At 43.7% G+C, this 144,179-nt stretch overlaps 1 protein-coding gene across 1 annotated transcript; it reads right to left on the bottom strand.

Moving 5' to 3' along the window:
• Nucleotides 1-22,418: 22,418 nt before the first annotated feature.
• On the bottom strand, nt 22,419-83,239 carry ARHGAP20 (Rho GTPase activating protein 20). Its single transcript, XM_042793371.1, is given in 16 exon segments — nt 22,419-22,530; nt 22,532-23,544; nt 25,085-25,196; nt 25,684-25,873; nt 26,815-26,924; nt 28,355-28,516; nt 31,466-31,644; nt 36,106-36,288; nt 38,219-38,285; nt 42,263-42,340; nt 45,062-45,146; nt 46,115-46,156; nt 48,040-48,189; nt 53,542-53,712; nt 72,710-72,795; nt 83,083-83,239. Coding segments are annotated over 16 exon segments (2,811 nt in total). The 5' UTR covers nt 83,182-83,239; the 3' UTR covers nt 22,419-22,446.
• Between the last annotated feature and the right edge of the window lie 60,940 nt (nt 83,240-144,179).

The raw sequence follows: 144,179 nt of genomic DNA on the forward strand, positions 1-144,179 counted from the left end.
GAAACAGTAGGAATAGGTTTAAAGGAAGGAGCTGTCGATCTGAAGTCTACCAGCAAAGTCAGCCGGCGTTCAGGTAATTCATAGAGAAAAAGTCCAGTGACAACTGAGTGTAGATCAGACTGTGTACTGGGCTTGCATGGCAAGGTTTTGGTAGCGGGGGGATACAGGGGTGGCTTCTGTGTGAGAAGCTGCCAGAAGCTTCCCCCATGTCCGACAGAGCCAAGGCCAGCCGGCTCCAGGACAGACCCACCGCTGGCCAAGGCCCAGCCCATCAGTGACTGTGCAAGCGCCTCTGGGATAATGTATTTAAGAAAGGGGAAAAAAAACCCCTGAACAACAGCAGCCAGAGAGAGGAGTGAGAATATGTGAGAGAAACAACTCTGCAGACACCAAGGTCAGTGAAGAAGGAGGGGGAGGAGAGCAGAGATTCCCCTGCAGCCCGTGGTGAAGTCAATGGTGAGGCAGGCTGTGCCCCTGCACCCAGGGAGGTCCACGATGGATCAGATCTCCACCTGCAGCCCCTGGAGGACCCCATGCCAGAGCAGGTGGATGCCCGATGGAGGCTGTGACCCTGTGGGAAGCCCATACTGGGGTAGGATCCTGGCAAGACCTGTGGAGAGAGGAGCCCACGCTGGAGCAGGTTTGCTGGCAGGACCTGTGACCCTGTGAAATGGACCCACACTGGAGCAGTCTGCTCCTGAAGGGCTGCAGCCCGTGGGAGGGACCCACGCTGGAGCAGTTTGTGAAGAACTGCAGCCCATGGGAAGGACTCATGTTGGAGAAGTTCATGAAGGGCTGTGTCACATGGGAGGAACCATGCACTGGAGCTGGGGAAGAGTGTGAGGAGTCCTCCCCCTGAGGAGGAAGGAGCAGCAGAAACAAGGTGTGATGAACTGACCACAACCCCCGTTCCTCATCCCCCTGTGCCACTGACAGGGAGGAGGTAGAGGAATTGGGAGTGAAGTTAAGCCTGGGAAGAAGGGAGGGGTAGGGGGAAGGATGGTATTTTTAAGATTTGGAGTTTTTTCTCATTATCTTACATTGATTTGATTGGTAATAAATTAAATTAATTTCCCCAAGTTGAGTCTGTTTTGCCATGACAGTAATTGCAGAGTGATCTCCTTGTCCTTATCTCGGCCCACAAGCCCTTCAACATATTTTCTCTCCCCTGTCCACCTGAGGAGGGGAGTGATAGAGCAGCTTTGGTGGGCACCTGGCATTCAGACAGGGTCAACCCACCACAGATTTCTGCTTCTCAACAATGTTTGTTCATGAAGAGTCAAAGTGCCAATAAATCTAAATTTTACCCTAAACTGTAGTCAATAGTTTTGTCCCCAGCTGTTTGGTTAACTTGGAGGATCTTGGGCTATGAGAGTGATTTTGTTGCTGTTTTTCATAAAGAGAATTCCCAGGAGCAAGAATTCAGCTGAAGCATTAGTTCAAGGGTTATTCTTAGTGTAGAGCTTCTGGTGTGACATATGTGAACCCAATGTGTCCTACCCTGAAATGAGCTGAGTGGCCACCACGGGGACATGTTGCTTTAGGAGGCAAAACTGTTGTCCTAGCAAAAGAAAAAAAAAAAAATCTGAAAAAGCCCTACAGAGATCAAGGCTGAGAAAGACAATAATTGTCAGGGAACCACTCAGCTGGAAAAATAACCATAATCATGGAGTCCATGATGTTTAATGTCTGAAGTAATTATGAATTTCTCTTCCAAGTTTTAACCTTTGAAGGTGGCTATAACCCTTGAGAATCAGAAGCAGAGAGCTGGAAATGGAGTCCTGTGAATGCATGTCTCTGGCAGGTAACAGGGTACTTCTGGGTCTTTCTCAGCTCTCCCAGTTAGCCAGTTTTGGTGACTAATGGTCATTTAGTTTTCACCCAAATAATTTCCACAAAAGCATTTTGGTTGATCATGACTATCAGCCATGTCTTTTGGTGTTTCTATCATGAGGACACATTGTAGAGATGTATCAGCCTGTTTTGTATGTGGTTTTGGCAGGATTTGTCTCCATTTGGTGTTTGTTGGACAAGAAGTATCTTGCTTCTGGTGTTGAGATTGGAATGGGTGGGAGGTGCCTGGAGGCCCAGAGAGGTTGTGCGTAAAAATGGTAGTTCTAAGAAAAGTTATTTGAAGGAATGATCTTTTAGCCAGATTGTAATTATCCACCGTTTTTCAAGATATACCCAGAAGGAGGAGAAAACTTATGATCTTGGGTGGGAAGATGGGTCTTTTTGTTTTCCTGTCAGTCTGCATGAAGTATGTAAATACTCAGATGCTATCATTTGTCTTGGGAAATTAAGGAAATTAGAGTGGGAGGATTAGAGACATTTCTAATCACCCCTGGATCTGCATCCAAGGATTTTTCCTATGTTTCATCTTCATCATGGGCAAGGAACTTCTCTGCTGGGCCTCAGAGGGTACAAACCCCATGGCTGTGGCTGCGTCACTGCAATTAGGTCCATTTACCACTGCTGTAGGTTGACTCAGTCTCTCCATTTGCGGATCTTGAGCTGTTTTAGCTGCCTGCATGTAGAGAGTGTGATATGGTGCACCTCTGCTCCCAGGGCGGTGTAACCCCTCGCTGCCCTGCCTGTGCTGCCCGTTGCTGGAGGCTGCAGCTCAGGGACGGTGCGAGGGCACCTACATAACATAACATATGGCACATATGTCTCCCCAACACCTTCTGTCTGATAAAGTCCATAAGGGCAATGTAAGATCTGAGGAGCCTTTATGGTTCATTTATTTCCCTGTAATCTCTGGTGGCAGTCTTTTATTTTCCTTTACCTTTTTTTTTTTTTTGGGGGGGGGGGTGGGGTGGGAGGGCGGGCATTAACGGAGAGTAATAGTCATCTTAGCTCCAGATCAGTACTTCACAACAGATCTTTCTGCTCCCTGGGGTTTTGCTGTGCCTGGGTGTGGTTTAGGGTGTATTTACATCTTATTTTTGATGGATCTCTATGCTCAAAATATTTACTAATCCCAGCTTTATCGGGGACTACGCAACCAGGTGCCGTAATACATCCTCTCTACTTAATCTTTGTTGTTCAAATGGAATTTGAAGCTCCACCTGAATTGACCCATAATCTCTTGCTTTGTACAGTGTACATTTTCAATTGACTTGTGAGATGCGTGTGTGTGCGTGTATGCTGCTTTCTTGTTTTCCAGGTTAGGACAGTCCCCTTCACACCAGAGACTCTTTCTCTCCTGGGAAAGATCGCCTGAGGGTGTATAAATACAGTAGAGCTAGAAATAGAAATGTGGCATTTATTTATTGGGACAAATATCAAACATCAAGCAGGCAGTGAAAAAGGTAATAAAGTAATTGTGTTATTTACATGTATTTAGTGGGTAATGCTGATGAGTAGTGAGGACATTATCGGAAAGCTTTTGTTACAGGGAAGGATAAAAATAGAATTAATATCTCCTGCAGGCACTTACTCTTAAAAATCACAGCTTGTTCCCTGTCTCAGAAGCTCAGTGGGACAATATAGCTCTAGTACGGGGCCAGAAAGGAAGAACATGAGAAAACCTGGCCCTTGCTCCGTGCCAGGTTTATCCTTGTGGAATTCCCCCCCACCCATCCACCCACCCACACCTTGCTCTTACTTCTACAAGACTGAGAGAAGGTCACCCTTAGGCAGCTCGGGGGGTTCGGAGGACACCTGCACACGCAGTAGCCGCCTCGGCAGTTCAAAGCAGGGGTTTTGTGTTTGGGGATGGCTGCCGGTGCCGATGGGTGGGCTGCACTGCTTCTGCCAAAGGCGCCTCTGGCTTTAGGCAACTGCTGGGATGTGCAATGCACAAACCCCCTCCTACTTCACTCCGCTTCACCCAGCTCATGTCTGGAGGGTTTGTGACTGCCCTTCAGTGTACTTCAGACAGTAAAACAGAGGCAAACAAGGCTAGACCTGTTCCTTCTAAATCCCACCTGAAAAGAGATTTAACCCAAATGCCACCTAATGGCACCTAAATTCCTCCTAGAACCATTTAGCCTCCTGTCTAATCAAATGCAGCATGACATCTACTTCAGGAGATGTCATCTTGATTGAACTTCAGTTACCTGGTGCCTAAATGGTGAATGCGGGTATGCCCTGCTTTGGGGGAAGGGAGTGGTCTTCTCTCACCTAAGCTTACTGCAGTCCAGAGGGTTGCCTGTAACTCTGACAAAGCCTCTCACTTTTTTAACAGAAGTCAGCTATTTCCTTTAAGGAATAGGAGGAGTGAATCCCAAGGAGGTGTTTTGCTATTCATTCCCTGCACAGTGAATGAGAAAGGGTAGCACCCATGTAGCTGGTCTAAAATTCTCTCTGGAGGCACCTGAGCTCAGTGCATGGTGAACAGAGAGCAGCAGACACTTAACTTCATGTATCCTGGATTAGACTCTGGAATCTGTGTCTCCATCAACTTCATGGGAGCCTTGGTGTCATGGTACCACTTCACTGTACTTGGAAGTACCTTCTGATGTACCTCCATCCACCTGGCAGGCAGGTGGTGGGACTAAATCAGTGGTCGAGACTCCTTTCTGAGTGGTTGGAGAAGGAGGCACTCATTTCACCATGAAAAACAGCTTGGGGTGGGAGGAGGCACCTCTGAAGAATCTTTTAGCTGTAGAGGAACCCAACACCAACCTCACACTAATTCTTGGATGGTTGAAATCTCAATCGGTCTTTAGGAGAGTGGGTCATTTCCTTCTCCTTCGGTTAGTAGCCTAAAATTCAGGCCTGATTAAGCATAAGGTAGACACCCAATCTGTGTGTAAATGACCTGATCCAGTAGTGAGAAGAAAGCAACAGCTGCATTGTAAACGCCCTGCAATGAACCTGTTTTTTCCTCTCTGATTCAGGCACAGTTAAAGAAAATGCATTTTTTTGCATGTTTACTCCTTAAACATTAAGGCGATAACTATTTTTTCATTGGGACGAACTGTGTGACTGTCATGAGAAAAATGAGTAATCATTATGGAGTTGCGAGCAATCACTGAGGTCTGGGAGTCTCTACCCACTCCCGGGTAGTCATGTATGTTCTCCATCTGCACCATGGTCCCTGAGGCTGTCATGAATGGCAGGTTCCTGGTTTGAAGCACTTCTTTAGGCTGGATTTCAATAAAAAGCATGCAGGATGACTTGGAAGAAAATCTGAGGCAGCCATGACTGGATAGTCTGAAAAATGTGGAAATTACACATGCACATGTTATCCCACAGTCCTAGTTAGGTCTCCAATGCATGGCACCTTCAGCAGCTTTGGCTCATTTGTATCCTCTCAATTACTGCACACAGCTTGTACTGAGCCCTGGATTCTCCTACCATTACTTTCTGGTCTATTCTCTTGTCCTATACGCAAGCACCATCAATGAAGTCTTTGCCATTTTGTAAATGTCTAGTCCCCACAAAATGAGTCATGTTAGGAAAGATCTCTTCACTAGATAGGTGGACATCACCTCTATCCTACACATGCCAGCTGACCAGCATCAACCCAGGTTTAATTTGAAAGTGGTTAAGAAAGTCTGGCACCCATAAAATTGGAAGAGCTGGGACAGGGGCACCCACCTTCCTTGCTCACTGCCCCTGAGCCCCTGAGCTGCTTCCCCTGGCATTAATGAGCACAGAAACCATTTGGGTTACAGTGAGTCCTGCAACCGCCCTGAGAGGATGAAATGTGCTTTTGGCCTAGTGAGGGGGTGGGCCAGAGAAACGGCAGCTCGATTTTTCATTAGCCTACAGCAGAGAGAGAGGGAGCCAGAGATCCGCTCCGTTAACTCTCCTGACAGAAACCAGCATGGTTTTTCTGGAGGGAAGTGTCTGAGAAATGTAAATAATTGGATCGGTGCGGTTACTTAAGGGCATGTTATAGGAGCATTTGACACTTTCCCCAGAATTATCTTCTTTTAGAAAACAAGACTTTTGGCAGTTACAAAGACTGGCAGGCAAAAGGAGTAAGTGGCTGTACCTCCATTGCTGGCTGTTTCCTCTGGCACAGACATACCATGTCAGCTATGGCACCAGCTCTTCCTCCCTTCCTCTTCCCTCTCCCTCTCCCCTTCTCCCGACCTCTTCCTCTTCCCCTTCCCCAAACAACACATAATCCTGGATGGGGAGCTGTTGAGTACAGTCTGCAATGGAAATGTCCTTCCTGACACCCTTCAACAACATCTAAGCAAAGGAGATCTAAAATAGAAAAGAAGAACAGTGCATCATCTCGAGAAGGAGTATTAAGAGGTAACATCCTTATTTCTGCCTCATGTTAGCATCAGTTCCTCCTCACCAATGCCTGAGCACAGCCTCACAGCATGGTGAAGTGTTTTGTAATGCCATGCTGGAGTCCAAAGCTGTGTAACAAACTGCTTTAAAGTAAATACAGCTTCAGAGAAAAACATGTGCTGGATCCAGTTGTGCCGTTCCTTCAGCTCCAAGGCAGCTTTGCCTTGAGCCATCTCATGAATCAGGGCCATGGACATGATTCCCTAGAATCCCTGTGGTTCTGCGGGTTGCGTGGGGTGTCTGGGACGGGTACCCTGTACCCCCAGCCCAGTGCTGGGTCGAGGTGGGACCTGGTGTTTGTGATGCCACTTGCTCTGGAGCAGGAACCTGCTGGGAGCCCACAGGGTTGCAGGAACAATGGAGGGGCATGAAGGCTCCCCAGGAGATAACCACGAGTGCAGCGTACAGGTGTGCTTCGTGTGAGATGAGCTATCCTCCAGCCCAGGCTGGGCTGTAGTTATCTGTCCCTCATGGTTAATGAGAACAACTCCTCCAATAATTATTCCTAAAGCAAGCTGCTGAATGGAGAGCTCTGACCTTTGTGTTTTAGAGTATTGCAAGATCAACTTGTTTCGTTTTCCTTGTCTGAGATAATTTCTCTGATGCAAAGAGATGCTCACTCTTCATGCCCTGTTAGATGCTGCTTGGTGTGTCACTGACTGCTGAGGGCACAGACTAATGGTCATTGTTGAAGTACTTCCCCAATGGTCTAATTAAGGAGGAAGAGTTCATTTGACTAGACATAAATAATTAATAAAGCCTGAGCTACTGTTCTGGTGAAAAGTTCCCCAAAATGTCTGTGAGAAGGAGAGTAATGATGGGTTTGGGAGCAGAGCAGGTCTTCCCAACTGAGCCCAGCTGAGGTCTTCTGCCCTGCACGCACACACATGCTGGCCGGGAGTCTTTCCCTCTCCTGCTGAAACTTTGCCCAATTAAAACATAGATAGAAATTTGGAAAAAAAAAAAAAAAATTGATTCAGAAAAACCTATTATAAAAAATACTTCCTGTCTGTCTCTTCTGCCTTCTCCACTCTGAGAGTCACCTGGATAAAAGGAGGTGGAGGCAGCAGCAGATACTGTTTATCTGGAGTTCTGATGCCAAGCAGCACAGCATGCTTACAGGGAACAGGGGAAACACATCACTGACAAGCAGCTGCATTTGGAGAGCAGTCACCAGCAGATGAGAGGCCCCATGGTTGTCTGTACTAGAAGGGGTTCCATGGGAGTCTGTCCTTCCCTGCTTGCCTCTGCACCTCAAGACCATTCGGAGATTGGAGCTGAGAAGATTCTTTTGCAGACAGTGCTAAGGTAAAAGGGATGGCAGGCTGGGATTCAAGCTGGATGCTGGCTCTCTGTGTGCCCACCAAGGTTTAGGGGTGTATACACAGGTGTCCACGTGTGAGCTACGTCCTGAGCTCCCACGGTAGTTACTGGGGATCCAGTCTATGTGGCCAGCAGAGCCAAGAGAGTGACTATTCCTCTAAAGCAAGCACCAGGAAAGGATCTGACTGCTAAAATGTAGATATCTAGTGTCATGTTGGAGACTGCAGGCCCTGCTCAGCCTCCAAGATGCTGTCCCAGCAGGTCAGGGACCCTGCACGTCCTGTGTGACATCTGCTGACCCTGTGCAGATGCATCCACTGTTCTAGGACATTTCAATTAATCAATGTTTGGGCAACATATCTCACATACCAAACCCTGCTCCATGCCATTAGCTGTGGACTAAGTTGCTGGCTACTCTCTACTGACTGTATTGATTGGAGTGGGAGCTGGGATGCCTGGCGCATGTGTAGACACTTGAAATTAGGGGTCTAAATATTGAAGGGAATCCTAGCAGGAAAATCTAAATTCAAAAGAACCTGATGGCAGTGGAGTAATAACAAGACATCAGGGAGTTGATGTTCAGCTGAGGGGCAGTAGCACATCCAGGGCAGGATAGTTGTCTGGATCACAGCGCAGGGCTATCTGACCATCTTGGACTCAGGGCAGAGCACCAGGTCTTTTCATCCAAATATATTCTAGCCAGATATTTTTTTCAATTAAAAATGGCACTTTACATCCCCCTGTCCTGCCCTTTGTCAGGGGTGCATCTCCAGATTCAGGCCGGGCTGGCTGGTGTAGCACTGTGTGATCGCTGACACGGCTCTGTTCCCCGCTCAGCCACCCCATGCCCTCCTCCCAGCAGATTGCTCAGGCTGCAAAGCCTTGAAGGGTTCTCAACAAACAGAGAAGTTGAAGGAAATTACATGGAACCAAATGGAACATTTAATCCAATCTGAGATATTGAATCTCAGATTTTTTCTTGACTTTTCTAGAATTATGTCATAAATGGAAGCAAGATCTGATGTAGAATTTAATTTTGTTTTTTTCATCTAAAATGTCAGAAGAAAATGTGGACTTTCATGGATAAAGGGAACAAGGCTTCAGCACTTTTAAAATGGAAACAATTAAGCAGAATTGATGTGTATTTATGAAATGTTTCAATATAACTTAAACCCTTGTCTTCCAACTGAAAAATATTTTGGCCAAAAATCTCCAGTCAATTTTTTTTGTGATCTACAAGATCCCCTGCAATAAGGATAATGTAACTGCCGAAGACAAGCTCTGTAACCATCCAGCACAGGCCTTGTATCTCCCTTTTTTTTTGCAAAGAGCTGCTCTCTAGGCACTAATGCAGCAGTAATAATGACTTGCGATATTGCCAAGAATTAGCATTTCTGGTTATTCTTAAAGCCTGGTATTTCAAATGAGAGACTTCAGAGAACTAATTAACACACAGGCTCATTAAATGCTAAAAAATGCTCTCACTAGGTAGATCAGGCCTGTTAACCCATTTCCCAAAGGCAAATGCATCTCTGCCTCCTTAGGCTTTATGCAGAGCAATCTGAATCCATTAAGATGTGTACGCTCAGGGAATGCCAGTTTATACCATCTACTACCTCTCTGCATCAGCACTGGGACTCCCGGGTGCTGCCCCACGGCCATCGCCATCAGAGCCCGGTGCTGGGGTGTCGTGGGGCAGGACCCCCCAGGGCAGCCCGGCTGCGAGGGGGCGGTGGGTTCAGTGGTGCATCCCTCCCCACTACAGCGAGCGACCTGCCTGCTCTCCAGCATGGGCACGGTGTTGCCAAAAATGCTGTAGTGAGCCCAGCTCAGCCTCCAGCCAGTGTGTGTCTGCAGAGAGAGAGAAAACCGAGGGGAAATTATAGCAGCTCCGTGCTCACATTCTCCTCATACTCTTTCTCAGAACCTAAAGAAATGGCTGTGGCTTTGTGTGGAAGCTAATTAACGATAGTAAATAATATTCCTTTGTGCTAGGAGTGAATAGTGCCCTTTATTTGGGGATCTCAGTGTGCTTAATGCTTTGTATTTAATGCAGCTTCGCAGCAAAAGCTAGCTGAATTATTCATTGCAAATAAATTATCTGCTGTTTGCGAGCCCAGCCTGCTTTCTTTGATGCCCTTTTCCATAGCCTGCAGTGTCTCTACAACGAGTTGGGCAGCGGACCCACGGCGCACAGCTCGTTGTGCTGTTTGCTAATTGTGAGATTGTGTGTGCACGTGTCGGGGGCGGCAGGAGGGGAGCGACAGCCTCTAGGTCTTGCTAATGGTCTGAGCAAACCTTTGAACGAGAGAGAAAGCCATAAGCAATGCTGAGCATGTTCCTCATCTGCACACATGGATGAATACACACATATGCATACTTATACAGAGCTTTTCATATACACAGGCTGATGTTCAGAGTGCCCAGATTCCAGTTAAGACCAATTGCACATGCTAAATCTACAAACAAGGGATTCAGATTACATCCTTCTGGACTGATTTTGGTATAAGTCTCAATGTTACCTACCAAACACATCTGCTTTCTGATATTTCAGCAAATAAAAAACTCTCCCACACACCCTCAGCCAGTAAAAAGCTCTGTATTGAAAAGCATAGGGATTTAATTATTCAAAGTGAGCATGAACTCCCTGGCGTCAGGAAAAGCAGCAACCTGGCCTCTTAAGGAAGACAAGGTCCTGCAGTACGTAGGTTCAGACCTGTCCACATCTGGATCCTAGGGCTTTTCGGATGCCCTGGGCCCGAGGACACTTTGGTTGCAATTTTAGCCAGCCCTTCAGCACTTCGCTGCAGGTGGCAGGTTTGAAACAAAGCCCCAGGATGCCTTTTTCATGCAGACCGGGGCTCAGCGTGAACTTGCTGCTACCTGTAGATTTGAGATACCAAAAGCTGATGTGGACCCTAAAAACTTTTTGCCTAATTCACCTACACGGCAATGCGCAGGCCTGGCCTGTACAAGGAGGCAAAGGCCACTGCAGCTGGTCCCCCTCTCCCATGTCCCCACTGGCTGTCCCCAAGGAGGGAGAAGGGGGAGAAGGGAGGCAGAGCCAGCACCGGCTCCGGCCCCGATGCTGCAGGGGGGCTCTGCCCACATGGATGGTCCCATTTCTGAGTGAGCGCATGGGACAGCCCTGTCCTCACCTTCCCTCCTCCAGAAAGAGTTGTTCTGGGCAGTTCTGTCAAAAACATTGGTTTCATCAGTATTTGATCTGTCTCTGTGTGTTCATGAGCAATGGACCACCCAGATCTGGTGGCCCCCAGGGACTCTCAAGGACGGCTCCGTATGGGGGATGTTAGAGCTGGGCTGGACATGGGTATTCCCCGGCCAACAGCCGAAATGCTGGGCACATGGCAATGTGTCACTAAATCTCAGGTTTAAGTCTCATGGGAAGCAAATGCATGATCGAAAATCATGAATTTCCAAGCTTTTAACACAAAACTTTTTCTTGCTGTTTTTTGTTGTTTTGTCTGTTTATTTCTTTTAAAGAATAAGGTCACCTTTGTAAAAGGGCTTGTTTTCCTGTTTAAAAATATTATTCTATGCAACTTTTTTTTTCTTTGGAAATAGCTAAGCTGACAGAAAGAGTAATCTTTCGTGCATTTTTTTGTCAGTTCCTTGTAATCAATAACTCCCACATAAAAGAAAACTGAAATCAAACATCAGCAAGGGAACAGACTGAATCCATAACAGTTGGACTGACCTATTTGTAATCATGTTTGCTGAGAGAAAAATAAATCAAAGTAATCCAGCCTCTGCCTCAAACCTGATGTGTTATACTGGGTTTGTTGGGTGTTTGCCCAAATGTCCTCCAAGCGCCAAGTCAGAAAAGCATTCAGACACCTTGGCTTGGGTCTAAATCTACCCTCTTCTAGTTTAAAACCATAATGCCTTGTCCTATCGCAACAGGCCCTGCCAAAAATTTGTCCCCATCTTTCTTACAAGCCCTCTTTAGGCACTGGAAGGCAGCTCTAAGGTCTCCCCGGAGCCTTCTCTTCTCTAGGCTGAACAACCCCAACTCTTTCAGCCTGGCCTCATAAGGGAGGTGCTCCAGCCCCCATCTTGAGCAGGTCCATGTTCTTTTTATACTGGGGGCCCCAGAGCTGAACACAGAACTGCAGGAGGGGTCTTACCAGAGCAGAGGGGGGGAATTACCTCCCTAGACCTGCTGGCCACACTTCTCTTGATGCAGCCCAGGATACAGTTGGTTTTCTGGGCTGTGAGCGCACATTGATGGCTCACGTCGAGCTTTTCATCCACCAGTACCCCCAAGCCCCTCTCCGCAGGTCTGCTCTCAATCCCTTCATCCCCCAGCCTGTATTGATGCAGGGGGTTGCCCCGACCCAGATGCAGGACCCTGCACTTGGCCTTGTTGAATCTCATGATGTTTGCATGGGCCCACTTCTTGGGCTTGTGCAGGTCCCTCTGGATGGCATCCCTTCCCTCAGGCGTGCCAACTGCACCACGCAGCTTGGTGTCATCTGCAACTTGCTGAGGCTGCACTTGATCCCACTGTCTACGCCACTGATGATGAAATTAAACATTACTGGTGCCAGTAAAGACCCCTGAGGGGCACCACTTGTCACTGATCTCCATCTGGACATTGAGCAATTGACCACTACCCTCTGGATGTGACCATCCAACCAATTCTTCATCCACTAAATAGTCCGTCTCTCAAATCCATATGTCTCCAATTTAGAGAGAAGGATGTTGTGGGGGACTGTGCCAGAGGCCTTACAGAAGTCCAGCTAAACAACACCCATAGCTCTTCCCTTGTCCATTGACGTAAGCACACCAGCATAGAAGGCCACTAGGTTGGTCAGGCAAGACTTGCCCTTGATGAAGCTTATCCCACCTTCTCCCCCTCATTGCAATAAACCCCAATAAAATAAATAGGTTTCTCAGATTTGAGAACATCCATCCCTTATGAGATGAGAGCCTATGCATTCCTTACAGAAAGCTAAGTGTGGGGACTGTATTAAGGCTATAAATACCTTGGAGTGATGGGCCTGGACTAACAGCCCATTTTACAATGGGACCTGCTCTGTACCTGCATCGTGTGGGTCTCCTGACTGCGAGGCAGGGTGGGGATTTTGTTCACAGAGACCCATTTGAAGGGTTATGGATTTTATGGCCTTTTTGAAGGTGAGAAAAGTGAAGAATTTACATAGTAAAAATTCTTGGCAAAGTCAGAGCCTCCAGTTTCTATGTAATAAACCAATTACTATGCTGTTGAATTTACACACCACAGACAAGTGTACTGTAAACTCATATCCCAAGGTAAAAAAAATGCAAAAAATTCAGACTTTGGTTTTGGCAAACATTTTATTGGGAAAATTCTCCTTTCTTTTTTTTTTTTTTTTTTTTCCTTTTTTAAATATAGATTGGATGTATAAGTACTGAATACTTTTTCTAAGTTTTTATACAATGAAAGAACATTTTCAAAGTTTCTGCTTTATAAAATGATAGATCTCTGTAATAGAAATTAGAACTGTAATTGGAAACTTAATAGGGATCAATTTTTCCATCAATGTGGGAACATTTGGTTTCTAATTTATTTAGAAAATAGGCATATGGGCTCCAGTCCAGTAAGGAATTTAAGCACATAAGCAATGTTATTGGACTTCTCTGGGACTATTTACACATTTAAGCTAAGCCCAAACTCAGGCACTCTGCTGATCCAGACTCCTCATGCTATTTCTCCATGAAAAATAAAATGCCATTTCGATGCTGCATACTTCTGCAAGTATTTGGATATTTAGTAGAGGCATAGGTATGCTGTGTAAGTATTGAGATAGGCGTGAGCAATGAAGAGCATCTTTCAATGCCAACTATCAGTGGAGATCAAGTCTTGCTTGAAAAGGTGACTTTGGGACATGAATTTCCTTGGCTACCTGGTCACCTCAGGTTCCTTGAGTCGAAGGTACTTGTGTACATGGTGTCAGATGTCCCTTTCCCAAGCAGATGTACCAATAAAGCTCCTGAGCACAGCCCTGCCTCCTTGCTACCACCCCTACCAAGTCAGCCCCACAGCTCTGCTACGGGAGCTTTCAGTGGTGTTTCAGATAAAAACAGTTTGTTCAGGTAAAACATTTCAAGTAATGCTGCTTGCTTTAACAAAGCTGCTATTGCCTCCTGTGAGGTCAGGGGTCCACATGAGCTGCTTTTTGTAGCAAATGATGACTGACCCCTTGGTGGCTCCAGCTGGATCTGGGGGGATCATCTCTCTCCCACTATAAGTCCTTTCAAAACATTTTATACTACACATTTTGTGCATCTTTTCGACAAGCTGTCCATGGGGCACTTGATATTTAAAAAAAAAAAAAAACCTTCTTGTTCAAAACTGTTTGCTGACTACGTTGTAAGGCAGTTGCACACACATAATGCTTGCACATATGTGAACAGCGCGGGTACCAGTTCCTCTCTGGCTGGTCAGGCTTAACATCCACTAGTGAAATATGTACCCACTCATGGAAAATGGGTCTCTCCGGTAGCTGGTTAACTACCCAGTCTGCCTCAGAGCTTGGCCTCAGGCCCCAGGTCCCCCAGGTGTTGGCACCAGCACCCTCCAGCCTCTGAGGTCTGTGGTCCCGCTCCAGTTGCCGGCACTTGACACTCGTGCTGCTGCCCGCTTCTCGGACTTGGAGGTTGCTGGTGGTCTCTCACATGGACTCAGAATAGAGGGTGTGCCCAGACAGAAAGAATGTAAGAGTAATTAGCATTAGTAGTAAATAATTAATTACATCATTGCATACGAGTTTGTAGTAATACCATAGGGCTGGCTGTGGCGATCCAGTGCAGGGCTCGGTCAGACGAGCGCACTGACCAGCCAGCTGTTACCCAGACCAGCCCCTTGTATCCTCTTTTCCCTCTATTTTCTCACACTGGTTCCTCCCCAGCTCACCTTGATCCCTCCCTTTCCCTGCCTTTGCTCCTTCCCCCAAACATCCCATAACAAGTCCTGCACACTCCCACAACCCCCTAAAGCACCTCACAAGAAGTTGTACCACATCCCCAAATGCTTTTCCCCTGCAGCCCTCCGTGAGTCCCACGGCCCTGCAGGCACTCACCCCCGCCAGCCTGGGGAGGGGGGTGGCCCCACGAGCTCCTCAGTGGGGTTCACCGGGAGCCGGGAGCTGACCGCTCTCCTCCAACGGCCCAAGGGAGCGGGTTGGGGGTCCCCTGGTGCAGGGGGGGTGACTGGGATCCTGCACCCAGTGTTGCCCTCTCATCCCTGGGGTGTCCTCTTAAACCCAGGCTTTAACCACCCGTGGGTGCCCTCCACAGGCCACTCTTGCTTCATCAGCCTTTACCACGGGAGCTCTTTGTCTAAAGGAAAGAGGAGGACAGCCTTGTCTTCAGTGGTCCCATCAGAATTACAGCTGCGTCTGAGAGATTTGTAGCAGGTTGATGGAAACAGTCTGTGACAAGAGAATCAAGTGCAGAGAAATAATTTCTATATTGAAAACACCTCCTCCATGTAGGGTCACAGAATGGCTAAATTCTGAAATATTTAGCTTAATGCAGCTGGCAGCAGCTACCAGAGTACTTGTCCTCGAGGAACTGCTGACATTTGCAGTGAAGCCATTATGAAACCCAGACAAAATAAGGTCTAGAGCAAACTTAGTATTAAGGAAAAATTATTACAGAGTGCATTGTGTATATTTATGAAACACAAGTGATGCTCAGAACCTTTAGGCTCTGTGTGGTTCTAATATTTCCTAACAGAAATATTCAACATCTTTAACCAAAGAGTCTTCCCCTTTGGACACTAGTGTGTCAATTAGTTTAGCTTGACAGTGGCCTCAATACAGAGACATCTTGAGAGTCAGTGAAATCATGCAAGCGCTTCTGTGAATGAGAGAGCTGGCTCATTTCCCTCGATGCTTATGTGGGGCTCTGCTTAGCCGGCAGACATCATGCTCCACCGCCTCTTACACATGGCAGGAGCGAAGGACTCTTCGGAGGGGAAGTGACCTTGCACAAATGCCAAAGACAAGGCTCAACGCAGACGCTCACTCAGCCTCTTCCGACATCAGCCCTTGGTGAGAGAAAAGCCCCCGACGTGTCCAGTGCCTTGGGTCCTACTCTAGATGATTCCTCAAAATTCTGAGAGTGTATGAGGTTGTCCAGTGGTGTCACCGAGGCTATCTCCTTAAGCATATTCAGCTATTTTGGACCCAGGTTATGGGGAGATGTTAAATACCAAGGGAAAACATGTATCATGGTCTCTGCTCCTAATATAAAAAGTTATTGGGATAACCTGAAGACTGAGGGTAAGACCACAGCTTTTACTGGTTTCCTAGGCATTTTCTGTTTGTTGTTTTTTTTTTTTTTTTTTTTTTTTTAAATTATCATCACCTGTTCCTGAAGATTTTATTTAGCTGTCTGAGTAGGCTACCTTTTCCTAAATTTCCTCAGCCATGATGAACACCAGTGAATTGCTGGGGTATTTTTATTTCTGCTCCAGACATGACCTACATGGATATGAAAATGCAAATCAGGAGGTTGGACCAGAAACCTCCCGAGGCCCCTTCCAGCCTGAATTATCCTACACCTCTGTGTTTCTACAGATGAAAATGAGAGGAGTTTGATAGGTCCAACTTGTTGAGGTTGTCTTGGCTGTTCCGTAAATGCACAGGTCAGCCTGCAAGACTTGTGAAGCAAGTTTCTTTGCATGGGTCATGGAAGCCTCACCACGTGCAAGTATGTGTGAGTGCACGTGTGTGTGTGGTGCACAGAAGCACTGGCCACCTCCCGATCTCCCACATCTGGCTATGCATCCGTGAATAGTTATGTTTGGGATGGGAAGAAAAACCCTCAAGCAGGAACTTCTGCTCCCTGCTTGCTCCAGGCACAGGCATGGGAGGGGGATGTGAACATGATAGAGAATTTGATAACAACTCCATGCTACCAAGCAATCTGGTTAACAAGTTCCCCATCTAACACGGAGGTCACCATAGTCATAATAAACTCAGGGCTGTCAGTGGGTTTCACCCTTTTGCAGCAGCACCATTGTTCAAGTCCCACACATGCAGCACCCCATCCCGTGCTGGGCTCTGTGCAAACATCAGCAACCCCCAGCCTGTCCCGGCAGACTAGGATATTTAGAGAAAAGACTAGTGGTGTGAAACAGGGAATGGAGGAAGCAAATAAGTGTGCCAAATGTCATACAGCAGATCAGGAGTGGAGTGGCAAATGAGCTGTTGATCACCAAGTCCTGGAGCCACATATGTCCCCAAAACAAGAGAAGGGCTGGACCAGCAGGTATTTACAGAAATCTGGTGATTTGGAGACATAGATAGAGGGACACCTTCAGTTTAAAGGTCATGCTTCAGCCCCAGGACTATTTTGCTTGAACTCCACAAACTAGTTTAAGCAGAGAATAGATGGGACACATCTTCCTGCTTCCTGAACTGGGCTGTGCTAGAGAGATAAAACTTGCAGGGATGAAGCAAGAGCGTTTATGAGACTAATGAAGAAAAGTGAAAAATCCCACAAACCCCTCCCCAAAAAACTCAAACAATGAAATTTCAGGCACATAAGCCTTTTAACAGGGCTAACAAAAAAAAGGCAAAAACTTTCAATACAGGTTGAGAACAAATTGCTCTAGATTTACATTATATTAATTTCTGAAATTACCTGAGAGGAATGATGGTTAGTACTTGTGAAACAGAGGCAGGATGCTTATTAGTGATGACATTATGAACCCCTGTGGAACAGAAACGCTAAGTGAGAAAGGTCATTTGTCAGTTTGCTTCATTTTGTGTGCTTAACAGCAGTGAATGAGGTGTCATTGCTACTGTTTCTTCCCTAAGTCAGTCAGTCATCTTTTTATTCTATTATTTTTCACAGAATCATAGAATGGTTTGGGTTGGAGGGGACCTTAAAGATCATCTAGTTCCAACCCCCCTGCCATGGGCAGGGACACCTTCCACTAGAGCAGGTTGCTCAAAGCCCCATCCAACCTGGCTTTGAACCCTTCCAGCCACCACTTCTCTGGGCAACCTGTGCCAGTGCCTCATCACCCTCACAGTAAACAATTTCTTCCTTATATCTAATCTAAATCTACCCTCTTTCAGTTTAAAACCATTACCCCTCATCCTGTCACTATACTCTCTGTTAAAACATCCCTCCCCATCTTTCTTGTAAGCCTCCTTTAAGTACTGGAAGGCTGCTATAAGGTCTTTCCAGAGCTTTCTCCTCTCTAAACTGAACAACCCCAACCCCCTCAGCCTGTCCTCATAGGAGAGGTGCTCCAGCCCTCTGACCATCTTTGTGGCCTCCTCTGCACCCACTTGAACAGCTTCATGTCCTTCTCATGCTGGGGGCCCCAGAGCTGGAGGCAATACTCCAGGTGGGGTCTCACCAGAGCAGAGGAGGAGAATCACCTCCCTCAACCTACTGATCATGCTTCTTTTGATGCAGCCCAGGATATAATTGGCTTTCTGGGCTGCAAGCGTACACTGTTTATTCAGTTTTCCATCCACTAATACCCCCAAGTCCTTTTCCTGAGGGCTGCTCTCAATCCACTCATTGCCCAGCCTGTATTTGTGCATGGGATTGCCTCAATCCATGTAGCAGGACCTTGCACTTGGCCTTGTTGAACTTCACGAGGTTTGCACAGGTCCACCTCTCAAGCCTGTCCAGGTCCCTCTGGATGGCATCCCTTCCCTCTAGTGTGTTGACCGCACCACACAGCTTGGTGTCATTGGCAAACTTGCTGAGAGTGCACCCAATCCCACTGTCCACGTCACTGAGAAAGATGTTAAACAGCACTGGTCCCAATACCAACCCCTGAGGAATGACACTTGTCACTGGTCTCCACTTGGACATCGATCCATTGACTGCAACTCTTTGAGTGTGACCATCCAGCCAATTCCTTATCCACCAAGTGGTCCATCTGTCAAATCCATGTCTCTCCAATTTAGAGACAAGGATGTCGTGCAGGACAGTGTCAAATGCTTTGCACATGTCCAGGTAAATTATATCAGTTGCTCTTCCCTTCTTCACCAATGCTGTAACCCTCTTGTAGAAGACCACCAAATTTGTCAGGCATGATTTGCCCTCACTGAAGCCATGTTGGTTGTCATCGATCGTCTTCTTGTTTTCAATGTGCCCTATCATTTTTTTCCAGGAGAATCTGCTCCATGATCTTGCTGGGCACAGAGGTGAGACTCTCTGGCCTGTAGTTCCCTGGGTCTTCTTTTTTTCCCTTTGGGGTTATATTTCCCATTTTCCAGTTCAGCAGGAACTTCACCAGACTGCCATGACTTCTCAAATATGATGGATAGTGGCTCAGCCCCTTCATCCACCAGTTCCCTCAGGATTCACAGATGCATCTCATCAGGTCCCATGGACTTGTGCACCTTCAGGTTCCTTAGATGGTCTCAAACCTGATCTCTGATAATGGGTGGTTCTTTATTTTCCCAGTCCCTCATTTTGACTTCTGTGACCTGAGTTGTGTGGCTGGAGCACTTGGTAGTGAAGACTGAGGCAAAAATATCGAGTACCTCAATCTTCTCCACGTCACGGGTAACCAGGTCTCTTGTTTCCTTCCAGAGAGGGCCCACATTCTCCCTAGTCTTCCTTTCATCACCAATGTACCTATAGAAGCTTTTCTTGTTGGCCTTGAAGTCCTTGGCCAGATTTAATTCTATCAGGGCTTTAGCTTTCCTAACCTGATCCCTGGCTGCTTGGACAATTTCTGTGTATTCCCCTCAGACTACCTGTCCTTGCTTCCACCCACTGTTGGCTTCCTTTTTGTGTTTGAGCTTGTCCAGGAGCTCCTTGTTCATCCATGCAGGCCTCCTGGTGTCTTTACCTGACGTCCTCTTTGTTGGGGTGCATTGCTCCTGAGCTTGGAGGAGGTGATCCCTGAATATTAACCAGCTTTCTTGGGCCCTTCTTTCCTCCAAGGCTTTATCCCATGCTACTCTACCAAGCAGATCCCTGAAGAAGCCAAAGTCTGCTCTCCTGAAGTCCAGGGTAGCAAGCTTTCTGTGCACTCTCTTCTCTGCCCCAATGACCTTGCCAGGGACCCCAGTGTTTGGGGGCACCCAGCTGGAGCCAGGGCAGAAGCCGGGGCTCAGCCCTCAGGGCCACCCTTACCCCAGAACCTTCTCACAGGCCAACAGAAGAGCCATAAAAAAAAGGAACAAAAGTTTCTTTTTAATATTCCCTGGACCTGAGATCCGAGCCTGCTGGGGTGCCCAGGCGAAGAGAGCAGCAGGGACCCCTGTACATTAAATGTTGGCTTCCCAACAATAACATACCTAAAGCTGCTGCTTACTGCAGTCTTCAGAGTCACATCTGACATTCTGAAAAGGTTCAGTATAATCCATTTTGGATCTTAATGGCATTTAATTCCTTCAGTGAGGAGTTGCAGACAGTGATCTTCTACATTAGCGCTTTTTTGTGATTGTCACAGAACATGCCTTGTGCAGCAGCGAGGTGTATGTCTTGTAAGACAGCAGTGCATTTTAAATTGTACTTGGTCTACATCCAGCTTGTTCACCATATGTTTAAAGCTGAAAGCACTCTAGTATTAGCTACAGCTCAAAAGCAGACACATAATTTGTTTCACTTCGAAGCACTCTTGGATATACTTTTACTTCAGACTCGCAGAGATAAATGACTTGCTGGAAGGTATCATTTGTAGGACGGAACATTTATATTGCAGAGACTAGAGGTTTTTCTAAAGCTTTATTATTGTTGCAATGAATCAGCGTTTGCTGCTTGATGTAATCTTGGCAGAATGGCAATATGCTTTTTACCGCTTCGAAAAGAAATGCAGAGTAGCTGTTTTATTTCAAAATAGCATCTTTTGTTTTGTTTTGTTTTAAAGGAGGTGCATATGTAGGGCTATTAGATGACAGGTTTCAAAATACATATGAAGAATTTAACCTTTGGAAGGTGACTTACGGATTGGTTCTGCATATTACCGTTTTTATTAAAATAGCCGAATATGAGAAAGATGAAAAAGAACAAATTGCAGTCAAGTCTTTGAGCCTCCACACAATTATACATGCTGGTCTAGTTCTAAGTGCATGACGGTTTATCACATTATGTGGGTCTCCACAAATGCAGATCTGCTTACAGATACAACAACATTTGCAAGATTAGAGCCCAAAATAATAACCCTCTGATTCTATATTTTCAAGTAAGAATATTTCTAACTTTGTTAACAGCCAGCCAGCCCTCCCCTCTCCAAATCTGCTGGAGAGTATCCATTCTGTCTGATACAGAGCTGAAAATCTTTTATGCTGATAACACTTGGAAATGGCTTAGTGCACTAAACAGTGTTTGCCTTTCTCAGAAACGCGTAGTGACTTAGCACCTTTACACACCTTTATGAGAGCAGTTAAGCAGAGGAGGATCTGAAACTCCACTACTGGCCAGTATTACCTGCAGTGGTGAAGGGCTTTTGAAAATGTAATTTCAGAAGCAATGTATGCATGCACTCACGCCCAAATGTGTTTAGTTTCCTTCTTGCTTTCTCTATAACCCTACTAATACTAAAGAATATATCTTGGTCTCATCTAGTATCTTGGTCCCCTCCCTTCCTTGCTCCCAACCCTAATATCTATTACCCAAAAAGATGTCTCTGCGCCTCCATACTGTTAACTGCATCCCATTAGCTGAAAACACCCTCATCTCTCTAGATGAAGAACAAAAGGGTACGAATTCGTGTTTGAACATTATTAAAATTTACCAAATACAACAGGATGATGACATACAGTATGAACGATGCCACCTAAAGCATAAGAAAAATGCTGCAGTCCTTCCTCACGCAAAATTTGCAGTGGCATCACTGTGACTTTTGCTTCAGCCATAGCCTGCAGAAGTAACACCTAAAAAAAAATTACACAAAGTATAAATTGAATTTATGACATAACAAATAATATTTAATATATAGCATTGAATGCGTACACATCAATACCAGTGCTGTAACAACAAAACAGAACTCGTAAAATTAGCAGCAGTTTTTTGCAAGTACAAAAATACACATTTTTTTCAGAACATATATAATAGCAAAATTTATCAGGATATATTATACAAACTCAAAGCATTTAGATAATGCATTACTTTTAATATATTATACGATGTTTTAGATGCTGCATAATAAAATTACATGTGTTCTGCTTGCAATAATACATAATGCCATTTACAGCAATGTTAAGAAACTATTCACAACTTAAACACGAACAGAACAGCCAACTAAGCACAATAAATGAAACACACAGAGTTGCAAGGTGTTAGTTACAAGCTTCAGCGTTTCTCTTTTCATATTTTTGAGCTTATTTTTTTCTTTCTTTTGCAGTGTGGAAGAAATAACTACACCTATTGAACATACCGTATAAACATACAGAAAACAATACACTTATCCCTTGGAGGACAATGAAGGTAATACCTATCGGTTTTAGAACAGTAGTATAGTACCACAGTTATGGAATCTATGCTGACTTTGCACGCTACATCAAAACCACAAAGGACTGGGACTCACATCCGCAAGGCTCAACACACGAGTGGTCAAGGGGAGAGGCTCAGCAGGCACCCCGCTGCCCTGGCAGGCTCAGAGAACAGGGTGCTGCTCTTCGTTACCTCCTGGAACCTTTCCAGATTTTCAGGAGATTTCCGCTTGCTTGCTTTTTAGCAATTTTTATTATTCTTACAATGTTTTTTGCAAAGCTTTATGTGGGAACATTACTCAGACAGTTTCCTAAAAAAAAGAAAACATGTGAATCTGGGGACTGCTCAATTAAATTTGAACAACCTGGATATTAAACTTAAAATGAACACACATTAATACCAAAGGCATTTTCTTTATGGTGTTTATTTTAAGTGTTAAGATTCCTTCGCAAAAAAGCTTTGGTCAGTCTCTTCAAACTTTGGATTGCTGTAATGCTCTTCTAGACCTCCTCTTTGATCTTGGATCATGAAGTCTGTCTCTTCCTGTAACTTTCAGAGGTAATGGCTGAATGTCGGGCCTAATCAAATAGCCGTCGACTCCATCAGTAGGTTTCAGGGGCGCTGGCCTGCTGTTGGGCTCCACTGAGCCCTCCTCAGCCAAAGCGTCGGTGGGTTGTGGAGATGGTGGCACCTTGGTGGGTGTAACCAAATAGTCATCAGCCGCTTCAGCGGCATTGTCTTCGTGTTTCTTTAGAGACTGAAAAGTGCTATCGAAAGGGGAGGAGGTTTCAGTTGGGGTAAACACAGATTGGTCTGAAAACTGAGAGAAAGCACTATCCAGAGAGCTCATTGATGACACAGATGGAGATGTCCCAGGAGAAGACAGGCTAGAAGAGCTAAATCCGGAGCAAATATTTAATCCCTCTGGTGTTGGAGGCAGGAGGCAATGGGACGAGTCTTTCTTTTCAACGTTTTGGTTTCTGTTGTCACTTCTACCAATGTTAATCCCTATAATCAAGCTCTGATTGATAAGCTTTTGCCCTTCCATCTGCAAAGACCGAAGCTGACGGAGATAGTCTTCATCTTCGTGAGACAGGACAACATCACAGCTGGCTTTTCGTGTCGCCTTCTCATGACCACCACCAATGCGGGTGAAGCTGGGGGCGAGGAGGCCAATTGCAGGCTCTGAGGAGCGCCTGTGTCTCCTCAAGGTTTTGAGAGCACCTGAGGTAGCTGCTGAAGAGAAGCCCAGTGCACTGGAGTGGAGAGACTCATTCTCTGAGTTTTCTTGTGATGAAAACTTACGGTGTACATCAACAGAAATTGTCAACTGTCTCGATTTGGTTTTATTCTGGATTTCATCCACCTCTGTCTGCTCTGAATCACCGTCACTCAGAGTGAAGACAGACTCCCTGCTCCTGTTATCCTGATCTCGGTTCTTGATCCAGTCACTAGAGGAAGAGTCAGCTTCATCGTTTGCCTCGTTTTCCAGGCTGTCGTAGGAAGAGTCATTCAGATGGAGAGAAGCAGCATCTGTGAAGACAAACCAAGTGTTAACACATCAGTGACTGAAGCACCCTGCTGATAAGCAGCTGCATTTATTTTTTTTTTTTGGGTGTATCCTTTACTTTCAGGAGCATTTGACCTTTAAAGATTCTTCAAGCAGAAATGCCAATAATTTCAGAAAAAAATACTCTGATTTTGAAATGGAAAAACTGAAACGAAAGCTAAGTTACAGTTCAGTCAATAGACATAGGATAATGGGACAAATAAGGGTTAGGGGGTGTTGTGTTTTTTTATTTTTTTTTTTAAGTGGCAAACTTAAATAGTAGATAAGATAGATAAATCCAGCTGTAAACAATAATTTACATACAGTATATTGAATCAGTAATTTATTGAATTTTTCTTTTTGTTATTGGATATGGAAAGCAACATTTAACCTTCCTTTCCTTCTGTCAGACAAATGAAGAAAACATGGCATACTTTGTATTTTGATGGTCTTCCAGAAAATGCAATATTTTTAAGAGCAACACTATGAAGAAAGTTCTAGTCTGAGTTTAAACAGCCAGCTCATTTCCACTGAGTAGTGTACACCTGGGCTCTATTCTGTATATGCGATAATGTGAATTACATTAAAATCTCTTTAGCTCTGGGCTATGCTAAGCTGATTTATCTCACATTTGCAGCAGAGAGAGTTCATGCATGGGCAGTCGCCATGCCTCGATGCATGCCTGAAAGCTTGTTCAGCTGCCGTAACCTGTCGTGGGTCTGAGCTCTCATTCCCAGCACAACCCAGCACAGCAGGTCCCATGTGCTTCCACTCTCGGGGAGGGGACAGGCCAGATTTCACTGGAGGCAGAGCATGAGGAGTTTGGGACAGGCACACTGAGTCAGTCTGGCTTGCTGGAGCAAGTGTCATTACCAATTTTAGCACAGGCCAGCTGTGCCAAAATTTATTTTACAGAAATGCTGCTTTAGAAATATTTTAAGGAAGAGACCCAAAACTCCAGTCAAAATTGATACTATCACAGAGCTGGAGAGAAAAAGAGCATTAATGATATTCTGGAATGCTCTGTCAACCACTTTATCAGACATATTCAGCTACCAGTTCCATGACTTTTCTGCGATAGTAGCAAAATCTGGATGTTCCAATGAAATTCTTGATAATGAAGAACAGATGCTTTCAACTCTAATACAGTGGTGTGACAGCTGTATTATAACCATTGTCAATCACTGACTTCCCACTGTTCTGGGAAAACATAGGCTGGGGCAAAAAATCTAGACTTGAGATGAAACCTTCTCCATTTTCTTTGTTTCCCCGACCCCTCTTTTTTAACATAGTGACTCAGATGACTGGAATAGGATCAAGAGATTCTTTGGGAGAGCATTTTGTGATATGGTCCAGATCTATGATAAGCTGAATCAGTGATTATCACCAGTACTTAGGGCAAAGGAAAGAGAACAGCAGTGTCTGGGAACACCAAATTATGAGGGAACAGCATTCTTCCATGCAATATAACTGATCTTTTGCCTGGCTGAGTTTAGCTGTCTAGCCAAACATAATCCGTATTACCTGAGCTGTTCTCTCTCTTGCATGTCATCAGTATTTCTCCAAAGAGGGAGGTAATTTCCTCTCCAAAAATCCTGCAGCAATTCTCAGTGAGGAACTGTACCAGACTAGAAATCTGCAACAAAGCAATGGGAGAGAGATGTTTTGTCACATCTTCTATTATACCAGCCAGGGCAAGCTCACCAAACAGACGAGGAGCAGGAGCAAACTGCCCATCCATGATGTGCCCCCCTGACAGACAGGAACTCCTCTCCTGATTTCCTGGGCCTGAGGAAAACAGCCAGGCCCAGCTAAAATGTCCCAGTACACATCCTTGTATACATCTTTTCCATTTATAATCCATCCTGTTCCAAGGTCACCACAACCAGAGATCTTTCTGATGAGAGAAGCACTTTGCTAATTCACTGGGTATTGCTTTATGATCTCCCTCTCCTTCTTCCAGGCAGATTATGTGAATGGATTAATGAACATTTCTAGAGCCTTAATAAGAGGACAAGTCCTGATTTGAAGAGGTACTGACTGTTTTCACATTTGTAACCAACATCCTGGTTGAAGAGGATGAAGGGTGGTTTGTTTTTTTACTGTATTACAGCATCTCTTACCTTTTTTGTAAATTCACTTTCTATATCAGGAGTGGAGGAGACAGGAGGCCAGAGCAGGCTAGGTGCAATGCAGATAGCCAGATTAAATGCATTCATCTGATTCTCTTCAGATCGCATTTCTATACCATGCAGTACTCCAAAGATGTAACGTAAGAGAACAACATTAGCTCTGGGGAGTTGCTCTATTAACCTGAAAACATACACAAGTATAATTCTTCAAATTAGTGACTAGACAAAATAAAAACATTTTCCATAGAAACAAACAAGTCAAGATAATGAAAATACAGAAACAGAGTAACATGGTCCACTGATTAAACCAGGGAGTATGTCAAAAAAGGTGTTCTTGCTCAGCTGCTTTCCCTCTCTGTGCTACAACTCTGATCAGTTTTCCGGGAGGACAGAAAACACACTAACACATACTTAAAATTACACTCTGTCAAACTAATGAATCAAGTACAATGTATGACACGAAACTGTATTTCACCTCAATTTTCTGATAATTCAGTATTCACTTAACCAAACAGTTCAGTTGTCTCTCCATGCCATCTAGTTGCCAAAAGTATATAGGTATGTAAGTACATGTGAGGTTAGCTAGTGACCGAAGCCGTTTCCCATGACATAAACTTTTCCCACTTTCTGTTTTATATCACCTGCAAGGGTGGAGGCTTCCCTTGTCACTATGCTCCAGTATTTCATTCATAATTCCTTTTTAGCTTCAAAACGGTCACTAAAATTTGAGATGAATGAGGGGGGAATATATGAGGAACTGATCTCAGCTGCCCTTTCAGCCAGGAGCCCGAAGCTCCCTGTGGATGATTCTGGATTTTGTATCAGGCAGAAATCCAGGTCTTGGACAGCGTATTTCTAAAAACATAAATACTTTTTTTTCATGAAATGATATTTAATTAATTTATTGGTATTCACAAAAAGCAGAAAAGCAGGAAAAAAGAGTCAGGATATTGTCCCATACAGTCAATCACTTAAGTATCTATGTAAGTTTGAATGCTCTGTCATATACAAAGGTATTTTTAGCATCTATTTAAAAAAAAATGTAATTGTACGTTGAATATTTGGGATTCTTAATTCTGGGATATACATTTATAGGAAAAGAATACAGAGAATATAAGCTACCTTTGAATGCTTTTTATCTTCTCTTCATTATTTCCTTGATCCATCACAGAGACCCACTTATCACAAAGCTGGGATGACAAAATGCTGCCTGGGATGTTACGAAGAAAATCCTTATCAAGAGGAAAGAAGAACAAAACACATGAACTGCTGTTCTGGAGCACAGGAGGGAGTAGGAATGAGATATGCAGACCCAGGAGGATGCATCAGTGAGACAGTACAAGCTGACAAGCATTTTGTTCCACACAACAACCAAAACCATCGGAAAATCATCTGATAAAGAAGTACTTCGCATTATGCTTAAAGTGAGTATTTTCCTGCCCTTTCCTCACCCTTTCCTGTCAAAACAGAGGTATTTAGCTGCTTCATCTGATATTGCTCAATTCAAAAATCTGTGGTGAGACCAGTTATTTTGATGGTGCATAATGTATGTCTTTACATATCACTTAACTTCATCTGTAGTCCCCATTTCTTCTCCTTAGCTGACAAACTCCAATATCTCCAGACCATAAGCACTCCAAGACAGCCCTACCTTCCTTCCCCTAATCAACCCCCTTTGGTAATGGAGTACTTACACTAGTCATGGATAGTCTTGCTGCTCCTGTTTCCTAATACCTCAACCACTGGCAGGCAAACAGTCGCAACTTGGGAAGAAGCCCAAATTCTAGCTTCTCAAACAAGTGAGGGTTAAGAGAAGCTATGATGCCCATGAATAACACGTTTGCTCTTATGCGGTAACTCTTTGCTGTTACAAATGCTAAGCAATCACTCCTCAGTGAAACTGCTACCATGGGATGAGTATCGCACAGCAGCACTTTGCATGGTGCAGTTGTCCTACCCTAAATGCACATCCTAAATCCACCAGTAGGAAAATAATTGTTTAAGTCTCACCCATGAAAACTTTTCATATGGTAGCAAGAGGAATGGCTTTCTGCAATGAAAATATTCCACTGAATCAGTGCTTGCTTGAGAATGGAGATTACTATTTCTTTCAAGCAAAAACTACACATAAACAGATGCACTGTACTAAAATGTGAAAAGAAATATGCTGATCCTCCTTGTAGCTGAAATTTTACCGAAAACTTGGGATACTTTTTGCACAGGAAACATTGTTTTTAATGTACAAGTCCACAAGAAAAGATAATGCATGGGAAAATAAATCCAAATATTCTGGGCAACACTTTACACTTGCTGGGGTCTGTAGTGTAGGGTATTACTGACGAGTAAGGAAACAGCTCTGCAAACCTGCCTTTCTAGTATTTCATTGACTTTAAGCAGAGATCAAGAGAGTAACAGGATCAGGTTGTAGCTGAGGCCTCAGGAAAGCTGGCAGCAAAACAAGCTGGCTAGTCCTCTTCCCCATCCTAATTCAGTGGTAGCCTCCTTTGGAGATCCTCACAATGTTAATGTGCCATGCCATTCTTCTTAACTCGTCCCACCAAGTCCTCTTTGGGCCTGTCCCTAGGGAGAAGCCCTACTTGTTTGTGCCCAGGATCTGCGCTGTTTGCACCCAAAAGGGGGGAACAGAACATCCTTCACATACCTTAAACAAAGATGCTGTCACAAATATGGATTCACAGGCTAGATCCACTTCAGCACCTGAATCAAGCTTCTCCTTGAGCTCTTTGCAGGTTTTTGCACTCCCAGAGCGTCTGAAAATGCCCTCGGTGGAAGGGCCCTCTTGGTAAAGGAGGGAAAGCATGTCCTAAAGAAAATTAAAAGGCAAAGGGACTTTCTCAGAAATATATTTTATTGCCTAGCACCATTAAAATGTAGTCTTGCCACTTTTGCTGCAGATGAAAACCTTTGAGTCCTAAAAAAGCTCACAAATCAAACACAAATCAAGGCTCATCCTCCAAGCCACGCCAAACTGCACAGCAAAGCTGTGGTCTGGGTCACTGATTTTGGAAAACATCCCCTCAGAAATACTGCCACTGCTGAGCACTAACTTCCTGCATGATCTTCCAGGATCTGTGCATGTTTTAGCCAAGTCATTTAAATACATAGCCACTGTGGTATGGGCAAAGGAAAGTGGTCTATCTAATCCAAAGCTCTGCATCTGACAGTGGCCTCAGCCAGACACCACTTAGCAGGAAGAGATGAGACCCTCACTGACCATCAGTGTTTTCAATGTTATCACCAACCAGAGATGAAGAATTCTGTTCCAAGCCTGATTTCTGGAAAAAATGAGATTTTATCTAAGCTCGCAAGTGCTTTGTTTGTTAATATCTATCTGCACTTCTACAGCAGATCAGAGTCAGATTTTTAACCCCTTTGCTTCTTGTGAGTGGTATTGTATTCTGCAGACAGATGATGACTGTTAGCAGGACCACTTCTGAAGCAAGGTGCTCCTGCTTGGGAGGTCACCCAGAGGGGGCTAAAGCTTGGCTTGCAGCTCTTCTGAAACCAATGAGGCTGAAAAGGAGTAAATAGCTAGGCTGCTCATTACACAAGACATTTAAAAGGAAAGAGAAAACAAGCAGATTCCTGCCTAGCTTTTAAAATAACAGGCCTGATTTCTTCTGCTAAATAAGAGAGGAAAATGAGCAAAAAGGAAATGCTGAAATCAGAGACCTCTCCTGAGGTAACATGTACATGATATTTTCCAGCTGCTTAAGTCTCTGCTGTCTCCTGTGGGTCATCTCTTAGACATGCTGGTCACCTCTCCCCAGGCCTGATGCAAGCAATGTGGAATTTGTCATGTTTGTCTCTTCCAAGGGGGAAACACATGCAGACAGTCTCTGGGATTATGTGCGTGCACACAGTAGTCTGAGGACATAGTTATCAAAAGAGATGGCAAGAAAAGGGGCACTGGGGGAGAGTCTGTCATCATTACACCCAGTTACTGTAACAGTTATGGCTAAGCAGTGGGGTTTGGTGACTTTCCTAGTCTGGGCTGCAAGGTAGGTCTTCCTGACACACAGCAGTACACATCAGTCTAGTGGAAACTTATTTTTACTTTTCTTCTTTAATGTTTCTTTCTCATTCTTGCAGAAGTTGAAAGCTAAGCATTCATGTAAGTGCAGACACTTTGGAGGAGCACCTTCATGGCAGCAGGACTCATGTCAGCATTTCCATTTTCTCTGCAGGGATTTAGAGCTCTTCTGTCAACACAGGCAGAGTACCACAGCATAGGATTTTAGTGCATGAACAAATGCTTTGAAAACATATTTTGAATAAAAAACCCACAAGATATAACTGGGAAGCCCTTCTTAAAGTAGTAAACCCAGATAAAATTACATAAATGGAGGTAATGGTGTAAGACAGCTCAGTGTGGCAATGGCTAAGAGAGCCCTTCAGCCGTGAAAGCAAGTCTGAAGCTCCGAAGCAGAGATATCAAACATGCCTTCAGCATTCATCCCTGATATTTTCCTTCTTTTGCAGGTAAATCCCACACAGTCCCTCAGATTCAGTATTCCATTCTCCAGAGATGCTGCAGGAATTCAAAAGTAAATTGTGTTTTGTGGCATAAACACAATGTTTAAGATTCAAAGCACAAAGTCTACTAAGCTGTGATCCTATGCTTAGTAACTTTGGGATTTTTTCAGACAAAAATTTACTAATATTTATATTTTTGTGAAATTTCTGAAACGTAGCATTGGCTCTTCTCTCAGAGACAATAAGGGACCAGGTTCTTACAGAGTCCATCTCTGGAGGGCTTATTTAAATAACCTGGATGATAAAAATGCACACTTCTCCCTCAAAGCAGAGTAACACACCCACACTATTAAAAGACCTGAAAAGTCCTGGCATGATTCACTATTCAGGCAGTGATAAAGCAGCACATGAAGCATAAGCTTAGGAGACAAACCATCTCTTCCTGTAAACTGGTGTAACCCCACTGATTTCAGTGCGGTTCTGGCAAGTTGTTTCAGCCAAAAGTCAGGCTGTTAGGATGAGGGGCCTGATCCTGCAGGGCTTGCTCCCACTCTGTAAATGTTTCAATTCCTGTGCAGCTCTCAGAGCAGCTCTCAGTCCTGACCAAAATGCCACACATCTGCCTCTATTATGCCTAGGAATGGGTTCTAGGGCAACCTTTTTCATGTTCCCGGACTGGTTTTGAGAGCACCCACAGCACTAGTGCCTTGAGACAGGATGAGACAGATGCTCCTGCAGCCTCCACCTTCCCACCTATTTTTGCAGTGGTGCTGTCAGATCAAAAACGAGGACCCAGAGCACTTGCCTGCTCATGGATGACTTAAATAAAGGCTCTGGAACTGTCTACTTAAGGGCAGGTAGCATTTGTATGAACAAGTGGGCTGTCTATATGGGACAGCAGATGCCACATTTATGGAGCTGGGGATTTTAGAGAGATCTTGGGAGTGGTTTAAAAAGTATGCGTGAATGTGGCATTTATTTACACTGTGTAAGTGAGGATTACGGAACCAGCCTTATAGAGTGGGCTATAAAGAAGAAATAGCCCAGAGCAGCAGACCGATCACATACATTTCTCAAGCTGTTTGTTATTAACCAGGCCTGACCACAGCATATGTTAAAAACCAGTGCTCTTGCTGAGAACCACAGATGAGGTTTCCTTCTGGTTTCTTTGCTTGGGTAATTTCAATATCCCATTTACAAAGTGTCCCGATGTTCTCATTCACTACACAAAGAAATTCCACCACTTCTAAGAGCCAGTCCTGAGCCTGGGACTCACCAAGAGGGGTTTGGGCAAGTTGTCGTCCTCACAGATGGTTGTTAGCAAGAGGCCAAAGAGCTTCCCAGGAGCAGCAGATGTTGAGGAGAGGGGTGCATTGTCCAAGTGAGTGCCTGGGCCACGCCAAAAAGCCCAATTTATGATAGATCTTTTCCTTTTAAATGACTTTTGGCTCAAGTCTGGGAAAAGAGAAAGGTGTTTATTAGAATAAATGCATTTCAATCCTAATTCCAGTATTTGTTTTGCAGAGGTTGCTATGGTTTCAAAGGAAAAAATGTCATGAACTCAACCAACTCCTTGGCATTCGGCTCAGCCTAATCCACCATGCACACACCTGTGTGTGTGTGTGTGGAGAATGTGCTGCCTCACCCACGCTCTTAAGAGGATCACTAGGCTCTGCACTGCACTGCTGGACCACAGCATCAGCACTTACCGCTAAGTGTGGGATGGCAAACCTCAGCCCGCTGACTTCACACGGAGTTGGACTGCGCTAAATAACTCATTTCCCACCCACAGGTGCAAAACCACAGACCTTCTTTGGAAAAAAACCCACATAAACACCACTGCCCTCACGTTGGGTTGCAGTCCAAAGACATCCTAGTTCCTCTGGAAACATACGAGAGCATCCGTGCTCTCCACAAGTAACACCAGAGAATCAACTAAGGGGGTGAGACATTTTTAGACCAGGAAAAGTCGACATCCTTGCTCTCTTCTCCACAAAGCAAGCATATTGTTAGTGTCCTCGCGCCAAACATTTGCTGACCATGGCCCAGTGACAGTACCTGCCCTTTAAACAATGCCTTCCAGATGGCATTTCAGCATGCTGTCAACACACTGACAGGCTGCATTTGTCTTCATTTATTTTAATGTATTTCATGAGGTATCTAAAGAGCACCACTAACTGAAGCTCTTATTTGCAGTGTATAGAGAAGGAAATACTGGTATTCAGAAACAAAAAGAGGATTTTTCGTATGACCTTTATCAACATCAGCCTTCTTAACACCATGGGCTACTGCTAAGGGTGGGTTGAGACTGTTTATGATGAAAGTGCTAACTGGGAAAAAACTTAATCTGATCTATTTTTCCTAGATGTTTTTAAAGCCAGCCAGCTTTGATTTAGTTGCTCGCCTACCATATGCACCTTTCTATTAGCTGGTTCTTCTACCTGGTCATTTTGCTTTCTGCTGTTGTGGAGGGCAGAGGGTAGAAGCAAGGCTTGCAGAAGTAAGGACTGTGGTATAATATCAGATTTTTGTCTCCTGTACTTCACTACACTTGTTTTTTAGCCCAAATAGTGATTTTTGTTATACGTCATTCTATTCTAGGGGATCATGCTCCCTTTGGGAATGGGTGGAAGTCTTTTCATTAGAGGTTTACAGAATGAAAAGTTACAGTTTAACTCAAAATTTGAACATATGAAGGCGAAAGCCTGATGAAAAATTCTTTTCATAAAAAATAATAAGGAGGATATACATTTTAAGCAGTTTAAAGCTTCATGAAATACAAGCTTGGCAGTGTCCAAGGCTTTACTTGACCCATGATGTTTTGGGAAAACATAACTAACCTATAACTTTCCAAATGACATTTTTTTCTTTCAGATGAGCTGGATATTAGCACGATTGTTGTTTGTTTCACTTGGAGTTCTACTCACACAACAGCAAATACATACCTTTTTTTCTGGCAACCCTGTAGATCTCAGTGGAAGTAAAAATTAAGAAGAGAAACTATTCTGGAGAACAAGGAATAGCAGAGGTGAAAAAAAAAAAAAGTCTTAAAATTAGGAACTTTTCTTAGTCTCTCACTGTTGGCTCCACTCTTAAAAGCTATGGCTCAAACTGACAATGTGAACAAGGGGTAACTGCAGCTCTCCCCTGGGCCAGGAGGGGAATCTTAATCAGCGTTCTTCAACACAGCAGAGCAGAAACCAAGAACTGATGTACAGCAGTGAAATTCCACAACACTTAGAAAACCAACATTCACCAAACAACAGGAAAACTCATCCTTTTCATATCCCCTTTTCTAAGGGGGTTGAGAAGTCTTAAGATAAAGAGCAGATGAGAAGGGAAGGATGTACACTTGCTTTTCTTGAACCTCTAAAAAGTTACAACACTAGGAGAAGTCCAGCTCCTCTCAGCCAAGACAGATGCCAATTATTGCTCTGCAAAAGTACTTCCATACAAAAACATCAGGGCCTTGCTCTGGTGGATTTTTCTAGGCCAGAATCAGAATAAAAGCAATACCTCTCTGGTTGCAGATCTTGCTCAGAGCTCACAGCAACTGTCTGTTCCACTCATATTTTACATGCAGGGAATTTCTATTCATAGGTAGTGTCCCAGCCACGCAAGTGGCATTTCCTCTTCTTGCAAACTAATCAGAAATTTCTAAATAAAAGCTTAGATCTATTTAACAGTATAGCATCCTTTTTGATCAACCCCCTAACTGTCAAACAGTTTCCAAAGACCTCCTTCCAGTATTGAGACCAACTTGTTGAAATTTTGCTTTCTCTTTTAACAGATGATTAACTAATAACTTGGGTTACAGATTAGCCACTGACAGTAATCAGTTCTTTCAAGATGAACTTTAAGCAAATCAATATTTACAATACTTTTTAGACATGTGCTCATAAGCATTACTTAATGGATAGGTTTAACTGGTGGGTGACCATTCTTGTTACGTGCTGAAAGGCTGCAGGCGAGGCAACAGAAACACTCCAGTTCTTCCACACACTAAATTCTTCTGCACTTTTTTTTAACCATCCTGCCAGGACAGCTGATGCAACTACACCACTACAGTTGGTGTCCACACAGCTACTTATTTGACATGACAGCCAGTTGTCAGTCATGCCTGTCTGTCAACACCTACAACGCTGCCTAACCATGGTGCACGCTGGCTCAGCTGGGCAGCTACCCCTTGCTGCCTCCAGAAGGGACAGTGTCTCCAGCACAGCAGTATGGGTGCAGGGAAGTGATGGGAGGGAGGACAGCACAGCGTGTGTGGCAGTGAAATGTGGGGTTAGAGATGACACTCCCTGTAAATTTGATGGGTATGTGGTGATGTGCCTAGTGGTTACCTAACAACAACACAGATTTTGGCCTGCTGAAGATGAGCCCAAAGGCAGATTATAGCCTTGGCTTGCACACAGGTACCTCTCACCATTTTCCAAAACCGAAATAAGTGAGAAGGAGTTAGGAAGAGCACAGTGAACAGTGCTGTATGCAAGATAATTCGGTTTGCAAGCAGCCAGACCTATACATCACTTTAACAGGTTTTGTCTGATGGAAGTAGGGAAGGTGAATGAACTAAAAGCCTCTTTCTCCCACTTAGTGCAGTCCCTGTGCATGAATTGCAGGCTGCCCCAGGCTTCTGCTGCCCCAAAGCCAGCCTCGCCTCCCCTCCTGCGGCTCGCACAGCACCGCTGACACACATCACCATTAGAACTTTACAGGCCTGATTTGCATTTCTATTTTCTCTTGCCAGTCAACGTCAGCTGCCAAGCAGGGCCTGTAAACCTAATTACACCCCTTTGCTAGATTGCCTCATTGTTAAAATATGCCATGAAGTAATATATGATACAAATTACTGGGGGGGGGGGGGGAGAGGGGGGAGGAAGGCATGTGTAAAGGAAATTAATTTATATGAAATGCAATCAATTTCCGGAATAATTTGTAATAGACACTGGTATAGCCTCACTATATTTAATTTCTAAAAACATTAAAAATGGATTCTATTAATATATTGTAGGAGAACTTAGCTATTGGGGAGTGCACAGGATAACAGTGTATATGTTATTTTTATAATTATACAGTCAATAATGGTGAAGTAGGGAAGAGTTCCTAGCTGAGCTGAGTATGCCAGTGTGTTAGGCACAATAAAAACACACCATGGGATGCATCCTTGCCCTACAGACTTTTTAGTCTAATGCCCCAATCCTGTAATGATCTCCTTGTTTGCTTTAGTCATGGGCAGTGAGCAGTCATTGACAGCAGAGTGTAAAACACAGAGCAGGTGCTCATATTTTTGCAGCTTCAAGGCCAAAGGCAGGAGAAAATACTACTGTCTTCATTTTACTCAGGATAAAAATAAAGTTGTATTTGTTCACTTCATCTAGGTACTGAAGTACACGCCTAGAATTTGCCACGTGAGGGTCCCAGTGAGGCAGGTGTGTAGTCCTAAGTACCATGTTGAGATACAGGATGCTGCCAAACATTTCATGAGAATTCTGTGTTGAAGTCAAGCCTTGACTACTGAACCATAAAAGCACACTGCCTTGCTACAGAGCACAGCAAGGGCTGCAGAGCAGCTCATCTAATAGACTTACAAAAAATTGCAGGGGTGAGATCTTGTCGTTCTTTTGCTGGTTTTAGAACAACCATTTGACAGGCAGCTTGTCAAAACGTAACTTACAAAGATGACACATATACAACAGAGCAATCAAATCAGGGAGAGCTACAGTGCAAAATCCCCCGTGCAGCTGGAAGGTACATCTGCGTGCTTCTTTACCCTTTCCAGCCCACCCCTCCCCACCCCTCCCACACCACACCACCCCCCCGCCCATCCTGGTGCGTTTGCTTTTGATGGCAGAGCCAGGGAGGTAGCGGGGCTCTGGGTGAATGATGCTGAGGGGAAGCTGGGCAACTTACCGTTCAGCTGCTGGCACACAGAGAGTCGGCTTGGCTTCAGCACAAACTGGCACTGCAGCTCCTGGGGCAGCTGCTCTGTCAGGAAGGACCCCTGAAGCTGCCTGGGGCAGGCACAGTGCTTCGAGCCATGGGGCATAGCATCTCGAATGTGGCTCATTTTAATTCCAAAGGGATATTCATGTCCTGTTCAAAGAGAGATCATAATAATCTGCGTTGGATTGACTGGAGACTTGCAAAACTCCATCTGCCTTGGAGGAAAGGCAGATTTTGCATGCTGGCCTGCAGCAATTTCTCTCTCCATAATCTCAGAATTGGTGCTTTTCTGCATATTTACACAGGCATAAATCATACACTGGCAGATATGGAGTTACTCTGTTTGGTGTAGTTCAACAGATGTAAAAGTAAAATCAGACCTATTACAGCTGTATCACATAAAAGCTCATCAGAAAAAAATACAAGTGACTATTTCTGAGTTCAGTGTTTATTATTTCTACTGCTTTGCTTGTGACATTGAAAATTTAGGGACTAGTTGCTCATATCATTCTGGTGAGAAATGAGATTTTGGGACCAGTCATCTGTCAAATTTTTGCTGAGAATGCAAAACGAAAAAAACCCAGTGTGAAAGTCATCTTCCCTCCCTCTTCACCGTAAGTGCAACAGCCAGCAACTCAGTCAAATGAGGCACAATTATAATTCCATGTCTGAGGCTGAAACAGGAAGGAAACGTTAATCACAGGGCTAATGCAAATGAGCTACACCCGGCATTAACCAGAATCTTTGGGGACTACACAGAGGCAATTCATTTCTGGAGGAGCTTTCAGAAATGCCAGCAGAAAGGTATTTTTTGGACTTGTCTAAATACATGGCAGTTGACATATATTAAATACAGGTGCAATATTAAGATGTTTTAGTTAACTTGCACTTTGATAGTGGAAGAGACATTGAGATTATAGGTACTGTGAAGCTAAAACACAGCCAAGCTCTGCTTCTGATGTCTACCTATGATAAAAGCTGGCCTTATGTAATAAACCTTTGTATAAATACCAAGAACAGCATCATTTTTATATCTGATTCTTCTTTTCCAAGGACTGTAACTTGAATTTTCAGTGAGAAAAAGTCAGTCAATTAGAAAGGCCTTTCACATTTTTGAATTCTCTGGTTCTGTGTTTAAAACCATGGTTGTGATTTTATCTGAAGAAGCTACACATAATAGTCAAAAAGACAGAGTCTGGAATGTTTCAAAGACAAAACAGTTTGTACTGTCTATAAGGTGCACAAGTTAGACATTTTATAAATATTAATGTTGTCTGACTCCAGAAAAGCATTTGTAGCTAAGGCCGCTTTAAAAAGGAATGCTAAGATTTACTGGGGTTGGATTTGCAAGAGGGAACTAGAAAATCCACAAATTTTTCTTGTTCTAATCATCTGTGAACTCATACAGCACAAGTAATGCTGGGCTTCTACAGGGAAAGGTTCTTAATAATGAGAAGGGATTTGTCCTCAGTGAATTATGGGCCAAAATCAAATCCCTCCATCCAATCACTTCTGAGCTTGGGGTTGATTCCTGGGGAGGAAATGTTTCTAAAAGCATTTTAGAAAGTGAATAAGCAATAATTTGCTCCTAATCAGAGGGGAGCTGTCAGACAGTAAGAGAAATACAGGATTGGAAAGGACTTCTTGAATCAGTTAACTTAAATTGTGGAAGAACAGACAGAACATTTCTCAAAACTCTGCTAAGTTTTGTTGAGGAGGGGAGTAAACAATGTTATGGAAGTGTAGGAAGAAATATGGTACAGCTGGACCAGCCCCAGGAGAGGAGGTGAGTGGAAAGGCTGACGAACGACTGAGGCTTGTGCAGCAAAACTTGGGCAGAAATGAACTTTTTCAACCTCCTAGTGACGCAAGCAGACAATTGCTCTTCAAAGCAAAGGATCATTATCTGACTAGCTCCCCAAATAAGCAAACTTGCGTGACAGGGAAGTAAGAGAAAAAACAGGAAAACCAGAACAAAACAAAAGAGGAAACTGCATTTCAGTCTTCTCTGTATTTCTTGCTTTCTTCAGCACTAAAAACCAAGTAAATGTTGAAAAACAAAACCATGCCAAGAACTTACCAATAAGAGGATAAGGAGCATCTTCTCTTCCTGAAATCACCCACAGTTTGTAGTCTTTTTCAGAGCCCTTCAACACCAAAATTAAGAATAAGTTTGCCAGCTATTAAGAACAGGTTCACGTTATAAGGGTAATCTGCACCTTGCCAGCGGGGTCAAAGGAACCCCCTTTACTTTTGCAGTGCCAAAATTTGCCACCAGCAAAGCTTCTGAATCATGTGTCATGTGCAGTGTGGTTTATGTGACCAGGGTACAGCTCTGAGCAGTGAGAGGGGCTGGAGCCCATCATTTCTGAAGGAAAAGGGGGAGATTTGCCTCAGTTCTTTCACTGCTCCTGGAAACAGAGAGCTGGATGTCACATCCTGCCAGGACTCGGGATTACTTTTGATGCCAGACTAAGACATTAGCCATGCCAGACCCACCTGCCATGTGGCTAAGTCAGTCCCCGGCCCGCGTGCCTCCCCACTCCCAGGAGGCTGGAAATGAAGCAGCCCCCAGCATGGAGGGGACCTCTGGCCCCGGGCACTGCTCCTGGCCCCCAGCACCTCTGTGCCCCACATCTCCCCACTGGCACTGAGCAGCACCCGGCCCCAAGGAGGGGCAGCTCTGGTCCCCTGGAAGGATTACAGGTAAGCAGCACGAAGCCGAGGCCTGCTGCAGAGCGCGTGGCAGGCAGCGGGCAGCTGGTGGGAGCTGAGGTGACCCTTCAGCTCCGTCCCGAGTACCAGGGTAATCACATCCTCTGGAACGTGCTCGGGCACACAGGCACCCCCAGCCTCACACCTGAGAGCTCTGCTCCATCTCCCCAGCTCCTCTATGGCCCCTTGCAAGAGGGAAGAACACAGGCTCGCCAGCCAACATCATCCCGTGCCCTGAGCTGGAGAGCCAGGCAGGAGCACCTCCACCTGAAACGTGAGCTGGAGCTGATGATGCCAAGGCAAGGATGGAACCCAAGGGGCTCCTGGCACTGAACACTGCCCCAAAATCTCCTTGTCGAGCTTCTGTCAGCCCTTTTGTGCAGCCCTTTTGTGTGGAAGGGCTTGGGAGCACTGGATGGTGCTTTAAGACTGTTGATCCCTCTTTTAAAATTTACAGTGGAGACAATAAATTTACATCAAAGGAGACAATTTCCAGAGGATTGGAGAATGTGATCATCTTTGGGAAAACCTGTGTAAAGCCACTGATTTGAAAGCAAATTTTAAATATTGCCTTTAGTATAAATATACAAGTCAATGTTGCAGTTTAGTTGAAGAAATAGAATAGTACATTATTTCAGATATGATAGTGAAACAATAGAAATACAAATAATTATGTACAATATAAACCACTATCATGACAAAAGGTAATAGCAAGTGGATAAATACACTGTATAACAGGTGATCTATTATAACTTAAATCCCTTTTCAGTGACACTGTAAAATCAGAATAATTAAAATCTAAAAGTTTTCTGGCTACAAAAGGTGACAAATACCTCATAACAGTATATATTTAGCTCTAAAATGAAATCCTACCCCCTTTTAAACAGATTTGCCTACTATCCTGCATTGTCTGGACCTTCACCAGTCCCTAAAGCTCTTGAGACTTTCTATTTGCTGCATGCACCCCGTGTAATGCTGATACACCCAATAAAGCCTTCGCAGTTTGCTCTCTGATTGACAGAGCTTTCTGGCCCATATTAGCACTGCTGTTAAGTTAGCTAGCAGGGGGCAGAAGGAAAATAAATAGGCTTTGGAGACATCTCTGATGCCTCATGGCAAGCGGCCAGGAGCAAATAAATACAGCTGAGGAGCACAAGGAAGGGTATTTACTTTTCCTTTTAAATATATATATGAAAGGGTTTGTTGCTGTGATGGGGAAGCGGGGAAGGGGAAGAGCTAGTAAGCACAGTTTCAGGAGGCAGACTGCTCATCTCTTGATTCCAAATGTTGTCTTTTATGGGCTTTATGAGGCCATTTGTCAGGATAAATGTGACTGTCCCAGAAAAATCAGCAAGTGCGCTGACAGAGCTGGGAAACCCAAGGCCCTTCTTTTTGCCCCACTTGATAATTTGGAACAGATGATCAATGCCATTTTGCACAAACGAGTTGCCATTTCACCAGAGAAACCACAGAGGAAAAAACCGTGATGTGTTAAACCAGAGTGAACTCAGCCAAAGTAATAGCCCTATTAATCACACATCATGTGAAATGTAGTTTTTATAATTGCCATTGAAAAGTCGTAGAGCTCCTTTCAAGTGGTTCTCTCTGGACATAAATAAAAAACCCTCAAGACAATGTATAAGGAAAAGCTTCCTTGCAGTCAGAACAATTGCATGAGGGGGTTGGGTGTTTGATACAGACTACAGCTTAATTTATTTAGCTTGTTTGATTTTATTGCTAATCTTATGATATGCCTCTAATGAAAAAGGCTTTATGCTATGAAGATGCAGTAAAAGAATGTAGGATACTACTTGGGAAAATAATTCTGCAGGCAAGATTTTACATCTTTCAGATGGCTTTCATTCTTTTTCCACTCGAAATAAAAATGTAAAGAGGAGGAAAGAGTTGATTGTGATACATACAAAAGAATACAAAGCTGAAACCTAACCAGCTCCTCCTCCCACTCATCTCAAACAAAAACACTCTCTTCCAATACTACGATTTTCCTGTTTTTTCTGTACAAAAAATGAGGAAGTTCAAATGACACCCATAAAATGGGTAAAAACGAAGGAATAATAAAGACTTGCAGTTGTAATATAGCACAGTGTCTTGATTTTTGGTGCAGACTGGGGGAGACAATGTGCAATTAAAATCCTAATTTTAACACACATCTTATTCTTTTCACCTTGCAGTCCTTCCATCAACTCCAGAGCTACCTTAATTGGACAGACTGCTGGATTCTGAGCTCAGGCCAGAGCCCCAGCCCTGGTGTAAATTGGATGTCTGAGCCATAAAAAGTTGGCTAGACAGAAATTACTGTGCCTGGGAAGTACCAAGCTAGCAGAATAGGCCCCTGGATGCATTAAAAACCTGTATAAAATAAGGATAACGGATGCTAGGGAAGGCAAACTCTGAGGTTACTCCAACTTTTCCTGGAGGTCTCCAGAAACCCCCGGGAAGCACAAGAGTGGCATTTTGATCATATTTGATTCTTCACACTCAGGGCTGTGGTAAGGAGAGACTTGTCAGATTCCATGCAATGAGCTCAACATATGCATCAAGAGTAAGACATTTTAAAAAATCTTGTTATCGAAACAGTAGACTGACAAGCCACTTAAAAAGCTGTTATCCAAGAGCTTCTATGACCACTGGTGGTGGCTGGAGTCACATTGTGAAACAATGAGAGAAACAGAATAAGGGAGCCAGAAATCTTGTCCCTGGCACTGATTCATTACTACACCTGAGGCACCACCTTGTCTGGTTTAGAGCAAAGGGAGTCAGCTGAGACAGTACTTGTTGATCCACTCGGAATCTCTGCATCTACTTGGGGCACTACCCTACATCATCATGAGTCCTGTGAAAGCCTTTTTCCAAAACAGTTTGAGGACATTGCTTAAATTGGGTGCATTCAGATTCTGTGCAATCACTCAGATTCATATCTCACATAACACTAGAGGTTCATGGATAATCAGAGCATCTGATTTGGACACTTGAGAGCAGTGCTTGTAATCTGGGGACACAGCTGATCATGCATGCTTGCACATTTTGAAACAAGGAGGTCAGTACGTTTCCTACTCACACTGAAGTATGGAAAAGGAGCTGTATCAAACTCTCACTTCTTGTGTCAAGACATCTCCTCTTAGGCATCAGCAAAATAGATTTAAAAGCAACTTCAAACATGATGGATCCTTTACAGGGATGAGAGACTTACTCAAAATTTCTAAAGCACTTGATGATTTCTGGAGGTCTATATATTAACAAGGCACTTCAGCTTCATTTCAACCACAGTGAATTGCTATGATAAAGGATTTAATTAATGTTCATATCCTAAAACTTGGAAAAAGTGCAAGAGAACATTTGATTATTAAAAGTGACTACAAGACTCATTAAAACTGGTGCAAGGACTTACATTAATTCCCAGCTGCTGCAGGGCCATCAGAATGACATCATTTGTTGTATCAACATTGGTTACACTTAGGGTTTTTGACTGTGAACAGAAAAAAGAAGGGGAAAGTGGAATTAAAAATGTGTATGTGCAAAGAGTATCTGAACTGCAATAGCTCTGCATAATTCATTGTTGGAAAAATTGAGAATATCCAGTTAAAATTTTACTTGAAAAATAAGTTATACTACATAGATAAAGATCCAGCTTTCTGAGACTGAGGTTTGATTCCTTTACTTAAAAGTATGCAAGTTTCCTTTGAAAAAATGAAACATTTCAGTGAGTTTTTTAAGTGAAATAAGAGGTTCTCGTAATAATTTCTGTCCTTTTCCACTGAAGACCTTCCTGGTAAGAAAATACTATTCACAACCTGTTCATCTATATATCCTATGCCACATACTATATAGATTTCTCAAAGCTAGATTTGGCTTAGAACCAGAAGCACTTCCTCTTGCTGATCTTTCATCCAGTTAAAATGCTACCCCTCCAGCATCCTCCAGAATCTGCCAATTGGCAGTATGGAAAAGCATGGATCAGCAGAAACACCACTTTCTAAATAGCTACAGCAACCAGCATGAAGCGCCGAGCTTTGTGCCAGAGGAAGTGCTGCTTTCCACAAGGCAGTCTTTCCAGAGTGAGATTTCAGCACCTGCTGCCTGGCACCAGTATTTCTCCCACACAGCTGGGCCATGTACCTCAGCACCATGAGTTGCTCTTATGCAGGGCAGTGGATTTCCAACACACCAGGATTAAAGACTCCATCCTCAGCCCTGCCGGGATGTGGCAGCACCGCTGCCATCACCTTGCAGAAGCAAAAACAAGTAGGGAGAGCATGTCCAGAGTGGTTTTTGCTTGCACCATCACACCCATACTGGCCTCACTTCCAAGTCAACAGGCAGCTCCCATGCATCAAGTACAAGTTATTAAGCCCTCTTTAGAGGCATGCTAGTTTGGCTCTGCTAACAAAACCACACAGTTTTTGGATTGAAGCTGGTTCATGGCCAGCCTAAAGCCCTGGCAGAACAAATGCATGCCCACTGCAACAAACTGCCCAGGCGTGTCCAATGGCTTAAAGAAGGGAAGGTGGCAGAGCCAGGATGTAAATGTTCACTGCCAGGCCCAAGACAGTTTGCTATACCCTGCTGCCCTGTGTGGCACATCAATTTTATACTGGCCATAGGATATTCAGGTGAAACAACTCACTGACATTTTGCATTTAGAAGAAATCTGAGCCGTACATTTCTGTAAGTTCCTGACGGTAACAAGCTGCCATGGTAATCAAAGGAAAGTAGTGAGAATACCGTGTATCTTGCTTCAGGATGTATCTGAATGCTCATACCATAAAAAATTTAACATTTGCCTGAAGCAATGACATCTGGCTCTCAGGAGTAGGTCAGCACATTTGCATAAGTTTGCTCTTGGCTAGAATATAATAAAATGGTTTGTGCCTTGTGTTCAGCCTTCCCTACCCTCCAAAAATGAAATAATTCTTGGGCATCTCCAGCTGCTGTAGCACAGGGACCACAGTGCTATAAAAACTGTTTGCATCACAAAGTTTCCATCTGCTGCTCCTCTGTTTTATTAGTGATAATAGCTAGACTACAGTGTGTTGTTTCTAGGACTGTTGGGATCAGGAAACCATACTTGGCACATGACCTAATTATAGCTAAGGAGAAAAGACTTTTAAACAAACCCAACAAACCCTGGTACAAGAGTACAACATCTGAGTGCACGTATGATTTATAGACATTCACACCTGAGCACACCTTGATGTGCAGTACTGCATTTGAACTATCACAATTACTGCTATTGTTTATTAACATTTTTCTTAGCAATCTGGCAATTCTAACTATTATCATTTACCTTCATAACGATTTTCTGAAACAAAAGGCTCCTTTACACTTATGTCTATGCAAATACAGAATTTTAAGTGGAGATTCACCGTTGGACAAAGACCTCCAATGAAGTCTAACTTCTGTGAAAATTTCTCATGTCCTTGCAAATGCTCTTTAGGCTTCTAAGCATGAAATACAGATCTTACAAGCATAGAAAGAAAAGACAAATGTGTAAGAAGCATAGGAAAAAAATGTATGGATTATCACTGAATGCTAGGGTATCCCTAAGGAACTGGATACATACAAGAATTCAGTTTAAATTGATTAAAAATGACTTAGTAAAAAAGGTGCAAATCACCTTGTGGATGACCTTTCTTTACCAATTTACCTTGTGCCTACAAATTTACCAGCATCAGTTTGCTGATGAAAAAACACTCTTAAGGCAATTTCAGGGCATTTATATACAGAGCTTTAGTGACTTACGATAATTATAAACAATGAAACACACTGCAACTTTGCAGAACTGAATGAAGGCAGCTGTGGGTTTAGATCAGTTTTACAAGCAAAAAAAAGGACACATTGTACTGGCATTTCTGAAGATGCTTATGCATAAGTTCCACTGGAGGTGCTTCTTTGGACTTCACACTGTACAGTCTTTAGTTTGTGTGCCAGAACCAGTATTTCTTACTAAGCACACTGTCTTTAAAATGGAACTCATGTATTACAGACAGGAAGTAAACATTTCAGGGCTGCATATGACAAGTCTTTCAAAGGGACTGGATCCTTAAAGGAGGTTGCAAACCAAAGGAACCCTCCTAGTATCCAAAGGATTTACAGGTGATTAGCACTCATATGTGATGTGGATTTAGACACACACACACCCCCACACACACCCCCACCACACACCCCCATTTAGCTCAAGAGCACTTACATATGCACAAGTTCCCACATCCTTTGCAACTATCTTCAGAGGAATGCTTTTAGGATAGTCTTTTTCCTTCTCTTCTCTTATTCGACTGACAAAAGAAGAACAAGACAAGTAAATTTTTAATATTGTAAACATAAATAGCAAGACAGAGATTTAAATAGCAATCAAGCTGTAACTGGATAAGAAGCAGATTGTTTGCAGGTACTGCAGTAGAACAACCTCTGAGGACAAGAAAGCATCCAGCGGTACCTGGAGGGGATGATGTGGCCCCTGGTAATGCTCTGTTGTATTAAGTTCATTTTAGAAAACAGAGTAAGCAGAAGAGAAACTAGATTTTAAAAACCAAGCTAAAACTACCAATCACTGTGATACCTCAATCTGCACTATAGGCTCCTGCTGGAGTCTGTTACATCCCATTGTATGGCCCCGTTCAAAAGACTGAACTGAAGAGTGAATTAACGCATCCCAGCAAGGATGATTTGAACAACCCCAGGAACTGAAGAATCAGATAAAAACACAAACCTCAACCAGTAGAACTAAGTGACAATAAAACAAAACCACCCCTAGTAGTCTTCCATCCAAACAATGACTTAAATAAGACAGCTCTATTTATGCAAACCCTCCCATAATACCCTTCAGCTTGGGGTACATTTTGTAAGACCAGAATACAGACAGCCATGAACAGCAGACAGATTAGAGCAGAGGTTCCTGGGCTGGGCTTGCTTAGATGCCATCACCATGGAAAGATCCCCAGGCGCAACTAGGGCAGTGGTGGCAGAGGCTCCTACAGATACATAGAAAAGGGACTGTGTGTGATAGGAATCACTCATTTTGTGCTGAGCCATGTTCAGGCACAGGGAATTGTTTCCTTCCTTGCATAGTGATTGTTGCACTAATGGCACATAGCATCTGCTGCAGGGAGAAGATTATTTTTTTCTTAATATCTCTTTGAAACAGCTTATCTGTCATGATGGCATAGGCACCACAGCCTGGGAATCACTGGTCTAGATGACTAGGACTCTTTTCAGTGTCTTCAAAGACTGTATAATAAAGTACCTTTGTAAAAAAGACAGCCATGTTTCCTTTTGTTCTGCAGACCTGCAAGAATTATAGAAAACCAGGAACAAATCAGCCATCATTTTAATACCAAAATAGCCCTTGTACAAACCATGGTGGAATGGACTGCTTCTTGGTTGCGATTTCCATAAATAACTACAAAAACTAAAAGGTTTTTTCAGATTTGAATGAAAAATCTGTTTCTCTGTAAAATCAACTGAAAAGCCTGTCACAGAGTTCAAAAGCCCCTGTTAACAGTTTTTATCACAAAAGTGAAAGCTTTACCAGTGAATTCAGTAGGAAATGCAATGAGTTCTTAAACTAATGTCCAAATAGAAGAGGAAGGTGCTTTAAAACAAGAGCTTGATTCAAAAGTTTAACGGTATTTCCTTAGGTATATAGACTCCTTTCCACTTTCACTATTCTAATTCTCTTGTTATTAATTACTTGCTTTATCATCATATCACAAAGTACACATAAGCCACAATGAAAAAAGGCCCCATTGTACTTAGTAGAGTTTAAGTTTGGACATTTTAAGGCTTATCTCAGTTATCTTTATCTCATTTAAATACTTCCAAGTATATAATTCTGCTCAGTTAAATGTAGCTAATAATAGGATAGTGCAAGGAATCTAACCTCATTTTGCTTCAACTTTCTTGATTTAAATCCTGCCCCAGATGGAGTAACTGCTATTCCCGTTGCTGCTTCTGCAAACCAAGTTCTTCACATTTTCAGAGCAGGCATTTAGGGAACTACAAACCTACTGAATGATGCTGTGAGGACAATGCACTTTATAAACATTAAAAATGTGATTCTGCTTTGGCTGCTTCAGTTCTGTTGGCTATGCACCTGTGGACTCATGCATGGTGTTTTAGATTTTTCTGTGTACCTCCAGACATAAAATAATTTAAATTCTATAAAATCTCCGACTCTGTTTTGATTTAAGTTATTGCTTTCCTACCCAACTACTTCCTGATAGCTATAAAGGATCACGTACTGTCTCCAGATCAAAGCTCACGTTTAATGGCAAGAGTTCAATTGAAAATCAATAGAAAATTTCAGCTTTGTTTCAGAAATATTCAGTAAAAAAAAAAAACAAAACATAAACAGCACAACCAGCTCAACAAAGAGCAGTTTGTGCACAGCATTCTCTTTGGATATGGACAATGTGACATACAAATTAAGCTGCATGCGTCAGCTTTTGCTCTCTGTTGGTAAAGCGGAAAACGCATTTTCTAAGACCCAGCCAAATTACTGTGGCTAAGCAGCTGGGATTTCAGGGGGACGGTGCCCTCCGTTATCCAAAGTGACGACAGAGCCCTCCTGCTGAGACTAAAATTAGCCTAATCACTGAAATTAGCTCTACAGCCCTTATGTGTCCTACAGTCAATGCTGCAAAGACAGACCAAAAGTCTTTCTCTCTATTAAAATTCAGAGATTCTGCTTTAAGAAGGTTTTGGACATTTTCTCTGGCACAATTAAATGAAAAAGAGAAATAGGACAAGGTCAGTATTTCACTGTATGTTTCCTGCTACCTCCAATAGGAAGCTCTTTGATCCTTTCATTAGCTTGGTTGTTTACTATTTGTAGTTCATCTCATTAATTAGCCAAGGTGTTTCTCCAGTTATATCAAAAAAAAAGAGAATTTCCACTGAACAAGTTTGCAGCACAGACAGTGCTTTGCCAAATAACACGTTTTCTCAAATTTTCAAGTGATCAGCAAGTATCACTGCCACATTTGCAGAGACAGAAGATGAGGCATGGAGGGTGACTTGCTCACAGCAGTAGCAGGAATTGGCTTAAGAATCTGTAAATTCCTGCTTCCCACATTCATTGGTGCTGAAATGAATCCAAGATAGTATCATTACTTGCCAGAATAAAAACATTTAAGTAACTTGATAAATAAAACATATCTCAATTCTTACCTGAAATTTGCCACACAGTTTGTGGTGGGCCAGCCCAAAACAAAGGACCTCTCTGGGTCTGTGCTGCCCTCACAGACTTCCTCTGTACAAAATGCTGTCCACATCTCACAGAGACGTGCTTGGCACTTCAGTTTGAAATGAGAATGCGACCTGCCGGCAGAAATTCACAGGTATGTCACACACATGAAAACATAGCAAGGCAGGCTGAACAACTCAGTTTCTTCTTTGTTCAGGCACATGTGAAGCTTGCATTGGAGCTGATGGAAGAACTTCTGCTTTAGTTAAAAAGAACAATGTTTTATTTGGGTTGCATATAAAAATTTATTAATTCTCATCTAAATGGGATCAACAGATATCTTATATGTGGGATAAATAGGTTGCTTGTGGCAGCCCTGGACATCCCCCTTCTTGGGGAAAAACTTCTGCCCATGTCTAGAGCTCCCCTCCAAATCTTGCTATGAGGCAAAGATTGTTACTTGTGTTGGACTCTCCTTTCAGCAACTTTAATGCCATTTAGGAGTTTACAGTATAGTTGGATTGCTTAGCCCCGGGGTCAACAACTATGGTGAGTTTAAGTAGTGACAACTAGGCCAGAGCAAATGAACCAATCCTGAATAAAGAACAAGCAGAAAACTGTCATTTGTGTTAACTGCAGCACAGGTCACATACAACAAACTATCTGCATGGTAGCTTTAGGCCCACACCACTTGGAGAATAAGCCAGGACCTCGTGTATTCTCCAAATATCTACTCATCCTCAAGGAAGATACCTAATTTCCCCAATTTTTAAAAATTTGGCCCTTTCTGTATTTTATCCTACTGGAGTACAGTAAAGGTCACATTTACAGAATTTCACATTTTAATTTCGACTCTTTTCTTCCACTTAATTTCTCATGACAAGTCTCCTTTCTTTGTGCCATCGGTGGGCACCAGTGCTATGTGAGAAACAAGTAAGATCTCACAAAGTCAGTCCAGCTCTGTCGCAAAGCAACAGCCACTGTCTTCAAGGCAGGTTTGCACCAGAGGCCTTGCAGACTGAATTACCTGAGCTATGGTTCTCCTGGGCCAACAGGGAAAGGCTGGAGGAAAAACGTTCCCTCCCTGAAAATGTTTTGCCCTTCTAATCCAAGGACTGCAAGCAAGAGCATGTCAGCTCATCACTGTGTTGCAAATGTGGACAGGGCAGTGGCAGGCACCATGACGATTAGTGCTCTATAAATAAATATGCCAGGTAAGCAATTTCTTAGAACTTTGATACACATGGACTACCTTTTCTGAGATTAGTCTCATTTACAAGGTATTTGATTAGGACAGACTGAGCTAATGCAGTCTGAAACATGAAAGTACTTGAACCTTGTGGCTTTAAAGAGGACATAGATGAACTTGTAGTACCCTGACTGGTCTGAGGTTTCCGGCTGACATTGTGCTAACAGGTGTAGTGGAGTAGTACACCGTTAATAACCCATCAGCATTTACAGTGGTGGGCAAGAAAAGATCACTGGTAAATATCACACCTGGAAAAAAGGTGCACTTCAATTAGATCACTGTAAAATACTGTAAAATACCATCTCAAGTTCATGTATTTCTTTAAACTAAAAGTTAAACTAAGCTGACCATGGTGTTTCCTTGTCAGCTGTACATTTTGCCTCTTTTTACTCTATTATGTTTTGTTACCCCATCAAAGAGAAACTTAAAGTACAGGCGAACAGTTCAACATGCTCGTCAACAAATCAGTTTGTGATGCAATAAGATCTGTCAAGAATACAGAAATAACTGTAACTGAATGACCACAGAATGAATTGTGAAAATGTAGATTTACAAAAAAACACAGCTGTGAATTCTAATGTAGATGTTAATAAATGGATGCCTGGTCTGACTCCACCAAATCAGTCTGTTGACCCTCCCTTTCTCCTCAATTTCTTTTTCCCATTACCCAGTACAGTGAACATTCTACATGCTGTTTCACTTTTTTAACATTTACAGTTCATAAATCCAGACCCCTACAGTGCCAGTAGCGGGTGTCAGCAGGGTGTTGGCAGAAGCACAAAGATGTTCTCCAATCATGCTTGATGTATATTCTTACCCCGTTTGCCATGCCTAGTCACAGCTCTCAGCTATTATCAGTATTCAAGTGGCCTGGTTTCCAGAGATGCTGAAACAGTAGACTCCATTAACATCTAAAAGAGCCTGAAGTATAATTTTATCTCTATCTGCCATGTCCTTTATGCAATCCATGGGTTCTCAGCATTTGTGAAATGTGGGTCTTCTATTTAAGTGCCAGAGCATTACCTCTAGAAATGAATATATCATAGCTGACTAAGGGAGAGACATGAATGAACATTTGAAAAATGGGAAGAGTAACAATCTAATGAAGATTTTTTTTTTTTTTTAAGGAAGCAAGTCCCCTTGCAAGTGTTACACTGTAAATATCAGGCAGTTCCAGAGTCCATTGAAATCAACAGAAAAAATCATGAACATCAATGGTGTAGGTATTGATGCATCCCAAATTGTGCCACCTCTGTAGAGTAAACTCACTTCCTTTTGCTTTCTGTAAGTGGCAACTGAATACTTTGCAGCTGTTACCAGGTGGAAAATTAACTTCTCACTATATTTGCTGATCTTCTTAGTAGGGGCCTCTGACAAAAGCATTAATGGATCTACTGTGAGATTTCTACTGTAATTCCATGTATGCACTCAACCATTAATTTCTATGTCCAGCCACACTGGGAAAATAACCTTACAATGCATGTGTATATATGCATGTACATATTACAAAGGAAAAAGAGAAATCCATTTCTGTGCCTTCCACACAAAAAGTTATGTGAGAAACCTTGATCATTGAACTGATAGATCCTTGAAATATTTACCCTGTCAAGTAAAAACACACTGTCTCTGTAAGAAATCTTATCAATATAAACAGTATAACATTTTACATACTTAACATTGGTTCAGTGAGAAAAACTCTTTCAATCAATTAATTTATGACTAAATCCTCACATGAAGGCAGTAAAGGACAGGACATGAGGAAGAGAATCACAGCGCATGAGTATTATTCTGATATTTTATAAGCTGGGCTGATGCATGATCTGAAAAGATAACAGTCTACATTTCAGAAATTATTAGAAAGCAGCAGAAAGCAAACCTACAGGCACCTTGTCTGAAGTCATACATAGACCACTTGTAGAGAGGACTTAACCCCACAGATTTCCATGGAGGCAATGCCAATTTGCTGCCTTTAAGCAGGAGCTCAGTTCTGTATAGGAATTTACTCAGGAAGTTCAGAGGACACAAGATACTAGTTGCTCTCTTTAGAAAAAACTTGTAACTGTTTGCTTATCATACAATGTCTAATTATACATGAGCTTCCTTTGTACAGTGACTGGCTACCTGTAGCTGAGCTGACACCAGTACAGCGCTGAGCTATACTGAAGGTATCTTAGGTGTTCATATGACCCAAGCTGTAAAATTACTTAACACAAAAGAGTACTACAAATTTTTAGCACCTTCACAAGGACTAATTCTGAAGTTAAGTCAGATTCAACTGTATCATTAATTCTGCCCTGGTCACCTGCTGCCTTGGCTTTGCATCAGCTATTAAAAAGTCAGTAACAACCAACAGCCATGGCCACATAGCAATACACACCACTCAGGTTTTCCCTCTAGGAATCAGCAATGGTATTTTAGTGTGAGATAGATGTAAAAATACTGATTTTTACGTGGCATTCGTTAGTGTCAGCTCTGATGCTTTAATTGCTGACAGGGCAGCTGTAGAAAGAATATCCCAATTAGTTCTTCATGAAGTAGTATCGTAATATCACCCAAAATAGTATTTTTATAATTTCTAGCAAAGACTTGCCCCCCTCCCTCTTTTTCACATGCAGAAGCACAGCTTGTTCTCTTCCACCTTCTTCAAACATTGCAACCTCTTCGCCACATTAAATCAAATGCTGTAAGAGCCGTTATTACTCCCTGGGGACCACATTTTGGAGTGGTTACACTGAGTAGTACTTCCCTATGCAAACAGTCCCACTGGGATGCTGCCAAACTTGCAGTAACGTGCAGGTCAACCTGGGGTTCTAACATTGCTTCTGCTCAGCACACTGACCAGGGAGGGAGGGATTCATCTCTCCTGACATCTTTTGCAATTTAGAAGCTAAGCTAGTGGACTATGCCTGCTGAATAGCCAGTGGACAGTGAGAGACCCTCCAAAAGCATCACTCCCCTCATTCACCATCAATGCTCTTTCAGGGCCGGGTGAGTTCACTGCAGGAAGGTGCTGGTTTTATCTCGGGGACTGTAAGAGGAGCCTAGAAGCCTGGGTAAGTTGCAAATATTTAACATTTTAAAGCTTAAATTAGGTGAGGTGAATCCCACCCTAAACAAGACACAAACATAAATAAATCCAGTAACAATGCTATTGCTGCTACTGCTGGTAGGATAGCAAGATTTCCCCTAAATATCCTTATGTTCAGTACCCACCCATAGTGTTTGAGGTAAAATATCCTCTGTGTTGTCACACCACATCAAGCAAGGGAGTTCAGCTGGGAGGGTTACATTTACTATGTGTGATTCAAACGGACACAGCTCAGATTTCTACAGAAAACACAGATTTATTCTGGCTGTTCCCAGAAGCCTCTGAAACAATTGCTTAAGCGAAAAGACACATTGCAAAAGCCCAGGATTCACATCGAGATTACCCACCCTGTGAAACCACAAACAAAGTGCCTAACAGAGAATGCATCAGGATTTTTTATTATTATTTCCCCATAACCCAAAACAACATGTGAAAACAACCTCTAAAATTGCCTTAAACCACAAATGCTGCATCAAGCTGGCATGCCAGACACAGCTTGTAAATCTGATTTAATTGTGAATGGTAGAGTGAATAATCAGAGCTCAGCAGCAAGCCTGATTACACATGAACACTACCCAGACTGCTCAGCACCGCTTCCTTTCCCCTTCCCCACGCTCCTCCTGGCACAGCACAACCTACAGAGACAGACACTGCGATGCCGCCTGCGATCTCTATTTTTATACAGCAGCTCATCACTGGTGTGTATCAAAGCAGCTTCCAGGTAAGTGTTAAGACCTCTAACCCCTCTGTGACACAGCCACCAGTGTTACACACACCCCACAGGACCGAAGATGACCTGTCTAAAACACAACAGTCAGATGAAGGCAGTGCAGCAGACACAGTTGAGCACCAATGAGTCTTTTCTTTGAAACTGCACTCCCAAAGCAGGGAAGATGATACAACACAAGAAATATATTCCAGAACCTCTATAATTCTTTTAAAATGTTGTGTCCTGGAATTCCTCTATGTCTATGGGGTTTTCAAATGTGCCTGGAGTGGACAGGCACCTACCTTCCACTGACTAAACAGAAAACTTTCTTATGATTTAGGTAAGATTTGCTACTGAAAAAGCATTATGGAAATCCATGCTATGCTCCACCAAGAAAAAGGGCTGCTCTGTACGAGCAGTGGCTGAAGTGCCATACTCACTTGGACTTGGCAACAACCAGAAGGTCTGTGAAGAGGAAAAGGTGTCGCTCCTGGGTTTGCAGACCCGTCTTCAGCTGCACGTGGCCATCCAGGATGAAAGTTCGGTTGTGGCACATGAAAGACTGCACAAGGGGACATGCCTCTGGACTGATGGGGGAGAAGCAGCCTTCCCTGCAAAAGGAAATAAAGGGAATAAAGGAAAGCAAATCAGCCGATTGCCTGTGAGTGAGAACCAGGCAGTGACTTTCTATACCCACTTCCAAAAGGCTGTTTATTTGACTACATTTCGGTGAAAGGTGAGAGGGACAATGAAGATTCAGCAGTCTGATACTGACACAAAATCTGTTAGGGACTGTCCTTGCTGAAGTCTTTTACAGCCCAAGCACACAGACAGTATTTAGCAAAAGACAGTAATTTAAATCTAACCCTCTCCATTTTATCTATTTGTATTTGTCTCCCTCTGTACTGAAGTCTTAGAGAAAATACTGCACCTTCTGTAGGCTCTCCATAAAGAGAGAAGACATATGCATGATGAATGGATAACTGCTCACCAACCTTTGTCAGATGAGGACTTGTATTTGGGGTTAAAAGTAATTTATAGAAATTATTCAGAACCAAGAACAAACATAAGGTGCAACTGAACCTTGCTAGAGACAGACCATGTAGTAGATGCAACACCGAAGCAGGCTGCTCAGCTTCTCTCTCCCACAGCACACGACCCACAAGCATTGAAGCAAGCTCCTGGTGCAGGGCTTGGTTGTGTGACTGGAGCACAGCTATACTCATCTGTGGATGTGCTGTGTAGGGGCTGCTGAATAATCCAAACCCAGGTCTATGGGGGAAAGATCAGGGTCCCTCCTGGAAGACACTGATCTTTTCTAAGGAAGTATCAGGTAGGTTGAAGTCCAAGGTTACTGATGGTGGAGACATGATTCCCTGAACCTCTCCTGATCTAACTGTTCTACATGAAGTAGTTGAATAGTAATTGAAGCAGAAATGAGAGTTTCTCTAGCACAATTGTCAGCTCACTCACCCAGACAGTATACCTCTAGTTTCCAAGCCTTGCCCTAACAAATGTCTATTTATACAGAGCTGAACTGAATGAATGTGAGGGTCTGAGGGGAGGACACTCCTCCTCTAGGGCTCTCTAGAAGCTGGTTGCAGGTCAGGCTCTCCCTTGGAAAGCCAGAGACGTGGCTTCAAATTCTCCCAGGCAGGTGAGAGAACTGAACCAGGGTCTCCTACACTCTGCTGTACCTTAAATAACAAATTTCTGGATTAAAACCAGGACCCATCAGCATCTTTATTCACAATTTTTAAATGCAACTTTTCAGTTATTTGCCTCCAAATGAACCATTTCCCTTTGGTTGAATGCATCAGTTAAATTTTTTTCAGATGTATTTTCTTATTTTTTCTTGTTAAAAAAAGAAGAAAAATTAACTTGACAGGACCAGTTTGGCAAGGAAAGGCTGAAGAAAGCAGCTTTGTGATTATAGTTTATTCCTGGTCCCACTGGAAGGGATGACAAACACCTAGCGACTTTGTTGGGAGAAGAAATGGACCTTATACGGTGAAAATCACAAAACAAATGGCAGAGATACGAAAGAAAGCAAGAGCAAGCAGAGAAAACCTTCAAAGAAAGTCATAAACCTTGTACCTCTCTTAAAGCCTGGATGATTCCTGACCCTCCCCTCCTTGATGCCTGTGGCTGGATTACTCAGGAAATTATTTAGGAAGTTTTGACAGCTGGGAGAGAAAAGATAAGATCTGAGATTGGCCTACATTAGCAGGACACACTTTCACTGATCTGCAGGGGGCTGGGGAGGATCTCTATCTGCTGGGGAGAGCCTTGTTTAGTCTTGGATTCCCCTTTCTGTCTGGGAGCCTGAGTTTTTGAAAGAATTCCTCAGCTTAATTTGTCTTAATCTTGTCTTTCGTTACCTACCTCTTCAGGAAGGAGAGAAAGAAGAGGAATGACTTTCAGAGTTAATAATGCAAACCTAAGTTATTTGATCATTCCTAGGCAGAAGGGGTGTTCATGAGTGTGGATGTTAAAGCAGGGAGGAGTTTTGGTCCAATACAACAGTGATACACGCCGTGTGGCCAGCAACAAGAGTCAAGGGAACAGCAAGCATCCCTCCGATTCTGCCACTTCTGTGGGACTGGGAATTCACCAACTCACCCGTTCATCAGTGACTGATAGGTTACTGGGACTCAATTTCATAAACTCCCTAGCAGCACTTGGCACAGAAACTTAAGCAGAAATCAGGAATGATGAGGAGTCCACCTGCATGAAAGCCAGGCATGGTCTTTACCTCAAAGGTTAAGTCAGGGAAATACTCACTTATATTTGAACCCAGTAACAACAATACTTAGAAAAAAAAACCCTTTCATGTTATGCGGGTGTAACCAAATCAGCAGGAACATTCACAAAACCATACTGAATTGCCTGCTCCTGCTGATGCTCCTGTAGGGTCAGGCTCTTGTGTCTCCATATAGGCAACTCTATTTGATTAATCCTGTTTGAACATTTTCTACATCCTGATTTGTAAACCCAGGAATTCCCCAAATTAAACTAAGCAAAATCTGTGTCACATAGGTAAGCAAATGAAGGTGTAGTAGGGTTATGAATGCCAGCAGTGTCAAGTAAATTGAACTTGGTTTTAGAACAAGGAAATGCAATAATATAAATCAGTTATTTTAATGAAATTTGCCTTTTGACCAAGCGCCTTTCAAGCATATCGATCATCTGAACTTTAATAAGCACACTCAGATACTTTAATATAGTTTACATGATAAGCCTTGTTAAAAAAAAAAAAAAATATATTTTCTTCCTTTGAAACAAAGTGGAAAAAATCAAAGCCTTTAATTCATTCAGAACCTTCTAAAGCCCCAGGATAAAGGAACATGGGGTAAATTCACCAGCAATGATAAATATGGCTTATGGAAAGCATGATTTTGATCCTCTCAATTAATGTTCCATTGTTACAAGACATGAATGAAACCCAAATTTTGTTACATTGAAGAAAATGCAGATCAGCTATACCCTCAGGTGTAGGGATTTATATAAGAGAGGTATTTTTGGAGTTCAATTTTTAATGGCTCAATGATTTTTATGGTCTAATTTTGAAAAAGTTTTAAGCACTCAAATACTGATTCTTTGAAAATTCCTTTTAATATAATTATGCAAAATTCAGTACTTAAGTCAATGTGATTTCTGATAAAAAATCAGTGATGTAGGGCCTTCTCTGCCTTCTCTGTGTTCCCCTAAAAGTTATTCTATAACTAACATATGTAAAAACCCCACAGAGTAACATCTTCCCAGTTCGGCAGAAAAAAGCGCCATCATCTGGGTTTGTTAAGAAGGAACTGTGAACTGATTCTTGAAAGATAAGGATATCCTGCAGTGTCAGCAATCTGCCATGTTCCACTTTGTGTAGAAGCAAGGCTGATCCTGATGTTTACATGGCATTGCTACTATAATGCTCTAGTCTTAAGTGGACATTTCTTCCCAAAAGTACTATTTTAAGGGTCTGAAATTTCCATGTGTGGTTTTAACCAGGGAGTCAATTATGTAATTTGAGGATATTTACAGAGATATTCTTGAGTTACTCAGGAAAAGACTAAAATCACTGTACTAGTTGAAATGAGCAGAAGGATAATTGAAAATTTTTCTCCTGGCATTTCCAGAACCTAAATTTTTACACCTATTATTTTTCAAATTAATCAAAATAGGCATTTTGTGCCTACTCAAAAGACACGATGATTTAAAAGAACTCTTCAGTTTTGTAGGTGTAATATATGAAGAGCAGTCAGCCAAACACTGAAAAATACAGCCCCGTTACATTCACTGTGAAAGCAAACACATCATTGCTCACTTCATCAATCCTGTATTTATCAGAAACCACAAAAGCACAAACAATACTTCTTCTTCCCCCTGCAGAGCTTCCTTGAGGTTTCTCAGTAAAACTGATACCTGAATGGCATGACCCCCAAAATGCTTATTCTTTGTGTAATGGAGGTGTCAACTATATTCTCTATTTGTAGTGAAGACAATTAAATAAATTATATTTTCAAAAGGAGAGTTTAACAGCTCATGTTAAGTGGTTATTAAAGCCATGATTCAAATGTCATTTATGCCAATGGGAAGCTTTTCCTTGATTTCAGTTGATGATGACTTCAGCCTATCTATGATTTAGATTAAGCTGTAAGATGCCTGAGGGGAACAATCTGTTGCAAGGTACCTAAGGTGGAATGAGCTATTGCAGGTATCTCAGCTACATGACATCCCTCTCTCAGACTGCTCATGCTCCATCCTAAATCCCACTCATTTGTTTTAGTTATTGTTCTCTGCCAGAACTTAAGCCAGATGATGATATCTCTGCATCCACAGAAGTTGATTTCCTCTTATGATACAGCACCAATGCTCTCCACACAACTGATACCTATTGAAATAAAATATCACTTTGCTTTTTAACCTCCAAAGTCCTTCACAAGAGGTAGGTGAGAAGTGCACCTTTTCATTAGCAGAGCGGTAAAATGGCAGCTATTCAATAGGCTGAAATCTGAGTCAGCCCAGACACGTGAGAGACTGCGCTTGGTCTGTCAAACACACATACGTAAAACCTTTCCAAATTCCTCTCACAGTGAACGACTTAGCCTATACTCATTTCACACATAGGTACCTTAAGCAAAAACACTGTGTGTTTCTGCCAGTGCTGAAGCCCAGGTAAGGACCAGAAGCTCTTTCTAGTTTTGTGCCTACACACGCAGAGCGTGCAGGTTGCAGCATAAACCTAACCTTGTTTTGGCTACAGGCGAGAGAGGTCACCAAGCAGAGCACCTGCCAACCTTCCTCATGGTGTTCAGAGACAACAGACTTATTTTGTATATCTCAAAGGCCAGTTTTCGATTGCTTTAAGGAATCAGCAATTTATCTTTTAGGAAAAATGGAGCAAATGAATTTTCAACTTCAGTGTCTCTCAGTAAAGCATTTACTTGACCACCACTGTGTCACAGCATTGGGCTAGAGCAACCCACTGAGGGAAGCAGGAGCTATTCATATCCTTTAAAGGCTAGTGAAGACAGCAGCTATCTGCACAGTAAGAAACGTTTACAGTCCAGCCCACATTGCAGATTTTTGCCAAAATGGATTTATCAGTCAGGGACAACACGTGATTTGTGACCAGCAGAGATACCCCCAAAAGCAAGCCTGGTCTAGAAGTCAAGTTCCTTAATTTTCTTAATAGAGCTTATACTGGAAAACAGGTAACAATATCTGCACTTTTTTTTCTGTGCCTCCTACTCAGACCCTTAAGCTCCTAAAAATTCCTGTGAGAAGGAACTTCAATAGCAGCTTAATAGGTGCTTGCTTCATATTTCTGCTAATGAGGCAGACCCTGCTAACTGGAGCTTGGAAGCCAAGATGGTTTACTGCTGGAAATCCTTTAACACATAAGACATATTACCTGTATTGGGTGGCTAGAGGGTATTTTGCATTCAAGAGAATTAACTTAATAAGGTATTGAGAACAATTCTTTAACCAACCAAAAGAAAAGAGCTCCAATTTGGTGTGCAACAGCTCCTTGTCTCCCCTGACATAAGGTGGAAAAAAACCCTCAAACCTGTAACACAGCAGTGAGTACTGATCTGCCTTGCAGGGCTGCTTATAGTGCACTCAAGTGCAATACTAACGTTTCAGGACTTCAACACATATCTGATTTCATCATAAATGATAGTTTGGTCATGACTTATACTGCATCCTAGCCAACTTGACAAAATTGACATAACAGATCATCATGTTCTGTATGCAAAATATAAAAGTGAAAAATGAAGTAAAAGAAGAGATTTTCTTGTACACTGAAGCTGAATGCCCATGCCTGGGACTGAACACAAGACAATGCAGATGGTTCTGTTCACGATCCTGATGAATTTAGCCTCTAGCATGCTGACAGATCATTTAAACACATGGCTTGAAGAGTCACCCCCCATGCTAGAAAGGCTGGGGAGAGCAAGGAGGCTACAACTGCTTTACACACAGCAGATCTACTTCTGAAATTTATAAGCAAGGGACTTTGTCTTTGAAAAATAGTTGTGGGAGAAGCAAAGCCCAGTGTAGCTGCTTGATCATTTTCTCAAACCAGCTATAGAAGGAAAGGGGCAGAAACTGGGAGATACTACATGGTTTTTGCACATTTACGTTACATAGCTGGACATGTCCTTGTGACACGGCTTCTGGCTTGACACACACTCACAAACCACTTCTAGATGGAGTAAGGAGCTGAAAACAGGGATGCCAACAGCCATGCCCGGTTCCCATGACTTGCTCAGCCCTGCCTGCCCTGTCCCACTCCTGTCTGGCATGGCCACATGAAGACCCACCGGCTTCAGGGCCAAGCACTCGTAGCTCCTTTAGCCATGAACAAGGCTCCAAGCAGACAAGGCTCACCCACACAGTGCAATCAGCAGCTCAGAGCCCTATTTAGACAGGCAGATTATATTTTAAAAAATCCTCTGCGTTTTTAAAGGTGCTAACTATTCCCTACTGTCACTGCCTTCCAGCCATGACCAGTGCCCTCGGCGAGTCACCCACGTGGTGAGGATCTTCCCACTTCAACTCCTCATGATTCAGAACATGCATTTCATCTAAGTTAATACAGCACTTTATTCTAATAAATAATAATTATACCTAGAGGGTGAAAGCAAGCACAAAAACTATCAGCCTAGAGGGTAGGAGTGTTCTCCAGGAACGTGGTAGGTAGGATATGGGCCAACGCAAATTTAGTATGCTGTTGTAATCTTACACTGACTATTTATAGAAGGGACTTGGATAGACAAGCATAAAACTCTCTTAATCACATGGGCTGCCAACCCATTTCTGAAAATCTGCTGTCAACTTGATCCCTGCTATACTAAGGGAGCTTCTTTCTGAGGATGCTGGACATGTTTGCTTGCTGTTATCTATGGCAAATCTTATGCAGTTGAAGCAGCACTTTTTGAAAACAGTGCAGCATTCCAGAAATAGCAAGTCTATTTTCTGCAGCAGTCTGTTTAAGTCCCCTAGGCCATCACCATCATGTACAGTGGCTTTTGTACAATGAAACAAGTGAGATCTGCTTGGTTTTTCAAAGAGCATTAGTTACTAAGTATTAAAATGCCTGCTCCTACTTTATAAATGTGTTTTACTGGTTGCAACTTCTTTTTTTATGAGTAATGTATTTGAACAAATGCAAGGCAGTCACCTCTCACCCCTTGGTTTTTCCCTTACGGAGTGTGCCTGTGGATCTCACAGAAAGGCCTCTGCCCTGGAGCACGCGTGGGCCCCAGCTCACAGCCTCTAGCCCGGGGCCATCCTCGCTCTGCCCCTGCAAGTGGCTGGACCCCCGCAAGCTGCAGCGGGAAACACTGCACCCGAGATAAAGCAGTGACTGCCAATAGGGTCACAAAGCCATTGGATCAAAATGCACTGCAAGCCTCTCTCCAGCACAGACAGGGCAAGCACAGGCCTGGACAACAAAAGCATGATGAATATTAATAGAGACTGGGAGCAAGTTTTGCTCAGATAAATAGATAAATTTACATTTTAGGGCAGAAATCAGGGCTACCACTTCTATTTAGGAAACCAGGTACCACTCCTCTGCTTCCAAAACTCAGTGTGCACATTTTAATTCAAAATACATTGAGAAAATATTCCAACTGAAATTATTCCTGGATTCTAAAAATTGTTTTGTAAGTATCTAAAATCACCTTTGCACGATGTCAAAATCTTATTAAAAGTAATAAAAACTATTATGATGAATAATGTGGTTTATACTAAATGTTCCAGGTGTCGAGGCACGTAACTGTATTTTTTTTCTGTAGTCTTCCAAAAATCAGTAAATGATTAAGACTTGCAGTAAAAATGTCACATAGCTGTAGGGCAAAATGCATCATTAAAAAAAATCCTCACACTTTTCAGGATGGAAGCTTGGCAGCTTAACTGAAAACAAACTGCACTTAAGTAATTTCTACATAGCCAAAAGGACAATATTCTCTGCAGAACAAATATGTACTACAGCGTGGTGGCTGGAGACAGGAAACACGCTTGTGGTTTGGTTTGCTTCCAAGGTTTTTTGTTTTATTTTAACAAACAGCTGCAAGGTGTTTACTCTGAAAATTTACCACAAGGGCAAAATTCGCTATTGGTATAAATTAGCACCACACGTTTCGGTCATATTTTGCCTATTTCCACCAGAAAAGAATTTAGTGCAAGTTATTTAAACCCTATTGAAAAGCTCTTTCAGTGTGGGTGTCCTCCAGTCCGGCTCTACAGCTCTGCTAGCAATCAACAAGTTCGGGGGGTTTTGGTCCAAGTCCCCCTGAGCAGAGGAGAGGTTTGGAGGAGGACATACTCACATGTAGAAGTCAATAAAACCTTTTTTGGCCTTTGGAAGAATTGATCCTCTGTTCCCCACTGCAGTTCCCACTCATTTTTACTGAGTGACATAGCAGCACCACCTTGAGTTACTGTCCCATTCCAGTTGCACCAGGGAAATGCCATTCCAGGCAATGTCTACCCAAACAAAGACTTCATTGTTCAGACAAAAAAAAAGTCAGGAAAAAAGTGACCTTTGACGGGAAAAAAAAATAGAATGGAAAAAAAATCCAGTAAAAAGTAGGATGAACAGAAGGCAAGAACAGGCCAGAACTTAACACCCCAGCACTGCAGTTCTGCACCATGTTTGTCTGGGCTTTTTGGAGATTCTTGTGGCTGACAAGAAGTCTAGAGGCACAGGCTACCTTTGCCACTTCCACCCTGGCTCCTTCCTACCCATTCCAAGAAGGCAGAGAAGGGAGCACTCTGGGATCTTAGTTTCACCCATGTTTATTGCCTGTCAGTCACCTCATTCAATTACTTGGTAATACTAGGGGTGCTGCTCACAAAGTCTCATTGCTCAACAGCCATTCCACTTTAGCCTCTGATTTTCCCATTCTTTAAGAATTAATTCAGCTAGGCTCTTCCCCTCCTTGGTTTGTGCCACTTGGGTAGAACCTGCAGTTAGGCAACAAGTTTTAAGAAACACAAAAGCATTCAAAGCAGTGTATGACTTCAAATATGTGGCCAGGTAAAGAAAACCTGGAATCCATCAGCTGCTGTTCCCCGATTGCCCCTTTTTCAGGAGAAAACTTGCTGATTTTAAACAAAGTAATCACATACAAAGTGACCTATAAATAGCTGCAAGTACTGCCTTTAAAAGATAAGCCCCTTCACCACTCTTTATCCTCCCACAAGCTGCAGCTCTCATTGAAGCTGCTGCTGCCCCACCTTGCCAGTATCCCCACAAAAGTGGGACACGGTGGGGTGAGCTCCACAAAGCTCCACCACAGACATGAAGGGAGGATCTGCCCAGCCCTTGTACTGGCTTAAGTTTTTAAGGACTGCTTCCCTGCGAGGGATGACCAAAATGGGTGTTGCATGGAAGACGGGATTGTCACTTCACTGCACCTGTCCCAGCTGTAACAGGAACAAATCTGGTTTTGGTTTGCCTCAAGGGCCTCAAACCATATTTTGATGCTTGTACTATAGCACAGGAATTATCCCATTACTGCAAAGAGATTACTTGATATGCCTGCTGCTGCCAGCTATTGCAAGTGTGATGATCCAGATTCCTAATGAACAGTCAGCAGACAAATTAGTTGCAGCCACATGCACCTGTTTGCTCTCCTATAACTGTCTACATATTCAGCAAGATTTTCACCTAGCTACTCAGGCAGGTTAGTCAGAGGTTTCTATTCCACCAGTGATTTGATCTAGGGAAAGAAGCTGTGAGAGGATTTCCCACATCCCTGCACCTGATGGTGATTACTTTACATAAGGGAGAAGTGGGCATGGGCCAGTTACCTGCAAAGAATGGCAGCCTGGAGGAGGGGAAACATAAGAGCCTTTCACATGATGACATTTTCCCCATGTTTATTTGAGCCTTTGATATACTAGAAGAGCTTGCCCATGCCTAATTAGTGACCTCCTTGTAGAAATGTGTGCCACACTTGACACACCACCCACTGGGAAATGTGTTCTGCTTTTGGACAGCAAAGCTGAAGGGTATGGGTGTGAGGCTGCTTAGCCCAAAAGGGAAACACCAATGTGTTTCCAGAAGAGCTCTGATAAAATGAGATGCCTTGCAAAATACTGGATATGGTTTTACTACCATAACATTCAGAGGGAAGAGAGGGAAGGACGGTGGATGAAAGCTCTGATGATTCATTCAGGTGAAGGTCTTCACCGTTCTTTTTTTCATTTTCTGAATATTCCTGCTGGGAAGACCTACGACACACTTACATGTAGTTAGATACCTACTCCCACTGAATGCAGTCAGTGTTCAGTGCACAGGCTGCCTATAGAGCACATGAGGATCCAAACCAGCACACTCATCTCAGTACCTGCAACCATTTTCAGATAGGGGACAGGACAGGCTGAACATGGATGTTTCAGTGGGTGATATGCAAAAATAATCCTGGGAACAGCCATAGGCCTTTCCCCTCCCAGGTAAGTGCTTTTACCATTCATCTACGGAGCCAAGCTTGCTCCTGTGAACAGAAGGTTTTTGGTCCCAGGAACATTGCATGTCCTTCTGCACAGAGGCCCAGCTTCAACTGCAGGAGGAAGAAGTAAAGTCTCCACTCACTCCAAATACCCTCTGCTTTAGTTGTTACTTCACTCTTCAGGGAAGCAGAAGATCAATTGCCTAAGGAGGCAAAGAGCTGATCCTGGGTGAATAATTTCCATTGAAAGCATGCTGATTTCGAGGCCAGCAGTTGTGCAAATAGCAGTGGTGGTTTGTGGAGACCTGCCTAAGGAACAGGCTAGAAACACCTACCATATCTTACACTAAGCTTGCTGGATGGCACAGACTTCCGTTGCAATACAGACCATGGCCTCTCACTGCCAAAATACCCAGTGAGCCAGACTCATTCCCATCTCAGTCATGACATAGCATTTTCGGAAACCACTGCCCTAAATTGTTAAAAAACACTCCAGAAAAATGGACTCAGATAGAGGTTTCAAACAGAGCAACATTTGCAACTGTTTTTGTGATGGTCTTGCTCTTGCCTAGGTAAGTTAAACATGCTCTGTGGACTAGAGGATGGAGCTTCTCAGGAGCCTCTCACAAAGCAGTGTTTAGTTCTTTGACACAGACCCGTTCAGTGCTGCCAACAGTCACGCTGTATTGGGATGTGCAAAACCACAACCCTGGGTGTTTGGGGAGCTCTCTGGTCGGTAGGAAAGTGCCTAAAGAACAGAGGCACTTGGAAGATCGGGAAGCCACTGAGATAATGTTTTTTAAGTCATGATTTTAGATACAGATACCAAAATTACTGCCAGGCCTTGCCTTTGAGGCTTATTAGCCTTTATTGGATCTAGTCCCTGGTACTCAAACACTTAAGATATGGGCAGAGAGGAAATCTAAAGACAGACTGTTACTCCCATGATGTGATGAAAAACTCCCCACCAGCAGTTTTGTGCACCACAAGGAAGAAATTGGACCAGGAGAAGCAATGCTGTATCAGCCAGGAGAGTTTAATGCATATTTAATGATGGCCTTTGTCAGAGATGAGAGCACCAGAGGCTGCACATCAGCCTGCACATCATTAGAGGCTCTCTGCTTATTTACACAAGATAAATGATCACAAAGCAGTCTGAGCAAGTCGATCTGTGATTTCCTCAGGTATGCCACTACCCAAACTGCTTGGCCAGACTGTTGTTTGGCAGAGATTTTATTGTCTAAAATCAGGGATACACAATGGCTGGACAACAGCTGCATTCTGCCAGACCTGAAGGCTTAATCCAAAAAGCCCCCCAAAATGGGCTGCAGCCAAAAGCACTTGTGGACAGTGAGACATCTGGACAAGCACAGCCCTGCACTCATTCTGATGAGCAGTGCCTCTCGCTGTCTTCATCTTAAAACTGTCACAACTCCATCCAAAGGGGAATTGGCTTAAAGCACTAGTGTTAAACTATTAGTCATTTATTGTAAAATTAATCCCTTACTTAAACTCCAATCCTTCCAAAACCCTGCTTCCTTCTTGTTACCTCTAGTCCCTTTCTTTTAATAAAAAAGGCAGCATATCTCTGAGAGCCACAGTTCATTTCGATCTCCAGATGTACAAACATCGCTATAAGCCAGTTTGTATGTCATAAATGAAGAACTGATGGGTTTTGTCAAAAACAAACATATGCACACATACACACAAAACAAAACAGAAAAAACACAGCAGGGGGACAGGAATGCCAATCTCTGAGTTAAAAGGCCATTTGAGGCCTCAGAAAGTTCACTTTGTTCCTTGTTAACAGTTAATAAAATTTTATCCCCAGCTATTACTACGTAAAAATAACTTTTGCATTCAAGCACATGGTTTAAGGAAACAATACTCCAGTGTCATAATTAGCTTAAATCAAGCATGAATTAGAAATACTATAAAAATGACAACTTGTACAATATCATCACAAGTTGTTTTAATTATGTGCAATTCCATTAAAAAGGAAGAGCAATTGATGTGAAATAGTGGGTTTAAAAAAAAAAATCACTATTTTTCTACAAATTCATGTATCCTTATATAGGGAAACATGATATACTGAAGGGAGAAATCTGAGGAAGTTCTCATACAGAGATTTCTGCCCATTCAGATTAAGTATAAAATGTTAAAACACCAAAACTTTTCATTAAATGTAAAAACCTCAGAAACTGAATTAAATTGAAAAATTAAACCCATAAGCAAAGAACTTTTCATTGGCTTTGTTGACTGAGTCCTTAGGAACAGGATTTTCCCTCCATCTTGATGACTAGAAACATGATTTCTAACAAAACTGTGACTTTTGTAACCACGACTCCTGGAGCTAGATATTTATGAAGAAATTATGAAATATCACAAGTCAAGATAAAATGAGCAGTTCCTGTACTTAATCGCCCACACTGGGAAAATCTGTTTTGTGGGTTTTTGCCCTTTTTTCGTCCTTTCTTTCATAAAATGCCCCTTCTGTATTCTTGAGTCTATTGGAGTCTTTCAAAGGACTGTAAAATGAGGAGTGGAGGACACAGGGCTGCCCCCTAAGGTGCTGCCACTTTGATTTTCACCTGGGTGAACCACTCTGACAACAACCCGGTGCTTCCCAAAAAACCACAAGCCCTGTGGCTTCAGAAAGACTGCTTCAGAAAGACTGCCTTGCAAGGGCTCCCCTCCACAGCATGCCGCTTCCTAAGGGCAACTGAAGGCATTAAAGAGCCCTCGTCTCTCGTGACCATACCATTTGGGTGGCCAAGCACACTGGGGGAGGCTTTAGAGACGTTATTTAAGTTGTTCAAGTGCGTTAGCTACCCAGCGCCCTGCCACCCGAAGCCATGGGGCAGCAGGTGAGGGCCACACCAGGGAGCAAGCCCCAGGCAGGGCCTTGGCTTGCCTGGCAGCCACTTCTGCCTCAGACACTGTAAATCCTCCCCTACTGCCCATGGTGCCAGTTTCAAAGTGACTTGTGACTCCATTACCCTCTCCTCTCACCCCCTTTTTGCAGCCTTCAAGGAAACCCACTCCCACCCAAACTGTGACACCCGCACCTGAAATGGAGGCTGGGACAGTCTCCGGCCATTGCTACCTCCCATCCTGGTTTTGAGCCCGTCTCTCCCCACACCACCACCACTGGCGGCGTGTAACCGCTTCAGAGGCAAAACCCCACACTGATCACATGTGTAAGGCACACAGAGAAAGGGGCGCACACAGAATATGGCGGCCTTTGTCTCTCAAAGCCCCTCAGATTTAACCACAAGGCGTGACCTCTCCCACAATGTCCCAGGTCTGTGCCCGGCGGCAGGGCAGCCCTAGCCCGTGCCCCACTTGCCCCCAGCGATGGCACCATCGATCAGTCAGGCTGTGGCAGCCTTGGCCAAGGGTCCCAGCTCCTCTGCCTGACGGGTTTTGCTGCGGTGACTGATGGGGACAGGCGTCCTGGCAGTGGGGTAGCCTCAGCCGGGTGGGTGCTGTCCCCACTCCACAGCCCAACAAATACTGTCATGGTGCCCGGGGGGTCTGCATGAGAGCAACACCTGCCTCCGCCATGGTGGTCAAGGGGACAGCGGCTGCTGAGGGCGCAACTGCCCATAAAGGCCTCGTGTCGCGACAGCTGGTAAATGAAATGGCTGTGGGGTGCGAGGGGGTGGCAGGCGCTCCCTCTCGATGCCCCCATACTGTACAGAGGTGCTGAGCCGCACCAACCAAATGTGCCCCGTGGAGATTATTTCGCTAGGCAAAATTATTCGCTACCATGGAAACAAGTGAAGAGCGAGCAGAATGACTATAACCGAAATACCTACTTAACAAGTTAGTTACTCGCAATGAATTTTTATTCCCTTCCTCCCCACAATTGGATTTTCCTGAAACACCAAATACTCATCTTCCCTATGAAAAAGAGACAGTTAAGGCCTTCTGGCAATTTACATTTATTAAAAGTCTCTATTTTTGTCTTCATCTAGTCACATAGCTTGGATCATCCACATATCTTCTGACTAAAATCCTGAAAACACAATGTCCAAGACTTTGGGAACACTCTGTATTTGACTAGAGCCAAGTGGAATGTATTACTAGATTACACATATGATCTTCGTTATCTGGGATATTTAGCATTTGGCACAGGACCCCTGGTAGATAACATGCCAGAATTACTTACTGTGCACTGAGAGAAGGAAGAGCAACCTCTCTGTGAATGGCATAACACTGCTTCCATGTACAAAAGAGGAAAAAACAGATTGGAAACTTGTGAAATCCTCAGTTTTTACCTTTAACTTCTTCAACCATAAAAGCCACACAATAAAAGTGGGTGGGAGTGACTTTTTAGGTACTTCCTTTTTAGATACTTTAAAGATTTGTTCATAAAACCTTTTTAAAATTATGCTTAATTTTTTTTTTAAATACATCATAAACACACATCATAAACACACTTCATGCTGTAATAAAGAGTAGTTTCATTATCAATATTTTAACACCTTTAGTGTATAAAGAGATATCTATAAATAGTCATGCAGACTCAGAAATCATGAAATTATATTAATAAGTTTCAGCATGTAAAAGTATCACTTTCAAAGATCTGGTGAGGCATGCATGAGGAAAGGGGAAGCTGCCAGCGACTGCAGCACAGAATTTGGCTGTCCCTGTGAAATATCTGAGATGTGACCAGAAGTCTGCCAACACAGAGCAGAAACCTGGTAGCTTGGGCTTTGTCACATGAGAAAATTGTTTTGAGGGACAGGAGAACAAAGGCTGAAAATTTGGCTTGAAACAAGTCTTCATTATTCTATATCAATTATTTTGAGATTACAAGACCTAGTGCTTAAATCCAGGCCTCAGACGTTTCTGTTTCAAGCCCATCTATTGTGTTGGACTGAAGTATATCATTAAGTTGTGCAGTTTTCATGAAAGGACACCAAGAAAATGTAAGAGAAAAATTTCAACTACGGAACAGGTCCAGGGCCAAATATAACTAACCTGAATCCTTTGCTGATTTCATACACATTAATGGAGTTAACAATCAAACTTATTTTTCCTGCATCTGAGTATCAGCCAAGAAAAATATCAAAAGCTTACTTTTCCAATGTATTTCTAGAATAACTTTGCTCAAAGCACTTCCAAAGAGGACATCTGATGATGTGAAACAGTCCTTTCATGCCTATTCATCACTATTTTGTAAGGAAAGAGAAACTATACAGAAAAAAAAAAGGAGAGATGCAAGAAGAGGAGGCAAAGAACAGTCTGAATATTCTCATGTATTGGAAGTAAGGGCCCAAATTCTGCTATAATATCTGTACTATTTATTATGTTCCTCTGCTGCCTGAAGTTGCAGTTGATTGAGGCAGGGATATCTGCATCTGTGCACCACTGTGCTACACAGCCATCCCAGAATTCTTCTGTAGGCCAAATATCTTGAAACTTCTTTTATATGACTGACATGGCAAGGCAATATTTATAAGAAGGGCTTAACTTTCATTAAACCAAAAGATATAGCTGGAGAAAAAGAAGACAAGCTTTTAAGCACACAAGACTTTCAGATTTGCTTCTCTTTCATGACTGAAGAAGAGGACAACAGCACAAAAAAGCTATTTTTCCAACTTTTTCCAGCTAGATCATCTTGCCTCACTTACATCCTCATGCCATCACAGCTACAACAACACTACCATTAAAAAACTTTAATCCGCTGAATGCTAAATAGCCATCTCCAGATGTCACAATGGTTTCTTTGAGTAAATACCATTAATGAACTTTAAAATGCCCCAAAGTAAGTCTGTCCAAAGTGGGTGCCACCACATTTTATGAAAGTGCCCCGTATATAAACCAAGGACACCTGACATATAAAGTGGTATAAAAATACAAACTGACTTGTGCTTCTAAGTATTTCCTGCCCTTTTAAACTTTGCACTTGTTCATTAATTTCAACAAATATTGAGGTGAGCCAGCTGCTGAGGTGAGAGGATTCATATAAATCCCTCACAGATGTTTGCTAACTTCAGATAGGAGCTTTATTATCTACAAGTCATTAATCAACCATTAACAAGTGTCCCAGTATTAAAGGTTCACTGCCAGAGGAGAATAATGGATTTTGCAGGCTGGCTGTGTCTAAAAGAAGGGGAACTAAGAACTGGGACAGATCTGAGATAAAACATTTGGAGGAGATTAGAAAACATGAGAAGTCATTTTGTTGCTCTTTAGCTTGCCTTAAGAGAAAGCACTTCACAAGAGTTAAGCATTTACACAATAAACTGGGTGGAAGGTTCAAACTCATCCATCAGTTTGGTGATGAAGAGGAAAGTGTTTTGCACAGCCAAACAAGGAAGTCAGGCACAGGTGAGAATTACTGATCCTGTGAACAATAATAAACATCCAAAGTGTTACCCTCTAACTGAAAGACTTCGAAGCTACAAAATCACCTGCTCTGGCTCCGGGGTAGTCAGACTTCACCAGATACCTCTCACTACAGCCACAGACTTCAGTTCAAAATGAGAAGAGCAGCCGAATTGCTGCATGCTACAGGCAGAGGACAGACATGACTGAGGCAGCATCCATCAGTTCTGAAAATGGCAGGGTCCATCGGGGAGGCAAAGCATTGACCTTACTGCAGAACAAGGCAGTGTCTTCCCCTCTTCAGTTCTCTCTGCCACTGAGTTTCTGCCAACTGGCCTTACAAAAAAATCCTTCCACACACCAGATCTGGGACTAATTCTGATCCAGGCTATACAAGCAAGACTTATTTACACTTAAGAAAGTGTAAAATTCTTAGGAATTCTTGACCTAAGAATTTGGAAATTCTTAGGTGAAAATGTACATGCTGAGTATCATCCCACTCAGTGTCTCTCCATCTATGTCCAATTTCTGATACTTACAGAGCAGGCAATAAAACAAACAAAAAAATAAAAGTGGAATTGAAGAAAAATGTTCATGTCTGAACCCCAGTAGGCAAATGACAGAAGATAAAAATATAAGCATCAATTATAGTTCATTCTCTTAATATCAAGGAGAAAGTCTTAAGACAGCTTGAAGGGAAGACATCATGGAGACATAAGTGTAGAAACTGTAGGAAACCGTAAAGTCCAAGGGCTGAGAGAATCCATCTCTTGTCCCCTGTACTCCAGTTATTGCTACTCCCCATAGTAATAGTCCACCTCTAATTTTACGACCTCAGTTATGAATGGCATCTATGCCCAAAAGGTGGTATCACAATTATGAACATAGCTAAAAATACAACGAAGGAATAATAGTAAATGAAGAATAAATATGGTAGTACAGACAATCTAAAAAAATGCAGTATTCACATAAAGAGGTTACAAAATACCCATTAATCTTATTTTAAAGACCTAGAAGCAACGTCAGAGAGAGGCCGCATAAGAAATTTTACAGACAGAAACAAAACGCATATTGCTGGCTCTCAGTCCTAGGCTGAAGACACTAGACTACACAAAAAGGTGCAAACACTTTTAGGTACTCATTTTTAAGTTTCCTCTTTTATATCATAGCCAGCAAAAAGACTTGCAAGTAGTTTCAACTCATTTTCCTTTCCTATTTTGCAACTCTTATGTTTTCACAGAATGCTTTCACAGGTTTCTGAAATGCTGTGGAATTCTACATGATGACAAGTATGAAACCAGGTATTAGTTAGATCAAACACAAAAAACTTTCCAAAGCTCAAATATTGATTACTTAACACACCACAGAGTAGGAAAAAATATTCCTTACAAAGCCATACTTTAATTTCACTCAATAATGTTTCTTCATAAAGAGCTCTACTCAGCTGGAAGCATTAACAGCCTACCAGATGGTTCCCTTCTCAATAAACTCTTATGTTTTGTAAGTTTAAAGTCTAATGAACTGCAGTGCACAAAGACAAAAGTTATGTATGCAGAGTGGTTCAAATGGCAGGTCAGGGGCTGGGTCTAGACAGTGGACTAGCTCCACAGAAACTCCCATTTTTATGATAGCTTTACACTGGAGTAGGGCGGGAGGAGGAACAGCTGATTCTGGAAGAAAATGAAGACAAAAAATTCTGAATGCTTCATACCCACACACCCCCCACATACTCAGCCCCACAAGTGCTAATGCTGGACAGGAGAAGGCTGTGACCACCAGATCCTGGCCCACAGCATTGTCCTAAACCAGAAGGTGCTTTCAGAGCCCCAGAGAGCCCGTGCCAGGAAGCAATCCATGAAAGAAACTTAGCTCAAATTAAATTGTACAATCCCACAATAACCATTCCTGAGCTACGCCTGGCACTGCACAAGTGCACAAGGCAGAAAGTAAGAAACATTCATCTTCTGCCCCTGCCTTCTCCCCAGCAGGCAATCGTAACCAGGCACAAATTAATTAGAACTGAGCAGCCCAAATGTTGCATGTCCAGTTGCAAACTGTGGAGCAGCTTTGCTTGCCCAATTGAGTATAAACAGGTTAGTGTGGCAGCACTGAGGAAATTCCCTTGAGAAGATCAGCCAACGTCTGGGCTGGCTCTATCACATCTTTCAATAGGCTTTATAGTTGTGCAGCTACCGAGCAGCCAATGAATTGTGTTTGACAACCTGGTGTGGACAATAGCTCAAAAACATTTCAAGTTTTGGGCTGAGAAACTGCAAAACAGTACAGCCAGCAAAACTCACTGACTCACCTTGAGACTGATCTAGATCTGTTAAGTGCTTTGACAAAGATCAAAGATGGTGCAGACTGGCGTCTTTGGGCCAAACTCTTCATTTTCTGATTGGAAAGAGAAACAAAATGAAGTCATAGGTGAGATTCAGAACAATAACTGCATGCATACAGACTTGTCACAGCCAGACTCCAATTTCAGACCATGGGAAAAAGGCTGAGTTATTGCCATCAGCAACCCTGGAGGGGAAAATGGTTGTAAAATATCACATATTGAGAAAAACAGGAACACAACCAGAAAGCCAGTGATAAAGAAAAGCTCATAATTGGTGTTTATACAGATACCTGAGCTACACTGCACACACGAAATAAATACCTAGAGCTTGTCATCAACCACTTTTTGTCCCTTAATAATCTATTATACTTTAAATTTATCAAATACTTAGATGGTGGTTTAAATTTCAAATGTTTCATACATTTCTGTGTCAGGTCTGACATTTACCATAAATTAAGGTTTGGATTCTACCCACCTAATCTTACATGTTACACGGGGCTAACTTTTTTTTCAAAATCTTTACAGATGAGGGTATTTTCCTTGCCTAATAATTTAACTGGAGCATTATGTCTTGTCTCTCAGTAGTCAATAACGACATTTTTTTCATTCCTGATTATGTATGGGACAAAACAGGAAAGTGAGAGGCATGGCAGTTCTTAGCACAGAACTAGGAAGGGAACAGGAATAAGGAGATACTCAAGGACAGAGAATGCAGCAGGAAAAAAAAAAAAAAAAAGACAAAGCATAGGGAAAAGATGAAAACATCAGTAGCTATCAAGGGAGCATGGATTCCCATTCAGTAAAGTTGAATACTACAATAAAAATATTGAACAAATAAACAACACTGTGATCCCCAGAGGTAGAAACTTTCAAAAGCACCCACAGGAGACAAAAACACATTTCCCTGAATGCAAATGTATTCACCACTATATCCTCTCCTCCCTGCTGCCAGAAGCAGGACTAAGAAGTCCTGGCCCTAACTTTGGAGCTGTTCTCTAGAACCGGTTTTGCAGCCCGCTGCCACAGTGCACGACCTCTCCTCTCACTGACCCTCCACCAGAAGTGTGGTTGTTACCTTCTTTAGCTCAAATATTTTTTCAAAATCAGCTGGTGAACAAAAGGACTGGGGTTGAACTCCTCCCAAGACCCCGACAAGACAGTATCTAACGCTAGAGCAGCCCCTTTCACCAGCCCGGTAACTGTCTAAGGCCCACAAACAAGTGAACCTTTGACATTCACGAAATCTCTGTTCTCAGCTAATCGCAAAGTAAGACTTTCTTCCTTTACACTAAAAATAACTGCTGACTACCAGGAATGGATATGTTAGGGAACAACTGAATCTTCTGCCAATGTATGTGCTGGACGTGGCTCACATTTTGTTTGGGCAGGTGCACAGCGTGCTCCCCTCAGAGAAATGAAAACTCTACAGTACTACGTGCTTTACTTGCTTTTGACAAGTGCATTTCTTTTACTCATTGCAGTGCATTTGTTATTGTGTCATTTTTTTGGTTCCCCCTTTATTTATTTAGAACATGCTTGTTTGTTTTGTCAGATACTCAGTTACAGCTATTGTGCAACAATTGTTATAAATGCAACTGTAATTTCAATTCACCTTTACAAATTAGCCCCTCCTCCCTCTTTCTTTCACCAAAAAGTAACCTTCTCAAGACTGATAAATTAAGACTGGCAACATTTAGCTGTCTTCTATCTGATCAGAAAACAACTGGATAATAACTTAATAGATTATTAACAACATAGATGCCCATTTTTTGCTAGTTTTGAGTGAAAAAAGAATTAAAATACTTTGCTAAATTTTTCTATTGAGTGAAATCAGTTTGTCTTACTGATAGCAAATCTGAGAAGCTGTTTGCATTTTTGAAAGTAGCATATCTACAAATATGAAGGCAAAAAGAGATCTGTGTAACAGTGCAGTCTAACCTCCTACAGAAGACAAGCCACAGATTTCCCCCAAACAGCATTTTCTGTAGGAGTTTATATAAAGCATCAACTCCCATTTGGATGCTTACTGCAAATCTGATTGTTGGGCAGGTGGCTTTCAGGGGGTGTTTAAAACTAGAGCATCTCAGCTTCTGTGAATGCAGTGGAGGTTTGGTTATGTTTTCCAAGAGATCTTAAATACTTTGGCTTCTCAGGTCTGAAAAGGAAGTCACTGAAAAAAATACAGCATTTAAAAATCTCTCTCAATTATGGCAATTTTTTTCATGCTTGATTTAGCAGCACTGAATAGTGCCTGTGGCAGTGAGATTCCAGTCTTGACTTAAATATCTGAGAACCAAGGTAAAGATTAGGATTACAGCAAGTTTAGTAAGAGCTCAGATGACTGGCAGACAGTCACAGAATAATTCAGGTTGGAGGGGATCCCAGGATGTCCATGGCCCAGCCTCTCTGGACCTACTGAGAGCTGGACCTGTTAGAGCAGGCTGCTCCAGACCACCTCCAGTCCTGGTCTGTGGATTCTCATCTGAGGATGATTCCATAGCCTCTCCAGGCAGCCTCTTAATATAAGCTATTAAGCAAAACTTATTAAAAAAAAAAAAAAGCCTTAAAACATAAAAAGATGAGATTTGGAAAAGTAAATTTTTCACAGCAGAAGTGAAGTGAGTCAGGACAGCTGTATGCAAATAAAAACACTACATCAAGACATTGACTACAAACAGAAAGGGGGTTTTTGCTTTTATTTTGCTATGTACATAGTTTGGGAAGAGAAAATAAGTGACCTTCATGATAACTTGAATTGATTTAGTTTGAGAAGAAAGAAGACAAATTAATTTTTGGCTAAGTTGGTCCCAGATGCCTGCTCTCCTCCGTTTCACTGCGTTTACATGTGCAAAGATGTCACCCTGGCAATGCAGAGAAGAGGAGATACATCCTGGACAGCTGTAGTGCAAGCAGATGTTTGGGAGCAAAAGGAGATGCAATGACCAATTATCTAAGCGTGGGACACAGAGAAGCATTTCTCAACATGTGTCCCACATCATAACCTCCCATTTTTTCATGTAAATATTAGAAAGGTCAACACAGAGAGAAATCCTCATACTTGCTGGCTGACTCACACCCATGTGAAATGTATCATAAAATCTGTGTCCATAATGAATGTTTACGGTGTGCCAGATGCAAAGATGATAATCTTCTATCTGTCAGAACCAACTGGAGTTATTTTTGCCTTCCTCACGTTCAAGAGCTTGAGATCCTGCCCCACTCCCCACAACCCCCACCCCCCGCCCTGATTCAGGTTTAACTTCATGCTTTCTGCATTTCTGGTGGTGGTTGTCTTGATTGCTTTTTTACAGAAACAAAAAGGTTTGCTTTTCCAGTTGTTGGACTGGTGATACAGTTTAGTATTTGTCTAGTTTTTCATTTTGTATAAACAGACATAGGGCTATAGATTTCACAAGAATGAATTTACACCAGATAATGATTAGACCTACACTCTAAAACACTGTTTTGTAAACTGTGATGGTAAGTGGTTTATGAGCAGATCAGCCCACCATGCTGAGGACAGTAACCTTGCAAGCCATCACTGAAAATATGCTATCTCTCCTCAGGAATCAGAACCCCTATGGATTACAGGATTACAGCAAAACTTTCACAAGTATCTCACAAGTCGTCAGCTGCAGGAAAAATCTATTCCTGAGTGCCAGTATTGAACGAATTTTACCTTGCAGTTCAAGTGGATACTGATATTGTATGGAATTTATGTAAATTAATATATTGCCAAGTTAAGATTGATGTTAACCCCTGTTCTGTGAAAAAGGTGACATAGCAGCATCTGCACGATGTCATCAGAAAAACTGGAACTGAAGATAAAGCACTCTCTAGTATTTTGTGTAGATCACTTAACTATATCAAGCTTAGACAGAGAGTGGCAAAGCATGAATTAAATAAAGAAGGCATGAAGAAAATCATGGTACTTACTATTTCTTCTGTGATGACAAACACACAGTGTTTATAATATTTTAGAAGTATCTAGAGAAATGCAAACCTGTGCAATAAACGGATACCCTGCTGCAGCTACTGCAAAGGGGGGGGAGGTCGGAGCAGGCAGGCTAATGCAGGGGCTGGGCTGTGTGCTGTGGGTCCCCAGGAGCGCACTGCCCACGCTGCCAGGTTAGGGTGTCTGACCGATACGATGGTCAGAGACGTGCACGAGGATGCATCTCACCCAACCTCAGACTTGCACACCTGGGCTATCCTCTGAGCTATCCTCCCTATGCTTGTTTTGTAGTCGACAGAGAGGAAAGGACACATTTAGTGTACAGTTCATCTTGTCCTAGATGTGCTATTTTCTCCCACTGACTGTAGAAGAAAACTAAGGTGACCAAGAAAATCGAGTTAATCAACTCAATCCTCCCCTTGCTATCCAAGCAAAGGATAGGGAACAGACAAATTTGTGAGCTCAGTAACATAGGAAACAATTGCCTTCTCAGAGAGTGGTTTGAGCTTAGGATGAGAAAATGATATTACCTGATGTCTATTTAAAAGATTCATATACAAAACAGTGGAAAAATGTATTCAGTTCCTGTCTGACAGGTGAACACAGCAGAAATGCCTCCTCAGCAATGTGCAGACACTCTTGTAAAAGTCTCCCCAGAGATGAAAGGATTTCAGGCTCTTGATTTACAGGCTGGCTCCAGAAGTGGGTCAAGGCTGGGACATCTGCCTGGGTCATTTAACTGGGTGACAGGGACAACACTCAGATGTGCCAATACCTTGAGCTGAGGATTGCACTCAAGTGGCTAAGCTCTCCCTCTCACTGCTTTATTTTTCTAATAAAAGGAAGTCTGATTTTAACAAAGCCTAGTCTTTAAAAGTATCTAAGTTAATAACCATGAGGCATTTCACCCATCCAAACTCTGTTCTTGTTGTCTGAGCAACAAAACCTATCTGTGGCACACATTTCTGATTTAGCTAGACATGAACCAAAGCACAGAACACAAACCTTTACCAAAACCGGTAAAGCAAAGCTCAACTAACTGCTCAACAATCAAAAAATCAAACCAATTTCAGCATCTAGCAGTTAATTTTCCAGGACCCTTGTGCATCACCCTTTCCCCTGTATCACTGGGCTACTTAGGAAGGACAATAAATAATTTTTTCCTGCATGACATGACCTAGTATTTGTTAGACTTACAGTGTATGGTTGTCTAAAAACACCAGAAATAACAAGAATCTCTTATACTTTGGTAAAGCAAGAAATGGCCCTATACTGACCTATAACATTCCTGAGCCCTTATAAACAGGGTGAGAAGATGACTGCATTTGAACTGCTGGCTCAGGCAGCAGAGATGTCTAGGTCCCACGGAGAGCCCATTTACCATAAAGGCAGAGCAGGTGACAAAACTATGTGCTTCTGTTTATGCTGGCAGAATACTTTTACTTACAAGGCCTTTCCTAAAAATAAAGCCATTTTTGGATGGATAACCAAGGAGAAAACAATTGCAGGGGCATGAGAGGAAAGAACTATCAACACAGTGGAAGCAAAAGCACATCACCATGGATCAGCAAATGTTAGAGAGCACATCAAAGTTGGAGACTAAAGGCCATCTCAGAGTAGAAAGAAAAATGAATGAAAGAAACTAAAAGCAAAAGATGCTTTACCCACTACTTCCCAAAGCATACAAGTCTTCAGAAGCACTGATATGGATGTGTTCAAAAGATGTCACCCATCTACACCAGAAGATGGAGTTGTGGAAAACTACTAAAAATGTGGAGGAGGGGAGCATCAGTATTTCACCTGTGGGTCCTACTGTCAGCTGCACTGCACCCACAGTGCTCAGACCAGCAACTCTGGTTGTGGTGGTTTTGATGAAGCCCAAGTTTCCTTTCAAGCCTGACACAGAGCAGGGAGGTTAATACACGGACACAATTCTGCACCAGTTGCTGTACAGAAAGGCTTTCTCAGTAGCAGTTTACAGATAACGGAGAGAGGAGATTCCTCCCCACTCCACATGGATATTCAAGCATCATTAAGTAAACAGGCAATAATTTGATATATGCAGTTCTTGGTTATTAGATCCCACATGACCTGCCAAGTCCCTCTCTTTCTTTCTGCTGCCATGAGGGACAAAATACCACAACCCAAGAATGGGAAACTCAAGAACTAGAACACATTGTTTCAGTTTCTCTCATGGGCAGTCAGAGCATAATTTTCAGTTTCTCTCATGGGCAGGCAGAGCAAGGATTGCTAATGCTAGTTCATAATTAAAGTAGCATAAGGAGGCATATCACAACAGTAAGTTATCATAAGCCAGGACACCTGCCAAGGTGATTTCAATGTAAGGGCCAACTATGTGGATAACTTAATTAAAATAGGGGCTTTTTTAGTACTCATCAGAGATAAAATTGCTGCAGGATATGTCTTCAGGATGACAGGAATTGTCCATCACTTCACTGAAGAGTGCCAGAAGTATACCTGGACAGCCAAGACTCCCAGCACTACCAGGTGTGATTTTGGAAGCAACCCACCAGATCTTCAGCCAGGATCATAGCAAACAGGACAGGAACTTGAAGGGAAAAGAAATCTCTGCTTAAAGAGTTTTATGTGAAAAAACATATATATAAGGGCATGAGATCAAGGTTTCATCAAATATAATGGCAAATACTTATTTGATTCATCTTTGCACAGTAAGACAAGCAAAGGAATGAGGATTATGTATGACTACCTTTACTCTTCCCATGCTGTTAATTTACTTGAATTTTATCCATTTAGTAAGCTGTTGGGGAACATTATAAGTCTCCTTTCCCTGACAGTAAACTGGTGCTGTATTTGTTATCAGAATCCCAAAGAAACACATTTTTATGGTGATGAGATACCATATTTCAAGTCCTAAACCATAAATACTATTTTGGTTAGTGTGCAAAATGGTTAATTTTTTGCACACATTGTATGAGTAAATATTAAAAATTGCTGAGCCTCCAAAACATTATAAGTAGTTACTTGAAAAATCTTCAAGGAGGCAGCAAAAAATCCTAAGTGACTCCTTGTGTTACCAAATATTGTCTCGTGTAAAATATTCAGGGTTGGTTTGAATCCAGCCCCTCTAAGAAGAGAGAAGTGAAACACCAGGAACTTATAAATACGGTTAAATGACCGCAGCTGCTACTGCTGACACAGTTACATTGGCATGAAAGATGTCTCTGCTGCATAGTTTGTTTTGATAAATTTGTAGAAATAAGCTCTATCAGTATAATCACTCTTTCTCATGTTACTCCAATCCACTTCAGAGTTGCATCAATTTACTGGTATTGGTTACTAAACCAAACAGTCAGTACAAAACTTCTCTGTAGGTCAACCACACATAGTCCAGTGACTCCAGTAAGTCCATTAAAAGAGGGAATCTAGACCAGAAATTTCCAAAAGCTTAACTAAAACACTGCACTTTAATGTCATCTTTTAGCAGGGTGTCTTGGATGCCTTGTAAGCATTTAACAGGGAGAACCTCCCAGCATCCGCGAGATAGGTTAGCAGTTCAAACCACTTTGTATGTCAAGAAAAGGAAAGGAAACGTTTCTGGGAAAACAGTTTAAGTGGTCACACAAAATACATGAAAAAAGTCCTTGGCACTTTCCGTCTCTTAGTCCTATGACGTGGTCAAGCATGTGATCCTTCAGCTTTGTTTTGAGAGCCAAGCAACAGATGAAGTAGGAGTTCAGACAACCACAGAACAATGTTGCAAATCTCAGCTAATTTGAGAAAGGTATAGTCACAATACTAAAAAGGGAGAAAGGTTCAGTGGTCATTTAGCATCCCGTATTTGGGGGTATTTGTGCCAGAAAGTAAAATAGCTGATGTATTGCATACATATTTGCAACAAAATTGTTCAACTTGACATGATGTGTCACCGGTATCAAAACTGACTTCTTGCCAACACATTCCTCCATTTAATTGTATGTAACCAATACAAGCAGCGTAATCTCCCCAGTAGTAAGAAAGACTTTCTGTATTGTAGAAAAATAAGATGCTTTGGCACCGAGTGGAAGGCAAGACGGAGTTATATAGTGAGTCCATAGGACCCAAGTAGTAAAAAAAAATACTCAAACTGTCACTGAGATCCAGCTTCAGGCAAAATTAGGACTAGCCCACTGTTGCACATGGATAAAGGTAGGAATCTTCTCCCCAGGTAGGCACAAAGAGATGGCGTGGTAGTAGTCTCAAGGGAGCACCACGAGCATGGACAAGCAGCTGAGCAGTCGGCTGGATGTTGGTGTCTGCCTGTGCTGGCTGTGCATGGTGTACAAGGCTGCCATACGCTGCATGGCCCAGCCAGGGTCTCAAGCTGCTTCTCTGCAGCAGGACTTCCATCTGTACCCCCGACGCATGTGCCTCCACGCTGAGGAATTCCAAAAGGGCTGCCAAGGTCCGTAAAAAGTAATATCCCCGCTCCCTTGTCAGCGCTGGCAAAAACAAGGTCTGTGTTCCTTCGACTGTGAGCTCTTTGGAGCAGGAATAAGAAACACAAGTGCTACCATTAATATTTGTCCTCAGAACGATGAATCATGAAGTAAAACTTGTAAAAAAAAAATGTTCATCTTCACAATACTTAAGCATCCCTTGTCATTTCAGGCGGGTGCCTGGTATCAGGGCTCTGACAGGTTGGAAGATACATGGTGTTTGTCTTTGGCAAAAATGAAAGAAATGATAGAAGAAAAATCAAAGCCACACATTTAGCCATTTCAAAGTAGATCCCAGTACTTGGAGAGGGTGAGTATCTACTCCATCACTTTGTCCGGCTAGGCAGCAGAAGGTACTCTGCCACTTTGTGTAGGTGTATGAGACTCCCCCTTCAGAAACCAATAAGGTACGAACTGCAGCAAAGTGTGGTGGAAGTCTTGGCCGAACACTCTCCAGGCAACCATTTCACCATCAGCTGCTGCTGCCATGAGAAGAGATCCCCAGGGCTGTAGCGCTACATGCCTTGGTGGGACATGGCACACATGGGCACAGCCCATGGAAATCAAAACCATTACTCTCGACCCAAAGAGATGCTTTGGCAGGAGGAGAGGGACCAGGACATCTCTCCGCACCACTGTGCCATGGCCAGCAAAGCCCCAACCACCACTGCTCAACAGCAGGACTGGACACAAGCTCAGCCTCTACTACCACACATCCTAAATTCATGTCACCAGGTGGACAGATTTAGTAAAGGACACTGTAACCTGGCCAGTCATTCTAATCCTGCCAGTCTATTTGGCAGTCAGTAGTACCATGCACCTCTAAAGACAAAGCAGTGAATAGATATAAATGCCATTGTGAGGCAAAATTGATAAGGCAGGAAGGTAGCTCTACTTTGGATAGAAAAACACCACAACACTTGCTGAACCAAAAAAAAAAAAAAGAGTTGTTGTTTTACACAGTGAGAAGAATGTGGTTATTACTGCTTGTTACAGCTAAGTATAAGGCAGACACAAGTAATTGGCTGTATGCAGAAGTGAGCATTTTGCACTTGATTGTGTCAGATGCTGAAAAGCAATTTGAGACATCAAACAGATTTTACAACCCGTTTGAAGATGGAATGACGCTCTTCTGCTATCAGTTGTGATATACTGAGAGAGCGCAAGGCGCTTCTTTGGGAAGCTGCTCTTACATTTCTCCTGTACAAAGCACGTGCAAGAGCAGCCAGCAAACCCCCTCAGCTCTAGCAAACCCTTCCCTCGCTCCCCGCAGACACACACGCACCAGATCCCTCTTAGATCCCCTGGATAATCATCCTGCAAACTTCCCCCCAGCTCTCTCCAATACCCACCCAGCAAAACCTCCAGACATCCATCCAGCAAAGCCCTCCTTTTGGTCTCCCCAGGACACCCATGCAGCAAAACCGCACATCTCCCCCAGCACATCCATTCAGCAGACCCCCACCCCCAGCTCCCCGGGATATCCACGCAGCAAAGCCCCTCGGCTCCACCGACCACCACCCAGCAAACCCTTCCCTAGCTCCCCGGGACGCCTATGCAGGGACCCACCCCGGACACCCAGGCAGCTGCCTCCCTTTGCTCCCGGGACATCCGTGCAGCAACCGCCCTTAGGTCCGCCGGGTTATCCACCAGGCAGAGCCCCCTGAGCCCCGCCGGGCACCGCCGCGCCCCCAGTTCCCGGGGCACCCGTGCAGCAAGCCCTGCCCGCGGCCACCCTCAGTCCGAGCTCCCGCGGCAGCTTCCCCCCGGCCCCGGTCGCGGTCCCGACGGCGGCGTGCCGCCCAGCCCGCTACCCGGGGGCGATGAAGCCGCGGAGTGCCCGGTGGGGACGCGGCAGCCCGCGGGGGGCTCCGGGACCGGGGCTGAGGGGAGCTCTTTCCCGCGGGGTTTCCCGGGGACGGCCTCACCTTCTTGCTGTCGGCGGCGGCGAAGACCCTGCTCTCGCCGCTCACCGAGGACGAGCGGCCCGGCCCGAGGTGCTCCTGTTGCGGGGACATCACTTCCATGCAGCCCCGCGCCGCCGCCCTCCCGCCGCGGGGACACCCCCCCCGCCGCCACCGCCGCCGCTGCCGCCGCCCGCACCATGGACAGGGCGCGCCGCGCCGCGCCGCGCCCCCCGCGGCCACGCCCACGCCGGGGGACACGCCCCTCCAGGACACGCCCCTCGCAGAGACCACGCCCCCCTCCCCCCGCCCCAGCGCCCCGTTCTGTGGGGAAAGGGGATGGAAGCGCGCGGCGAAGGGAGGCGACGCGCATGCGCCGCCGCCGGGAAAAGGGGAGGGGGGGGGGGAGAGGGGGGACGGGCATGCGCTCGTGCCGGGGAGGGGGCGCGTGCCCACCCTCTGCGCCTGCGCGTACTGCAGAGGCGAGGGGGGCAGCGCTCACCGGGACGTACCGGGGGAAGGGGGCTTATAGCTTTGGGGGGCTGTTGCATGGTCCCAGGCTTGGGGGGTGTTGCAGGGTCCCAGGCTTGGGGGGTGTTGCAGGGTCACAGGTTTGGGGGGTGTTGCAGGGTCACAGGTTTGGGGGGTGTTGCAGGGTCACAGGCTTGGGGGGAGTTGCATTGTCCCAGGTTTGGGGGGGTATCGCAGGGTCACGGCTCTGGGGAGCTGTTGCATTGTCCCAGGTTTGGGGTGAGTGCTGCCAAGCCTCAGCGCTGTGGAGCTGTTGCACGGTCCCAAGAATGGGGTGGGTGTTGTATTGCCCCAGATCTGCCCCCCCCCCCCCCGCAGAAGGCACAAGGCATGGCCCTCTCCCGAGCCCAAACCTGGGACGGTGTCCATTTGGGGAGCAAGCAGCAGGTTAGGTGCAGGTGCAGGTACAGGTATGGGGTCCCAGCTGCGAGGAAGCGACGGCCGTGGCAGCGCAGGCTCCCAGTCTGTTGGCACAGCCCAGGGGAGGCTGAGGGGCAGCCATTGTGCTCCAGAAAGCTGTGAACAATTAGGAGGAGCAACCACTAGTTAAGCTAATGGATGGCGTTGGCTCAAGAACAAATGGGTGTAAACAGGCTATAAATAAATCTTGGCTGGAGAGGGAAAGAAATCATACTGATGGTACTGATGGTAATAGGAGGTTGTGGAGGAGCCCTGCCATCCAGGAGCAAAAGGCGTAGCTCTGTGAACAGCGGCGGTTTGATACAGCTGTCATGTTTGTACGTTATTGTATACCCTCATTAAATATGGTGTCTTCATCAGCAAGGGGCTACTCCTGATCACCCACGAGGTTGTTTTTAATCCTGTCGTTCTACACTTTGTGAGGGATATTTTTATCTCCAGCCTTTCCAGCTGTCACAGGCTGTACATGCATTTTCTCCCAAGTTGATTATAAAAAAAATCAGAAAAAGAGAGATCCTGCCATCTCATGTGCAGCTTTTCATATCTACCAATTTCCTTCTGTGAGAGGAGTTTTTACATCCCTCTGATGAACTAGATTGGGAATTGATCCAGCTTTAACAAGGTTACTTTTCATCTGGAGAAGTCAGGCTGGTTCTCTTCCTGGAAGCAGAAATGTATATACTGCTTCCATAACTTGGTGGCGGCTGCTTTTGCCATATACAACTGAAATGGCAGTAAATGATTAATTTGGTTCCATGTTATGTAGTCACTCGGATAGGTTATTTAGGCCCAGCGTGCCCATGTGATAGTGCTTCAGTGATCTCTTTGTTGAGATTGATGTGAGCACCTGCCCTCTCCTTGCACCCTCATTTCTGCAAGTCAGTGGAATCGTGTAAGTGTAAGTAAAGAGAAGATGAAATATTAAAGCCTGGGATGCAGTATGAGTGCTTCTGCCTCCTCGGGTTTTCTGGATCCAACTGTTAACTTTTCCTCTCTATCCTATGCCAAACCAGTAACAAAAAAAAAAGCGCCATAATCTATGATCACTAGGAGATAGCTCTTGGGTAACACCGTGCTTGTGGGTCTGATCTCAGAAGGCCAACCAGCCTGCCCCTAATATCCTTGGGAAAGAGAAATGGATGGTTAGGGCAGAGGTTTCTATGCATTATGTATGTTAACATGCCATGAGTTGCCGCATTCAGTGAATTTATAAGGTCTTTCAGGTGAAGTGTAAAAACCTTGAAATGATGCATTCTTGGTTTCTGCACTAATTTACAGACAGATGGCCATCCATCACTAAGGCAAACCAGCATATAAAAAACCTTCTGAATTTTTGAAGCACAAGTCTCCAAAAATCATGATGTCAGCTAATTTTTGCACCCGGTGGCCTTGGCACAAGTTACGTGTCAGGCTGGGCAGCGATCACCCATCCCCATGTGCCTCGCAGACCTTGTCCCTGTGCTCTAACAGATTCTCCCATTCCTCCACTCCCTTCCCCCTGGTTCCATCTATGTTTCCCCTCCTACCATGCTGCTGGTCTTGCCGGGGGTTAGCAGCAAGTGGAGAAAAAGCAGAGTCGTAGGCTTCCCCTGGCATGGCACCCATGTCTATAAAATCGGGAAGCAGGTCTCCGATTACTAACACACAGCACCCAACCCAGCGGGATGCCATCCCCAGGCAGGTCTCCGAGCTTCTGTGAGAGGGCTAAGAAAAGATTTATCAGGGTAGAAAGGAAATGGCACAAAATGTCTATTCAAAGCCTGGAATATATTTAGCAATTTGGCGACCTCCTCTCCAGAAACATTTGCAAGTGATGATATTCTTGGTGACATTTTGGAAATGGTGCTGTAGGTATATGTTTATTTTGCAAAAGAAACATTACATAAGCTTTCCGAAATACTTGAACGTGGCTTCAAGATGTTCTTTTATCTACTACCAGGAGCATGTTTCCTACACTCTTCATTGAATACTGACTCTCACGTACTCACTGAGATAAATAGATTAAAATTTGTCATTTGTTGAGCGAGATTGGAGAAGCTTTCTTCTCTGCACAGCACAAATATGTTTGCATATGCAAACATACAGGTTCTTGCTATCTCCAGTACTTCTCTGGTGCTAACTTTCCTTAACCTGCGCTGCCAGAAAAGTGGTTGGGAAGTTTAGCGCTGGAGATGCGAGATGACAGGAGTGACTCAGAGGGAGCGGGGCTGTATGAGACACTTCTTCTGTACGAATGATGGAGGCATGGAGGGAGCTCACAGGCTACAGCACCGATGTACAGGCAGCCTGGAGTGCCCTGTCTGTAAAAAAACCTCTGGGGTGGAGCTGGCAGCAAATGTGTCCCACACCTTATGGTGATTAATCTCAAAGGGTAAAAAAATAAATAAACAAACCCACTAAGAACTGCCAAAAATAGGAAACAGGAAAAATAGGTTTTCCCAAAGGACTGTTCAGAGCTTAACTGACAGTTTCTTCCTGGAAGATCAGGACTTTGTTTATTGATTTTAGTTTGGATTTTGAGAGACCCTGGAAAACTGGTGGCACGGTGAATGCTGGGGACAGGATGCTATTTCAGCCTGTGCAGCGTCCCCAGTGCTGCCTCTGCCCGACTGTTACCTGCCTCTGCGCAGAGATTCCCAATGGGAAAACCACCAGCTCTCCCTCACTGCTTGTTCAGGGATGTAGAAAATCCCACAGTGGCTGGTGCGGAGCCAGCCATGGGGACAGGGCTGGTGCTGCCCAGACTGCCCCGGTCCCTGCCACCCCGCAGCGCAGAACATCAGCCGGGCCACGGGGCGCCTGCCGGGCGCTTCCTCTCATAGCACCAACGCTATCTGGGTTTTGACATCACTCTGGGTATTTCCAACCCATGTCTGTCTGAACAATGAAAGGCCAAGGTATATAATTGCATCAAACCATCCTTAACTGCACCATCTATCATCACCACCATCTAAAATCCTGCTTGAGCCCTGCCCTAAAAAAAGACGTACAAGGTTCAGAAAATAGCATGCACTTTCATAGAAAGATTTTCTTTCTGTTGCCTTGGCCACAGTGTTGTGTGAAGAAAAATACTGGGGAGACAGAGGGGGGTATTGGGACAGAGAAATAGATGGTGTTGTAGGAAAACCACATTTGTGCACAAGACAGAGGAGAACTATTCATGGGCAAGCCCATCCAGATGGAAATATGACCTCTGTAAATCTGCCACGTTAGGGAAACCCACAGTGAACTGTTAGCAAATACTAGATATGCAGGCTGCAGCTACCTCCAGTTTTTATGAGCTTTCCAAACACATTAGCACTAGCAGACATTCCCTTCCAAGAAAATCATGATATCCAAGGAACTATGTGAGGCTAGAAATGAGTGAGCTGTACTTAACTTGCACTGAATAAATGTGATTCTACCAAATCTTCCCCGAAAGGGTACATTTGCCTGAACACTAATTTTATGAATCTTGAAGTGCCTCATGCAATTAAAGACATGCAGTAGATCCGAAATGGAAACTCCAGAGGCAGCTGTATTTCAATGAGATCCAATGCAACGGCTTTCTGTTTTAATATTCCAATACCTAGAATCTCATGCTGCTCATGCACTGTGAGCAGCTAAAAATAGGGCCATATCTTGGACAGATTGAAGCTACTCGGAGAAAAGCTGAGCTGAAATGAAAGGTCGGAGAAGGAAAACAGGATGGATGGAATGGATGCTGGAACTTGGCACAGGAGCTCTAGCAGCAGGTATTTACCCTATAGTGTGAATCCTTCGTTGCTTATTTTCACAGTATTTGTTGCTGATCCATAACAAAAAAAGTTGTGGTAAGCTGAGAGCATCCTTTATGGTCTGTGGTCCTGGAGGGTCTGGACAGAAGAAAGCCCAGATACCAAACCCTGCTTTTCTGTTCTGATAGGATCTTGCTAAAAAACCTGTTAAATACTATGTGAGTAAATGCTAAGTGGAATTCATGAACGTCCTGGGATTCAGGCCACAGCAGTTATTAATGCTTTGTACAGATAGGTTTGCATTAACATCAAATACCCCATTCTGTCCCTTCCCATGCTCTAAAGTTTGCAGGGCCCTTTGAGCCAGATCCTCTGCCTCAGAGACTCCATAAGCATTGAGAAACACCTCACTTGGGTACTTCCTGTCAAAAAAGTTTGTCAAATAAACAAAGATCTACCAGCTCTCTCTATCCCAGAAGTACAGGGTGGCCCCATGTGAACGTGGAGTCCAAGCTTGCAGAATGTGGTGTGTTTCCAGCAGCAGAGACAAGTGTGCCCATTGAATGGGGACCCCGGCTGACAAGTCTGCTGTAGAAATGGGGACGGCACAAGTACTGGGAGAGTCTGAGCACGAGTGCTCTGCATGGTATCACCACTACGGTCAGCTAGAGCCGTCCTCCCACTGCCACACCTGCTGCCTAGATATGAGGGAAGACTTTCATGACCCAGCCTTGCAGAGGAACCTACTGACAATAGTCCTAGCAATTCTGAAGATTCCTTTCAGCCTTATTACATATGCCGTGTGAAATTCAGTTCAACGCATCAAAGGGAAGTTTGCCTTTGAAGGACTGCATGCTTCCTGCATGTAAACATTGCTCTGATTTAATTAAGTTTGATTTTATAATAAGTGTAGTTAAACCAGTATGATGCTTGTGAGCAAATACAGCTGTTGTAAGCACCTCAGTGTGCATATGGCCTGATATCAACACTGCCTTGTAAGCAAGTGCCATTCGAATTTTCCCACCATTCACATTTTCCCTGTTTTCCCTATATCTTACTTCTGATTTTTATGCATTATTTCTTTTGTTCACAATAATGCACTCATTAGATTGTTTATTTTTGGTTTCTCTGTGCTGAAGATTTTCTTACTGTCATTGTCCAGAGTTCAACCTTCCGATTGCAAATTGAGAGGCAAAGTTCAGTCAGTAACTAGCTATTCATCCATGAGGGACCTTACGTAGGAACTAAGTGTTAGACATGAAAGGATAGCATTTCATTTAAGATAATGCCTAATCTCTTCCCTTTGTGAGCAACATTTCTGAGCTACATCTGAGCACTTTCACCTGGAGCCATTTAAGTTTGCTCTTAGGTAAGTGGGTAGTGATATCTGCAGCATAATCCTAAGTACAAAATGCAGGTGCCATTAAGAGAAAAGAAGTTGACTTTAGGAAACATCTACTAAGTGTTCAGATACGTGCAGGACACACATCTCTTCAGTACAAGCTTGAGCTTTCTTGGATCTCGCTGTACCCATCACACTACTTGACTCCTGAAAAACCTACAGTCCGCAGCACTCACGGTGGTGCTCAGCACTGGGGCTGGTTTCTATTCATCAACATATTATTGAGAAAAGACATCCTGTCACCTAAAATTTGATGAGGGGGTGTTTTCAGATGCTTGTCCCTAAGTTACAGCTGAGAAGCATGGTTATCAACATACAGATCATAAATAACCTGTACTATTTTTTGTGTTATAACCAGGTGTTGCTGACGGACTCCCTGGAGCTCCACAAAGCATTAGCCACGTAGACAGCCAGATTCCCATTTCAGTGGGTTGAGGCACAGAGTGATAAATTAGGTAACTTGAGTCAGGTTGGCATATATGTGCCCAGTGAGAATTATACTTAACAGGAACGTTTATAATAACTAGAATGGGAAGTTATTGGGGTTGCATTAAGAATAGAGCATCTTTGTTTCATGGGTGATGGGACTTAAATTTATTGCAAGCAGAAAGTGGACTGTTGACATTGGCTCTTTAGGAAACATGAAGGAAGCTCCCATGGACAGGGGACCCTTTTGAGTACAAAATGCACTCATCCATAAAAGTTATCACATTATCATCCTCACTCTGGATTAATTTCAGGCATCGTTTTCTCCCTTTACAATTCACAACCTAGACAGTTTTTACTGTGAGTATGTTTAAGAACCCATAGGTCCATGGTTTTTGTTAGTGTGTTTTTAACATACTGATGTATTGTGTTGTACTTCTGATCCCTCCCTGGATTTACTATTTTCCATTCACCATGGAGAGCTCACTTTTCCTAATAGTTTGTGAGACTGTCAAGCTGTGAATGACAGACATTAAAAAAATGATGGGCAAGATTTTTAGTTGTCCTTTCATAACACACTGCAAAATTTTTCACTGCAAGAGTGGGATGCTTTCAAAACTGACTCAGATGAATAAAAAATGAGCTAGACATCCTCCTGCTGACTGGGGATCTGAGAGGAAACAGCTCTATTTTTCTTGTATACAGTGTTGAATCACTCAGTATAATCTGATGTACATATCTTCAGCTTCTGTAAGCCAAGATGGGAGCCCAAACTTCACTGCACTCCTTCGAGCGAGGACTTGGCTCTCCTGCCTGTCTCAGCCTCTAGCCACATCACTAGTTGTTTACAGATCAAATGGTTTGTTATATATGAGTGTGGTGGATTGACCCTGGCTGGACGCCGGGTGCCCACCAAAGCCATTCTATCACTCCCCTCCTCAACTGGACAGGGGAGAGAGAACATAACAAAAGGCTCATGGGTCGAAATAAGGGCAGCAAGATCCCTCAGCAATCACCATCATGGGCAAAACAGTCTCGACTTGGGCAAATTAATTTTTTACCAATCAAATCAGGATAGGATAATGAGAAATAAAACCAAATCTTAAAAATACCTTCCTCCTACCCCCCCCCCCCCCCCCCCCCTCTTCTTCCCAGGCTTAACTTCACTCCCGATTGATTCTTCTACCTCTTCCCTGTCAGTGGCACAGGGGGATGAGGAACGGGGGTTGTGGTCAGTTCATCACATGTTGTCTCTGCTGCTCTGTCCTCCTCAGGGGGAGGACTCCTCACACACGTTCCTGACTCCAGAGTGGGGTCCCTCCCACGGGAGACAGTTCTCCACGAACTTCTCCAGTGTGAGTTCTTCACAAACTGCTCCAGTGTGGGTCCCTCCCACGGGGTGCAGTCCTTCAGGAACCGACTGCTCCAGCCTGGGTCCCCAGCAGGGGTCACAAGTCCTGCCAGCAAACCTGCTCCAGCGTGGGATCCTCTCTTCGTGAGTCCACAGGTCCTACCAGGAGCCTGCTCCAGTGTGGGCTCTCCATGGGGTCACAGCCTCTTTCAGGCATCTGCCTGCTCTTGTGTGGAGTCCCCCACGGGCTACAGGTGGAGATCTGCTCCACCGTGGACCTCCATGGGTTGCAGGGGCACAGCCTGCCTCACCATGGTCTTCACCAGGGGCTGCAGGGGAATCTGTGTCCTGGCACCTGAAGCACCTCCTCCCCCTCCTTCTTCACTGACTTTGGTGTCTGTAGAGTTGTTTCTCTCACACATTCACACTCTCTCCAGCTGCAATTGCTGTTGCACAGGTGTTTCCCCCCTTCTTAAATAAAATATCCCAGAGGCACTACCACCATCGCTGATGGGCTTGGCCTTGGCCAGCGGTGGGTCTGTCTTGGAGTCGGCTCTGTCAGACCTGGGGCAGATTCTAGAAGCTTCTCACAGAAGCCACCCCTGTAGCCCCCTGCTACCAAAACCTTGCCACACAAACCCAACACAATGAGGGCTGAAATTCCTGGATCTTTTAGCCAATGTGGACAATGAAGACTGTCGACCTCCAAATGGAGTTTGGCTTTTGCTGCAATGCAAGAAGGTTTAATCGCTGTAAGGGACCAGGCAGTGGGAGCAGGGCAGAGGAGTGCCTGAGGATGCCATTAGGCTCCCACTGCAGCCCCTCCACTTCTCAAGTGCCACTTCCAGCATCCTAACTTTTTAAGGGACAAAGCAATGGTTTCAGAGTGTATCTAAACTGTTCCTCACTCCAGCATGGTAATCATAAGGATCAGATTTAGGAAGGACCTCAGAAGATCACCCAACCTCTTCATCAAGCAGCTTTACCTAGGTATTTCCTAAAGGCCTCCTGGATAACTTGTTCTTATAAATGAGCGGTGATGGGGTTGTGCAGCCTCTTTTGTGAACCTGTCTCTGCATTGTCCCCACAATTGGGAACTGTTTTCCCTGATGACTGACTGAAACCGCCTCCTCCTCAGTTAAGCCTATGACAACTTGTCCTAAGCCCAGGGGATATGAAGAGAGTTTATTCTTTCCTCCTTAGAGCTACCTTCTACGTATTTGGACACTATGTCCCTACAATCCTTTTTTCTAGACTAAACAATACCAAATCCTTCAGCTTTTCCTTGCAATTGATGATTCCTGGTCCTCCAACCAGTCTTGTTCTCTGAACTCTTTCCATTTGGTACATTTCCTTTCTAAATCATCAGTTCCAAAGCAGGATATGTTTTGTATATAAGGAGCATGTGCACACGTTTCTCTTCTCTTCACATCCCACCTCCAAAACAAATGTTTCTCTGCTCTTATATTAACTGAAGAAAGGTGTAACTGTGAGGAGGGGTACAGGGAGGTTGGTGGTCCATCCTCAATATTTTACAAAAGCATTTGTTATTACCCATGATGTGGAAGGCCATTTAGCAGGGAAAAATTGTATTAGTTTTACATGTCCTAAGTGTCATTATAACAGTTGAAGCCAGAAAATATACATAATGCTATTAAAATATTTGGATAGTGTAAGTTTAGATTCCAGCAGATATTCCTAACACACTTATTTCTCAATATGAAAGCTGTGACCCAGCATTTCCCTTGAATCAGCAGGATATGGGCTCTGGTTATCAAGCAAAGCTAAATGGTTATTGCTTTTGAACTTACAGGAAGGTGATCGCTACTGAAGTGCATACATTTGGATGGAAACCTAAGCTGTAAGATAATTGTGGGCTTGAATTATTTTAGGATTCAAGCTTGAGAAAAAAAAGTTTGTTACTGTAATAACTCCCAGACCCTTCAAAACAAAAACTGTTTTATAAACTCTGTTAAAAATTAATATGAAAAAGTAATAGGAAGAAAAGGTTAAGTTATTTTGGAAAAAAAAAAATTCCTTCAGGATGCTGGGAGAGTGAAAAAGTTCATTGCTGTGAATGCACAGGATTTGGGGCAGAGGAGTAGAAGGAGAGGACCTGAAACAGTGGGAAGGAGATGTGGGGGCAGAGGAGGCACAGAGCTGGCAGCCACGGAGCTGACAGCCACAGTGCTGCTGCCGAGTCAAGAAATGTCCACGTGCAGCAAGAGAGGACAAGGAGGCTGCAGGGGCCTCACCGACACAGCCCCCAGTGCCAGCCCATCATCAACTGTGGGCTTTGCTGGGTCAGTCACCACGGAGATTCGTTGCGGGCGCACAGCAGGTCGGTGACCTGGACGGAGAGGAGAGGGACACCTCTGACACTTGGGCTGGCCCCCCTGGTGAGCTGGGAGCAGCATCACCTTGATAAAGGAACAAGCTGGATCTTCCCTCAACCTGAAAATAGCAACATAAATATTGTGTACGCATTAATTATAACTGTTACAAGGGTAGAGTGTGGAAAAAAAGCCTAATTAATGTGAGGCATGTTCAAATGACTTCACTGAAAGCCATACTTTTTTCTTAAAGGAACCTGACTTTTTCTTTTTTCCCCAGGTGCCTTTAAATATTGCACTTAGATGATCTAGTTCCCATGGGGGCTTTCTCTCAGGAGGACTCTCAGCCATGGGGTCAGGTAGCTAGTCACCATAAAGTATAGCATCAGCTATATAGCATTGTCACACATGACAATACTTTGCACACAACATGAATACAAGAACTACGTTATAATTATTCTAATGTAATTGGGATGTAAGCTAATGGCAGGCCTGAGGAGAAATAAAACATGTAGCATAGATAATCACTATTAGATGTCCTGGGACCATATTCTCAGGACAACGTGCAAGCCTACCAGCTTCACATCTTATGTATTTGCAGTTGTCAAAATATAGTTGGCTGCAGGATTATGTACTTGGCCACAAAAATAAAAAAAAAAAAGAGGCTAAAATTAGTGTGAAGAAGAGCACTAGCATTTATTAAAAAGATACCTGAAATAGTAATCACAGGACTATCATGCTGATTCTGCTGCCATTCAAGCTTCACAGCTTAATTCTGCACTAAAGAGGTTTGCTGTTGGCTTGAAGACTTACAGGTCACTGGAAACTGTTGATCCTGAGAGGTCTGTCAAGAAAAATGAGGGAATTATGGGTTTTGGCCAAGTCATGTGCTTGCCAGGCCAATTTCAGTAACCAAGGCAGCAAAAAATCCATTTCAGTGAACTGAAATTAAAATGTGCATAAATGTACAGTCTAGATTTTGCAGGATTTGTAGTGCTTTGCAGTATGACATAATGACACATATTTTTATGTCCTCAGAACAATTGTGCTGGTTTCAAAAGTTAGAAATGACACTGATGTCGCATTATCCACTTATTCTACAATGTGTTCTGGCCTTGCACTTCACTTAATGCTCTGCAATGTTATTTAGATGCCATAATTTTACAGTTACCTCACTCAATCAATGAGGAAAAGTAAAAATCTGTCAGAGTAAGGTTATTTCACACATGAAGTCAGCAGCCCAAGCCTCCTCTAGCTTTCCTTTCCTTCTCCTCCACCTGAGTGCAAACCCATTAAAAATGGCTCAGGAAACCTCCACCTCTGCATTCACACGCAAGACGCTCGTAAATCGTTTTGCTTTAACAGGAGTTTATAATCTGATGTTAATGAAGACTCTAGGGTAGCAACATGTTTGAGAAGGAACTGGCGCCAGAAAGGAGGCTGATGTATGGTTGCATACCTCCAGTGTTATCAGTGGAAACCCTCTGAATTACATCAGTTCAAGATCTTTCCCGTTCTCTTTAGTTCAAAAGTTTCTATTGGCAGGATAATAAAAATCCCCCATCGCATCTCGTGAATAGTTTACACTGCAAATTCCAGAGCCCTGGCTGCTCCACCGGACGGGTCCCAAAACACAGCAGCCGTGCTGCTTCCCATCTGCTGCCAGGCCCTTTAGACCACTCCAGCCGTGTGAAAGGCTCTTTACCTCACATGAAAGATGCCTTTCATTTAAGACGCCTTTCCAGGGCTGGGTGAGTGGGAGGAGGCCGGGGTGCAGATGCAAAGCTTGCAGGCCTTTGCGGGGAGATTTGGTATGTGCTTTGCTAGGTGATGTGGTGGTTTGCAGGGCACAGGGGCTGCTCCCGTGCCTCATAAGTCTTGACCTGAGGGATTAATGTCAGCTCTTTAAGTTGTAACATAAAAGCCTATCTCCTAAACCCCAGCTCTTCACACTGTCCAGCAGATCAAGGTCACTTGCAAACTCATTAAGCTGCAGAAGAAGGAAGATATGCCAGGATACTGCAGCCTCCAGCCTGTCTCTCCCCACTTTCAAACTTCCTGAAAACAGAGAGCTGCTTGTGGTGTTTTACCCCCTCCAGCCATCCCACGATACCAGCACGCCCTCTCCTCATCTCCCCATGCATCCATCCCCTCTAACTTGGGGTGGCCACCCTGGGTTTTGGAGCAGTCACTGCTCACTATACCTCACTTGGCAAGGGGAGTTAATATTTTCAGCTATGTCTTCATCTGTTGTCTAACCTAACCCAAAAAGGTGTTTCTTTAACCTCCGTGTCTTAGAGACTGCAGGAACAAAGGTGAGCTTGACTTGCCAGCCTGTGGCTTTGATTGCTGTATTGCTTAACTGGAGTATATGGATTGATGTGTAATTGGCATGTGAGCATTAGCTAATGAATTATGTGCATGGCAATGGGGATAACAACGATTTACTCTTCCAAAGAGTCACACCAAAAGGCTAGCAATCAGAGCAGCCTGATTACTGAAGGCTCCTTCTTTAACACAGGGCATGAATACTATAAAGTATGACAGTAAAATAAATGCAGTATTAGGGAATAATAGTATCCTGCTGCTAAATTAATACTTAAATGACATAGTGGGAGGATTTCCATTATAAAACCGGTTTTCTTTCTGGCCTATATATTGGTCAATGTGGAGTGGGTATCATTTTGTCTACTAGCTGTTGCTGTTGTCAAGTGGGAATGATCCCAACCAGGAGCTTTCTTGGCTCAAATGCCACTCAGATCCTTGCAAAATGTTGTAAGTGTACAGGTCCAAGACTGTAGCATTTTATCAGCTGCGGCGCACATTTTCATATTGACCAGTAAAGTTGCAATGCTCATTTCTGAGCAGTACCAAAGAGTTACTGAGTAAAAGCTCATATTCTCACAATACTCTAGAAAATTTCACAGGATGGTGATAAATGTAAAAGAAAAACCAAAGTGCAGATCAGTAGAGTAGTTGTGGCTGATACAAAGTCACTGGTGTCTTAGCTGCCCTCCATGAGGGATAACAGGGATGGTGGTATCCAAAAACCTCAGAGGACTTTGCTTTTGCTTCATTTCAAAGCTAAAGGGTTTTTTTTCTGCATAATCACTTCTTCCTCTGTGCTTTCTATAGTTACCTGCAGTGAGGAATATTTTCTCAGGCATAAAAAAAATGTATTTTCCCTTGTTTCACCCCAATTTATTGTTTGTTCATCTTTCTGAATAGCTGCTAGCATTAGTCATTTGTTCTCAGTGGTGCTCACATCCTGCCTGTGCCTGGAGGACTTTGAGGATAGCTGGCAGCAGAAAGCAGGCTGTAGGCCAGATACTTTGTTCTAGGCAGTATATTGCCCCAATCTGCAGGTAGGCTACCCCCAGTCTTGACTTTTAGACCCAGTTTTTCTCTAAGAATAAATCAAAGGCCGGTCACTGGTCCCTCATGGGGCTTCTCTACTAGATGTTTTGTTATCCTTCGTAGCACTGTGTTTGTAGCTCTCCAGCCAGTTTTCAATCCATGTGACAACATTCATTTCCAGGCCAGTTTTGATTATTATTCTTTGATGTGAGATACCCTATTATTTGCTTTACTAAAATCCCAGAATATTTCCTTTACATCATTGCCTTTGTCCAGTGATGGTAAAACTCCATCATAAAATGTAATCAAGACTGTCTGGCAAGATCTTTTATTTAGAAACACACGTATCTTATTGCACATAATTCTGATGCCCTCTTGATGTTTCATTATTATATTTTCAATCTTAATGTTATATTAATGTGTAGGGGAGGGGGGGACACACACATTTGTTTCATACCTGACCATTTTTTATGCATTTACACATGTCCTATAATGTAGAGTGCAAATGCAAGGGAGCTGTGTTGTTTTTCCATGTGGTTTAGGCTGTTTGTTTATTTTATCATTAATTCTCAGTTAGAGGGTCATCCTTTCCCCCAGATGTTTATTACTTTTGCAAACCAAAGAAGATTTCTCTCATAACTTGCATTGCAGATCTAATACTTATAAAATGCATGAGCAATGCCAGTTCAGTAATGGTTTGGAGAGCTTTCTATACGCAGAGCTGTGGTTTACCACCACACCATGGCTTACCACAGTTTAACAGAGAGCCATAGCTTTTAATCAGTAAACCAAGTCTTGGCAAATTTGAAAACACGATGCTTGGGGGGGAGAAGATTTGGGAGAGATTTGCTGCATTGGTTTCTTTCAGCTTTTCTATTTACTTACATTTTTTAAATTATCACCACAGATTCCCAGGAAGGAGGAAAAAGGTGAAAATCAGGAAATATTTGGCTGTTGACAAATTGGAAAAATCTAGTCTGAATTTATACCCCTCTGACCCTTTTTTTACATTTTTGAAAATGCAGAGTGCATAAGCATGGAGACTTCTGAGGTTTAAATGTATTATCTCCACTCAAGACTTTTCCCTCTACAGAGTTTTTGATCACTTTGGGTACACTCAGATACTTCTGCATAGCTTTCTACTGACTGCAAGGAGAGCAGGCTTGGAAATAAACTCATATATACCTAACAGAGAACTGACAGGGACAAATAAATACATTATAGTTTCATATATCTATGAGGCTGGGGGTTGTCTATATGTATACACATTTTGCCCTTGGAAATCTTACAAACATGTTTGATTGAGGAGATGAAAGGTGTATATTCAGAATATAATGTAAAAATGAACTGGTTGTTTGGAAGGGGGTGGCTCATATTTTTGCTATGTCTGAAGTTGGAGTCTCTATTTTTGCCATGATAACATGAAAACACTGGTGGGACTTGCCAGAGAGATATATTTTACTAGCTGAAAGCTGAGTAGGCATCTCTGAGCAGCTGGTGGTAAGGACAGGAGATAGGTTGAATTAAATCATCATAATGAACAAGGTTTGATTTAAGAAGAAAGACATTTTTTTAATGACATCAAATTCCACTTGTGACTTTTTCCTCAGCAGAGACAAGCTATAACTACTTTACATTGAGCAAGATATAAATCTTTTGAACTGGTACTATAATAGCCAAGATCTCAGAGATAATGTTACTTGATTTAGAGTTCGTGGCATCCACTTGACAAGGAGAGGTGTGAGCTGCGCAGCAGAGCACCGCAGCAATAATCACACCAAACATCAGAATAGAAACAGTTTGTTTCTTTTCCTCATTCTGGGATTTTCACTACAGACAAGCCCGTGCTAAATCAGTATTCTACATCAGTTGTCCCGCAGGCAAGGACAGCAGCTGTCTGCAATTCAGCATTTTTGTAAGTTTGGCCCAGAAATATTTTCAACCGAGTCTGCTGCACTTGCAGAGAGGCTGGATGTCACACTGATCACCATCCCGCATGCCCAGACGGGCAGACTTTGGGCTTTGCTCAGGCTTGCAGGGGGTCACCTGTGCGAGGGTTGTGACTTTTCAGTACCTTGGGGACGGGGAATTTGGATCCTGTCTCTAAATTAAGTTATCCTCTGGAAAACTGCTGAGTAAGGCACTAAATTATCTCAAAACTCTTTTCTGTTCTGAAACCACAACACCCAGATAAATGAGCTCAGCTCACAGTGGTACAGTCAGAAACAGTAGAATGGGAAACAGTGGTACCCAGCTGAAAATGAAGGGGCGATGTCCAGGGGAGGGGAAGTAGTTGGGAAGAGTCAGGCTCAAGTCTGAGGGAGATCTGTCTCACTAAGCCCATTATTAAAATGAAAAAAACAGCCCAAGCAGGCCAAGGTTTAAAATATTTTGGATTCTGAAGACCACTTTAATTAAGAAGCTCACTAAAATACAGTTTAGTTCATAAAATTCAGCTGCATAGGTAGAAGTTGCAAAAATCCATGCACCTTCTGATGGCTTGTATTGGCTAATCTTCAGAAAGAACCAAAAGATCAAGTATTCTGGCAAAGTATCTCACAAGCGTTGCAATAGATGGGAGTCTCAATTGTCATTTGCACCCTTCCCAGCAATGCTGCAGTCACTGCCCCTGGAGACCTGCAGGAGCAGCCCGGACAAGGGATGCCATGGGTCAGCACCTTCCCATCTCAGTGATGGCTGTTGGGGGAAATAATCTCGCCAGGTAACAACTGAAACACAATTCTATAAAACTGGTACTCTAGAAACTTGCTTTTATTAGACAAGACTGTGTCTCAAATTAAAAAAAAAAAAAGTAAATTCTAAGCCCCTTCCACAAGCTTCCTGCTGCTTAAACTGGTTTTGGAGAAGGTGATTATTGACTGTCTAGCTTCTTATGTAAAAACAAAGAATTTTGACAGTGGGGCATAATTCTGTGGGAGGGTTTCTTTCCTATGTGTTGAAATTGTGAATGAAGGGATATGGGATGAATATGCAAATGCAGAAAAGAAAATAGAAACCTTTTTGTGCAAGACTGAAGAAATACATATTTTCCAGTTGTTTACATCTGTTGTCATCCACAGTGTGACTGCTCTTTAGCACAGTGTGGTCATGCATTTCTCATCTTGACTATCTTCATCTGTCAAAGCTCAGTATCATGATATACCAACTTGGGCTTTCTGATTCATTACAGTGGCAGATCAACAAATTTTTATCTTGATTGATATAAAACAGTAACAACATGTTTCTTTTCCCCATGACATATCAGGAAAACCTCCTTTAGGGTAAATCAAAGGCTTTATAATCTCTTCTGAATGTCCTGGAGGGTGTGCTTATATGCGTTTCTGGCTCTGCACCTTCCTCACCCCCTCACATGTACGCACATTCCTGTGCACAGACACCTGCCTAGGTGGTTTCACTATTTTCCTGCCTACCACCTGCTCCAGTTTCCTCCTGCAGTTTCCAGCCGAGGGCTCTGGCCGCCCACGAGGCAGCACGGCCCCGGTGTGCAAGCTCACGACCCACTCTCCCAGCAAGCCCTCACACGTTCCTCCCATTCCTCCCACTCAACCACACCACAGGCAGCTGCAACAGGGACCAAACAGGTCGTCTCCGCTTCCAGCCAGGAAAAGAGCGTGCGTTCCGCTCTCCTGCAGAGACGGGAGATGCCTGCAGTCGTAAAATCCAGACGGTGTGATCTTCATAAACCCACACAACTTTCTTTCCACGGGTTTGAGATGAGTCCAGCACATGAGCTGGCACGAGCAGGAGGGCAGCCTGACTGGGAAATGGCTACTACAGTCCCCATGTAAGGGTGAGCGTCTTAAAAATCAAACCTCAGAAGCTGTGCTTTGCAATCTGGACTCACAGGCTAAATAGACATTATTATTTACTGCATTGTTTGTGGCCAGAAAGGATCCCTGGCAGTAAATGACAGTGACTTCTGCTTTGAAACTGCGTGGTTGCCATTTGCTCACAGGACGTGTCGTGGTGTATTGCAGTCGTAGCAACTCCAGCGAAACAGCAAGTCCACATCACTCTCCCATAAATCATTTCAGTCCTGCTGCGCAGAGCTTGGCTTTGCACTGCCCATCCAGGCAGCAGGTTTGCATGAAGAACCCATTGGCTGGGAATGTGTCAAAATCCCTTGAATGACTGTCCCTGAGCTCAGAGGGGATCTGGGAGGCCTGCACCTCTTGCTACACGTTTGCTGGCAATGGCAGCAGCAGAGGACCAGCCACCAGTTCCCAGCTCTGCCACGTACAGTGTCACTGCTGGCACATGGTTTCATGGCTTGGCCTCTGAATTCGGGGTTTATCTGGAGATGTTTCTGAATTATGCAGAGAAGATGGAAGCTATAAATTACCAAAAGTGAAGACATTTGCAAAAGAGACCACAGGAGGCAAACTGATCCCTTTTCTTGTCTCTGCTAACATCCATCCGCGTGTTGGTGTGTCAAGCAGACATGAACATTTCCTCTCTAAGTAAGAAATCGTATGTTGATCTGGCAAACAAATTGCCAGAGTCATTCCGTGAAGTGCCTCAGACACTAAATCTGATATCAATTCTCTCTTCTCACCCTAAATCCTGCTTTTTTGACAATCATGGTTAATCGTTCCTACTTTTCACACCATATGCTGTGACATGAGCTGCACCTTGGGAGCATAATGAGGTTGCTCCTCACCACCTCTGTTCCCTTGGGCCTCTCTTATTAATTACCTCTGGTAAGAGGTTAGCCAAGTGCTGGCACTTTTATATCCCTGCAAATATACCCCATATTTCTTGATGAAACCATCTGCTGACTTGAAAGGCCATCACTTACTGAACACAGCTACTTCTCCATGCAAAAGGCCCAGTTCCTCTGTTGTGCAATCTGTCCATTTGATCTTGTAATGGCAAAAAAAGGACAAATTTGCTATTTCCTTAACAGGCAGGAGTCAATCAGCTCTTTTATGGGGTAATGACTTTACAGCAATAAAGTACAGTCCTCCTCTCCTATTCTTAGAATGAAACAGCAATGTGTAACTCCACTCTGAAAATATTAAAAACTGTCACTGCATGTGCACTCCCAGCAACCTTTAGAGATGCCTACAGTTACAAAAAAAGGTGAGAATTATGTCTTCACTCTGGAATTGTGCTGCTGGACATCACTTAATGCTAATGAAACAGAGCAGCTACCTGCATGCTGGATTACATATGAGTATGTAAAGTTAGGCACTTGGTTTGAAACTGTTCGTCTCAGTTACTTCCAGCTAGAGTCATCTACTCTCCCATTTCTTTACAGCTCAAGTTATAATTACTTGGCCCCTTAAACTGGTTTCCAATGCTGACTTTCCAGTTTGTCCTGCCAGGCTGGGCTGGCTCCTGGAGGTGGAGGGCCACTGACACAGCATCACCAGGGCTCATGTGCTCTGTCCCGTGGGGTTCATGTCCCTGGGTAGATCCAGCACCGCAGGGCATGAGCTTCAGTGCACCCACTCTGCGGTCCAGCCAGCCCTCACACGCTTTCTCCCCGGTCCTTTTCCACTTGCTCACTGATGTGTCTAACGTTATTTTTGAGGGCTGCTAAATATACAGCCAGCCATAGGCTTCAGCAAGCAAACCGCAGAACCCAAACAAAAGAAAACTCATTCCTCATTTCCCTGACCAGACCCAAACAACATCTACACTTCCCCAATTTAAACACGTGAGATTTTCCTGCCAGCCCCTGCAAAAAAACCCAAACCATCCTCTCAAGCAAGCACTGGTCAAGCTGAGATGCAGCACCGCGCATCTCTTTGCACAATGTGCTCCCACCCCGTCTTGCACACCCAGGCCCTGGAGACCAGCACCTTGCTCCCTTGGTTAACCAAAGAGATGCTGCCAAAATCTTTTTCAACTGCTGAATGTGGTTTATAGCGCTGTGCTCTGGATTCATTGCTGATGCGAGGACAGAACTATTCCTGGTGGGTCCTGCAGCACTGTGGCATCTTTTTGATGCTCTCCACATGATTGGAAACCACTACCTTGGTGCACCACTGGCCCCAGGCACTGTGTGCCAGAACTCTTGTCACTTGGGTTCAAAAGAATAAAACTACTGTACCCTTTGATTACCTTAGAAGAGTAAATTTCCTTGCTTTTAGGTAGCATATTTTTTTAAAATGTGATACTCTGCAAATAGATTTTCTACAAGTAAAATGGAAAGCCTCAGACCAGCAACCCCAGCCAACAGCTTATGAAAGTGAAGTGGCTCTAAATGATCTCTGTGCACAAGTTCACATTTAAAACCAGCTCTTAGACATCTGTGGAAATCCACTTCTTTTATGCAATTTCCTTTTTTCTGCAGTCCTCAGGATAAGACGGAGCAGCAAACCACAGGATGTTTCTATTCCAGGGCAGCCTATAAGAAATAACTATGAGGTCCAGCAAAACAACAGAAGCCTTTGGAAACAGAGAGCAGACGTGTTCCCCATCAGCACTGCCACTCTCTTTGCCCTTTCTGTAGACACTCAGACCCACAGAGGCCACTGGCTTCCACCCTCCTCCATGCAAAAGTTCTTTCCTCCTTCTTTCCTCAGCCTCACACATTTACCTTCCCCCTTCCTGTTTTCCTGCATCCTGTGGTGCTTTTGCACTGGGGCATCTGACCAACCTGTCCTGTTTTCTTCTCCCATCCTCCCATCAGGATGCTGCTAATGGCTCAGCATTTCTGGCTGTCCCAGAAAGCTGCCTCTTCCTCATCTGTCCCCCTCAATTGCTGGAACGGGTGTTGCACTCTGCCACTTACCTTGGAAAGAGCTCGCATCCCGCCCAGCTGCCGAGGATGCCTTGGCCATATTCCACCATATGGTACCACATCCCTCCACTTTATCGCATGGAAAATATCAAGATAATCAGACCTGCCTCACTGTGATTCACGTAACCATCTGTCTGGACTTCCCACTATTCAAGTGCTGTAATACCCAGCCTGCTAGCCAGAATATAAGCGAGCTTTTACTGTCCAAATTTCTTAATCTAAACAAACATGAAAGGCCAAATTCTGCTCTGGGCTCCATTTGCACAAATCCCATTTGTGACATTAAATGGAGCTGTTTGAATCAGTCTGAGCATGGAGTTTGGCCCAGGATTTTCCAACTGATTTATGGTGTCCATCTGGCTGATCTTAATCAAGGAGAGGCTGGCCTGGATGCAGTTTTTAAACAGTGTCAGTATATGCAAAACTCAGTTATGGCCACAACCGTGTTTGCTACCAGGGCTGATAACGCAGCTCTGTCCCTGTTGTGTCACTTTTACATGGCTCTTGAGCTTTCAGACACTGCCTGTCTGGTCAAACAGGACCCTGCTTTAAGAAAACCTTCTGAAATGCGGATGATAAACTTTTAAAGAAAGTTTGGCTATGGACAATTTAACTGCTACTGGCACTGCTTCTGTAAACTGCTCATCACTGTGGGCTAGCACATGTGCTTCAGCTACAGGGGGGAAAAATTGGGAGGTAAACTGGTCCTAGTTCTGCTTAATACCCCTGGTCTCCAGAAACGTGTGCTGCAGCATCAACACTCCTGAAATCCCTTTCCTCAGAGGCAGGGGCCACGCAGAGCTTCAGTCCTCTGTCCCAGGAACCAGCACTGCGATGGGGGTCCAGCTCCCACCCTGCAGCTCTGCCGGCACCGTGTTCCTGGGCTCATCTTCCCCAGGGAGCCCAGCTCTCCCCGGGGTCCATTCTCCTGGACCCATCTGGATAGCAGCTGAAAGAACCCAGCCCAAGCTTGCAAGGCGTGCTCAAAGGCGATGTGGACAGAGCTGGAGGTGGCAACACCCTCTGAGTACCTAATAGTCTATCGTAAAGAAGTGGAGCACCTTCCCGGTGTCTCTGACAAGCACTGACGGGTGTACCTGAATCAGGGCAGGGCAATGAGACCCCTTCCAGCCATTTCAGGAGACTGAAATAAAGACCTTAAATAGGATGCAGCCATTAAAAAATCATGTTACGTGGCCTGTTTTTCCTACCAGGCTCTGTCCACTTCGCACCACTGGCCAAGTGAGTGCCCAACAGCAGCCAGTCAGTCCAATTCCTGGTGGAAATGTGTTAAAACTGAAAAACTGAGTTTTTGAAACTGAAATCTGTGTATTTATTTTTGAAAACAAATTACTCCTACAGTTCCTTATAGACTTTGGGGCATGCCCAACACTTGCAGTATTTTAAGACCACAGTTCTTGAAACCCAGTGAACATCAGCGAATCTCAGCTTGCTTTTAAGAATTAAAAAAGCTTTTTTCCCTCAACTTCTCAGACAAAAAAACCCTTATATTGAAACAAGGGAGCCTACAGGCTGGAGGTCTCAAAATCAGCCAAAAGGCAAAAAAAAAGTGATGTGAACCTGTTAATTTTAAACTATCAAGATTTCTGAATGTCAGGAATTGGTGACACAAAATTTGCATACAGACAATTAAATGAGCCTTCTAATCAGTCACCATGATAGAAAGTCTTTTGGATGCTACCCACAGGATTTGTTATTTTTATAACTCTTGGCTGTTTAAAGTTATTTTTAAATTATTCTCTCTTGTTACAGTTTGATGTTACTTAGCATATAGCTGAAAAAAGAAAACGTGTTAAATCTAAAAACCAGGAAGAAGCAGAAAAAAAAACCCCTGTGTTTCCAAAAGCAACGCTATCTCAGCCATGTTAGGCCTCCTAATCATTTCATGCTGAACTTGATCTGAAAGTGGTGTCAGGAAAGGTAATAATGAGGCTGGATAGCATTGCAGGGAACCTACATTTTCACCTTGTTTCCTGTGTTTTTTCTCAAGCCAAGAAGGTCTCAGAACTCCTCAAAGAGGGCTACAGCCCAGGTATGTTCAAAGTGGTGCATTGTAACCAATTTTTTCAAAGATTGTTCCAAAGCAGATGAGTTGGAGCTGTGTAGGGTCATTCTGTAGGGTCTTCCCAAACTGTTCTACACTTCAGCATTGCCTGGCCTGGCCATGCAGGTGGCAAAGACAAGCCCTTGGACATGGCTGGAAGGAAGAATTATTTATTGAGTGAATTGAAACCAAGGTCTTAAATGTATTAAATATCTTAAATATGCAGACGTAAATATGCAGGTCCTGCACATGGGTCAAGGCAATCCCAAGCACAAATACAGGCTGGGCGATAAGTGGATTGAGAGCTGCCCTGTGGAGAAAGACTTGGGGGTATTGGTGGATGAAAAACTGACTATGAGCCAGCAATGTGTTCTCACAGCCCAGAAAGCCAACCGTGTCCTGGGCTGCATCAAGAGAAGCGTGGCCAGCGGGTCGATTCCCTGCCTCTACTCCACTCTCATGAGACCCCAAGTGGAGTACTGCATTCAGCTCTGGGGCCCCCAACATAAGGACATGGACCTGTCGAAGTGTGTCCAGGGAAGGGCCATGAAGATGATCAGGGGGCTGGAGCACCCCTCCTGTGAGGACAGGCTGAGAGAGTTGGGTTTATTCAGCCTAGAGAAGAGAAGGCTCTGGAGCAACTTTATAGTGGCCTTTCAGTACTTAAAGGGGGCCTACAAGAAAGATGGGGAGGGACTCTTTGTCAGGGACCGAAGTGATAGAATGAGGGTTAACAGTTTTAAATTGAAAGGGGGTAGATTTAGATTAGATATAAGGAAGAAATTCTTCACAGCAAGGGTGGTGAGACACTGGCTCTGGTTGCCCAGAGCAGCTGTGGCTGCCCCCTCCCTGGAAGGGTTCAAGGCCAGGCTGGACGGGGCTTGAGCAACCTGGGCTGGGGGAAGGTGCCCCTGCCCATGGCAAGGGGTTTGGAACTGGATGATCTTTAAGGTCCCTTCCAACTCAAACCATTCTATTATCTTTTTCAAACAGCAGGGAAGCGCAGGGAGAAGACGTGAGAGCAAAGGGGGAACCTCAGTTCTTTTGTGGCTCCCTGTGTGCAAGCAGGATCCCGCGTTCACACAGAAGCGGATTAATTCCTCTGCTCATCAACTTCTGCTTTCTGAGTCAAATCAGGGTCTGATGTAAACTGGTGCCCAGTTCCTTAGGACAGAAAGGAGCATGCTGGAAGGCACCTCAACTCTGCATTTGTATCCTTTGCTGTCCTCCCAGGCAGGACCATTCTCCCCCTTCACTCTTTTCCCAGTACCTTCCTCATGAGGACTGGCAGTAAAAAAAAAAAGAGGTCCAATAATAAAGATAATTCACATAAAATTTTTCCTGTTAATGACATTGCCTTTTCACTGCCCTTAAGCCATTTTTAAATCCCTTTCAGCATTTTTCTGCCTATTCTATGCTGTGCTTTCTGATCTTGCAAATCAATCTGTTGTGCAATGTGATATTAAATGCACCCCTGACAGCTGGATGAACCATGTCTGCTCTTTGCCCCTTCTCCACTAATCCAGTAAGCAAATTTATCAGGTATGACCTACATCTCTTGTTGGAGAGTGATGCCAATTCACACAAGAGCCTCTCGCAAGGCTGTAATACAGCAACATGCAGACCAAAGGCTTTACTGAAGGCAGCCAAGTTCTCCAGTCATCATCTGTGACCCAGTCCCGCTCTCCATCGTGAAGTGAGAGTAAAATTAAAGTTAATGGAGTGACACACGACTGATTCTGGCATGGATGGGAAGAGAGTCAGCTCTGTCATTTACGATGAGAGCTTATATTTGCTTTTAACATTCTCACACCTGGAAAGCATCCCATCTTCCTTGTCAGAAAAAGCCTCACACAGTACAGCTGGTGGGACAGGGCATTGCATCCAGACCTGAGCTGGCTGCAGCTATCCAACCGAACTAGAAAGCATGAAAGCAGAGGGCTGGAAAGTGCCTTGGGAGATCACACAGTCCAAACCCCGCGCTGAGACAGGCTGCGAGACATCCAGACTGTCTCTGATGGATGTTTCTCTGACCTTGTCTTAAAAAACCTTTAATTATTCTTATAATTAGAAAGTTTTAAAATTAAATGTCTCTGGTGCAAATTTAGCTAATTACCTCTTGTGTGCCAGACTGGTCCCCAGAGAGGTAATGTAATGACAGATAAGAGGAGCTCTGAGTGCTCACTGATGTTTTATAGGGGTTTAGGGTCAAAATCCAGGCCAAAGTAAGGATTTCATTACCGCCTTACTAGTGGAACTGTTACTGACACAGTCACGTTTTTTGGAGGATGAGAACAGGCAGGAAAACAAATGAGCATCTCAGAGTGTGAAGGTGAGCACTGCTGATCCACCCATCTCTCTCCCATGGGCTCAGGAGAGGAGTGTGCTTCTCTAAGCTGCCCTGGGCATGTCCCTAGTGTATTCTGTACTTATCACTATTCAATGTGATGTCACTGTTGAGAAAGAAAGAACTGTGAATTTCATACTGAAAAGTCATGGTTTTATCCATTTTCACTACAGAATGGATGATGAGCAAAGTTCTGCCTTCACAAAATATTTCCATTTTTGATAGACACAAGCTCTTGGAGAAAAATTTGTTTCCCTGATTTTTCTGACCATCTCTGCTCTCATTTCTAGTTTCTGTCTTCACAAACCAAGGAGTTGGCTCAGGAGTCTCACTACAAGTTGCCTCTCTAACCTCAAAGCATTTTGAAGTAATCTTCTCCACTTTTTGCCAGGTTTGTTGGCATCTTTAACATGTAAACACCAAAACTCCCATCCATGTGCAAGGGTAGTTACTGGTCTCTTGACCTGTGAGAAGTTTGACCAGCAATCAGTAGTTTCACAAAGATCTATTAATGGAAATATTAAATAAAATGTCAGATGGAGCAGGTTTCAAACTCCTGTGAGACACTAAAGTGATGTAGTATCTCCCTGGAAACACTGAAGTGTGGGATTTGTCAGTATGTGTTGGTGATACTACGGATTGTATGGTGTGGGACTACTATAGCTGCTGTCCACTGCAATTGTGAATCCAGTCTTCCAAGGCTTTCTACACCCTGTCTGCTATCTGCTAAAGTATCTATGCAGTGAATGATTTTCAAAGCTGAAAGACGTGATCTATGTTTCCTTTATTTTAGACTCACGTAGCAAGGGCACAAAAGACACTTAGCTCGAAATTCTGGGTGTTTTCAATAGAGTTTTGCACATCCTGATGTATTTCACTAGACATATATAGAAACAGCCATGCACTGGAAGTTGAGAATGGCTTTTGGTGTATCATGACCCACAATTAATATTTAACCTGAATAAACTGGATTTCTAGTATCACAGGTACTTATGGGGAAATTTATGTTTAGACACTAAAGAAAAACTTTAGCTTCTGTTTGCTCTGGCTTGAATAATCCATTTTCATGATACTTCCTTTGTGATTTTAGGTAAAGTCACAGATGCATTTGTACACAGCAAAATGAAATAATCTAAGAGGAATATGTCAAACCAGACTGCAGAAAGAGATGGCATTTAGAGTGGATGAAGCAACACACAATATGAGATGCTGATAACTTGGAACATTATGTACCAGATTACATTAAAAAAAAAAAAAAAAGAAAGGAGAGACAAAACAAGTTATTTTTTCCCCTCCTTCTGAGAATTCACTTTTAGGCAAGCCTCAGGAATTAACATCTGATCTGATGTTACCCCTTCTCACCCTCTCCATACAGCAGCAAGCAAAGGTTTCTCAGTAAGCTTCCCCAGCCCAGGCTGCTGCTCTGTAAAGCTCCAGTTCTGACATTGGGGAAGCAGGTGTAACTCCAAAAGGTTGATAAAGCTGTAGAAAATTGGTTACTGGATGTGTTCCTGAGACACAGCTTTTTGGAAGCAGTAGAAAGCTCTCCTTTGGCCTTGGTGGTGGTGGGAGCTGCAGTCCCTGGGGTGCAGCACTCCCCAGTGGGAGATCAGCCGGGCTGGGCTGTCACTCACACAATGATGGATGCGAAACCCCTGCCGAGGCCCTTGGAGCAGGTTGTTTGCTGTGCAGCAAACCAAACCTGAGGAGCTCCGGTGGGTCCTGCACAGGGATGGGGTGCACTGGTTCAGCATCACTTTGCAGCCTACATCCTGCAAGGCACCCTGCAGTTTGCCAGCCAAGGTCCTGCTTCTGCACAGATACATGCATGTTTAACCCTATGCACAATGTGTAATTCCCTTGGCTTTGTATGCATGGGACTAATTTCGATGTGATTCTTTGTAGGAATGAGTCTTATGTGTCATTATTAACAAAAGCATATGCTCAGCATCAACATAAAGCTGTTCCAGCCACAACTGCTGAAATACAGCCACTCTGCTCCAACTCCTTGATAATGTATTTCAGTACAAGTTAAAATGGAAGAGAAATCACTCTGCACAGAAGAAGCTAAAACCAGAAAACGTGTGAAAGATCGTGATGTATCCCAGTTTCCTCTTTATTGGCCTTGGAGATGCTTGTGTGTGTGTGATAGTCAGTAACACAGGTGACATCAAGGACATGACAATCTGTGTGGCAATATCTTTCTGGTCTATGCAACACGGAGAGGCTATATTGTTGATGTGATTTTTTTTTTCTTCAAGTACCAAAATGAAGGCACTGAAGAATGTTAGCTTCTGTCCCTTCAGGGTGGAACACAGCTCAATGTAAAGGGAAAATATAAGTCTTTGGTGTTAATCACATACTAACTAAGTCCTGTATATAGGGGTGAATTTCATCCTCCCAGCACAGCGGAGCAAATTTGCCCAACCGTATCATCCTCCAGAGCCACTCAACCCTGAGAAACTGGATGGTATTCTGGTTTTCAACCCCCTTTTACTGTAGTGAAATATTTCCAATAAAAATAGGAGCTGTTCAATGTATGGCTCCAGCATTTGCCGAATGACAGCAGCACTGGGACTTTGCAGTTTAGAAAATCCCTTGTTCACCCTTATGTGATGTGTGAGATCATGGAAAGACAGAGCAATTCGCCTTCTGCCTGCCAAACACCCAATCACCATTTAAAAACTTTACAGCATCCCTTGGTGGATATATATTAGCACTGTTTAACTACTTGCAGATATTTTTCAGAGAATGTAAATTAGAAGCATGAAAAAACAAGAGATAAACAGGGCAGCCCTCTTAGCAGGAGGAAGCCACAAAAGGAGGGAAAGTGAGTCTTGGGAAACAATCCTCCTCAAATGGGCAAAGAACTGGCCTTTTAGGCAAACACATTCATTTATTACTTACTGCTGCCACTGCTTGCAACAGCGTGAATGTTTTGAGGGGCAGTAACAGGAGAGAGCATTTTCCTAGCTAGTCTGCACGCTGTTAGGTAAGTCCTCAGGTATCTCTTGCTGTTGATAACAGGGTTGAGCAAATGCAGCAGAGTCCATCCTTGTGGCCTCCTGCCTCCCTGGTACCAGGAGGACCTGTTTGACAAACGTCACGGCAGAAATCAGGGGTGGAGGAGCTCTGTGCAGCAGCTCCGAAGGTCGCTGTGCAGGAGGTGACCCTGGGATGATGCAGGAGCTGTGAACACAGCTCTGGAGGTTGACGGCTTGAGGCCAGCATCACTAGTGGTTCTGATGAGAAAACGGCAGAGAAGTACCAGTGTGCTTATCTGGATCAGCTGGCCACGCATACATACAGCCCTGCACCGTGGACTGGGAAAAGTTCCCACACGTTAATGAGTACAGGGACATGGCAATTAGCTTGTAAGCGCTTTGGATGAGGACCATCTGTGCCATGCTTGTACAATACCTGCTGCAACAGGCCCTCAGCCTGCCTTGCTGAAATGCTCCTGCACGACAAACACTCAGAGCAAGGAGCTCACCTTTTTCCTGTTATCACTGCATGTCTTTTTGGAGAAAGTGGGGGAAACAATTATTTTTCAAGAGAACATCTTGTTATAACAGCTCTGAGAATTTATGCTCAGAGCACCTCAGTCCTGAACTCAATAACACTTTCCAGCCGAAGAGCACAACAGAGACATACGCAGTTTTTTGGACAGGAAGGGAGAAGATGGACTGGACACAATTCTGCAGAAGCTTCAAGTACGTTTCCAGGAAAAGACAAATGATTCATCACACTTCGTATAGCAGTTATAGGCATGACTGCGAAAGCAGTAGCAGGAGATCAGATTAATTAAGAGGGACCAGGATGACATCAGCTCTGAAAATCAGATAAAGGGGAAGATTTTTGGTGCAGTATCTTCAGGGGACAAGCTGAAACGTTCCAGCATACAGTCACCAAATCAGAATTTACAGCTTGAAACATGCGTGAAAAAACAACCAGAAATGGGGTCCTGAAAACCACCAAGGCCCAGTCCAACACCAGAGGAGCAGCTCATTCCCTCTGCTCCCAAAATTAAATTTTCTATTCATTGTACCTTATAGTTTAGCAGTTCATGGTGAAAAAGATTACAGATTTAAAAAAGAAAAAATAATTGTTACTGGGATAAAATGCTTTTGTATTTGTGAGACAGCCCACACTTTATGGGGAGAGGACATATGCAACTAGTTTTGCATCTGTCAGGAAAAAAGACTATTCACTATCTGCCAAATTTATTTGACCATTTAACCTATCGGTAATGAAACAGCAATGATTTTTAGGCAGAATAATAAGACAGAGGTCTGACACGGTATGTGATATATCTGGGGGTATGCATTATAATGTTAACTAGGTTACATGGATGTGCTGAAGGGTCAGAAGTGCCACCTGGCATTGTACTGCCATATGTAGGGACTGCATAGGATTTTCTTTCCACAAATCCAACTGTGCTTTAAAAATCCAACATAAATTAAGAAAAGTATGTGATGATTGTAGATGATAAATCTAACTGTGCTTTAGGATCCATTATATGCAGAGGTACTGGTTATTACTGATGTCCCTGCATAAGTCCATGGTTCCAATGAATTCTTAAATAAAGCTCCCACAGACTTCAGTGAAGCTAATGGTTAATGTCTTGTCCCACTGAGTTTGAAGAAATCTAATTTCTCAGTGCTGACCAGAAGCTGAGAGAAGAAGAAGGGTCCAATGATTTAGGTCATACCTGAGTATTTCCTTGCACTCAATTCTCTACCCTATGAGAGATTCTTCAATGTCTTGTGCAAATGATACAGGATATGTGTTCTCATCTCCCAATGAGGATAACACTTCCAAAACAGGAAAGTGCGTGGAGAATGGCATGGAGGTCAGGACCCACGATGGAAGCAGAGCAAAGAACTGTAGGTCCAGGCTGAGTCCAGCAGAGCTCTCAAAGAGGACGGACAAACCCCCACATCCACTGAAACCACCACAAGCAGAGGGGCTGGGCAGCAGCACAGAGAGGGTCCTTTCCTGAAAGTTCATCTGAGCTGTAATGAAACTTCCAGAGGGAAGGCACGGTGACCTTGGTGGAAGAAATCTGCTAGGTTGTCTCCTGTCCCCTTCCAGAGCATGATTACTTCTGTAGTACACAGCTGCTTGGTGTACCTGGTCTAGTCTTCAGTGTCTGCAAGGACACATCTCCTAATGCCTATAGAAGAGACCTATATAATTTTAAACAGTGGAATGATCCCAAATCTTGTCAAGAGTATCAATCCCTCCATAAATATGTAATGCAATAGTTCAGTTCAACCTTGAGCATGAATCCTTAGCACACCGTCCAGAGTCCAGACTGAAAGTTGCATTCAGGGGTTCAAAAACATGAATGAATTAAAAAACACGAGCAAAAAGAGACTGTGACCAAAGCCAGCACCCTGTGGAAATTACAGAGGACTGAGCTGATAGGATGCACATACCAGCTGTTCCCCAGAAGGGTTTTCAGAAAGGCAGGCAGGTCCTGCTTACTCTTCTCTGCAGGGGAGGTGATCCCCAGCCATCAACCTAAACAGAAGACAACATGACAGGAGAGTGAGATCTTCATGCTGTGGGTTTGTGACCATTTGGAAACGGCTAGCATGCTTTTTGTGGTGTGCAGGAGTGCAAATGGTAAATGCTGCTGTCCCATAGACTCACCCGAGCCAGAAACCAAAATGTGAGTCTCCTCCTCACGTAGCAGCACAATCAGTCTGCATACACAGCTCTCAGCTCACTGCAAGCACCTTGCCAGAGCCTGTGACAGGGAAACCATGTCACATCTAGCCAAGGTTTCTTTCCAGGACTGATCCACGTCCTGGAACATGGAGTCTCCCAGGCAGTCGAATATAGGGGGTCAGGCAGATTTTGGTTACCCAAGCAACTCACATGTTATGATTCCTAAACAACTGAGATGTTGGAAATCTGGGGACACTTGAGAGAATTGGTTATGGAAAACAGAACTAGTTTTCCAGCCATGCAGTCACACTGTGGTAAGGTCTGCTTATTGAACAGTTTTCAACTCCTTGTCATTTCTGGATGGCCAACAGATTACCAACTATCAGATCAGATATTTTATTTTCCTGCTTTCCCTTATTAAATTCTAACAAAGGCCAAAAGAACCTGCCCTGGAAGAGTACAAGTGGTCGGCCAGCCAGCCGTGCCCGGCACAGTGCCACTGTCAGTCACCATGCCTGCAGTCAGCTATTCACAGCTTACAATTGTTTCACTAGGTTCAAGGAGCTTCAAAACAGCAACTGAGATTGTTAAATAAAATGATGAAGATTACTGAAGGTCAGGGTGTTAGATCTTGATGCAACACCAATCAGCTTTGCTCCAGCAACACCAGAGCAGCAGCACAATTCACTGGACACCGGTGATAACTGCTTGCAGATCACCTTCATCGTCGCATTTTGAAATTTCTGTTATGTTTGCCTGGAAACTGTTCTGACTGGAGAAGTGCTATGTTTGGATCTCACACACCAAGCTGATTTCCAGCCTCCGGTGCTGAACAGTTTCCACTGCAGATCGATGTCCATAACCCCAATAACCGTCATTTAGCTTCACAGCTCTGACCTGAATCAGTTCCCCAGTCATTTAATTTGAGGCTCCTGATTAATTATGTGGGTAGTTCATGTTAATCAGTGATTTATTAATGGCCAGAATGCCCACCTCATGAAAGACTGTTTCTATAGCACAAGGTGTCCTCACAGGGAGAAGCACAACATGGTGCTGGTCAGGCAGAGCAGTAGTTTTGTGTCAGCTGCTGTTATGTATGTCAGCTTTGGCAAAATTAGTCTGAATTCTCTTTTTCCTCTCTACCTTCCCTGACCAGTGTTTGCAAAGGTTAGCTGGCACTCACAAGATACAGCCGCTGCTAATTACTTGAGATACCCTATCAAAATATTTTCAAGGCAGGTTTTTTACAAATACTAGTACAACATGAGTCACACCTAACATCAGCCCCAAATTAGCAGCTCCTGTGATAAGCAGGCTAAATCAAATTGATTGGTCTGACTCACATTTTGTATTCATTAACTTTGCAGTGATTGGTCTTTTCTGATACCCAGTCTACTTGCATATATGCTGGTAATTGAGAGGGAAGCACAGAATAAAGAGGGCTAAGCAGCCTCATGCAGAAGTAAAAGGAATAAGAATCATAGGACATAAGAAAATGTCATAAATACCATAAGACATAGTATAAATGATCCTACCTTACTGACCTTTGATCATGGATGGGTAAAGGACTTCTGGGCAGAGACCACTCAGCTCTAAATATTCAACTGTTTTGCCGTGTGCCTGCCAACAAGCTAAGCAAAGAGATTGCAAGCCATTTTGGATAAAAATGGATCATAATGCTTATCTTCTGCACCCGTTCCAAATACCTAGCAGCCAAAACCAGCATAAGAACAGGATAACAAAACCTCATCTATATATCTATATCTATATCTATATATGACTATAGCTGTGCAACCCTAAGCAGCCCCTACAGTACTGTACTGGCCTAAGGTGAAGGCATCCTCTGGACTCCTTCTTTGAAGAGTCAAAATTGGGCAAGTAGGAGACCCTGGTCTCTCTTACAAAGACTCCATCCTGTCCTGGAAAGGGCGCTGCTCTTCTCCACTCCACCCAACATGCTGGTCAGGCAGTCATGAAGGGGTGCCACTGAATGCCACGGAGCGGTAAAGGGCTATGCTTTGACTGAGTAGATGACTGATTTTGGCTAGTCCTCAGGATATTTTTGCTCTGCCATACCCCTGTGCATTGACCAAGTATACTAGTTTCCCTCGAAGTATTTTACATCCAAAATCTGTTTGATGGGTTCATGTCCATTGAGAGTTTTGGAGGTGGTCTGTTTTGCTAATGGAATTATGGCTTTCCGTATCAGCAAATTTATAAAGTACATACTTTGACACTTTGGTAGTCCTAATTTAAAGATTGTGGATTGATTTGTTGAAATAATTCTAGAAACGAACAGTCTAACTTGTTCCTATAGAATTTCAGGCCCAAGCCCTGTCTTTAATAGATAATCAGGAATATTCCCGAAATCCCAGAGCATGTTTGGAGGTCTCTTCTGCAACCTTGAAGAGTTACATCATGAACCTTGATGTGGGCATTGAGAAACTATTGAAGAAAACAGAAGTCACAGAAACTGAGGAACTCTCTGGTAAACCTGAGTGAGACATAAGATGGATGAAAATATGAGGGGATGCAATTTGCAAAAGCAACTGTTAGACACAGGTTTGGAAGCTGCAGTCAGGGAAACCCATCTGTCATGCACTGCCACTCATTCAGCCACCATCAGTATTTGGATGATCGGGATGATGAGGTACAATGTTCCACTATGAAAATTTGAGTCATTCTTATCAACACAGGGGCAAATAATGATGCTTTGAACACATTTCTGGCACCGAGAATTGTGGATCAAGAACAGGTATGCTCATTGTTAGGGCTTTTCTGACAAAAAATGTGACAATTTTGGTGAATCGGTGTGTTATATCTAGGATGCTTGTTGTGCTTTCAGATTCAGAAAAATAATTACAGTATGAAGTTTGATTGCTTCTTGGTTACTAAAATTACAGAGGATTAAATTTGGAATTCTTAAAACGCTCAAAGGACCCAGCTCCAAGAAGCTTATGCCATTCCCCAAGTGTCTGCATCCAGCTCTGGAGCTAAGCAACATACTAATTTTTGAAAGCAACAACCCAATTGGGATTTGAAAATTAGCATATAAGGTTTAATTCCTTTTGATTAATTTTTCTTGGTGATGAATTGGTCTTTAAAAAAGGCTATTAGCTTGTAATTTGCTGCAACATTAACCAAATGACAGCCTTTCAAAATCATGTTTTTTCCCTGAGTATTCCTTTCTGAATTAAAACATTCACCCCTTAGTACATCTGATCTCCTATTCTTAAGTGAAGGTCACTGTTGAAGCTAAATCAAGAGGAGCAAGGACTATCATACTTGTAATTAATTTAGCACCTCTGAGGAATGTCAGCACTCTGGAGTTTTAAGGTCCACAACTGTTTTGGAAATTGTGCTTTTCCAGGCAACATGCCACCATTAAGGGAGCTCTTTTGTACCAGAAGTTCTCATCATTCACTTCACTGATTAGATGTTTTGGGATGAATTACACATTGCTAGAGTTCATTTTGTGCAAAGCATTTGACACTGTCCTGCACAACATCCTTGTCTCTAAATTGGAGAGACATGGATTTGATGGATGGACTGCTCGGTGGATAAGGAATTGGCTGGATGGTCGCACTCAAACAGTTGCAGTCAATGGCTAGTTGTTGGAGAGCAGTGACGAGTGTCATTCCTCAGGGGTTGGTATTGGAACTGGCGCTATTTAACATCTTTGTTGGTGACATGGACAGTGGGATTGAGTGCACCCTCAGCAAGTTTGCTGATGACACCAAGCTGTGTGGTGTGTTCAACACGCTGGAGGGAAGGGATGCCATCCAGAGGGACCTTGACAAAGAATCATGCAAAAATTCATGAAGTTCAACAAGGTCAAGTGCGAGATCCTGAACATGGGTCAAGGCAATCCCATGCACAAATACAGGCTGGGTGATGAGTGGATTGAGAGCAGCCCTGCGGAGAAGGATTTGGGGGTACTGGTGGATGAAAAACTGACTAAGAGCCAGGAATGTGTTCTCACAACCCAGAAAACCAACCATATCCTGGGCTGCATCAAGATAAATGTGGCCAGCAGGTAGAGGGAGGTGATTGTCCCCCTCTACTACAGTTTTCTGAGACCCCACCTGGAGTACTTCATTCAGCTCTGGGGCGCACAGTACAAGAAAGACATGGACCTGTTTGAGTGGGTGTGGAGGAGGGCCATGAAGGTGATCAGAGGTCTGGGGCACCTCCCTTATGAGGACAGGCTGAGACAGTTGAGTTTATTCAGCCTAGAGAAGAGAAGGCTCTGGAGCAACTTTATAGTGGCCTTTCAGTACTTAAAGGGGGCCTACAAGAAAGATGGGGAAGAGACTCTTTGTCAGGGACCGAAGTGATAGAATGAGGGTTAACAGTTTTAAATTGAAAGAGGGTAGATTTAGATTAGATAAAAGGAAGAAATTCTTTACAGCAAGGGTGGTGAGACACTGGCTCTGGTTGCCCAGAGAAGCTGTGGCTGCCCCCTCCCTGGAAGGGTTCAAGGCCAGGTTGGACGGGGCTTTGAGCAACCGGGTCTAGTGGAAGGTGCCCCTGCCCATGGCAAGGGGTTTGGAACTGGATGATCTTTAAGGTCCCTTCCAACCCAAACCATTTTATGATTCTATGATTTTGAGGTTTGTCTTGTAGACATCCCCATGTGAAGCATCCAATTCTACCATGAAAAATGTGACTGTGTCTGTTGCACTGAGACACAGAGATGAGAAGCAGCCACATCGCTCAATGAAAAAAGAGTGAAAACCTTGTATGTTGGGTAGTTGGCATCATCATTTCTGAGAAACTTTTACTCCCGGAAAACACCTGTTGAAGCTGCCAAACCCCAGGTATTCCGTTTTCCCCACTGGAGTCAGCAGCAGTGCACCAGTAGACCAATATCTTATACTTTTAAACCCCTTTTTATTAAAAGAAAACAGGGGAAACCAGCTAATAAACATTCTGTAATGTAGAAGAATTGAGCCTGTTAGTATATTAATCTCCAGGAACAGGAGGGGCAAGTTCCTGGAGCTGACTAATGGGCAAAACCCATCCCCAAGATCAAATTCTAATTAGGATCCATGACTTCAAACTAACATGCATTTAAATTGTTCTATCTGACAATGAAAAGGCAAGTCCCCTGTACTCCAGGCAAGGATGTCCAGAGAAGGGCTCACCCTGTGCTTATGTCATCCACTGCAAGACCACCTTGTGTGAAAAACAGACAAACGTTCAAGATCAGACTGGACTGGGCTCTGGGCAACCCAATCTAGTTTAAGATGTCTCTGCTCATTGCAGGATGTTGAATTAGATTACCTTTAAATGTCCCTTCCAACTGAAACCATTCTACGATTTTATAGTTAAAAATAAACTTGAAGGAGTTACAAACAATTTAAGTCTTTGGTAGAGATAGGTGGGTCCCTTGGAGCTGTAAAAATTCAATGACAGATGTGCTTCTAGAGAATTGTGTGGTTTTATAATTAAGAACCTAGTAGCAGCTTAAAAAATAAAGAGATTCAGAGTGAAACTTGCAGTCTTTTCCCACTGGTATTAATTGGTCAGGCAGCCCATGGACCAATGTGCAATGGAATAATTCAGGAAAAAAAGCACCCTTTCCATACTAGGTATGTGTGATATCACCACGGCCAAATGGAAATATTACAAGTATTGCAGTAAATTTTGCCACAGACAGAGGTGGACTTTGTTTCTACTAGCACCCACCATGCCGTGTTACCAAGCTGTGGATATGCTTAAATAGAAAACATGGCAGCTGTTAATAGCCTGACAATCCTTTCTCCTCTACTCCTCGTCCTTCCCCTCTCCCACAGCAAGGAATGGGCTGGGATGGGGACAGGGGACCAGACTGTCCCTCTCATCATCGTGGTGCACTGTGTCAGCCACAGCACGAAGCCACAGCCTCACCCTGCACTTGGATTTTCACAGACTCACTCTCTGTTTCAGAAGTCACTGGAAATAACAGCCTCTCTGAACAGACCATGTGTATGTGTGCGTGTGTATGGAGGGGTAGACTGCTGATGTCCCTTTTACGTAATAATGATGTTTATATTCAGGATAATGAATTACCAGCTTCCACAGTGACAGTGTGCAGGCACCAGTCTTCGGTTGTATACTCACGTAGCACCATCAGTAATGTAGAGATGTCTCCCGAGTGCTGTACAAGCTTCACTGTCCTTGTTGCAAGTGGGAATATTTTCCAGGCCATCATCCCTGTCCCTCACCCACCCTGGGGCTGGCTGAGGGCAGGATTAGCCACGTCCTGGCTTGAGCTGCCAACAGCCTTGTCAGCACCATGGTACTGGTAGGTATTACTCACACTCACATGCATGTTTCCCTTCCCCAGCAAGATATGTGCCATGGTACTGATGTTGCAAGAGGCTTCACCCAAAGTTGCCCCTCTAGGAACAACATTTCTGGAGGACAGGTCCTCTCACCAAATGTCCTCCTTTCCCCTAGGCAGAGATGAGCTGACGTGTGCTCGATGTTTGGTTACAGAAATTTAACACTGGTGCAGCCAGGGCTGGCTAGCTGCGGCTCGTCAGCTTTGGTCCCCTGGCCAGTCGATGATAACTTGGGAAGTCCCCGTAAATCATACGCTCACAGCTGGCCTGAACTGAACAGCCTCCAAGTGCCCACGGGCAGGGAAAAGGAGAAAGCCTTTGTCTAAACTGCGGTTAAGCAAGTTTGTTTATAGATGTGGACTAAGAAATGAATGCTGAAAAGTGCTGCTGAGAGGGAGTAATAAATAAGTAGGGTAAACAGAACCATTGTGGCACAGCATATATCTTCTTGTTTCTTACATTTTTCCTGTTGCTACTTCTCATCATGTGCAATCATAATAGGCCATGCTCTTCCCACTTGAATTAATCAACATTTGCACTGGCTAATTGACTGCGAATAGAGCTCAGGATAAGCAGACAATCTGAAATATGTCCTTATTAACCTCTGTAATCTTCTCTCTGCTTGTTAAGGTGATGGCAATTTACTATTTATTATTCCATTCAATTTAGTATTTTTCTTTTCAGTTTCTGCCCGAAACCCTACCAGCGGAGAGGGGAAAATATGACACTAACTCTGTCCTTCAGTCTGTGGGGAAAAGGTTAAAATCCAGAGGTCTGTGGGAACAGCAAAAAGCCATATTTATAAAAGAGTCACCTCCATTCTCTTGATTTGTACTAAATGTATTTATTAGAAATACAGCCGAGTAATCGCAAGGGCACTGTCAATTTTAAAATTACTGTGTCTCTGCCAGGAAATTACTTACTGTCCCTTGCTACAAATAAAATCATAGCTCAGTATAAATGAAAACAAGTCAGAAGTAAAAGTCTCTGTTATTCTTTGCTTTTGATTTCCCCCCCCCCCCACTCTGTGCATTCACATAGCCCTCTATCTCTTGGCAGCCATCTATTGCCTCTTTATATTTACAATCACTCTCCCTCTTTAGAGGTTTGTTGTACAGTTGCACCAGAAGGAAAAACATTTTCATTTAAAAAATGGTATCAGGATGTGGGAAGAAGACAGACCCTTCCCACACTAGTAAGCCAACTGAATGTAAATTGACAGGTAAAATGTAAATAAAAAGAGCTTAATTTTTTGCCTTACTGTGATTTCTAGTAGTGAGTTCATTACTTATTTTTCTGTCATTTGTTGCAGTGCATTCTTAATCACCTTATTTTTTATTAATTATGAATGAGTGTGAACTTCTAGAAAGGGAGAGGGAGAGGTGGCTATTGTGGTGGGGTAGAAGCCCCCCAAGGCCAGGGGTGTCTGGGTGCCCCGGGGGTGCGAGCTGCCCCGTACCTCGCTCCCAGCCTCAGCTGTCCAAACACAGCGGGTCTGCTGCCCAGCCACGGGCTGGTTCTAAATATCATAAAAGTTATGAATAATGGGTTCTTGTTCCCCGCCTTCTGGTGTCTGACCCTTCATGGGTCAAGTTTTCCAGGTAATTGTTACAGTTGGAAATTCGCTGTTTATAAGCTGTGCAATGAAAACTGCTCTTCTGGCTGCAGCTGTGCAGGAGATGGCAAATGTGCAGCACATCCCAGCTGAGGGCCAGCATCAGTCCCCTCTGGGCCACCACAGCCACCCATCGTGCTTCCAGTGTTTCTGGCCGAGGCATCTTCTGCTGTGTGCTACTGCCCTCTTTGGTGATTAGCCCCTGGGGAACTTGTTTTGTGGGCAATGCCAGGAGGATTGTCTCCACCTTGGCTTCCATAATACAGCTGCATATGTTATTTATTTAACTCTACAGATAAGCATGTCTCTCAAACGCCCGTAAAGGTCCTATCCAAGCAGATCCTGGCTTCCTACATGGGTGTCCTGCCGATCACTACAGAATCAGGTACCACCAATCCTTGTTCTCTAGCCACACACAGAGACAGCAGAACTATCTGCAAAATCCCAGCAAGGATTTTCAAGATGAAATCAAACATTTTTTCTGGCATTAAATTTTAACTCAAACCACACCTTTCCCTGGCTTCACTTGCCATCCAACGTCCAAGCTGTTGGAAACTTAATGTCTACCCAGTGTGAAGATGTTGGGATGCAGAGGTTATGAAACTCTGTTCATGGGAAAAACTCCCTCAAAGCTTTCCTGCCTTCCCTTTTTGGGGCCAAATCGGGCATGGGAGTGCCGTGGCTGTGACAGCTCTGCCAGGTCTCTGCGGTGAGGTGCCCCAGCTGTAGCCCCTGCCCCTCCATCTTCCAGTGGGCGCACACACATTGTCCGTACCTCTCTTTGGTGACTAGGAGTGACAGAGGGAAGACATTCCCTTCCACAGCTTGTGGCAGCAGATCAGTAGAGCTCTTCCAGGAGTAAAGAAAACCCTAATTCATCCTCTCTCTTCTGAGCATTCTGCTACTTCTATTTGTCTTCTCTGAGTTTGGGGAACAGTCCTTCACAAGTAAAGCATAAAAATCAGGAAACAGTTATTACTACAGCATATTTCTTCCAACACACAGATTATTACAGAAATGCTGGAAGAGCCCCCTTCAGTGCCCTTAGGAGGAGATTTTAAATGCCTTGTTATAAGTATGCTTTCCAAATCTTCCATAAGCTTAACATCCAGTTGTGCTATAAGACTTGTCTGAATTCATATCCTTTTTACATTCAGAAAAAAATGGGCAAATATTTGGTGAACCCCTAATAAAATAAGGATAGATGGATACTAAGAGCAGAATACCCTATTCTTAGAATTATGTAAATGGGATTTAAATAGAGTTTCTCACAGAGGTTGTGCAAAGACATAATGGGAGGATCACATTTCTAATGTACCAAGCTATTTTGGAGTCTGGATGACTTCTTTCTCTGAAAATTAGTTTTTTCCCAATGCCACAAAAAAAAAAAAAAAGAAAAAAGAAAAAAAGAAAAAATCAGTGAGCCTTGTTTTAATCAAATGCTAAGTTTATTCAGATTATTTTCCAAATCTCTAGAAGTTGCACTGGAAGGGGGTTGCACTAGGGGCTAATTTCAGGAAACCAAACCACAATTCCAACTTGTGCATGAGTTTCCGGGGTTCTTGGCAAGACAAACGTGAAGCCCCCATCATCCTCTTGCAGGTACCACAGGTGTTGCTTTTGGGCACAAGACGAGCAGCCCCTCCATGCTCTGAAGGATGCTCTAGGGAAGGGGTAGCAAACAGGCACTTTCACACAATTCCACATGCACCAGCAGATCAGCAGTGTGATGCTGAACAGCAACGCACTCCTGCAGGATTTCAAGCCAAATGGGTTTGCACTTTATATTACTCTTGTTCCTGCTACTGACTTCTTGGCCTTTGTCCCCTCCTGTGGCCCTTGGGCTGGATGCACACCCCTACCCCAGTGCTCTGATGAAAAAAGGCTCCTCTTACAGCCTCCCAAGCAACCTTGCAAGCACTGTAGAATCAACTCCTCATGGGTTATTTAAAGTGGACTGCATGTACACTCCTCATATTGCCTAAAAGTCTTTTACAAAGCAGTAGACCCCGGGGAACATTGTTGGCCAGCAATCCACCTCTCATTTCTTTTGCCCCACCAGCTTGAATATTTATGAGGTGGCATATGATTTGATGGTATCTGGTTCCACATGTAATGCTGATGTCATGTGTTTTAGATTTAAAATGCCAGTTTCATTTTGTAGTGCATAATAATTTGTTTCTTTGGCAGTCCATAAAGAATTGCACTGCATTTTGGCATGTCTGGCTGCAACAACGTGGAAAGGGAAGCAGGAGGATTTAATGAACACCAGGGGTTGTACCAAGAGTGGTGCAGTTTACGTTCTTTGCCTAAAACATTGGCCAACATCAAGATATGTCTATGCACGTCTGGATCAATTTCTACTCCAAGTACTTGGCCAGCAATGATGAATGCAGTCTTGCAGTATCTGGGCAATGAGTGTTTGATGTTAAGAGCCACCCAGCAACATCTGATGTAAAGATGGGGAAACTGTGACAAAGCATCCTGCTAAGGTTACAAACCCAATGTGCAAGAGGGAAGTGAATCCATCTCGCACAGCTCCCTCAGCTTCACTAGAACCATCCTTCCTTTTCTAGATATGGGCAGTATCAGAATTTGGCTATATCTCCTCTAAACACTGTTTTGATTAGAGGCAGCACATACCTTCAAAACTTTATTCAGTTTTTTTCTGAAATTAGAGTCCTGGATGTAATCTATCTATCAAACCTCCTACCTAGTTTTGAGCCAGTTCCCAGTACAGAACGAGAGGGGTACATTTGGAAAACAGATGCTCAAAGAAATAGACAAACTGGATAAAGAAATAGAAAAACAAATATTTTTCTGGCCTAAAACACTGATGAACAGATCTTAGACCAGTTATTTATTTAACAGGAATGTTAATGTTTAATAAAATGTTAACATTATCTTGTTATTTAATGCATTATTAAAGCATGTATGAAATTTCTTAGGAAACAGAATCCTTCCAGTAATTTCTGCTGATCACAGAGGTGTCTGTGCCATGCTGGAGCTTCCCAAACACTTTAGGCTAGATGCTGCTCTCCAGGTGATGGGTGCCAGCACTGTCCCAGAGGCATTTCTCTGTCATTGCACCTGGGGCATGTGAGCTCAGGACAGTATTTGTGGAAGAACTGTAGCTTCATAGTGCTGTAAGCAATTTCATTCAAAGGGGGGATCACTTTCTGGTCAGGCCAGTGGAAAAAGCATCCTGCTAGTGCACTGCTAGCAATATGCATGCCAGACCTACAGAAGGTGGGTATAGATTCTCCCGACTCTGCTATTTGTTCTGCTCAGATAAAATAATCTATCCTTCTGAAAGCACCACTCTGCCTGCACAGGCCACATATGAATTGTCATTGCTATCTCACCTCCACCAGTTTGGGATAAGATTTTCTTATATAGCTGTGCTGGCAGAGACTAGCTGTGGCTGAAGGATTAGGTGACATCTACTTTACATAGTAGTGTAACTGCAAAACACTACACTGCACTACACTGCTGTGTTTTATTATTATGTTTACATGAATACAGCTGTATCAAAATGAAAGCTCCTGCTGATCTCCTAATAGTTCATCCTAGCATCCATATCTGAATCAGCAGGAAAAACTGTGCAGTTAAAGTCTAAAGAACAGCTGAGAGAGAAAAAATAAACACCCTGAAAACTGACAAGAAGTGGAGTTCTGAGAGGAATTACTTGCACAACCTGGTTACCGAAATAAACCCATCTATTGCTGCCAGTGCCAGCTCCCATGGATCTGGGTGTTTGGTGGGATGACTCATGGAGATGCTTATCTGTCACTGCTGCCTGCAGACAGGAGCCAGCTCCCCCCAGGACCGGCAGGACGGGACATCCGTGCCCTTCCCTTCCCTCTGGGAAGGCACCAAGCAGCTCACACATGCTGGAGCCCACACAGGGCTGCTCCCCACCCAGGAGCGTGTGGATGCGTGTCAGGGTTTGACCTCAGACCCATGCATGCTCTGGAGCCACTTCTGCAGGGTGGTCTGATGAACCCAGCGAGAACCTGCTTGGCTGCATTGAGTGCTCCGGTGAACACCAAATTGACCCACCAGTGAGGTTAGCCTCTGCCAGGTTATAAAAAGCTGCCTGCTGCTATCTGCAAGGTTAAGAGTTCTGCAAGTAGAGGCAGGGGATGAAATCACAGTGTACCAGGCTGAGCCATTGAATAGAATATTGCTGTATATTGTGACTTTAATTTCCTGCTTCTCTCTATGCCCTGATTTGGTCTCTGGCCTGAAGTGGCTTTCCCCAGTGAGGCAAATGAAGGGAGAGCTAAAACCCACTAGACAGATGGGCATAGTTGGAGAAAACAAGCCTAGAGAAAACCAGAGCTTTCTCTAGGACAGGCACAGCAAAAAAAAAAAAAAAAAAGCCAATGCAGGACCAGAACAACTGTTCTGGGTTTAGTCTGACTATATTAATCTGACAGCCAGAAAAAAAGTATCCAGGAGAGCAGAGGATGTCACCAAGAGAAGAGATGGGAAGACCCCAGCCACTTTTCAGCTCTGAGGAAGGGGTGGTCTGTCCATATTTCTTTTCATTATCTCTGTCTGTTGGTCTAATAAATGATATTATCTCTTCCAGTGTATCCTGCCCCTCTCTCTGAGGCTCTCCTGGTGACCCCACCAGAATTATTTTCTCAGCTGAAGCACTTTAATACCAGGGTGATAAGCACAGCATACATGCCTTGGCAGGTTGACTAGATAAAGTTATATACAGTATGCCAGAGGTTTTTTGTTATTACTGACCTGTCCAAAAGCTCAGTAAGAACTGAACAGATTGTTTTCATGACATGTCGAACCTCTTTTCCAGACCAGAGAGCTCTCAAGAAATTTCAGCAGGCAGCAATCACTTAGATGCACTTTGGACTCCCCACTCTGCCACTGTTCCTTAGAAGAGACCCGGGGGGATGCATTTCTGCATCCCCTGTCAGAAAGCATTTATCGAAATGAAGAAGTGAAAGATCTCCAGCACCCAGTGATGGAGATGTCAAATCCACTACAGGGTGGTCAGGTCACAACCAACTCACAACACATGCACCTTTGTTTCTGTTAATGGAATGCAAGCAAAAGGTGTTTTTCAAATATGTTTGCTGTTCAAAAATATTAAAAAATGAGCATAGAAATTTCAACATGCAGTCTGCTTTAGTTTCCCAGTGATGGGAAGCATCGGCTTATGACAGTACTATGTGTCATTCTTGCTCAAGCTCCTAATATGTTTTGCAGAATTTCAGCCTTCTATTACTTTAAAATAAATGTCTCCAGCAGTTATTCCTTGGGAGACAAGCCTTGAGAAATGCATGTGACCCACATATAGATATCTGTGAATCTTGCACAGGCTGAAAAAATATCTGTGACCAGTAGAACTTCAGAGCAAGAAGTAAAGAGAGTATCGATCTAAAAGGGTAGAAAACAAACATGGTGTCACTGTTGGCAGACAGACTCAAAGAGCAATAAATAATTTACTTTTTTTTTTTTTTTTTTCTGTTAGCAGCATAAATGTGTTCTGGTGCAATTTAGGGGAAGAGTTGAACTGAAGACACTATAGCTCCTTACATCTCACATCATCCTCCCAGTTCTGCAGTTCTTAATAAAATGATACTCATTTACTTAGGTAGACATATTTATTACCCACAGCTGCAATGGTCTCAGTGGAGAAGAAAGATGTATTAGTGATCCTAGAAACACTGTTTTCTGGACCATATGATGTATTTTGTAGAGATATATTTTCTAGATATGTGTGGACTCTGCTCCCTGCTAGTCCATCCCACTACCCTAGGAGAGCAACCACTGCTCCCAGTAAATTCTTCTGGCCAGTTTAATTAAAAATTTCCAGCAATGGACAAGCCAGTGCCTCCCCAGGGAGACAACTCCACTGCTCAATCCCTGTGCCATTACAAACCAACACTGCACATCTAGCCCAAACGGTCCCCAGTGACTTTCAAGGCATCAGGACTTCTTGTCCTGTCCCCTGAGGACACAGATGCCCTTTCAGCTTCAGAAGCTTCTTCCATGAAAAACAATTATGGCATTTCTCAACACTGCCCTTTCTGAGATCAGAGGTGTAAGTTTTGGTAGCATGTCAGCAATATATTGTTTCTCTCCATGCCAACCCCTTGAAAACCAGCCAGCCAGCACTGTCCATTGTCCCCAGTGGTGTCACTGCTCTGTCTCACCCATCACAGCTCCTTCACCAAGCCCTGTGCAACAGGGGAGTGTGATGAAAAATGTCATCCTGCTCCTCTTTCTCCATCAGTTGCATCAAACAAGAGGCTACAAACCCCATCTTCTCTGTGACCCCAGGAAATAGTAGCCCAAAGTAAGGGGCACAGAGTGTAACTTTGGTTGTACTTATGCAACTTCAAAATAAAATGTGAAGAAAGAATGTTCAAATACATACATGAACTATTAAGACTTAAAAATTAGGTGAACCCCAACTCAGCTCCAGAAAACTGGTGGGTTAGGTTAAATTCAGTTAGTTCTCTGTGTGCCCCAGCAAAGCCCATCAGTAAAACAGGCCTCCTGAGTTGGACAAAAGCAGCAGCTCCTTTCCTCTAAATCTGTGAGCAGAGACTGCAGACAACGTTGGGCCAGGACAAGCCGCTGGTGATCACAGTTTTATCAACAGCTGGGAATAGTTTGTACACAGAAGATTCATCACCTCTTTGCCATGACAGCATATCATAAAATTGGAATGTAATCTCACATCTCATCAAAGAGAAGAAATATGTTGTGTTGCTCTTTCTTTTTTTTTTTTCTTTTTTTTTTTAAAGACAAAAAGAAAGATTATCCCTTAAAATCTTTCTAACCCAAATCAACCTCAAATGGGAGTCTGTCACTCTATTTATGGCCCAGTTCTTTTGTAGGACCATGCTTAAAACTTTTGCAGTGGTTGTTGTCTTGGAACCCCTCATTCTCAGCCTACTGTAAATACTAACTCTTCAGGGCTTGCAGTATCTTTATCTGAGCTAAACACAACAAAGGAGAGATTCATCTAATCTGAACTGTCAAAAAAGTTAGGTGCCTCTTTAGTTAAAGTAACTTTAAAATAATTAATTAATGTCAAAGTAATTAATTTAAAGATACATTTCCCAGCTAACCACCTAGTGCTGGAGGGAGCGAGACATCTCTGCCTCAGGTAGGTGGGATGTGTGGGAACCTGCAGCACCACACGGACCACAGCAGAGCAGGAGCCATGAGGTGTGCATTTTGGATGGCTAATATTAGACGAGACACCTTCGTCAGAAACTGGACATCTGAAGGAACCCCTGCTGCTTGGTCCCATTTTATATCACTCTTCCTTGCAAATCTGCTTGAAGACATCACTGCTTCCTACTGCCCCCCTCCTCTGTCACACCTGAGTGTTTTTCATGTGAAATTAAGCAGGAAAGTTGGGCAGACATCACGGAGTCCTTGAAATATCTTCAGGATATGCTCTCTGTCTGGGATCCCTCTTTTGGCCATAGTCATTTGCTTTGTCACCATTTTAGACAGGGATTGTTCTGACAGGGCACTGGAAGAATTGGGCCTGGGGATAGGTGAGTGGTGTTTGTGTGGTAAGGAAGGTGTTGCAGCTTTTCCTAAAGATAGAACAGTTTTTAATTCACTTAAACTCCATCTACAGCGTGTACCACAGCCAGATCTCTTGGAATAAAATTGCTGTCTCCCACTCTAGAGGTGGCAGCTGGAGAACCATGCTCAGGACATCTCTCCCATCTAAGGAACTTCATTTCTCTTGCTAAGTCTGAACAATATTATAATTAAACATTTCTCCATTGAAATATAGCTCAGTTGTGAGCACAGCAGTGTCCTCCCTGCTCTGGCAGGCCAGGATCTCTCTCCAGGACCCTTCTTTTTGTGTAGGAGCAAGGGTACAAAGGGCATCCCGGGGCTGGAAGTGCAGGTGGACATGTGGACCGCTCTGGCTCTGTTGAGAAGGGTGGGCAGACAGTGCTGACAAAGCACCATCACTTATAACCAAATTACCACCACAGGATTTATGGCCAGACTGAATTTAGTGCTACCCGTATTACTGAAGTAAAGTCCATGAAAGAGAATTAGCTTGAGTCAGTGGCTGTAAATCAACCAATCCCCAAATCGCCAGGACGTTGGGGGATGAGAAACGCATGTACTTGTAAGCACTCTTAGGCTTACACAGTGGGCTTCTTGGAAAGCTGGTCTGCATTTTATTTGATTTGTCCAATTAATAATAAGTATAGTACAAGCTATATATACTTCACTGTTTCCATTTTTGCTTTGTTAAAGATGCCATGTCTCCACTGTCTCCCCCACTCCTTGTTTTCTCTTTTCCTATTCACAATATTTGTTTAATAAATGCTTCTAGCATTTCATTTCCATATAAATAGCAAGTAACATTTAGCCCCCTCCAAAGTGTCTCACAAATTAAAATGAAATACATTACATTGCTCAGATGTAGCCACACTGGGAAAGAAATCTGGCAAAGGCTGAAAAGGAGAATTCTCCATGATGGATTAGATCACAAAACTTAGATTTTCATAGCTTGAGTGCCAAGAATTAGACCCTTAAATTCACACTAATTTCATAATCCATACTAACAGCACTTAAATCTCGTTCTCTGGGATGCTGAGTAACAGGCAGCTCCAAAGGAGCTTTTCCGGGTCACGTATTCAGATGTTTAAATAGAAAATTGGAAGTTTGGCTTCATGTCCGCATTTTTCCCGTGCCAGGAGTGGGTCACTGCTAGCTACCAGCTAGATGGGTGGTTGATTCCCAACCAGCAGTGGAGCCATGACCCTGTGCCACTCCTGCCAGGGTACACAATGTACAGCATCTCTCCAGTGCCCTCTGACTTTGGCCTTCTATCAACCCCCCATCTAAAAATTAACACCCCCTTCCCATTCTCCGCAGCGGTGTCCCTGCCTGGGGAGTGGTCTGAGGGGAGACCAGCAGAGCTAAGTCCCTGCCCCCAGCCCCAGTAACTCAAGGCCAGGCTGTTTTGGCCGTCCCAGACTGGTGCCACTGCTACCCCACATCTCCCTTCTGGGATGTGCCTACAGCTCCAGCCATGGAGTTAAAAATACTTCCCTGCCCCTCATTATTCACCTCAGCAAGTCAAGGCAGGACTTTGATCTAAACAGAAAGGCATTCCCAGGGATATGGTTACATGAAACACATGCTAAAAGAGCTCCTTGGCATCAGGCTTTATCTTTGCTTGGTAAGTTTTAATGACATGCACATGACGAGGGCACTGCATGAATGAAGCGAGCCTGTAGTAGGACCCTATTTATTTGATTTAATAAACCTAAAAATCATAACCAAAATGGGGCCATTCCTTGGCATTCTGTGCTTCCTTCCTTGGCTGTTTTCTCCTGAGAACACATCTACCTTGATGTTTGTTTTCACTTGAAGTGGCTTATGGGTCATCCAGCACATGGAAAATGTGTAGTCTGTGACAATTTCTCTGCTCTAGAGCCCTGTGTGCTTCTGTTTATGTTATAGCATGGGAGAAATGACCTTTTTACTGTTTGGTGTTTTGGCAACTGCTTTTCCCCATGGACTCTAGGCGAAGGATGCTGCTGGATCCCCAAGTCTTTCATTCAACACGGGGGATATGTTTGTGGCCAACTGTGGGTGACTTCATCACCTCCACCCTGTTTCTGTGTGTCATTTTATATCAGAAAAAAAAATATAATAGGCCATCTTTCAGTAATTATTATAGCAACCAGCTTTATAGCTCATCATCTTCACAAAACAAGGAAAGGGAACATTTTTTAAATTGCTTACAAAAAGTTTATGTGGTTATTAGAGCTGGAGCTTTGTTCCTTTTAGGTGGGTTCCTTAGGGTTTTATGCCACTTGCTTAGGTCGGTTCTATGTGAGGGTTTTGCTGAAGGTGTTTGATTTGAAGCCCTCTCTTTTGGTGGTGGCAGCTGTGGGTGAGCCAAAGCTTTTGGAAGAGCTGACATTTATTAATTTTTTTTTTGGCTCGTAGATTTTTCTGCCATTCCAGCACCTTAGTTTTTATATTTTCTTGAGTAGTTTTGAAATAGGGTAGGGAGTCGAGAGAGTAAAATCAGTTTCCATAGAAAGAGTAACATCAGCTGATACTGCTGGCCATCACCAGTACTGAGTTGTGGTTCATCTCAGCTCTAGGTTTTGCTGCAACTTCAGTGGCTAGTGCTGACTACACCCGGAGCAGATCAAAGGGAAGAAATGAAGACATACCAGCTCTGATTCTTGTTCCACCAACACAGCTATAAATCCAAAGGCTCTCCATTAAAGTCAGCAGTGTCACACAGGTGTGAGAAGTGACTCGCTGCAGCCAGCCACGGTAACCTTGCTGTAATCCCAGCATTTATTTTTCACACAGGTGTCATTGCTTTGCCCATTAAACTTTGCTGGGTGAATGGAGACCAGTTTCTCTCTGAGAAGGGTGCTAACGAAGCGCAGCTCTGCCGGCTCTCCCCATGCATCCCAGGTGATGTGATCAGGGCATCATGAGGCGGCTGCTCAGGGGCTGCTCTATACCCCCCCGGGGCAGCTTTCTGCAGGCAGATCAGCTGCATGGGGCAGTGGTGAGGGGGCAGAGAAATAAGGTACAGGAGGTACCAAGCAGGCTGTGAGGAGCCCACCCTGAGCCAGAGCTCCTGCCTGACCCCAAGCTACCGTCAGGAATTAAGAAAGCAGCCCTGACACACATGTAAGTAGGAGAAAACTTCTTTAAAGCCAGGATCAGTAGTAAGGTCCATCACTTGTCATGCACTGAGGTTTTGAGGGCCACCAGTGCTGTTCCTCCACTCTTCACTGCTTGTGTTTGTATGTCCCTTCCTGCCCTGCTTAGGGATGCATCTTCTCCCACCTCAGTCTCTCCTGCCTGGTCTGGAAAGCGAATGCTAAAGAGTAATGCTCTGGATGCAGCAAGGTAACTCTGATACCCATCTACCGTGCAGCCATCCAGCAGAGGCGAGGTAGGGCTCTGCAAATAATGTGTTCAGAGAGATGAACATCTTGCCAAGTGTGGCAGCACCTCTCTTGGGAGTCGAGGCTATGTCTTAAAGCAAAGGGGCTCCCACCCCTCAGGAGGACCCATCGCCACAGATACGCAACTGGGTGGAGTGCTCCATCACACTGTCCGGCCTTGGAGCTCCTGCGTGTCTCCATGATGGAGCAGGATGAAGGAGAGATGGGCTTTTGATCTTCTACTCCCAGCACTGGTCAAGTATGGTCCACACAAAGTGAACACATCATCTCAGGCCACCCCCGAATGCTCCCTACTTTACACTTTGCAGACAGCTGTCTTTGGGCAAGGTTTAAATCTCTCAGGCTGCAGGGGGTCACTAAATGTAGACTCTGCATATTTTGGAGGAATGCTGTGAGCCTTGGGATGTAGGAGGCATAGTGGCATCTTGCCCTCTGATTACAGAAGTCCTAACCAGAAAAATATTTTTCCAAGTGAAACCCTCTAGTGAATTCAGTTTAACTTTATGCTTAATTACAGGATGACATGGGGTCATACTTTCTGGCAAATTTGCTGTTTGCCAGAACTGTGTTTTTAAAATAACATATCATGGACAAGACTGGACAGATTGAAAGAAAAAAGGGAAAAAAAAAAAAAAAAATCGGGGTATCTCATTTCCCTCCATTCTTGACTTCCCAAAGGGCAGCACTGGTGGAGAACAAGTTTGTAATGTGCTACGGTAGTCAAGAGGTTTTGGTCTGTGTCAGGCAGATGATGGTATGGTGAACACGCGACCAGCAGCCCCTTCTCCAGGACCTGTGTGCCTCCTGCCCCTAGAGCCCAGCAGCGGCAGGGTGGACACAGGAATCAGAATTGGTACCTTTTTTCCAAAGCCAGAGAAAACTCACTGGTAACCTGAAAATGCAGAATCAAATGGTACATGGCGCTTCCAGGGGTGATGCATGTCTTAGAGCAGGTATCTGCAGTCAGGAGATATAAACAACCTTTTATTTCATTGCAGTTTCGACATGGGGAAGTAATATACCTACTGAGGATGATGTCAACAGAAATGAGTTCAGGTAACTCCATGGAGCTGCATGTGAAGGATGCCATTTCTCAGCAAGAATAAAAGCACAAGAACCTACTCTTTAGTTAACATGCTGTGCAAAGTGAGCTGGAAGTCATCAAGACTGTGAAAGAGCCTTTCAGTCTGGAGATGGGACCCCTGACCAGCGAAGACCTACAGACAGCCCAGCTCATGACTCTGATCCTCAGCTGCAGTATGGGAAAATGTTGCTTCCTAAGGGGCTTATTGTCAAAATGTTCTTTACGTCTATTAGCAAAATACAGATATTTCCCTGTGTTTTGCAATAAGGATACCCTTTCCCAGAGTCATCTCACATAGATTTAAGCACTTAGTTTGAACACTGGAAATTAGGTGTTTAATCACTTTAGACTTCCTCTGTAGATGCCCACCCTATCCCTCTTTGCTGTTGGTGGGGCAGCCAGGGTGAGAACTGTTGCTGGTGGTGTCCCAGCAGGTCCTTGAACACCTGCTTTTTCAAGTTTTCAGGAAGGTCCATCTTGTATCCCTGCCTGCCCAGAGCATTCCCACATCTCACAGCTTTTAGGCCTGAATGGTGCATAGAGTGAAGAGTGATTTTATGAACTGATCCCAGCCATGAGGCTGACTTGTGTTAAGTAGTGTGTTAGCAAGGTCCCGAAAGTTCTGTCCCCATCATAAGCTGTGATCTTACCTGCTCCAGATCATGAAACAACATCTGAGGGCCCATTACAAACTGGAGGTTGTTGAACAACTCCTAGGAGTTACCCTAACCCATGAAAAGGCTGCAGCATCCCTCTGCAGCCCTGGAAGAGAGAGCACACGGCAGGGAATGTCAGCTGTTTCAGCAGAGAGGTCAGCCAGACTCAAATACATTTTCTTTAAAGGCACTTTTCACTTTTTATTTTGCTATCAGCCTGCCATTAGGCTGCCTGAGGGTATCTGAAATGCACAGTTGCAGTCTTTAGTTACATGCCGTCATTTACAAGACATGTTGTCCTTCTCTCGAGAAAACATCGCGGTAACTCCTCTGCAATCTGCAGCCTTCGCGCCTGTGTCATACCAGTACATAGCACCACAAGACATAAACCACAACTACTGGAGAGCCTGCACAGATTCCTTACAATACATGTAATGGAAACAGGTGAAATTTAAACAGTACACTTAAGCACTTTTCTAGTCCCCATTAGGGTTTTGTAGCTCTCCTTTATTTAAGGAATAAATTTCTGACACTTAAAAGAAGTTAAACAACTGTGTTTGAAAGCTTTAACATAAAGCAGCCTCAACACTGTTCTTTCTCTTGAGAAAATTGTCCAAATCAGTATTAAAATGTCTCTGTTGAGAATACAGAAATGTTTGGATTAAACAGTATATTTACTTTCTAAGAATGGATGCAAAGTCAAAAATAGGAGCCAAATATACAAACACAGGCAAACACACATATGCAAAAGCAGTTAAGAAACAACCGATGGAACAAGTGTTTGGAAAGAAACTAGTGCCAGGTGCATCCAGGAAAGAATGCTTACCAAAATACTGAGTTTCAGTCACTTTAGCTAATATGGCACTACCAGCACAGAATAAGGCATGTTAACAAACACAAGTGAAATCAAGATTATTGTAAGGTCTCATTGTGTAATGGCCTTTGCTTGAAGTGGTATCCTGTAAGAAGAGGATTGAAATAGTTATGAATCCCCTTGAACCCATTACAAATCCCCAACAGAAAACTGCAGTCATTTCTTTGTTTTGCTAAGTAAGGGGACAGCTCCTGTGTGCCTAATAGGGCTAACGATGTTGGTCAGAAATTATTTTGTCTATGTGATTTTCCCTGGTATTTCTGTATTCCTTACTGTGTGCTTGGAGACTGCAAGGAGAAGGCAGGTATTCCATCATTTTGTGCAAGAGGTATGTGGTGTTAGCAAATCTGTCTTACTTCAACTGTTTATTTCCCCCTTTTAAACAGAGCTACAGCCTCATCCTTCTGGCCATATGCTGGAACCTGTCTTTGTGTCCAAGATTTATTAAACAGTTGTATCTACTCTCCCTGTGCCAGTGCAGCTCAGACAATCTTTTGGATATAAACTATACTGATCAGTGATTTTTAATTTGTTAGCAGTCACTGTTTAACATCCCTTTCAGTTACTGCTGGATAGAAAATAACTCCTTATCACTACATGACTCTAAGTATCATCTCAACGAAGCACAGAAGTGTTTATTAAGCATGTGCATCCTGTCTACATTGTTATTGATCATGTGTTCCAGTTGTCTAGCACTGCACCAAGGTCCTCCCCAAAGGGAGGAAGGTCCAGCCCTGCTCCAGCCCCTGTTCAGCCCGATGGGTTAGAGCTCAGCACCACCACTCTCAGCCTGAAGTTCCCCAGGAGATTCTCATCTGCAGGAGACAGACTTACAGATGCCCCTGGATATCAGAGAGTTAATGCATTCCTTCATTCAGACACTTAATTATTTCCATACAAGCAAGTCAGGCTGCACACGTTTAGTTTTGGTGATTTGTCAATTTAATTTTGGAGGTGAAGGCAGGAGGCAGGGAGGTGACAGCTGAGAGCATGCTGGCGCCAAGCCCCAGTAGTGCAGAAATGTTGCTGCAGCAGCGGCGAAGGAGGTTTGCTCCCCAGCTCCCCGCCACGCTCTGGTACACATCCCCAGCTTGCGACAACAGGCTTCACGGTTGCGTTCACGCCCCCACGCTGATGTTGAGCAGACTTGACATCAGAACAGAACGTCCCTGCGATATGGGACTTTTCAAGCTGTACCAGAGCTAGATCTGTATTTTCAGTCTATTTTCAAAGCCAGCATCATCAAGTCGCTCTCTGAATGCAAGGGCAAATCTGGCAACCTGGTTTTGTCAGATGTGTGTGAAGTCACTGGACTGGGTGCATGTATCCTTCCTTCATGTTAGTTATCCTAACTGCTGAGGTAACCAGAGATTGAGCCAAATACGAAGAAGTGGCCCTTCCTTTTGTGTTATTTGATTTTTGTCCATTAGTGACAACAGACACCATGTAAAACTCCATAGGAGCCTGTGTCACCTCACTCGGGTGGGGAAAGAAAAGTAAATAAAGGAAGATGTTTTTCAGGAAATGGGATTTGCCTTAAAAACAAAACATGATTGACAGCTAACCAGAAAGCTCCATGTAATGTAGTCACAGCATTATACTTTTCTTTCTGTTGGCAACGTTTGCCAATTGAATCACAACAAACCCCTAACAATTTCTGCATTGCTGAGAAGATGGAGACAATGTTACCAGTGAAATCATTAGCACATCGGTTGGTGAATTATAGGAAACATTTGCTATAGTATCTTCCTGGTAAATTCTTGAACACTTTTTTTCCCCTTTGCTGGAAGAACTCTTACTTTTGTTCACCAGCATCTGCTCAAAACAAGGTCCACTTCAAAGTTACAGCAGGTTGCCCAGATGAGTTTTGAAACCCCGTGAGGATGGAGATGTCACTGCTTTTCTGGGCCCCTGTTCCATCTTTATCCTCACTCAGATTTTCTCCTTATGTAGGAGAAATTACCTCTGTTGCAACTTGCCTCCACTTGCTCTTGTCTGTCTTTGTTCACCTTCAAGAAAAGTCCAGATCCATCTTCTCTGTAACCCCCATTAGGTAGATAATGATGCAATTAGAGCCCCCTTGTTCTGATGGCTGAACAAGCCCAGCTCTCTCAGCATCTCCTCATAGCCATGTGGTCCAGTCCCCCACCAGCTTTGTAGCCCCTTCTGGAGTCACTCATATGTGTCCATGCCTATCTTGTGCTGGGGAGCCCAGAACAGGACCCAGCACTCCAGATGTGTCTCATCAGGGCTGAACAGAGGGGAAAGATCACCTCCCTTGACCTGCTGGCAAGGCTCTGCCTAATGCAGCCCAGAATGCTGCTGGACTTCTTTGCTGCAAGGGCACACTGCTGGCTCATATTCAACTTATTGTCCACAGGATCCTCAGGTCCTCCTCTGCAAAGCTGCTTTCCAGTCAGTAGGCCTGCACTGTGTTAGAGGGTTATTCCCTTCCAGCTACAGACTTTGCACCTGTCTTTACTGAATTTTATGAGTGCTCTGCCATTCCATGTCTCCAGGCTGTTGAGATCTCCCTGAAATCTCCAACAACTCCCTCCTGACCACAGAGATCTCACTATAGAAGGCAATCAGTTTGGTCAGGCACAATTTGCTCTTGGTAAGCCCAGTGGGGCTGTATCCCCATCACCTTCTTCTTCTTCATACGTTGGATGTGGCTTCTAGGAGGATTTGCTTCATAATCTTCCCAGGAGGTGCAGGGAGGCTGACCAGCCTGAAGTCCCCTGCAGCCTCCTCCTTGCCCTTTATGAAGAAGGGAGTGGCATTTGCCTTTTTCCAGTCTGTTTCTGGCTCTGTCCATCTCAGGAAGCCCACAGCCACGGTGTTGTGCTCTCTTTCTGATTAAGGATTCAGCTCTGCTGAAAAGAATTATACCCTTATGCTCTTAGAGGACATCAGAGACATCTGCTACAATATATTTAACCACACAGCATGGGGACAGGGTGGCTGTTGTGGTGGGATTTTGATACTAATTCATTTAACTTTGCCAAGGGAAGAGTTGTCATAGGGAAAACAATCAGCCGTCCTTAATTTAGTTGCTATCTTTCTAGGAAGGAGTGTCTGTTGTTACCCTTAAGGAGCAGGAAGACTGCTCAATCTCTGACTCCACCTCCAGCAGTCTTTGGAATCACAGTTTTCACATGGACATAGTTGTCACTTCAGGTAGCAACTCTCTCCCTTTTTAGCACAGTTTTAAGCCTCAAGAGAACTGCACCTGCATGTGTAAATATGAACCATATTTTGTTTTAATATTAAAAAAACCCCAAATTTACCCTTTTGGGTGTTAAAGCAGAACCAGATCCTGGTAGAAACTGCTCTGAAGTGTTACACTGGGATTGTCCCTATTGTTCTGGGCACAAACACTGTGACTTGTCAGTGGGAGATGTTACCAGCTATAATTAAAACATGTATGTGCAAGTATCTCCCACAGTCAGAGCCTCCCTGTGAAGGACTAATCTCTGTGCTTGTATCCTGACCCATCATCTTTCATACATGGCATCTTCCGAAGCAGTGCAGAGCATGTCCACCTCTGGGCTGGCCCTGACTGGCCAGCTGCAGGGCATGGGGACAGCCTCCAGAAAATGAGTCTTCATTCAGAGCAAAATCCTCACTTTGTTACCACATTATGAATTGGTTAGATGGTCACATCCAGAGGATAGTGCTCAATGGCTCATTGTCCAGATGGAGATTGGTGACAAGTGGTGTCCCTCAGGGGTCCATATTGGGACCAATAATGTTTAATATCTTCATCAATGGCATAGACAATGGGATCAAGTGCACACTCAACAAGTTTTCTGACAACACCAAGCTATGTGGTGTGGTTGACACTCTGGATGGAAGGGATGCCATCCAGAGGGACCTTGACAGGCTTGAGAGGTGGTCCTGTGCAAATCTCATGAGATTCAACAAGGTCAAGTGCAACCTCGACTTGGGTCAGGGCAACACCCAATATCAATACAGGCTGGGGGATGAAGGAATTGAGAGCAGCCCTGCAGAGAAAGACTTGGGGTTACTGGTGGATGAAAAAGATGGGCAATGAGCCAGCAATGTGCGCTCACAGCCCAGAAAACCAACCACATCCTGGGCTACATCAAAAGAAGCCAGACCAGCAGGTTGAGGGAAGTGATTCTGCCCCTCTACTGCACTCGTGTAGACCCCACCTGGATATTGCATCCAGCACTGAAGTCCTCAGCACAGGAAAGACACGGACCTGTTGGAGCAGGTCCAGAGAAGGGCCACAAAAATGATCAGAGGCATGGAAAACCTATAAGAAAGGCTGAGAGAGTTGGGGTTGTTCAGCCTGGAGAAGAAAAGTCTCCAGGGAGACCTTATTGTAGCCTTTTAGTGCTTAAAAGGAGCTTATAAGAAAGATGGGGACAAGCTTTTTGGCAGGGCCTGTTGTGATTGGACAAGAGGTAATGGTTTTAAACTAAAAACTTAACTAAAAGAGAACTTTAAACTAAAATTACATCTAGTTTTAGACTAGATATAAGGAAGAAATTTTTTACAGTGAGGGTGGTGAAACACTGGCACAGGTTGCCCAGAGAGGTGGCAGATGCCCCATCCCTGGAAACATTCAAGCTCAGGTTGGACAGGGCTATGAGCAACCTGATGTAGTTGAAGATGTCCCTGCTCACTGCAGGGGGGTTGGACTAGATGAACTTTAAAGGTCCCTTACAACCCAAACTGTTCTATGTTTCCATGATTACCCTGTGGCATGGCCAAGGGGTCTAGGAAATAACATTTCCCATGTGCTGAGGGAGGGGCTTCAGTCAGGAAAGGATGCTAATGGGGCTTTACTTGTACATAAGTATGAGAGTAAAAGTATGGGTTTAAATGCATATAACTTGGATATGGACATATGTCTGTCTGTACACACCTAGATACAGTTGTATGGATAAGTAAAATTACTGATAACATTAATTACCATATGCAGTGCCACATCAAGAAGCAGATGCTGCATTTTCAAAAATTAAGGAGCAGTTTTTCTCTCACTAAAGTGGAATTAAATTCAGGTTGAGACACTGAATCCAACAGAGTTACTCTACTATAAAAGTGCATAAAGAGAAAGCCAGTATCGCTTACAAGGATGATACAATCTGTTGACACAGCATCAAGAAGGGAGTTAATTTTTAAGCTCAAAGTGTGAAGGGGAACAAGATCTTGCCTTCAAGACAGATACTGGTGTCAAATCTATCTGTGAAGACGTACAGCAGGTTTTGTTAGAATGAATGATTCCAAGATACTCCATGTATTTTCTTGCTGGGAAAATATTGTACCACGATGGATGGGGGACAGCTTATGGGAGAGAGAACATTCCCTGCTCCAAGAGCTTTGCAAGCAAGTGAAAGCTGTGAAGCACCTTAATCTTCTCACATCTTGTGATGCCTTTTAAGGGCTATTCAAAGCCCACAGTCAAGGAGCTGATTTTTATCTGAGGAGCTGGCATGAGGCTCACTGGCTGGAGTGACATGAGCTTTCTCTGGCCCTGTGAGCTTCAGGAGAAAATAGTATTTCTCACCAGTCCCGTCTATCATCTGCCCAGTCCTGCTGTGATACAAGGCAGTACACGCAGAACCATCTTTGTAGTGCCAGAAAAATAATTGTTCGTTTTCCTGCTGACATTTCAGGACGTGACACCTCTGCAGGGTGGATCATGCCGGGACTCCCCGTGGAACTGCAGGAGGTATTTTCATTCAGCCAAGGCACCACCGGAGCAGAGTATCAAACCCAGCCTCCAGCAGGGCTGGGCAAGGTTTTAATCAGCCATTCATCCACCTTATTAAATCATCTATGAGTAGCGGCAGATCTGCGGGATCCCTCTGTGTGAGCAATATGCATTTCCCAAGCCCCCGAGAGCACATGCTTGGCAGGCTCACCAGGGCTCCCCTGCACTCGGGCAGGGGAAACCAGAAGGCCAGTACAGAGTCTGTGCACCGGTTTAGTAGCATTTAAACAGCATTTTAAGGAGAATCACAATGCACAGGGCTTGTTCTGGCACACAGCTGTGCAAAAACATTCTGAGGCTGGAGAGAAACTCTGGGTACACTGGATGTAGGGAGTGAGAGAAGTGGAGATAGGACATTAATACAAATGGAGAAAGCTAGCTTGCCTGAAGGTTAGCTTTGCAAAATCTGTCTGCTTAGTTGCATTCCCCTGATACTTTTTGTCCTTCTTCAAGCACAGGGTAAATTGGTCATTCAGATTATGAGTTATTTGAGCAAGAGAAAAAAAAAAAAAATGAGAGCTCACCTCCTTCTATGAGGCTGAGTTATTTGAAAAGCAGTGCTGTTTGTGTCTGGCATAAGCCTTGCTGTGGGAAATGATGGAGGAGGAGAGAGGAGAAATTATTGACCAAAATGGAAAAATTCCTAAGCTCATCACTGATGAGCTGGAGCTTCCGGGGGTGTCTTGGGGCTTCCAGCGCATGGAGAGTGGATGAACTTCACCATCTGAAAATCAGGAATGACAAGACTAAGTCACGCATAAAGCCAGCAACAAAATCTTTATTTTGTGTAACTATTCTTTCTAATCCTTCTGATAACAGCAAAAGGGAAAAGTATAGATTTCTGGGGTAACTAATGAAACATCAGATTGAGCCACTTCAAAACCTGGGAAAGTTTAACTGAGCTTTCTCATGCTCAGATCTAGTTTTCCACACTTACAACCACAAACCCTCTGTCTTAAAGAGGAGAATAGAAAAACAGTTAAACAGGGCGATAACAGCTTTAAAGCAACTATTTCATTATATGTCCTCAACTACAACAAAAGGAGTGCTTGGACCAAACGCCATAAATAGGAGTTGTGCATTACTCAGACTTTGACCTGGGCAGTACAAACCTCCCTTCACACTTGTCCCTCTGAGACCCTTCAGTATGCCTCAGAGACAAAAAACAGAGGTGGACATGGCACAGCAGTGCACAAGTGCATTCCTCTGCAGACACCTTCCAAAATTCAGTGATGAGCTCACTGCTGCTGAGGCATCAGGAGTTCATGCAAACAGATGCTGTCATCCAGCACAAGGCACAAGCTTGGAGAACCTCTTCATGTTTATTATGAATCATGGTGAAACTTTTCCAAGTGGGTCCTGCCAGCTCCAGGTGGGAGAGATGATGTGTGCTGGGTGGGTTGCTGGTCTTGTACTTTGTGTTGTCAGAGGTTTACACTTGCACAACTCTCCATCTCCTCAGCCTCACAGCTTATAGATGAGCCGCTCTTCAAGGAGCACAGGATGAGTATGTCTTAGGTGCTTACCAAGAGCCTCCAAACATCATTGGGGTCAGCTCTTGTGTCACAGGTTAGTACCATGCCAGGTTGTGCACTAAATATGGCCTGATGCTCAGCCCTTTTCCCCAGCCTCTTCCTTTTCATAATGTATGTAGAGCTTTATGTACTATCAATCCACCTTAGGAATGATGTTCTGGAGCACTTAGTTAAGAAATGTGCTTACCTGGAAGATACAAGTGACGTTCATTATCCAGCCACAATTGTGTCATTGTCAGCATCCCAACATCCTTCCCACTTACTGTGGCTAGCTACCCCGACTGCCTCCTTATCCACATTTGTGAGTTTTCTGAGGCATGGAATATCTTCTTATATGACTTATGTATCTTCTTACATGGTCTTCCCAAGCCAAAATAATGAGTAATAATCTTTTCCAAACTCTAGACACGCTTTGATTGACAAGCTGGTCAGAAAAAAAAGAGAAGTGCTCCATTTGTGTGAGCCACTCACTTTCTCTGACCTCTCAGAAGGAAACTGCATTTCACACACCTACATCTTATTTGACCTAGAATTACCATTCTTTGGCTTGCCTTTATTTGCTTGCCATACAACTTGCTTCAGATTCAGACAGGACTCTTTCAAAATAAGAACATTTTCAGATGTAGAAAACGAAATCTGTACACTTTTAAAAAGTAGTTTTAAGTGTGTCTTCCTCTGCCAACATATTTTTAATAGTGTAGCAAAAAATGTATTCCAAATATGCTCATCCCACTTTGCAAATCTTATGCAGTCAAATAACTGGCAGCTGTTCGGCCAACTGTTTCCCATTTCAAAAAAAAAACCCAAATTTATTTCTAAAAGAAAATGTCCGATAAGGCATTCTCCCCTTTCTGTTCCACAGATGCCTGTTTAAATAAAACTTCCTTGCATTACTCATCTATGGAGTCCTCTCTGCTCTGCTCTGCACAAGCTTTATTTACAGCTTTGTCAGGAATGAGACAGTAAATAACAACACGTTGTGGATCTGGGTATTGGGGTTTATTTAAGAACTGACGTGATTCAAGCTCTTTCCCTCTCTCACACTCACTTTTCCACTTCTCCCAGGCCTCAACGTCCCTCCCGCAGGCAGGTCGTGGCTGCTCCAGGATGCTCGGGCAGAAAGCTGGGTCAGGTCCTGCTGTGCCGCTGCTCCCCACTACTGGCCCTGGGTGTCAGTGGACAAGATCCTTGGGCCAAGGTCCTTGGGTACCTGCAGCACTCATCTCTGTCCATCTCCCTGATCTCTAGGATCTTCGCCCACTCCCAGGATCTTCCCTCTGATGCTTTTCTTTCCAAGATCACTTCTTGGCAAGGACACTCCTTTTTTGGGACAAACTCTTCTCTCCGGAACCCCAAGACCCCCATTTTCCCAACCTAAATGGTCCATGTGCAGAAGCCCTGCACATGATCAGCATCCTACCTAGTGGCTCTGTCTCACGGGTCTTCACCAAGTGGAGTATTCAGATTGTGCTGCTTTTCTTTAGTTCATATATTATCAAAATTTACAAGCAGACCATCCCAGTCACAGCTAGCAAGTTGCAAGTTTCTTCTTCAGCGCTCAAAATTTCAGTTTTGGATGGTCACGTGCACACACACATATCCAATTATCTGCTACCTGTTAGCATTCACAATTTAAGCTATTTTTTTTTTTGCCTACAACAACCTTCAATAGCATGTTCTTCTAGAGAATGAAAATTAGCTACAATTACATTTTCTCATTTTCATGTCATTCCCTCTGATGAAATTGCTGGTCCCAGCTATTGACATTTTCTCTGGATGAAATACACATTGATATGTCAAGTACCAGTGTAAGAAAATTGTCTTTTTCTGTGTTAGAAAATACATTACACAAGTTTCTGTTCCAATGTTGCTCTACAGCAGATTGTATGAGGAGATAGAGGAAACACTACAAT

Source organism: Tyto alba, unplaced genomic scaffold (genome assembly GCF_018691265.1).
Source record: "Tyto alba isolate M040663 unplaced genomic scaffold, T.alba_DEE_v4.0 Super-Scaffold_2, whole genome shotgun sequence".
Lineage (NCBI taxonomy): Eukaryota > Metazoa > Chordata > Aves > Strigiformes > Tytonidae > Tyto > Tyto alba.